This window comes from Oncorhynchus gorbuscha, linkage group LG01 (genome assembly GCF_021184085.1).
Source record: "Oncorhynchus gorbuscha isolate QuinsamMale2020 ecotype Even-year linkage group LG01, OgorEven_v1.0, whole genome shotgun sequence".
NCBI classification, from domain to species: domain Eukaryota; kingdom Metazoa; phylum Chordata; class Actinopteri; order Salmoniformes; family Salmonidae; genus Oncorhynchus; species Oncorhynchus gorbuscha.
Window position 1 is genome coordinate 74,126,900 of NC_060173.1, and position 115,627 is coordinate 74,242,526.

The 115,627-nt window shown below is 42.4% G+C and overlaps 6 protein-coding genes across 9 annotated transcripts; 4 read left to right on the forward strand and 2 right to left on the reverse strand.

Annotated features, from left to right (window-relative positions):
* The first annotated feature begins 3,046 nt into the window (after positions 1-3,046).
* slc40a1 (solute carrier family 40 member 1) lies at positions 3,047-16,787 on the forward strand. Its single transcript, XM_046360090.1, has 8 exons — positions 3,047-3,347; positions 3,488-3,555; positions 4,684-4,843; positions 5,121-5,236; positions 8,785-8,911; positions 9,296-9,541; positions 14,145-14,795; positions 15,599-16,787. Exons 1-8 carry the CDS (start codon positions 3,314-3,316, stop codon positions 15,919-15,921), a joined length of 1,725 nt encoding a protein of 574 aa, XP_046216046.1. The 5' UTR covers positions 3,047-3,313; the 3' UTR covers positions 15,922-16,787.
* Positions 16,788-25,024: 8,237 nt separating this feature from the next.
* Positions 25,025-45,238, reverse strand: wdr75 (WD repeat domain 75). 2 transcript variants are annotated; one of them, XM_046360113.1, is made up of 20 exons: positions 45,083-45,238; positions 41,252-41,381; positions 40,446-40,511; positions 38,874-38,973; positions 38,558-38,679; positions 38,299-38,369; positions 37,868-37,984; positions 36,255-36,343; positions 34,656-34,814; positions 33,023-33,198; positions 32,584-32,759; positions 32,219-32,370; positions 31,861-32,035; positions 30,746-30,840; positions 30,500-30,595; positions 30,119-30,288; positions 29,792-29,851; positions 29,533-29,667; positions 29,133-29,224; positions 25,025-25,456 (listed from the first exon to the last, which is right to left on the reverse strand). In XM_046360113.1, exons 1-20 carry the CDS (start codon positions 45,166-45,168, stop codon positions 25,231-25,233), a joined length of 2,493 nt encoding a protein of 830 aa, XP_046216069.1. In that variant the 5' UTR covers positions 45,169-45,238; the 3' UTR covers positions 25,025-25,230. The 2 variants fall into 2 exon arrangements, with proteins under 2 accessions (XP_046216069.1, XP_046216060.1); XM_046360104.1 differs by having other exon boundaries at positions 31,861-32,038.
* On the forward strand, positions 44,370-54,210 carry LOC124041948. Of its 3 annotated transcripts, none has more exons than XM_046360148.1 (8): positions 44,370-44,799; positions 48,512-48,670; positions 48,903-49,070; positions 51,268-51,319; positions 51,543-51,732; positions 51,844-51,880; positions 52,157-52,401; positions 52,598-54,210. In XM_046360148.1, the coding sequence occupies exons 1-8, from the start codon at positions 44,773-44,775 to the stop codon at positions 53,679-53,681; spliced, it is 1,962 nt and encodes a 653-aa protein (XP_046216104.1). In that variant the 5' UTR covers positions 44,370-44,772; the 3' UTR covers positions 53,682-54,210. The 3 variants fall into 3 exon arrangements, with proteins under 3 accessions (XP_046216104.1, XP_046216122.1, XP_046216113.1); XM_046360157.1 differs by lacking the exon at positions 44,370-44,799 and adding an exon at positions 45,605-45,716 and having other exon boundaries at positions 52,598-53,739; XM_046360166.1 differs by lacking the exon at positions 52,598-54,210 and having other exon boundaries at positions 44,371-44,799; positions 52,157-52,478.
* Positions 54,211-54,594: 384 nt separating this feature from the next.
* LOC124041939 lies at positions 54,595-58,654 on the forward strand. The gene is made up of 3 exons (XM_046360136.1): positions 54,595-56,705; positions 56,820-56,898; positions 58,326-58,654. The coding sequence occupies exons 1-3, from the start codon at positions 54,837-54,839 to the stop codon at positions 58,478-58,480; spliced, it is 2,103 nt and encodes a 700-aa protein (XP_046216092.1). The 5' UTR covers positions 54,595-54,836; the 3' UTR covers positions 58,481-58,654.
* A 30,621-nt stretch (positions 58,655-89,275) lies between these two features.
* Positions 89,276-98,760, forward strand: LOC124046469. The gene is made up of 8 exons (XM_046366910.1): positions 89,276-89,511; positions 92,385-92,543; positions 92,776-92,937; positions 95,137-95,188; positions 95,412-95,601; positions 95,717-95,753; positions 96,030-96,274; positions 96,471-98,760. Exons 1-8 carry the CDS (start codon positions 89,497-89,499, stop codon positions 98,758-98,760), a joined length of 3,150 nt encoding a protein of 1,049 aa, XP_046222866.1. The 5' UTR covers positions 89,276-89,496.
* A 6,997-nt stretch (positions 98,761-105,757) lies between these two features.
* Positions 105,758-109,660, reverse strand: LOC124041961 (signal transducer and activator of transcription 1-like). The gene is made up of 8 exons (XM_046360178.1): positions 109,571-109,660; positions 108,416-108,561; positions 107,928-108,063; positions 107,520-107,575; positions 107,340-107,431; positions 107,081-107,220; positions 106,122-106,301; positions 105,758-105,924 (listed from the first exon to the last, which is right to left on the reverse strand). The coding sequence occupies exons 2-8, from the start codon at positions 108,509-108,511 to the stop codon at positions 105,914-105,916; spliced, it is 711 nt and encodes a 236-aa protein (XP_046216134.1). The 5' UTR covers positions 108,512-108,561; positions 109,571-109,660; the 3' UTR covers positions 105,758-105,913.
* Positions 109,661-115,627: the final 5,967 nt, after the last annotated feature.

Sequence of the window (115,627 nt, forward strand, 5' to 3'; positions counted from 1 at the left end):
GTACAGCTCCCGCTCAGCCCAGTCAAAACTGTTCGCTGGTCTGGCCCCCCCAATGGTGGAACAAACTCCCTCACGACGCCAGGACAGCGGAGTCAATCACCACCTTCCGGAGACACCTGAAACCCCACCTCTTTAAGGAATACCTAGGATAGGATAAGTATTCCCTCTCACCCCCCCCCCTTTAAGATTTAGATGCACTATTGTAAAGTGACTGTTCCACTGGATGTCATAAGGTGAATGCACCAATTTGTAAGACGCTCTGGATAAGAGCGTCTGCTAAATGACTTAAATGTAATGTAAATGTCATCAGACCAGAGAATCTTGCTTCTTATGGTCTGAGATTCCTTTAGTTGCCAAAAGGCAGACTCCAAGCGGGCTGTCATGTGCCTTTTACTGAGGAGTGGCTTCCGTCTCGCCACTACCATAAAGGCCTGATTGGTGGAGTGCTGCAGAGATGTTTGTCCTTCTGGAAGGTTGTCCCATTTCCACAGAGGGACTCTAGAGCTCTGTCAGAGTGACCATTAGGCTCTTGGTCACCTCCCTGACAAAGGCCCTTTTTCCCCAATTGCTCAGTTTGGCCGGGAGGCAAGCTCTTAGGAGCTCTAGAGTCATGGTGGTTCCAAACTTCTTCCATTTAAGAACGTTAGAGGCCATTGTGTTCTTGGGGACCTTCAATGCGGCAGAATGTTTTTCTACCCTTCTCCAAAATCTGCACCTCGGCACAATCCTGTCTTGGACCTCTACTGACAATTCATTCGAGCTCATGGCTTGGTTTTTTCTCTGACATGCACTGTCAACTATGGGACTTTATTTACACGTGTGTGCCTTTCCAAATCATGTCCAATTAATTTAATTTACCACATGTGGACTCCAATCAAGTTGTAGAAACATCTCAAGGATGACCAATGGAAAAATAATGCATCTGAGCTCAATTTTGAGTCTCATAGCAAAGGGTCTGAATACTTATTTGTATAAGGTATTTGTTATTTTTTCTTAAAATCCTGTTTTCGCTTTCTCATTATGGGGTATTGTGTGTAGATTGATGAGGAAAACAATTAATTGAATACATTTTATAATAAGGCTGTAACTAAACAAAATTTGGAAAAAGTGAAGGGGTCTGAATACTTCCCGAATGCGCTGTATAATGCTTCTTAATGTAATTTCTGCTCGGCATCAGACAAATTTTGTGTTTCAGTTGCACTTCTCCACTTTGGATGAAAATTCATGAACAGGCATTCTATCAACAGACAGTGCTCTGACTGATGTGTAGCTACTTTTCTCAGTGTAGCCAGCCTCTGGTAAAATGCAAGGTTAACTTCAAGCAAAACATTAGGAAATGTAGCTGGCACCATTCTTTCTATCATAAACATATGTTGAACCATTCATAGTTATTTGCAAAAAAGGCCTTGCTTTTTCACTCTAAGAATTGACTTGTGTTGCACTTCTGTTGTCAGCTGATGAAAATGAAGCTATTTTCTTCTGAATATGTTGCACGAATGTATTTTCCGTGAAGGAAAACTATAGTTACATGCCCCTGATCACTCTAGTTAAGCAAAAAAATAAAAATAAATACGGTTGACATTCTATATAAAACACAGGTGAAATCGTTTAAAAACAGATTTTTTGATGATCTGCGTTTTGAAAATACGACCCCTGCGATATAGCCAACTGATAGGGGAAGCCGGTTTAATGACTGATATTAGATTATGTAACAGAGACAGTAATATTATTATCTCCTATTCCCCTTCCTTGCGCATATACATTTGTAGGTTTAGACCCAAATAGACTGACCAACTTTATGCACACATGCACAGAAAATAAACACGCAGTGCTGCTTCAAGCATTGCCCTCTATATAGCCTGCTTGCATATGCTACACAAAATGATAATTTGTGTTAGTTATGCCACAAGCAATGGATTATCCATCATTTATTATCTTAGTGTTTTTATATGTATTTTTCACTTTTCTTCCTGACAGGTACGCAAATAGATAGGCTACTGTGCATTTATTTATCTGGGGTAGTCCACATCTGTAACACTTGCCACTGTTTTCTGGTGAGTCCTGGGATACATAAAAGCAAAAAGAATAGTCACTATATATGTCACTAACTATCTGCAACTATATATATATATATTTCTTTATCCCTCTCCCAATATATGCAGTTATTATAAGCTGGGTGGTTTGAGCCCTGAATTCTAATTTGCTGAAAGCCATGGCATATCAGACCGTATACCACGGGGTATGACAAAACATTTAGTTGTACTGCTCTAATTACATTGGGGTTTGTGATATATGGCCGATATACCACGGCTACGGGCTTTGTCCAGGCACTCCGAGTTGCGTGTTATGAACAGCCCCTAGCCGTGGTATATTGGCCATATACCAAACCTCCTCCGGCCTTATTGCTTAATTATATAATTCATATTGTTGTAACAACCACCTAAATCATGGAACCTGTCAGATATTTTGCAACAATGTATCAATAAGGCATTTGTTTTTAATGCATTTACATGTATTATTTATATATGCATCATCACGCTGTGCTCGAGTCGTCGACTGGACTGTGCCCTGTGCTTCTGGCTGCTCACTGTATGCAGAGATACTTTTGAGGAGATGGTAAACTCCATTGGAATCGTATTACCGCCTATAGTGTACGTTGCTCAACTATGGCAATGCGCGATGCATTCTGGACGCTATCTCAAAAAAATCTAACATTTGCATGAATTTTGTCAACAAGAATTACAACATTACAAGTATTTTCCAAGACGTTAGATACGTTACTTGGTATCTGTAATATTGTATAGCTTTGGAATCGTGACATTGCGTACTTACGCGGAAAATACGCACGTTTCTCGACTCATACCCCGACTTTGAGAAGGCATGTGTGACGATTAGTTCAGCAACCATGTGACGCAACATGACAACGGGAACACGATTGGTCGGCAGTCGGCTGCGGTCCATTCATTACCAAATGGTATTCATATCTCCACCTTTCTGTAATATCTCTGCTGTAGATATATTGACAGGGGACCGCAGGGAAAAAAAACACTGTTGGCAGTGCAGAAAGGGCGAGAGAAGGCTGCTGGAGCCGTCCAGGAGATTTTATTGTTTTGCATTTTAACTAACAAGGCTTTTCGGCAAATATATATTTTTCCAACTTCAGCTACAGTGATAGCTAAGTTTGGAAAGGAGAAAGGGGAGCTTTGGAGTGCGTTTATCGAAAATTCAATGAACCGAGTATCGCCTGCATCGAAAAAGCCTGTACAAAGGGAAATAAATATTGACTAAATTATTTTGAGAAAAAAAAATACAAATGGATAACGCGGGACCTAAGAAACGTTATTGTGGTAGGTCAATTTGATATTTTCAGTGCTTTTAAAAGGACTCATTCAAATGGCATATTTGATTAAGTATTGATAACTGCCGATCTATTGACCACAGTTGTTCCATTATCAACAAAGAACCTCAAACATAATTTCCCTTGCAGAATCTGTCCAATCTTTCTTCACATCGCCAAAGTTCCTTATTTACCTTGGACATGCCCTCTCCACATGGGTAAGTGAATCAAAAGTAGCCAATACAAAATGTCACAACCATTGTAAACCATTAATTTAAAATAATGTTTAGGTAGGCTATCACCCTAATTACTCATCATAGGTGGAGGGTCATTTGACAAAATCTTATAGCTTATTTATGTTTTAGAATAGGTACACACGTAGGGAATATGTATATAGGCTATTTCCCATCTCTTTGGGTACATTTTGCTTGAAAAAAAAAAAAACATTGATCAAGTCCAATGGCACATCAGTAGACACATGGATGTTTCCTTATAATGTGCGATCGTCTATTCAATATTTATTATGTCATGGTATTTCTACATCAGGTAATTGCATTATTAAGGTCATGTTTATTTTGTGTACAGTCCTTGACAGTAGACCATTATTAATTTATATAGGAAAGCTTTATATAGGCTCGATAGTAGGCTAGGATCATGTTTCTGCAAGCATTATCCATATACTGTAGCCCTACTGTGCAGTACATTTTAACAACTGGTTGCAACCTGGTCTCAGAGCATTTCTTGTTATTCTGTACATAAATCCAAGACACTCCATTTAGTATAATATGTTACATTTCGTATGGTGTGTATTAATTTCTGGCGGTCCAGCACCCATTTCATATGATATGTTGCAAATTACAATTCGTATTATATGTTACGGATTAGAAAAATGTACAATGTTACAAATTTGCCAAACATACTATATGGTATGAATTTGCAAAACGTATGATATGTTACGAATTCTAGATAGATGGCTAATGTTAGCTCGGCTAGGGGTTAAGGTTAGAGTTAAGTTTAGGAGTTAGGTTAAAGGGTTATATAAAAGTGTTAGGGTTAGCTAACATGGTAAGTAGTTACAAAGTAACAAAAAAAGTAGTAGGTAGTTGAAAAGTTGCCTGTGATGAGATTCTAACTCACAACCTTTGGGTTGCTAAACATTCACATTATACACCCACCCATCCAACTTTTGGGGGGGGCCTTAAGTAACCATCTGTCTAATGTAACCATACCAAACGTAACATATCATAATAACTTTAGTGTGCCAGATTTACATTTTCTATGTTACGTCTAAGCTATGAAACCAGGTTGCTGGTTGAAACAACAATGTAACATGCATGTATTTGTAGGGAGATCGTATGTGGAATTTCGCTGTAGCTGTATTTCTGGTGGGGCTGTATGGCAATAGCCTCCTGCTCACGGCTGTGTACGGACTGGTGGTGGCAGGGTCAGTCCTGCTGCTCGGAGCCATTATCGGTGACTGGGTGGATAAAAACCCCAGACTCAAAGGTATGTAGCGATAAGTAGGCCTACTCTACAGTCAGTGTTTCTGAACAGAACTGAATACACAGAACATGAATAAGCAATATACAGTCTCAAAACATTAGTAAATCGTTAATTTTGTTTTGGATTAGAACTTTTGGGGAATGTGTTGATTTAGATGGAAATTGGAATAATTCTCTATTCGAGACCATTAAAATAACTTGATGCGTCTTGGTGATTTCTTCAGAAATCAATTGTTTATGACCAACCCTACATCTCTAATGCTTGTCCTCTAATTTGATAGTGGCCCAGACTTCACTGGTTGTCCAGAACTGTGCCGTCATACTGTGTGGGATCCTCTTGATGGTGGTTTTCCAGTTCAAAGAACAGCTCTCAGAGTTATATAATGGATGGGTTCTGGTAAGATTCCATTGCCTCAACTCTCTCATACTGTCATTTTAAACTTAGAATTGAATGGTTATTTGCAGCAGAAGCATTTACCCATTTGATAAGTACAACGTGACCTTCGTCTAATATGATCTGTAATTTAAAACAACCTTTACACATCAGTTCAGCCTCTGGACAGTAGCCTAGGCTACACATTGAATAATGTCTGAAAGCTTTCTTCACTATGCCTTTGAAATGAGCTACATCAGTATTTTACACTCAGACCTCGAGTTCACTCAATTACCTACAATTTGAAACAGAAAGTCATGTCTTCCCTGAGTTGCGATCAAGAGAAAATGGTTTGATTCTTAAGATTACACAAAGATTTGCCAGGAAACATGTTTGGCTTCTTGAAGGGGCTCGTTCTTTTGGTTGAATGTGTAGATCGGGTCCAAATGAGCAGATTTCATTTACATTGTCCAGCAAGACTTTGTCCCAAGGAAGAAATGCTGTGCTTTGTTTTTTATTAATAAAATAAGACTGTTGCAATGGCGAATTTTACAATCTGCTGGCTGCTACACTATCAGGATCATGAAAGTGTCTCTCACGTGGTGCATTGTGGGACAAATCGTGTTTTCGTGAAGGGGCCCTTGGTTTTTGAGAGAGGGGGTTGCTGTAAGTTCTCTGGTATGTGTGTTTCTGGAGATGGGGGAGAAACAGGAGATTGAGTGTCTTGTTCATGACTGTGTAGTCAGCGGGTTCTTCTAGGGCTGTCATGTGAAGTCTAGAAATGCTGCCTAACCAGTTGAGCCAATCCATCTGTATTCCTCTGGCCAGAACAGCTGCAACCATAATATACACAACAAAAAACAGCAGGCCTGTTTGTTTCACTCTTACACTGGCTGATAATATGCTTAAGCTGAACAATAGTAGTTTTTCTCGTTGTTGTTGTGTAAGTGCTAGCTATAGGGGTCGACCAATTATTATTTTAATTTAATATAATACATATGGGCTTTTGGATGGGTGTTCTTAAGGTGATTCCACAGGTTGGTGGTATTTTCTGATTTAGCCGTTGCTGACTCCACGCTTACATCTTTATCACAAATAAGACACCTTGCTTTCCCTGGTGCCAATTCCATGTAATAGTCCCACACTGGTGCTCTGCTTTTCTCTGCCATCTGTACAACACACACACAGCTCTGAAGTGACAATGATACTGAAGAGTCTGCTTAGGAGACAAACACTCAACTGTTTGAATAAAAATAGAGTTTGAGTTACCTGTGATGAATGTTGAAATCAAAATCTGTCATTTCTATATGCAGGAAATCCTATTTTAATAATGACATGGACATGGTAAGAATTGACTACCAAAGTGCGAGTCATAATTCCCATGACACCTTCTAGCAAAATCTGAAAAGCGTTTCCTTCATTTATTCCATAGGATATTTTTAGATTCACTTAAAATAAGGTCTGTGTTTCGTGTAGGCTGACACCACCATGCCAATGTTATAACTGTAGATATCCATAGGACAAGGTAACTGATCAATATTGGCTAAATATAAGCGAAGATCATTTTTTTTGTAGAGTGGATTTATGAAAATATTTTGACAAACGTTACCTTATCCTAGTGAGATTTACACGGGTATCAAAACGCAGAGGCGGTTTAAGCCTGCACGAAACACAGACCTTATTCGAAGTAGATCAAGACATTCAAGACATGAACGGTAAAATAACGAAGGAACCCCTTCCAAATTCAGCCGCAAGTTATTACAGGAATTATAACGCGTCGACTATTTCTCTCTAAACCATATGCAGTACCTTTGACTATTACGAGCCTGCTGCTGCCTACCACCCCTCAGTCAGACTGCTCTATCAAATCATAGACTTAACTATAATAAACACACAGAAATACGAGCCTTAGGTCAAATCCGGAAACTATTACCTCGAAAACAAAACGTTTATTCCGTTCTGTATTTTATCTAACGGGTGGCATCCATGAGTCTAAATATTTCTGTTACATTGCACAACCTTCAATGTTATGTCATAATTACGTAAAATTCTGGCAAATTAGTTCGCAATGAGCCAGGCGGCCCAAACTGTTGCATATACCCTAACTCTGTGTGCAATGAATGCAAGAGAAGTGACAATTTCACCCGGTTAATATTGCCTGCTAACCTGGATTTCTTTTAGCTAAATATGCAGATTTAAAAATATATACTTCTGTATTGATTTTAAGAAAGGCATCAATGTTTATGGTTAAGTACACAATTGGAGCAACAAAGGTCGTTGATTGATAGTTTTTATAAGATAAGTTTAAAACTATTTAGCAACTTACCTTGGCTTACTGCATTCGTGTAACAGGCAGGCTCCTCGTGAGGCAGGTGGTTAGAGCGTTGGACTAGTTAACTGCAAGATTGAACCCCCCGAGCTTACAAGGTAAAAATCTGTCATTCTGCCCCTGAACATGCAGTTAACCAACCGTTCCTAGGCAGTCATTGAACTGACTTGCCTAGTTAAATAAAGATTAAATAAAGGTGTAAAAAATAAATAAATAGGCAAAAAAAATCGACGCCCAAAAATACAGATTTCCGATTGTTATGAAAACTTGAGGTCAACCTCTAGTTCGAATCCATGCTGTATCACATCCTGCCGTGATTGGGAGTCCCATAGGGTGGCGCACAATTGGCTCAGCGTTGTCCGGGTTTAGCCGGGGTAGGCCGTCATTGTAAATAAGAATTTGTTCTTAAAACGGACTTGCCTAGTTAAATAAAATGTTAAATAAAAAAAAGAGAAATAGAGCATGTGTAGTCTTTTGATAATAGAAAGGAAGTTGTCTAGGCCATTTACTGTATGTCTGTTTTAGATTACGGGGATATAATCTACATGCACGCAGCAGCTTCCACACTTTAACCTCTAGATGCTGTTTTCTATTGTACCCTTGGAGTTATCAAAAGGTGGGTTGGGGCCTTTGTATGTACGAGAGCAGCATTCCCTTTCTGTTTATTTGCAAAGTGCTCCTGTAGAAACTTTTGATGTATCTGACACTCGTACTGCATTTTATTGTTTTGACCTTGACAAGAGCACAGGATTGCATAGTGCTAGAGGGTCCAAAGGTGGCTTCTGATTTAGGTAGAGAGCCCTGCACAATACAAAACACACACTTGAATACAAAATATGATAAAATAAAAAAAACTATATATAAAACTAGCTTGTAGTTTTTTATGCTCCACAGATGTGGAATATGTTGCAAGGGAGGCTGGAATGCCCTTTAGGGACTTTATAGTAATAGTGGGGGATGTTCTAAGTGAAGATATATATATATATTTTTTTATTATCATATTTTGTATTGTGCAGGGCTCATTTGACAGAGACTTGGTCTCCATGACACCTTGTTAAAATAAAGATGAACACATTTTTTAAAAAGAAAAAAAAGAAAGTAAGATCACATGTTGAGGCCAAAAATATCACACTGGAAACTTTGTTCATGTTTCGATTTTTCAAAAGTAAATTTATAAAGTTAACTTGTATGTTTTGATTTTTACCTAAGCGATCAATAATGTTTTTGTTTTCATGGTTTTCAGACATGCTGCTATATCTTGGTCATCTCCATAGCCAACATTGCTAACTTGGCCAGTACTGCCATGTCCATTACTATCCAGAGAGACTGGGTGGTGGTTGTGGCTGGACAGGACAGCAGCAAGCTGGCAGGTCAGTCTCCTTGGGAAACCATCACCAATCGATTGGCCTCGTGACCAGGCATTTATCTCCTTGCAGTGGCGTGACTTTGAACCCAACCAAAGCAAATCACTAATTGTTATTTTATAACTTCCCCAGTTTCACCTTCGTTTACAAACGCTATCAAACAGATGAACACAGTAAAAATGCAACACTTCCGAACATCTAATCTCAAAGGAATTTTTTCACAAGCCATAAAGACCCACAGTTCACAAATAACCAGAGCTATGTGCTACAGTTTGCTTATCTGCACCATTGAAGTAAATTGACCTTCAGGAAATCTATAAAAATCCGTCATATGAATTTGCTTTTCCTGTGGATAATGGACAATAAAATAATTCTGCGCTTCTTCAATAGACATGAATGCCACAGTACGGATCATCGACCAGCTAACAAACATCCTGGCGCCTATGTTGGTGGGCCAGATCATGGCTTTCTGCTCCAACTTTATTGGCTGCGGCTTCATTGCCGGCTGGAACCTGTGCTCTATGTGCTTGGAGTACTGTCTGCTGTGGAAAGTCTACCAGAAAACTCCAGCACTGGCCATGAAGGCTGTCAAGAAAGAAGACTACCAGGAACTGAAACGACTGAACTCCCCAAAAGGTATGTTCTAGCCCTCCAGTTCTCTGAAACATCAATGAACATCACTGATAGATATCATGTCTTAACATCAGTGTTCTTGTGAAATATTGTAACAAAAAAATGTAAACCGAATAGAAATCTGTTTTTGAAAGAAAGACGAAGTGTCTCAGTGTAGGAGTGCTGAGCTAGGATCAGTTTTGCCTTATGATCGTAGGGAGATTAGATCTATATCTAAGCCAATGTGACACCAATGTCTATGAAACTTTGCAAATCAACTCAGCAATACAAAACAACCCCCACCTCATCATAAGCAGTCCGGCCGTTACCGAGAATCACATAGCAGATAACAGGGTCGTTAGCATTAGAAGAAAACATTTTTTTTTCTTGCCCCGACCTAGCTCAATATCTATCTAGGCGTCAGATAAGAACTAGACTAGTGTCCATAAAGTGATCATTAGACTTGATCATGATCATCACCTTCTATATATATATATATATATGCCATTTAGCAGACGCTTTTATCCAAAGCGACTTACAGTCATGTGTGCATACATTCTACGTATGGGTGGTCCCGGGGATCGAACCCACTACCCTGGCGTTACAAGCGCCATGCTCTACCAACTGAGCTACAGAAGGACCACACCTTCTGGACTAAATATGTTTGTAGGGGTAACAGTTTTGATGACATTTATAATTAAAAAATTGCTCTCACGTGCTCATTTCTGTCCATTAAGTCATAGGTTAACAGGTTAAGTCAGTTCCACATTAAATGTTTGATTTGTTCGATAATGTCCATTAATTATGTCCAAAGAGCTACTTTAGTTAGCACGTTTGGTAAACAAATCCAAAGTCATGAAGTGCGTTCCCTAGTTAAAGACGACATGTCAAAAAGTTCCGTTACTGTCCATAGAAACATGTCAAACGATATATGGAATCAATCTTTAGGATGTTTTTAACATACAACTTCAATAATATTCCAACCGGAGAACTCCTTTGTCTTCAGAAAAGCAAAGGAACGCAGCTACCTCATGTGAAATGCGCGTGACCAGCGCGTGACTGCTGGCAGACCTCGGACTCATTTCTCTCTCATTCGGCCCCATTTCACAGTAGAATCCTCAAACAAGTTTCTAAAGAAGTCTTAGGAAGCCTGCAAAATAACCAATATCCCACGGTGTATTCAATAGGGGCTGGGTTGAAAATCGACCAAGCTCAGATTTCCCACTTCCTGTTTGGATTTCTTCTCAGGTTTTTGCCTGCCGTATGAGTTCTGTTATACTCACAGACGTCATTCAAACAGTTTTAGAAACTGCAGAGTGTCTTCTATCCAATACTAATAATAATATGCATATTTTAGCAACTGGGACCGAGGAGCAGGCAGTTTACTCTGGGCACCTTTCATCCAAGCTACTCAATACTGCTCCTGCAGTCATAATACGTTTTTAAACCACTCAAGTGTTGCTTTCGCAGTATGCGTTGGGTCATTGTCCTGCTGGAAGGTGAACCTCCGTCCCAGTCTCAAATCTCAGGAAGACTAAAACAGGTTTCCCTCAAGAATTTCCCTGTATTTAGCGCCATCCATCATTCCTTCAATTCTGGCCTGTTTCCCAGTCCCTGCCGATGGAAAACCATCCCCAGAGCATGATGCTGCCACCACCATGCTTCACCGTGGGCATGGTATTCTCAGGGTGATGAGAGGTGTTGGGTTTGCACCAGACATAGCGTTTTCCTTGATGGCCAAAAAGTCCCACATGCCTTTCGGCGAACACCAAACGTGTTTGCTTATTTATTTATTTATTTATTTAAGCAATGGCTTTTTTTCTGGCCACTCTTCCATTAAGCCCAGCTGGGGAGCTTTACCGCTCCTTCAGCGTTATCTTTGGTCTCTTTGTTGCCTCTCTGATTAATGCCCTCCTTGCCTGGTCTGTGAGTTTTGGTGGGTGGCCCTCTCTTGGCAGGTTTGTTCTGGTGTCATATTCTTTCAATTTTTCAAGAATGGATTTAACGTTGCCCTGTGGGATGTTCAAAGTTTCAGATATTTTTTAATAACCCAACCCTGATCTGTACTTCTCCACAACGTTGTCCCTGACTGGTTTGGAGAGCTCCTTTTGTCTTCATGGTGCCGCTTGCTTGGTGGTGCCCCTTGCTTAGTGGTGTTGCAGACATCGCGTCAAGTGGTCACATGAGTTTTGCTTGCGCAACAGAATTTGGACAGCCATCGTTTTCCCCTCTCCTACTGTGAGACATTTGCGGTTGATATATTATCGATTATATATTTTAAAAACAACCTGAGGATTGATTATAAAAAACATTTGACATATTTCTGTGGACATAATGGAAACTATTTGGAATTTGTCTGTTGTCGTGACTGCTCTTTTCTGCGGATTTCTGAACATAACGCGACAAACAAACGAGGTATTTTGGATATAAAAATCATCTTTATGGAACAAACAGAACATTTGTTGTGTAACTGGGAGTCTCGTGAGTGAAAACATCCGAAGATCAAAGGTAAACGATTCATTTTATTGCTTTTCTGATTTTCGTGACCGAGCTACCTGATGCTAAGTGTACTTAATGTTTTATTGTGCGATCTATAAACTTACAAACGCTTGGATTGCTTTCGCTGTAAAGCATAATTTCAAAATCTGACACGACAGGTGGATTAACAAAAGGCTAAGCTGTGTTTTCCTATATTGCACTTGTGATTTCATAAATATTACTATAAATATTTATATTCATTGTATGTAGTGCTATGCTATTCAGCGGTAGTTGATTACTCTTATCCCCTTAGGGGGATTGCAGCCATAACAGGTTAAATGGAGTGTTTTCAACAAATCAACTGTTTTAAACTGTCTTTTTACAAAGCAAGATAAATAAACTTTCAATCAGTACTGAATGAATGAACAAAATAAAATAATCCCGACTGTCCATTTTTAAAATAGTCTGTCGATGTCAATATGTTAAGACTAGGGTTCATAGTGTAATGGTTAGAGCTACCACCTGTGGATCAACTTTTTCGTAGCAGTAGGCTAGGATAATTAGGTTAAGGGTTAGCGAAAAATGCTCTCCTAACCTGCTATAAAAAGTTACTTGTATCGAAGCGCCGTGTTTTTAGGGAGTCCAGTCCGTGGACGATGAAATCAAGGCCAGTGCCGACCGCACCAAAAAAATACGTCGGTGTAGGTTCCCTTTGTGGGAAGTAGCCATCAACAAGTTTAAAAAAATGGAGGGGGGTCTGGAAGGCTCTCCTTCAGTCATCCAATTTATTCAGTACTTTGAGAGTGACTTACAGGAACTGGTATGTGCTTATAATATAAAGCAGCTGTCGATATTCACCCCCCTCTCTTTTTAAAAGGGAGAATCCATGTGTTTTGCATAAATGCAAATAGACAATAGCCAGGGCCTGGTTTCCCGATATTGATGGAACTTAAGCTTAAGAGTGTTATAACAATCCATTGTTTCTATAAACGGCCAAAGAACTTGCATGCGTTTCCCAAAACACCACGTAGGGAGAACTTTCAATAAGTGTTAGAGCATGTCAATATCCTAATAGGATCGAAAGAAAGGCTGTGCTGCTCTCGGATCAGCGTTCTCCATTCAAATCGTATCTTATAAATCAGGTACTGACCACATCGGCTTATTCCAATGCTTAGGCTATACACTAAATATTTAGGCTATGCACATGAATGACACATTGTGCACGTTAAGCCTGCAAATCCATGAAATTGAGACAAAAATTAGACAGCTTACAATTAGCAAAATATAACTCAATTGAACATGAAATTGATTTAAATATATAGGCCTATACTCTACTTACTTACTTAACTCATTTTAATCATGGATTATTGTATATGCTTTGCTGGTTTATAACAATTGCAAAGACATTGGCAACTTTGTACTGTAGTAAGCTTCGTTCAGAAGTTATTGTGGTCATAGAGATAGAATCAATGTGTTTATCTATGTTTAGCTGAGAATCTTGTGTGTATAAAGTGACACAAGGGCAAAAAAAAAGCATCCAACAACCCAGTTAGCTGTTCAATGAGTGGTCAGAGGCCATCTGTAAATAAGTGTTTAAGTGCAATTTCAGTAACGATCGGAGATTTAACGATGCACCTACAAAGGTTCTGATGATGAACTTAGCCTTAAGATGCTTTTGGGAAACAATGACGGCCTTGGAACAGTGGGTTAACTGCCTGTTCGGGGGCAGAACGACAGATTTGTACCTTGTCAGCTCGGGGATTTGAACTTGCAACCTTCCGGTTACTAGTCCAACCCTGCCGCCCTAAATTGAGACACATTTGATTTGACATTTTAAGCGCAAATTAACCATGGGAAAAATAGTTAAGTGAGAGAAGTAGGGATTGGTCTGAAAGAAATTCATGAGCAGCACAATGCCTACTCCACCCGTGCTCTACCAAGGTTTTCTAGCCCGCAGCTTTGACCTATTACAGTAGCTATGCTGCTCTATTGTACTTTAAATAATGCGTATGCAGGTTGCTTAAGATTCAAATGGACAGATCCTAGGTCAGCACTCCTGCTGAGACACTGTGAATACGGGCCTTGATCTGTGTACAGTTGTGTGGCCCAAAAACTCATGTCTATCTGCTCTTCTTCCTGTGGTCTGCAGAGCTAGAGAACGGCCAGGGCCCAGTGGAGGGCTCCCAGCTCATGAACGAGACTGCTGTCGTCAAGGCCGACTCTCCCAGGAAGACTGGCTGCTGCTACCAGATGGCGGAGCCCCTGCGCACCATCCGCGATGGCTGGGTGGCCTACTACAACCAGTCCATCTTCTTCGCTGGCATGTCCCTGGCTTTCCTCTACATGACAGTGCTGGGCTTTGACTGCATTACCACAGGCTATGCCTACATGCAGGGCCTCAACGGCTCTGTGCTCAGCCTGCTGATGGGCGCCTCAGCCGTGTCGGGCATCTGTGGCACGGTAGCCTTTACCTGGGTTCGCAAGAGCTGTGGCCTGATCCGCACAGGTTTCATCTCGGGTGTGGTGCAGCTCTCCTGCCTAATGCTGTGCGTGGCGTCCGTCTTCGCACCAGGCAGCCCCTTTGACCTCAGTGTCTCGCCTTTCCAGGACATCTATAGCCACCTGACTGGGAAGAGCAGCGCCCTGCCCGAGGCCGCCTACCCGACTAGCGTGCTAACCATCGATGGTCAGGGTCTGCTGGTTAATAGTTCGACCGTGCCGCCCACCGAGGAACTGCCGCCTCTGCAGTCCTACATGTCAGTCAGCCTGCTGTTTTCTGGGGTCATTGCTGCTAGAATTGGTGAGTTACTCGAAAGTCCACATTGGGAAAAGCGCTCAATGAGTGCTACTATGTTAAGTTATGCTGGCACAGAAGTCTAAAACAATGAGTCACATCATTCCGTAGCGCATGAACTTTGTTGAATAAGGCAGGGGTTCCCAAACGTTATGGAGGCGGGGACCCCTTTTGTGATAGCAAAATCAGAACACAACTCCCAACTTTAGAACGCGATAAAAATAACATACAAAGAGCTTCACTATGACTGCTGCAGTGCATGCATGGCTAGACTAACCAAGTCTCGGGCCCTGGGACTCCCTCTTCCCAGCGGAGAAAATGTGCAATTTAGCAGCTCATTTCCTCTCCGTCTCAATCGTAGCCAATTTTGAGGCTAATTTCCTGCAACTCTACATATTTTGCCATGGGGTAGAAAGAACGTTTTGTAGTTTTAAAGCTTAAAATTAGGAAGGAAATACAGGAAGTACTGAGTTGAAAATGGAGTAACTGTGGATCCCTGTGAGCCTCCCAGGCCATCCCTCGTAATATGACATTGTATTGCACCCTCTAAACTTTTTAGGAACCACTGGTATAAGGCAGCAGCCACCACTTCGCGGGAAGTCTGCTCCAGTCGGTGTTAATGTCACCATAGAGAAATATTGCCAGCATTTGATGCCAATATTGCCAGCCTTTGATGCCAATATAGTAGATAATAATATCTAATATAGTAGATAATGATTATTAAATCATTATGATTATTTTTCTATTGCTTTTATGTGGCCGTAAAAATGCCATTCTGAATGACTACTGTGCCGTCATCCCCTCTGCAGGTCTATGGTCCTTTGACTTAACCGTGACCCAGCTCATCCAAGAGAATGTGATCGAGTCGGAGAGGGGACTGATCAACGGCGTCCAGAACTCCATGAACTACCTCCTAGACCTTCTGCATTTCATCATGGTGATTCTGGCGCCCAACCCAGAGGCCTTCGGCCTGCTTGTCATCCTCTCCGTCTCATTCGTGGCTATGGGCCACATAATGTACTTCAGGTTTGCCTTTAAGAGCCTCGGGCGGCGCCTCTTCCTCTGCTGCTCTCCAGAGCAGCAGACTCAGGCACTCCCCGGCTCTCCCTCCTTGCTTCCCACCACGGTGTAACCCATTAAAGAGACTCTTTCCCTGCTTACAGCTCTGTCTGCAGTACAAATACCCCCTTCTCCTCCAGCCCCCTAGTCATACTTGTAGCCCCGGCAGGACTAATGTATTTACTTTTGCGCCTGACCCTAGCAGGTGCTGTCCTTTGTCATTGTAGATAGCATTTACCGTTCGCTGAGGGAGGGTAGTGCGGCCGCAGACATAGAGAAGGAGTCTCAGACAAACAACCCAGATCATGAGGTCATAAGTGTCACAAAAATACCACTTCCCTACTTCCAATATTTAAAAATGTAGCAGTCTTGTCATGCATTCAGCTTAAAAGCTAAATTCAAATGTGGAAAATTGCAGGTATTGCCACTTGCAGTTACTACGGTTATAGCTGGGTACTGCTCAAGTATGTGCTAGTGCTGTTTGCATCTCATTACAGCTCTGCATCAGCCGTGGGATTCCCATTTCCACTTTGAAGCCATTTGTTTCTCAGTAGTTTATTGGTGCTATAAATCATTTGTGTTAGTATTTGTTATTTCAGCTTTAGTAATTAATGCTTTAGATGATCAGTTCTTGCTCATTTCTCTTTAATACATGGTTATAAGGGTTATGCAAATGTATTTATTCAAGGAGCGCAAATACTTATGTTTATCTATACATGGAGTGTACAAAATATTAGAGACACCTGCTCTTTCTATGACGGACTGACCAGGTGAACGTTACGATCCTTATTGGTGATACCTAAATCCACTTCAAAGACAGGTTAAAGAAGGATTTTAAGCCATGAGATAGACATGGATTGTGTGTGTGTGCCATGGAGGATGAATAGGCAAGACAAAATATTTAAGTTCCTTTGAACGGGGTATTGTAGTAGATGCCAGGTGCACCGGTTTGAGTGTGTCAAGAACTGCAACGCTGCTGGGTTTTTCATGCTCAACAATTTCCTGTGTGTATCAAGAATAGTCCACCACCCAAAGGACAGCCAGCCAACTTGACAACTGTGGGAAGCACTGGAGGAGCAGCATCCCTGTGGAACGCTTGACACATTGTAGAGTCCATGCACCAACTGATTGAGGCTGTTCTGAGGGCAAAAGGGGGTGCAACTCAATATTAGGCAGGTATTCCTAATGTTTTGTACACTCCGGTGTATATTCTCAATGTGTCACCACTATTGTCCTTCTCACCCAACGTTGGTGCTAATGTACTAGCTATAGCAAACAGCTGGAAAACTGCAAAAAACATTTTTTTTAAACATTAACGCACTCAATGACCAAAGTGGACCTTCTTATATAGCTTAAAGGAAGTGAGGGGAAAACCGGTATGTTACATTTTGTTTGAGCGTTCCAAATATTTTTTGATGTGAAGTGACAGTGAAACTTGTATAAAGCTCATTAACGCTATTGTAGACACTTGTGTACACTTAAGATCTCAACCCCCTCCCCGTAATTATCTTAACTATAGTATAACAATGTAAACTACTAGTTATTTGTCATATCATGTTATTGATTTCTACACAGGTATTCACACGCCGTGTCTTTTTCCACATTGTGTGTTACAGCCTGTTTTCAAATTGAGATTGTGTTTCTAGCCTACACACAATACCCCATATTGTCAGTGGAATTGTTTAACATTTTCAAATTAAAAATGAAAAGCTGAAATGTCGAGTCAATAAGAATTCAACCCCTTTGTTATGGCAACCCTAAATAAGTTCAGGAGTAAAAATGTGTTTAACAAGTCACATGGACTCACTGTGTACAATGAGTTTATTTTTTAAATGACTAACTCACCTCTGTACCCCACACATCCACATAATTTTAAGGTCCCTCAGTCGAGCAGTGAATATCAAACAGATTCAACCACAAAGACCAGCAAGGTTTTCCAATGCCTCACAAAGAAGGGCACCTATTGGTAGATGGGCAAAAATGTTTAAAAAACAAGCAGATGTTGAATATCCCTTTGAGCATGGTGAAGTTATTAATTACACTTTTTATGGTGTATCAATAAATGCAGTCACTCCAAAGATATACAGGCATCCTTCCTAACTCAGTTGCCGGAGTGGAAGGAAAGCGCTCTGGGTTTTCAGCATGAGGCCAATGGTGACTTTAAAACCACTAGTTTAAAGGCTGTGAAAGGATAAAACTGAGGATGGATCAACAGCAATACGAACAAAATTGACAAAGTGAAAAGTAAGCCTGTACTGAATACAACATAGTTGTGTTGTTTGTGGTAAATCCAATACATTAAAGTACCAATCTCCGTATTTTCAAGCATAGTAGTGGCTGCATCATGTTATGGGTATGCTTGTAATAGTTAAGGACTGGATAGTACAACAACAAAAAAGAAAACAGAATGAAGCCAAACAGGCAAAATCAGTGGAAAACCTGGTTGTCCGCTTTACAACATACACTGGGAGATTAATTCACCTTTCAGCAGGACAATAACCGAAAACACAAGGCCAAATCTACAATGGAATTGCTTACCAAGAAGAGGGTGAATGTGACCAAGTTACAGTTGACATATCTAATTGAAAATCAAATGGCAAGAGCTGAAAATGGTTGTCTTGCAATGATCAACAACCAATTTGGAAAAGCTTGAAGAATTTTGAAAATAATAAAAATGGGCAAATGTTGCACAATCCAGATGTGGAAAGCTTAGACTTACCATGAAAAGCTCACAGCTGTAATCACTGCCAAAAGGTACAGGGGTATGAATACTTACGGAAACTATATATTCAAAAAAAAATGTTTTCATTTTGTCATTGTGGGGTATTGTGTAGATGGCGAAGAGAAAAAAAGTAATACATTTTGAATTCAGGCTGTAACAATGTGGAAAAAGTCGAGGGGTATGAATACTTTAAGTGATTGTACTATGTCCATAATAATGGCTGAGATCCTGCCTCCCCACTTTGAGGTTAACTGAAGGACTTTTAGTTTCCTGGCGGGCCCATGATACCGAGCCATCATTACGCTAAGCTCTGCCACAAATACATACACACAGCGCAATCGTAAACCCAGACAAGGTGAGCATGAAAAACCGTACCACCTTTTTCCTGTGGGCGGCTTTCAAAATCCCTCCCAAGTGTACCTGTGATTTTCCTCTCTTCCCCCCTAAGTCAAGCAGACCTCCCCACCTCATGTTCACTTGCCAGAGTAGAATGTCAGCATCTTCAGGTTGTCTCAGCTGGCCAAGGACTGCCATTACACCAACCAGGTGGTTGCCAGGCAGAACTGTACGTTTGTAGCTCTTGGAGCTCTCCAACACCACTAAAATGTTTGCAGAAGCCTTTTATTTTTATTTTATGTGCTATGACTCACTAATACTCACATGTTCACAATAGACTATGGTTATTACCTCTGCCCATGAAAACCATGGCTGAGATTTTGTAATGAAAGTATTAGGATTGGTGCAGAGAATAGCCACAGCACTTTAAGAGAACAGTGAGGCCTTTCTTTACATCTGCCTACAAGAGCCTTTTAATCCACCGCCCAGAGCTAGAGTCAGACAGGACTGCAGCTGGTGTTCTGTTGAGAAATGGCAGGAACTGAGCTCTATGTTGATGTTTGACATGGGTTACCCCTCAAATGTAAAGTAAGCACATTCTCCAGAAAATAACAGGGCATTTTTTTAAAACATTTATTCAGGAATACTTCATACAAGACAATTTTATATTTTTCATATAACAATTGCCGTCAATTGATAGACTATTTGATACACTGTACTGGATGTAATTTTTTTAAGTTGAACATTGTCAGATTGTCGTCTTTAAATGTTAGTCTTGTTTTTAAATGTTTTTATATAAGTGTTAACTTCTCAATTAGCAAATAAATGTTTTCTGAACGATTCGTGAAATTTCTCTGCCTCGTGTTTACAAAGCAATGCTCTCATGCATAATAGTAATGGGATTTTGTTGTTGATTGTTACAGATCAATATTTTTTTATTTTTTTGCTACTGTATGTAGTGTACACTAGTGCTTGTCGGCTGTACCTGCATCAAAACCCCGGTATTTTTCATCCTATAGCATCTTTTTAAAACAGCGAGCAAACATATTTTCAGGACTTATTAACCTGACAGATCAAAACTAGTTGTTTTCTCATGCTCTCGTCTCTGCAGCAGACATAGTGAGCTAAATGTTTGGAACATCAAATCGCAATACATATAGAATCATGAGAACCGCAATACATATCGGCACATCGTAAGTTCCCTAGCAATTCCCAGCCCTAAATGCATAAACCAAGAAAATCATGAGTACACTGTTCCAATGGACCATAATGTACTGTCCATAATCTCCCATCATTGTTAAATACAGAAAAAGCATGGTTAGATAATCTGTTTAAAAAACATATTGAATCATTGTGAAATCATTATGTAATCACAGCTTGCAACATAAATTGAGATGTTTGAATGCAAGAACTACATTCACTTCAAATGAGTGGAGGACAGTTATACAGCTAGTATTGCATGAGCTCTGAAATAAATAAAAAAGTCTTCACACTGTCTCGTTGGTGTTTTATGTCATCACAGGAACCAAATCATTGTACTGTATAAGACTGCAGCCATTTTAAGAGGCCCCCTCAGTCAGTTCCTAGTCCCCAGTTCTCTAGCTCTGGCCAGGCCGCCACTGTGCAGGTTTAAATTCCACAGGGGTTAGTCCCTAATTTGCCCCAGAAGCCCCTTTGACAGCCAGTGTTAAATGGACTGACTGGCTAAGCTGAGCTGTATGATCTAGACCTGTGTGCTTGCAGGCGAAAGACAAAGAGTGACCTGGTTTCCCACAACATGAGTGACGGATTGGGCAGAACAGACCCGTGTGACCAGTAGGTCGACTGGCTTTTCTGGATTTGCATCAGCGCCGCCTGTCCCCCAATTGCTCACAAGCTCTCTAAGAGGCCCAGTGCATTATATATTGACACACTACCCAACAGTTACAAACACTCCTCCTGGCCTTGAGAGTTTAAGGGGAAAAGTGCACTTTAAGAAGTCCAATGTCTACTTAAATTAACTAAGACTCCAGATAAAACAAACATGCAGAAGATTTGAGTTTGTTTCCTCAGATAATGTCACATAAGAAACATCAACATACAAAATAGAATCTTAATAGTTCTGATTTTTTTTCATATTTCCTGCTAAATTAACCCCTTCTTTAAAAATTAGGAGCACAGTGACTTATGGCCGGCCTGACATTGCCGATGCACCTTAAGAACACAACTGGCTTTCTACCCTCAGTGATTTCTATTCTGGTTAAATGGGATCGGGTTTACAGTCCTAGGTGATATTGGGTCACTAACAGGCTAAACATACCTCACTGACTAAACATATCCTTTTGGGCCAATAGGGAAACCAACTGAGCGTGACCCAGTTTCTGCTGATGCAGACCTACGCACGCTTGGTCAACTTGAGGAACAGAAAAATGTGACTTGGTCAGTTTTAAGTGCCTCGTCAGGGCTCCCACAGCTCATTCTACCTCTAGGAACTACAATTACATCCATGATGCCAGCCACCTTGACACATATAGTGTATGAATAACATTGATTGCATTAGCTGGACTTTGATAAGTGAGTCAATCTGCATAATAAACAATACTGCATGGTAGGCTTGGACAGTATACTGGGGTATTTGGAAATAGCCAGGGGATGGTTTTTCCAATACCATTTAAAATAATTTGACGTTTTTTGCTACATTTTTATTTTTGTAGCTACTTTAGGCAAATACCTGCAGTCAACTTGTGCAATACGTTAGGAGATAAAGCAGGTCGCGTTCTTTATTTCACCTGTCGCATTATGAAGCATACAGTAGTTCCCCAGAACAGTTGAGCCTGTTTGTTTGTAAATAGCGCAACCGTAGAAAGCGGGAGCAGGTGAGTCCAGCTGTGGTATTGGCAGGGATCGCATTTTCTATTGAAAGTCAGAGTTTTTTTGCTTCACAGAAAATACATTAGTGCCACACATTTGTCTGAAAATAAATGAACTTTCAGATGACAACACAAGCGCAACACTATTTGGCAGGCAGCCATACAAGTAAATGAGCTTACAATGACAAAGCAAGGCATTTTTGTATAAAAAAACAAAACAATGCATGACCATCATATTTCTAAATGTTAATCATAGAAAGAATTTAGCCAGTTACATTTCCTAATGTTTTGCTTAAAGTTCATCTTTCATTTTACCAGAGAAAAGTAGGCTGGCTACACTGAGAAAAGTACCAGAGAAAGTAGCTACACTGTCAGAGCGTTGACTATCAGTGATAGAATTCATGAACGGGCATTTTGAATGGAGAAGTGAAACTGAAGCACAAAATGTCTGACACTGAGCAGAAATTACAATAAGAAGCATTTTAGTTCTGACATTAGAAAACACGGCAAGATTTGACTATTTTTTCCTGTGTGAAGAACGCAGAATCTACATTTAATTAGCCTAGTTATCTAAGTAAGTGGCTGAATTAATTAATAAGGTGAGGGTGAATCAGTGTTAGCTTTCTGTGGTGTTTGAGAAGTCAAAGCCCTTTGGATGACTTATCTGTAGGCTAGAGGGCCAGTGCTGTCTAGATTTCCTTGTGTTTTTCTCCTCTCATTTCTCAGCCTGTCTGCTCCTCCTCCCCCACTCTTTTTCGAGCAGGCAGGCTCGTTGCCGTAGCGACCAGTACTGTTCTTGCTTCAGACAAGCATGCCTCAAAACTTTGTTCATTTGAGTAATGTCTTTCATTTACATTCGCTTGTAAAAGTCCAAACTCACAAAAGGACATTAAGTAAGTCCTACCTATACACATATAACTTTATGAGCTGGATTGCCTGTCTTTGCTATTTAATTTATTTTTGTTTGCGCTTGTTAGCATATTTAGCTAGCAGCCCCTATGGAAATGCACTATTACTTGTGCTAATTGTCTTTTTTGGCGCCCTCTTGTGTACTAAGCCGATAATACATCAATCTCGGGATGAGAGAAACGGTATGACGATACTGCCCAACTCTACTGCATGGAGACAGACATACTACATAGTGATAGTGATATATATATATATATATATATATCACTATGTAGTATATCACTATGTAGTATATATATATAGTATATATAGTATATATATATACATACACAAAACTATTGATCTTGGGAGGGTTGATTTAATTTTTATTAGGATCTCTTTTAGTCCCCATTTGGACTAATCTTCCAAGAGTCCTTAACATTAAAATACAATTTATAATACACACTTTCACATATAATACACTATTACAAACATACATAAATACACTAGCATAATGACCCAATAAATACTAAATCTAAAATAATATTGATTCTTCATCTACTATAGTCCCACAACATTTCTATATACTATATTTAAATAATGTTTAAACTTATATATTGAAAAGGTTTCTAGTTTGCTCAGTTCATTTATTCCATTTCTTCCAATCTAAATGTTCTTTTGCCCATTTTTTTTTCTGTCTGGATAACGCATAGATGGTGGACAATCTATTCCTAGTATTTACGGAATGTCTGTCTCTTACCAACTGAATACCATTGTGAATAGAACTTGGCCATTTTAAATGATGTATATTAGAAAATAAGTTGTGTTTTTTCAATTATCTTGTCGATTGATGACCAACCAAGAACACTGCGCATGACTGCAACAGAAGAACCATATCTCCGCCTTAAAACAATCCTTGCTGCTTTATTCTGTGCATTCTGCAGCCTCCTAACTTCACTAGTTGATGCATTTCCCCAGACCACCGAACAATAGTTCACTTGACTCTCAACCAATGCCTGTGTTATTTGCTGAAGGATTTTCCCTGGTAAATATTTAGCTATCCTTCTGATTATGCATGCTGGTTTATATATATATACACACACACACACACACACACACACACACACATATATATATATATATATATATATATACACACATATATATATATATATATATATATATATATATTTTTTTTTTTAAATATATATATATATATATTTTTTTTAAATATATATATATATTTTTTTACATAGATTAGTTATTTGAGACGACCATGATAAGCAGTTGTCTAGCTGCACTCCCAGTAGTTTGGTTTCTGCCACTTCTTCAATTTGTACTCCTCCCATACTTAATTGTATCCCATGCTGTTTTGGCCTTTTCCTAGTTGAACAGACCAACATAACTTTGGTTTTCTTGGTGTTTAAAGCAAGTTTGTTTTGGCAAACCCATTTCCTGATAATCTCCAAATCTCCTTGCAAAGCTTGCTGTACATGTCGAACCGATTGTTTTGCTGCATAAATTGTAGTATCATCTGCAAATATAGTAGCTTGAGTTTCAACCAAGGCATGGGGAAGGTCGTTGGTGTATATTAAGTAGAGAAGTGGCCCAAGGCAGCTGCCCTGCGGTATTCCACAGTTTAACACATTTGGGGACGAAAATGAACCATTGATATAGGTGGACTGTTTCCTGTCAGTTAGATATGACTGTACCCAATTCAATGTTACCTCCTTAAAACCATAATGCATTAATTTTGTCAAAATAATTTCATGATCTACTAAATCAAATGCTGCACTGAAATCTAAAAATAGTACACCTACAAACCTGCCATTATCCATAGCATTGAGCCACTGGACTCTGGATAAGAGTCTCTGCTAAATGACTTAAATGTAATGTAAAATGGTCAGTCATGTCAACAAATGCAGTGGAAGTGGAATGGTTTTTGCGATAAGCATGCCGATTGGCTGTAATCAGATCATTCTTTTCATATACTCCCACATTTGTCTACTCACAATTACCCTCCAATATATTACTGAGTGTAGGGAGTAGACTAATTGGTCGACTATTGGCAGGAGTAATCGGTTCTTTGCAGTCTTTCGGAATAGGACACAGTTTCGCATGCTTCCATACATTTGCAAACAACCCCTTTTCCAGTGACCAATTAAATATGTATCTCAGTGGAACTGCAATCTGGGGAGCAGCACAGCAAAGCAAAAAAATTGCCCATAAGACCATAACCTGTAGATTTACCAGCTTAACCTATTTATTGTGATTCTATGTCAATTGTAATGTATAATTTAAAAATATATCAGAATTCAGACCTCAATAGTAGAGGCATAGACAGAGGGTGATGCCAAAAATGATAAGCATGATACGGCACATTTGAAATTGAAATATTTTATTACATCAAAAATACAGCCATAGGAAAACTATGACTGGGTAAAGTGTGTGTGTGTGTGTGTGTGTGTGTGTGTGTGTGTGTGTGTGTGTGTGTGTGTGTGTGTGTGTGTGTGTGTGTGTGTGTGTGTGTGTGTGTGTGTGTGTGTGTGTGTGTGTGTGTGTGTGTGTGTGTGTGTGTGGTAAAAGGTTAACATTCCAGGACGCTACTGAGCCAGCTGTGGTCAAAATGTTTCACTCTTCTCAGTTCCCGCTCCTGGGCTTTCGTGAGAGCTGGTGCCCCCAACTCCTCACCTGGGCCCCATGCTGCCGACCCCCCCAGATCCTGCCTGGCGTCTCGGAGCTCTGCTTCCCCTTCAGAGTCCTCTTCCTCTTCCTCACTCTCCATTTCCTCTTCTACAGGTTCCTTTTCCTCGCTTCAGCAATTATAAAACAACAAAACACTTGTATAAGGGAGTTGAAAGTCCCGGTCGTGAGGCCAACTAAGCAACTATTCCTAACAGTCAGCATAAAATGAAACTTTCCATAGCATTGTCAAGTTATCTGCTGAACCGAGGTGTATCAGCCCGTTTTCATGTCAAATAGTCAAGTAGCCATGTAACCTTATGTTTACGATAATTTAAAAACAACCACCTGGGGGAAACCAAGAACTAGCCCGAATAGAAATCATGGGACATTATTTTGGATCTTTTCAGTCAGCATTTGAAAAGTTCTGACGGCATATTGTTGGTTTGAAAAGAAAATAAAAGATTAACGAGAGGCTGATAGTGTTTTCAGCCTCGCTGCCAAGACTGGAGCCATCTCTCTGATCTCCCAGGCCTTTGGCAGAGTGACCCTGAGCAATGTCAACACATACATCATGCCAAGTCGGAGTGCTGCAGACAACAACCATCCAAATAATGACTTTGAAGTATGCACATGCCTCTTCATGTCATTTTTCAGTCCACATCGACCTCTCAATGAAAGCAGACAGTTAACACTTCACAACCTTCCAAAGGAAGTCAATGGCAGTGTCCGAATACCGATACTTGCTTTCTAAATGGTAGACAGTTTTCAATTTCAAGTTTAATAGTATGTGACATTTCGAAAAATCAACTATACTTTAAATGCCCGGATGGCATACTAATTTCGGCTTTGACAACAGCTGATCAATAAAATATGGGGAGGTGCTACAGAAGTGAACAAATAGCGGGAAACAATGAACATCAAGTATGATCTAAATGCTAGGATGTTATACTAATTTCAGATCTAGTAGAATTTGATGCAGACTTTTCTACAATGCATTGGAAGAGGTGGGCTGCGAGTGACAGGCCCTAGTTCTCTTCAAGTAGCCAAACTACAAAACTAGGCTACTTAAAATGGGAAGATGACAAAAGTTTCTGCGGTGGAGTAAAAAAAAAAAGTAGGCTAAGTAGTTTTAGTTCTCCTAAAAATTTGTATTGCATCGTAGGCAACATATTTGAAAACAGAAGTATTTTTATTTCACCCACAGTGAATCTATTTTCTCACTGAAAAGTCTGTTCTCTTGGCCTTCGTCAGAGCTTTTAAACTAAATACTAAACCATCTTGATTTCTGAATGTGTCGATACTGCATTACTGATGGCATGTTACTCAGGCCTTTTGATTTGAACATATGTATTGTTGAAGTTTTGTAGGCTACCTATTTAACTAATGGATCAAGCCTGAGCAGTCATTCTGATCTCGTTCCCAATGATCAGTGGTTTAGTTTATTACGTTGCTGTCCAGCAGTTCTGAATTTGCGATGCACCTGACCGTCCATGTTTTTCTGTGCAATAGCATTTTGATTTGAACATCTGAAAAGTTTGTGTACTAGGCTATTTGATTTAATTTATATTACACCGTTAAAAAGTTGAGTCACTTAGAAATATCCTTGTTTTTGAAAGAAAGGCAAATTTTTTTGTCCATTAAAATAACATGAAATTGAACAGAAATATAGTGTAGACATTGTTATAGTTGTAAATTACTATTGTAGCTGGAAACGGCTGATTTTATGTAATGTCTACATATGCATTATCAGCAACCATCACTCCTGTGTTTCAAATGGCATGTTGTGTTAGCTAATCCAAGTTTATCATTTTAAAAAGGATAATTGATCATTATAAAACCATTTTGCAATTATGTAAGCACAGCTGAAAACTGTTCTGATTAAAGAAGCAATAAAACTGGCCTTCTTTAGAGTAGTTGAGTATCTGGAGCATCAGAATTTGTGGGTTCGATTACAGGCTCAAAATGGCTAGAAACAAAGACCTTTTTTCTGAAACTCGTCAGTCTATTCTTGTTCTGAGAAATGAAGGCTATTCCATGCAAGAAATTGCCAAGAAACTGAAGCTCTCATACAACGCTGTGTACTACTCCCTTCACAGAACAGTGCAAACAGGCTCTAACCAGAATAGAAAGAGGAGTGGGAGGCCCCGGTGTACAACTGAGCAAGAGGACAAGTACATTAGAGTGTCTAGTTTGAGAAACCGATGCCTCACAAGTCCTCAACTGGCAGCTTCATTAAATAGTACCCGCAAAACACCAGTCTCAATGTCAAAAGTGAAGAGGCGACTCTGGGATGCTGGCCTTCTAGGCAGAGTTGCAAAGAAAAAGCCATATCTCAGACTGGCCAATACAAAGAAAAGATTGAGATGGGCAAAAGAACAGACACTGGACAGAGGAAGAGTATTATTATTATTTTTTACAAAGTGTTATGGACAGACAAATCTAAGTTTGAGATGTTCGGATCACAAAGAAGAACATTTGTGAGATACGGAAAAAGATGACAATGCTGGAGGAGTGCTTGACGCCATCTGTCAAGCATGATGGAGGCAATGTGATGGTCTGGAGATGCTTTGGTGGTGGTAAAGTGGGAGATTTGTACAGGGTAAAAGGTATCTTAAAGGCTATCACTCCATTTTGGAGTGGTCAGCACAGTCACCGGATCTCAACCCTATTGAGCTGTTGTGGGAGTAGCTTGACCGTATGGTACGCAAGAAGTGCCCATCAAGCCAATCCAACTTGTGGTAGGTTCTTTAGGAAGCATGGGATGAAATCTCTTCAGATCACCTCAACAAATTGACAACTAGAATGCCAATTACAGCAAGGCTGTAATTGCTGCAAATGGAGGGTTCTTTGACAAAAACAAATTTTGAAGGACACAATAATTGAATTAAAAATCATTATTTATAACCTTATCAACATCTTGACTATATTTCCTATTCATTTTGCAACTAATTTCATGGAAAACAAGGACATTTCTAAGTGACCCCAAACTTTTGAACGGTCGTGTATGTTACAGCACTTTGGTTTCGCTAATAAATATGTTGAAATGGAATCAAAATAATATTTTTCTGTCTTCAGTCCTAGGATAGATCTAATTATAAGCAGCCTGAGTAGGCCTATAACGCAATTCCTATACTATTCAGAGTTTAGATAAATTAATCAAGTTGGAAATTAGCTATTTTCATGCTGGTTAATGCGATGCATGTCTGTCCCACCCCACCTACTCAGCCAATCAGGAGCCGCTACTGTGTTGCACCTGGGGCATACTTTTTACTAACCGGTACGTGTTAAATAGTATGTGGTGAAGAGCAAATGGTGCAGTCTGTAGTACACTAGTATGGGTATTCGGACACGGCCAGTGTGTAGTGGCCTGCACAACTCCAGTTCTTGAACCGGATGCGCTGGATTCAATTCTGGCCTTGTAGTTGGGATTAAGACAAACCAGGTGGTCAAATTTCATTTGATGTGGCTTCCTCGCCTTGTCTCCATCTGCACTGATGTGTCAGAGCAAGACTGGTGAAAGAGTCCGCTAGGGTGCAAGGCCATCATCACAATACTGCTTTGACCTTATTCGTTTTCAGGCCAATATAGCTTAACCTATTTATTGTGATTCATGTCAATTGTAATGTATAATTTAATAAAATATCAGAATTCAGACCTCAATAGTAGAGGCATAGACAAGAGGGTGGACAAAATCTATATGTGGTCCTGAGTCGGAAGCCACGACCACTACACCAGACTGGCACCATGTCTTTTTTTCATTTTCTTGTCTGGGACAATTAAGTAACTACTAGTTACTGGACTCACCTGGCAGAAGAGCTGGAGATGAGCAGGGAGCGTACGAACATAGAGCAGAGGAACGAGGCTGAAGGCAGGACGTGGGCTGGGGTGTATAGCAGCTGAGGGGGAGAGAGGAATGAGTTATGAGGAGCTCCTGATGCTTATTTCACCCCCCCCCCCCTTAAATTTCCAATACAATCTAGAAATATTTGTAGACCAATTTTGTCTTAGCTAGCATCTAAAGGGAACTCAGTATATTTAGTAGTTCACAACATGGAAGTATACAAGTATTTGGCATATGTACTATTTAAGCTAAACATGAACTTTGAGGGCCAACACTACAGAACGTAGAAACACTAGCTTATTTACAAGTCCGCAAATAAATGGTCAGTGGCCCTTGCATGAATGCGCGTGCGCACATACACACCTCCTTGATGGCAATGGAACCCTGTGGTAGCTGAATCCTTTCTGCCATGGGATTGGTCAGCGATTCTTGCTGCTGCCTGTGTTTCCCTAGCAACAGATAGAACGGCGTCACGGCAACACTGTCGTCCACCATGAGCTGAAAAACACCCCAAAAACAAATACAGTCAGGACTTCAATAGAGAATGCTATAGATGTAATCTATTCCTGTAACACTTTGGCAACATGTTTCGCAACTGCTTTGTAACAAAGTGAGATTGTACCCGTTTACTAGACGCCAACAGTCTGTCCTCCTCAGTCTTAGTGCTAAACGTCATCAAATCCTACAATGGAGAGAGGATGTCAGACAGAACTCTGTGGTTAGTTACCTGCCAGTGGAATAAGAAGTAAAACCCACACATGCGCCATCACCTCAGATGAACAGATTCTTTACTTTTAATGTAATTTAGTAGTTTGGGGGATCTTGTATTCAAGGTTTGAATTGGAACAGAACATGTGGCGTGTCCAGTCCTTTAACCTATTAGGGGTGACAAAGGAAAGGAGACGAGGAAGCCATGAGTCTGGAGACAGTCTGTGTATTATATATTCACCATGTGTTGGGTGAAGAAGTAGAGCTGGGATCTGTTGAGCCACTGAGCGTGCTCCTCGCAGCTCTCCAGCATCTGGTCGCGTGGGGCAAAAACGGCACGCTGTACCTTGCCCGTGCACAAGGCCTTCTGGGAGTAGATGGGCCGCGGCTCGCCGGGCTTGAACACAAACACTGGTGGGAGGAGAGGGCATTGATGAGTGAAGCCCATATTAGCTATGTTATGTTTAGTTGGTGTTGCCATACCACACAGCCCAAGGACCCAAAGTTTAGCTAGTTGCACACATGTAACATGGCAGGTTCCCCTCTAAACATGGCAGGTTTCCCTCATCTAAATGAGCAAAGACAAAGAGTCCAGTTGGAGCTAGAACCAGGAAGCACTCACAGTCGGAGCAGCCAGACTGACTGCAGAAGGCAGCCATGTTCTCAGACAGTGGGTCAGCCTGGAGCAGGCTCACATCCACGGGGGTACTCCACTCCACTGATTGAGAGAAGGGAAGAAAGAGAAACGAAAGTAGGAAAACAAACGTCAGGTCTATGGATTGAACAGATTTTATTTTAGGTTGTGGTCATGTTGCTAATAGGACAATTGCACATATAGGCCCACGCACGTCAGAGACGTCTGTCTTACTTGAGCAGGTGAGGAGGTTCCAGCAACAGAGTTGGTTCTTGGTGCTGGTCCCCAACAGGTACTTGGAACAGCTTAACCTTCCAAAACAAAGGTCCCTGGTGGATCATAAAAAGTCTCATTTTTCAAACCCATTCACTATTCATGACCATACCACAACCCACTCACAGGATTAGTGTCAAGGACCTTTTCCACACCAGAGCTACAACAACAAATACAGTCATTTGAAATCATTTCTGTTCAGAGCACAAGCAGACCTCAGAGAAAATCTATAGGAGGCGGTTACACAAGGGGGTGTGGGCAGCTGGAATAACAGTGCGGAGGCCCAGTGCTCGACTTCCAAAGCCATTTCTGTACCAGCAAGTGTCTACATTACTCAGAGCACATATGAGGCAGAGCTAGCCCTATACATTACATCCTCATTTAGGTGGAGGAAGTAAAGGGATGAAGAGTGATGTATAGTTGCCTCTTGGGACCATTGTGAATAACAGCACTAAAACCAGGGCATGCAAATGGAAGTAAAAAGGAATACATTTAAATTGGGAATCGTAAATGACACAGCACTGCAACAGTTAACATTGATCACGAGATCATAGGCAGCAGCTAGGCAGCTCTGGCATGCAATTGAGTAAGACTCAACACCAAATACTAGTTTTCTGCACCCGGTGACCTAAGGAAGGGGGGAGTTGACTTGGCAAATATTGTTGTAGAGGCTCCCTCAATGTTGCGGAGCAGGTTCTGTCTCCCAAATTGATGTGGCTGGCCAATATCACTTGTTTTTTTTGTATGTTCCCGATCTGTTGCCATAAAGTACACTCGCTTTGTGCCAGTGAAGTTAAATATTACAGACTTATCTACCACAGAGGGTTTTACACACAAGTAAAAAATGTCAAGTATGAATCTAAGTTCATATTAGGAGTCATGGCTGCTAGTTTAAAAAGCCATCTTGTTTGTTGATAGACAGCCATATCTGCGAACATACACTTTTTTTGTTAGGAAAGTTGTTGAAATGTCTGCTCGTTTGAATGGTCATGCATGTTTGTGTATACTTGTATAAGTGTGTGAAGTTGTTTTAAGTGTGTCTGTCTGTTTATAGGTGTGTGCGAGTGAGCTCTAACCTGATGGCCCCTGGGGGCTGGGACAGGGTGGTAAGCAGCTCCCAGGAAGCGCTCCATACAGTCACCACTTCCTGGAAACCGACAGCCAATAGGGAGCCGTCGGCCGAGAAGCAGCAGCAGCCAGGCTTAAGGTGGTGGTACCCGCCCACAAAGTCACATGACCAGGAGGCTCCCTCTGCTGGTAGTCAGCGGCATAGAGAGAAGGGAAATGCAGAGGAAAATATTAGAGCGTCAATGTGATTTAGCTCATCATCAATACCTTGATTAGCCAAATCATGTGTCAGTGAACAATAACTAGCAGGTCTCCAGGACCAAAATGGAAGGCCCTCAGGCTCAGTGATAGAAAATAACCATTTACCCTTGGTGTCCGAGTGGTCTGCCAGAAGCCAGGCTTTGAAGTGGCCGTCGAAGCTGATGGTCACCAGCATGGTGGTCTCTGGTGAGGGGCTGAAGCACATGGCTGTAATCTGGTCCTCGTGGGGGGCTGTGACTGTAGTGTTCAGCATAAAACTATAGAGGGGGGAGGAGGAAGGGTGGAGATTGGACGAAAGATGGAAACCACGTGTATATATAGTGTATGCTTAAGTATGTGGACACCCTTTCAAATTAGTGGATTTGGCCATTTCAGCCACACCCGTTGCTGACAGGTGTATACAATCGAGATATGAAGACATGTACAACAACATGGAACCAGGCTGGCTATGGTGTGCAAACAAATAGTACCTCTGAGTTTGCTCATCGTACGCCCACAGCTTCAAATTGATTTCTAACTCAGAGCCTTTTTGCGTCCTCTCCTCCACCGTAGCAAGCCAGTCGCCTCGGGTGTCGAACGCCGCCTTTACCACTTCAAACTGGTCCAGACCCTCTTCGTGGATGTACTCCTGCTGTACTATGTCCAACTGAAGGTAGAAGAGAAATAGTCAATCCATTTTCATCAGCTTGATTGGTCAAGAAGAGTTCATTCAGTTATCAAACAGTTCATGACAAAAGAGCAAAGCCAGACCTCCAAGACTCAGGCCATCCATTCTAGTCATTCTATGTCTAATAGTCACATGACATCAAAGTTCAAGAACCCTTCCTCGGTAGCTCCCTGGGCCAAGTTAACAAGGACAGTGTTTGGTGTTCTTCATTGTCAGCTCCAGGCAATAAAAACTGTGCTTACATTGTAGAGCAGCTTGTCGCGATGGAGAGAGTAGAACTGCAAGTGGCCTGGTTTCCCGTTGAGCACCAAGGCTTTACTACGCGGGTCAATCGTCAGGTCTGTCCGCACACCCTCACCCTTGACCAGCCCCTGGATAATGGCCGACACTTTAACAAAGCTCTGGATGATAGTGATTTCTTGACGGGGAAAATAGGGAGAAAAAATATGGATCAGGCCTACAGATTAAACTCCGTGACAACGTCCAAAGGCCCTTAGTTGTTTGACACAACATACAGTGGGGTCCAAAATGATTGGATCCCTTGATAAAGATTAGCAAAAAAATAGAAAAATAAATAATACAAATACTGAGCTATATTGTATGCGCAATTTTTTGTTGTTGAAATTATATTATTTAATACTAACACAATTGCTCATAGAAAGATTTTGTTTAACAAGTAATTTATTATTTTTTATTTATTATTCTTTACCCCAGCACTCTCCCCTGGTGAAGACAACGAGACAGATTTGTTCAAAAACACATTGGGAGGGATCTTAGACCAATCTGCCATTCAGAATCCTTCCAGATCCTCAATGTTTTGTCTGCTCTTATAAACTTCCCTTTGTGAATTCAAACCACAGGTTTTCAATGAGGTTCTGTCTGCCAATGGCCATCTCAGTCTGGAGACTGAGATGGCCATTGCAAAATGTTGATTTTGTGGTCAAGTAACCATTTCTTTGTGGATTTTGGGATGTGCTCTTGTGGTTGTCTTGCTGAAAGATCCAGGTGTGGCCAAGTTTCAGCCCTCTGGACAAAATGTTCTGGTACTTGGTAAAGTTCATGATGCTGTTTGACCTTAACTCATTTGATACCAGAAAATCCTCCAGTGAAAAAGCTGAAATTCTGATGATTCACCACCATATTTTACAGTAGGTATGTGGTTCTTCTCTGATTATGCATCTTTCTTTCAATGCAAAACCCACCAGAGGTGTGCGTGGCCAAAGAGCTCTATTTTCATGTCATCTGACCATAGCACTGGTTCCAAATCCAAGTACCAATGCCGTTTACAATGTGTTCTTCTCATAAAACGTTTTAGAAAAAGTCTGGGTCGTTATCCTTGCAAGGGGAATATTGAACAGGGGATCCAATCATTTTGACCCCTATCTTTGAGATGTATTTATTTATTACTTGTTAAACAAAATCTTTCTCTGAGCAATTGTATTAGTATAAAATAAAAACAAATGGTGCATACAATATAGCTCAGAATTACTTTGGAACACAAGCATTTTGCTACACCCGCAATAATACGTTTTCGTGTGACCAATACAACACAATTCAATTTCATTTATTTGTTTATATACAGTATTTTTTTGCTCATCTTTATCAAATGTTGGACCCCACTGTACATGGTGATATCAGCACCAGCCATTGCTAAGATAAAATACTATATGCTACTTGGGAATCTGCTGTCCCTTTTCAAGTGTGAGACTGAGGACCCTGAACAGTTTTAAGCATCTTTCCTTAAAGTAATCACTGAAATCCGCTACATAGCAGTTACCAATCCAGTCATGTCAGATCAGTGATTACTTCAAGGGAGGGAGGCAAGATGGAGGAACGAACCATGAAATTATTGTAACAGGTTGCAACAGTCCTTACTGTTGTCAGAGTGGGAGGTGCAGAACAATGAACCGTCAGGTGACACGGCAATGTGTGTGATTGCGCCGCCCAGGCGCGGCAGGAAGTCCTTCTGGTTCTCTTGTGTGTAATGCCACTGGACCAGCACCGATTCTATCCCCCCGCTTAGCAGGTTGGTGCCTACAGAAACGAAGCGGAGACAAAGGCCATCACGCCCCTGGTCAGAATGCTTCCATCATGAACCAGGAAAACAGTTGGCATAGAGCAGGGGTGGCATTAGCTTTTAGAAATGTGCATTTTCACAACACAGACAATCAGAAAATCAGAGTTTCAAACCATTTCACCTGCATTTTATATTGAAAGTCAACTGTGTTTATTTGCCTAAATAGAATGATTAGCGGCATGCAACTATAGTTTCTCTTCACATTAATGCAACACATTCTGCAAAAAATAGCTGGGTTTTCATCAGATAACAGAAGTGCCAAATTATTTGGCCAAGTAAATTAGCTTAGAATGAAAAAAGCAAGGTATTTTTTCCAAAAACAATTTATTGCCATCAGATTTCTCATGTTTATCATAGAAAGAATGTAGCCAGCTAAATGTCCTAATGTTTTTCTTGAAGTTCATCGAGGATCATTTTGATAAAGAAGGACTGAGAAGCTCAGTTCTGGTGACTTTTATAAAAAGGACATTTTACTCCAAAATGAAAGAAAATAAAGTTATGCTGACAACATCTAAAATATAATTTCCACTTTCAGAAATGAGCCCAATAACATATTGGTAAAAATGTTTAAATCATTTTGACATATTGGACCAAGCATGGTCTATCAGATGTCCCATTAGCAATAAGCATTATCACCTGTAGCCCAATTGATGCAGCATAATGGCTATAACATTGACATAGGCTGAAGCATGGGGTTTGTCCATCTGCATTTACCCCATCCTGATTGTTGTTGTTATTCATAATTAATATTTTATTATAAATAATTGTTCACTTTCAGGCATTTCTATTACAAAGTACATCATTGCCCTTTAAGATGCCATTGTCCACTGCATCTGTAAAACGATGTCACTCGTGCCACCGGAGTAAAGAAATAAAAAGGTAGCAATTGAATAAAAAAAATTTAACCAAAAGGTCAAATATGCTTTCATAATACATTTATCAAAACGGCTTTGCATTAACCATTTATGTGAACTGATTCCTTGTTACAACACATGTTTCCCTCCCCATGGCTCTTGCAACTTGAATGCGCCTCAAGAGGAATATTTATCTTAAAGAACACATGGCAAGCCGACTAGGTAAATAGGTAAAACTATTCTGATTTTGTTTTAATAAGATTACATGGCAAAAATAATAGCACTGGAAAGTTGCATCCCGACCCGAGTGACAAAGTAGAGGCTTTGAATGACTTATTATAGCCTATTTAATTCCCTTCATCTGGACAATCAGTGTCAGTTCAGTGCACACAGCTTAACAGAGAAAATAAAATAATAAAATAAAATATTTGGCAATATATTTCATATAACAGACATGCTTCTCTACACGATAAATGTAGTGTGATCAAAGATGATTTGTATAGGTATAATTCAAAAGTTATAGGGTCAGGGGTTATAGGTTACCTTCAGGGGTGAATTGCAGTGTGTTGACTGCCCCGTGGTGCCAGTGTAGGGTGGAGTATGTGTACTCCTTCTTCTGGTTGAAGTTTCTCCTATGAAGACAGAGAAAGAACATTGATTGAGTGATGCCAATCCAGTGTTTCCCCTAAATTTGGTCTTAACTTCTTATGGCTGGGGGGTAGTATTGAGTGATAAGTTGCCGAAAGTAAAACGGCCTGCTCCTCAGTCTCAGTTGCTAATATATGCATATTATTATTGATATTGGATAGAAAACTCTAAAGTTTCTAAAACTGTTTGAATGACGTCTGAGTATAACAGAACTCACATGGCAGGCAAAATCAAAACAGGAAGTGAGAAATCTGAGCTTTGTATGTATTCACCAGAGTCCCCAATGAAATTCCCTTGAGATATTAATGATGTTGCACTGCCTAGGGGTTCCACTAGATGTCAAACATCTATAGAAATTTGAATGAGACTTCTACAGTGTTGTGGGAGTGAATGAGTACAGAATCTATCAGGTGTCTAGCAGTCAGCCATTTTCTGATCACACTTATTCATGGTATCCACTTGCGATTCCATTGCTCATGAAGACACAAAGGAATACTCCGGTTGGAACTGTATTGAAGCTATATGTTAAAAACATCCTAAGGATTGATTCTGTACTTAGTTTGAAATATTTCTTTGACCTGTAATATAACTTTGAAGTTTTTGTCCAATGTAACACTGACCAGAAGGAGCGTTTGGATATGTATACCAAACGCACTAACAAAATAAGGTATTTGGACATAAATAACGGACATTATCGAACAAAACAAACATTTATTGTGGACCTGGGGTTCCTGAAGTGCTTTCTGTTGTAGATCATCAAAGGTAAGGGAATATTTATCATGTAATTTCTTGTTTATGTTGACCCCATCATTGCGGCTATTGTGACTTTTACTTCTGAGCGCCGTTTCAGATTATTGCATGGGTTTCTTTTTCCGTAAAGTTTTTTTGAAATCTGATACAGCGGTTGCATTAAGGACAGGTATATCTATAATTCCATGTGTATAACTTGTATTATCATCTACATTTATGATGAGTATTTCTGTTGAATGATGTGGCTATGCAAAATCACTGGATGTTTTTGGAACTAGTGAATGTAACCCGCCAATGTAAACTCATATTTTGATAAATATGAACTTTATCAAACAAAACATACATGTATTGTGTAACATGATGTCCTATGAGTGTCATCTGAAGATGATCAAAGCTTAGTGATTAATTGTATCTCTATTTGTGGTTTTTGTGACTCTGGGTGGAAAATCTTTTGCTGTAAAAATGGCTGTATTTTTCTGTGGCTATGTGGTGACCTAACATCGTTTGTGGTGCTTTTGCTGTAAAGCATATTTGAAATCGGACACTGTGGTGGGATTAACAACAAGATCAGCTTTAAAATGGTATGAGATATGAGTTTCAGGAATTTTATACATGAGATTTTTGATGTTTTGAAATTGGCGCCCTGCACTTTCACTGGCAGTTGTCATATCGATCCCGTTAACGGGATTGCAGCCATAAGAAGTTTTAAGTGAGGCCATGTATGGTCATGGCCGCAATGTTCTTCCGGCATCACTCACCACAGGCGAATTTTGCCGTCCTCGTGACCTGTGGCGATACAGTCCTCTTTAGGGTGGCACGAGACACAGGTGAAGGCATTCTTAGCCCCTTTCTTATTCCCCGACTTGAGGAAAAACCTGTGAGGCACAGAAACAGACAATACAGTTGAATGAGTGCTATGACTGTTGATGACCAATGTTTAGTTGGGCAATGTCAAATCCCCATAAAATACTGTAAAGAGGGGGTTGCTCAAAACAATCGAGAGGGCTGGCTGGCTGAACTCCCCCACTCCTGACCACAGACAAGCAGAAAGGCCACTCATCCAACAGACAGGACTGCCGTTCATCGTGTTTGGACTTGTATTGCACAAACACTAGCCAGAAAGACATTAACATTCATGCTTACAGTCCTTGAAGGGGACAGCCTCCTGACAGAAAAGAATGTTGTTTACCTGTAAGACTTCTGCTTCTTGAAGAAAAACACCTCAAGCTGTAAACCTTTGACGGCAGCAATGTATTCACCCTGTTAGATTGGAGGAATAAACAAGCTTTTCACGAAGAGCTGGCGTCCATATTGGAGGTGGTAATAAAAAACTCAAACCTCTCGCTTAACAATACAATGGCAAACTATGACAAGTGACCCAAGAGTAAGTTGTTTGCTGCCAGAGACTTGTTTGCTACTGAAGTTCCAGGTAGGCCTACTACACGTACCTTTCTGCCAAAGGAGGCAGCCCCAGAGGGGCTGACATCACACAGGACGGCCGAGAGCTCTCGCGCCTCCACTTCCTGGTCCCCACTTAAGGGCAGATGAACAGCCACCAGCTGGAACAGCTCTAAACACACACACACACACACACACACACACCACATCAGAGATCACCCTCCTCCACATTCTGCACTATTATGTTGACCAATTACAAAATAAATCACTTGTGACTTGAAAGAACACTGACTGACTGCAAAAAGGTCCTATATAGGCATTTAAGGACAATTGATGTGCAAATGCCAACCTCTGATTTGTACTTACCAGAGCTTTTGTCATTTGCCATTGGGACGACGACAAACACAACTCCTCCATGATTTTCAGAGACGTATATGGAGTAGATGGGGTACCCAATAATGAAGGTCTGAAAAGTATTATAGTAAAGTGATTTATAAATACAGAACCAATCAAAAGTTGACAAACCTACTCATTCCGGGGTTTCTTTAATTGTACTATTTTCTACATTGTAGAAAAATGGTGAAGATATCAAAACTAGGAAATAAACACATTGAATCTTGTAGTAAACAAGTGTTAAATTCAAATATGTTTTTATATTTGATTCTTCAAAGTAGCCACCCTTTGCCATGACAGCTTTGGCATTCTCTCAAACATTCTAGTCAACTGGAATGCATTTAAAATTACAGGTGTGCCTTGTTAAAAGTTGATTTGTGGAATGTCTTCCCTTCTTAATGTGTTTGACCCAATCAGTTGTGTTGTAACATGGTAGGGGTGGTATACAGATATTGGCCCTATTTGGTAAAAGACCAAGTCCATATTATGACAAGAACAGCTCAAATAAGCAAAGAGTTCAACGTCAAACGACAGTCCGTCATTACTTTAAAGACATGAAGGTCAGTCAATCTAGAAAATTAAGAACTTTGAACGTTTCTTCAAGTGCAGTCGCAAAAACCATCAATTGCCACGATGAAACTGGCTCTCATGAGGACGGCCACAGGAAAGGAAGACCAAGAGTTACCTCTGCTGCAGAGGATAAGTTCATTAGTTACCAGCTTCAGAAATCACAGCCCAAATAAATGCTTCAGAGTTCAAGCAACAGACACGTCAACATCAACTGTTCATCGGAGACTGCGTAAATCAGGCCTTCATGGTCAAATTTCTGCAAAGAAACCACTACTGAAGGACACTAATAAGAAGATACTTTATTGGGCAAAGAAATGCGAGCAATACACATTAGACTGGTGGAAATCTGTCCTTTGGTCTGGAGTCCAAATCGGAGATTTTTGGTTCCACCCGCCTTGTCTTTGTGAGACTAAGAGTACGTGAACAGATGATCTCCGTATGTGTGGTTCTCATCGTGAATCATGGAGGTGTGATGTGTGGGGGTGCTTTGCTGATGACACGGTCTGTGATTTATTTAGAATTCAAGGCACACTTAACCAGCATGGCTACCACAGCATACTGCAACTATACACCATCCCATCTGATTTGCGCTTAGTGGGACTATCATTTATTTTTCAACAGGACAATGACGCAACACACATCCAGGCTGTGTAAGGGCTATTTGATGGAGTGCTGCATCAGATGACCTGACCTCCACAATCACCCGAGCTCAACCCAATTGAGATGTTTTGGGATGAATTACACCTTTCCAGGGGAAGCTGGTTGAGAGAATGCCAAGTCTGTGCAAAGCCGTCACCAAGGCAGCTTATTGGTTATTACGTGATTCCATGTGTGTTATTTCATAGTTTTGATATCTTTACTCTTATTTTTCAAAGTAGAAAGTAGTGAAAATGAAGAAAAACCCTTGAACGAGTAAGTGTGCTTTGACGAGTACTGTACATAAAGCAAAAAAGAGTGCAAAGAGTGCGGCTGTACCTTGATGAGGATGCCATCTGTGAAGTCCCACAATCGGACAGTGCCATCTGCTGAGCACGAGTATACCTGCAGGAGAGTGCAACAATGTCACGTCTACACACAAAACACTGCAATGAACAAACATTCGTCAGCGACACCAAACCATAGGAGCAACAACAAACCATTCTTTCGACAAACATGCTGATTGCAGACACGTATGTAGCTACTGTATTTATAGCTACCAGATATCTGATAACTATGTCTCCATACTGGGCGTTACAGGAAAGCCCTATACAAGATGTCGCCATACATTTTTTAACTTAACTATTCTTGGTGATACTTTCTTTGTTCTCGATTCGGTCAAAAAAGTATCTTAGAAGTGTGTGTGTCAGTTGCAAGTCATTCTACAAAAACAAAGAAAGATATTAAATCTAAGGTTTGCCCCAAGTGAGGTGTTCTCTTGCCATTTTAGCTGCCAGACATCTTGCATTTTCCAACATCTTTGCAAGAACTGTAGAAGTAGATGAGTGTCACACTGTGCAGCCAAAACAAAGATCTACACACATGCTAGAGGGACTTCTCACTCTATAAAAAAACAAGATTACATTGCAAAAATAGTAGCACTGCTTTTGCCATGCGTTTTCGCTGTTTTTTTTTGTAGAACCACCTGCAACTGGACAGACATTAAAAGATACTTAATTCTTGAGTCAGTGAAAAAAAGTGTTGCCAAGGAAGGCTAGTTAAAGTATATGACTTTCCTGTAACGCCAAGTATGGAAAGTTCACACATATCAGGCACACAAACTGGTAGCTACTGTATTTACAAACCTGCAGGTGGTTTGAAGGGTTGCGGACAATGCCTGACACCAGGTCTGTGTGTCCCTGCAAATCATGGACGCATTCCTCGGAGCTGGAACTGTACACTTTCACTGACTCCCCCGAGGCACACAAGAGGAACCTGGTGAAAAGGACCGGAAAGACATCAGTTTACAGACTACGGTTATTCCCGATTCAACGTAGACACCCGACTGTTTATGATTAGCTAACTAGCTAGCTAAATACCAAAAACAGGTCTAGCTAGCTTACGATACCGGTTAGGTGCTTTTAGCAACTCAGGTGTATTTACATACAATTGTAGCAACGCTAGTGTATTGGGTTCCACAAAAACAGAAATACAATTCTGGGAAGCCAGAAGTTAAAAACAGTTCCATTTCAACCTACTATGGCCATGGCGGGTTGGTCATTATGACGGGAGGGAATTTGAGACACATTATCTAAAAGATAGTATTATTAAACAGACTTTCCAAACGTGGGTCTGTTGTAGACCCACTTGCTCTCTGCTCATGTGCAGGACTTTTATTTTGACGTGTGCCATATGTAGACAAAAAGGGATAACTTCTGGGGGACTTTTATTTTGACATGAGGTAAGCAGAGAGGAAGTGGGTCCCTTAAGTGTTTTCAAACGTGGGCCCTTTCAGACAATTTTTGTTAACTCAGTGAGGTTAGCTTAATTTTTGTGCAGTGTGAACACTCCAAGGGAATCCAGACCCCTCAAAAGAGCCCCGAAGCGAACCAAAACAATCTCAAGAGGTGGTCTAAGTTCGAGTCGCTTGAAGTCTGTGTTCGGTTCCCTTTTTTAGAGCAATGTGAACCCAAATCACGCCATGTTCGCTTGTCATTATTCCCGCACCATACACTAGACTACTGCAATACAGTTTCCCCTTCCATAACCTCAAACATTGGTGCCACAAAAGAGATAAGATGATGTTCAGGTTCACGGAAAAAACAAGTGCTGTTTTTGGACACTGGCTAGAGATTGTCAAGGATGCACAAACAAGGATGCATGGATGCACATACAAAACTAAATACTTATATTTGCATGTATGTAAGCTAAGAGCTTCATAAGCAATTTATTCGATTGTGGGGTTTGAATAGTGTAAGATGACAACATTACATTTACATTTAAGTCATTTAGCAGACGCTCTTATCCAGAGCGACTTACTTGGTAAATCTTAAAGGGGCAGTAGCCTTCATCGGGTCTACAATTTTCAATTACATTATGTAATCTAGTTATCCTTTTGCCATTTATTCTGTTACCAATATTATTATCTTCAGATTATAATTATGTCTCATACTTTAACAACATGCAAATGTATTAGCTTCCAAAATGTGATTAGGTATATCTAGCTGTCCGAAAATACATTCTGATAAAATGTCTCGTCCTGCACTTTGTAAAAACCCAGACTGTGGGCCAGCCAGAGTGCATTGAGTGAATGTTGCAAAAATACCTTGGTTCCTTTCAAAATATAGCAATGTGAATGCAAAAGGGGTTTGGACCACAAAATAGGTAGAGTGAAATGGGGAAAAAAATATAAAAAAATAAACAGAGTGTAGTCCCCATTCAAAGGGAACAGTTATTCCCCTTTCTTTTCTTCACCAGAGCTCACTTTAAAGAGGACTGAGATGACTGAAAACACCATAAGTTGAAATGGAATTGTATTTAAATTCTGGCTTCCCATGGACTGTTTTTGTGCAACCCAATACAATTGAAAGCAATGCCAGTGTATTTAAATAAACTTTAACGTTGCACCCTTGTTGCTTAAAGCACCTAGCTAGTTACCGGTATGTGTAACATTACATTTTGGATCAGTGGACTGCCTAGTTAGTTAATATATACTGAACATGTTGGTCCCATGTTTCATGAGCTGAAATAAAAGAACCCAGCAATTTTCAAAAGCTTCTCATTTTGTGCACAAATTTGCTCACATCCCTTTTAGTGATAATTTCTCCTTTGCCAAGATAATCAATCCACCTGACAGGTGTGGCATATCAAAAAGCCGATTAAACAGCATAATCATTAATTACACAGGTGCACCTTGTGCCAGGGACAATAAAATGCCACTAAAATTTGCAGTTTTCACAACACAATGACACATATTTCTAAAGTTGAGGGAGCGTGCAATTGGCATGCTGACTGCAGGAATGTCCACCAGAGCTTTTGCCAGAGAATTGAATGTTCCTTTCTCTACCATAAGCTGCCTATAACGTTGTTTTCGAGAATTTGGCAGTACGTCCAACCTGTCTCACAACCGCAGACCAAGTATAACCATGCCAGCCCAGGAACTCCACATCCGGCATCATCACCTGCAGGATCGTTTGAGACCAGCCATCCTGACAGCTGATGAAACTGTGGGTTTGCACAACCTAATAATTTCTGCAGAAACTGTCAGAAACCGTCTCAAGGAAGCTTCTCTGTGTGCCTGTCGTCCTCACCAGGGTCTTGACCTGACTGCAGTTCGGCATCCTAAACGACTTCAGTGGGCCAATGCTTACCTTCGATGACCACTGGCATTCTGGAGAAGTGTGCTCTTCAAAGATGAATCCGAGTTTGAACTGAACTGGGCAAATGGCAGACAGCGTGCAATGGAATCGTGTGGGCGAGTGGTTCGCCCAATGTGGGAAGTGGGCTTATGGTATGGTCAACTCTATGCAAAGGTGATGTGGGGTGCTGCATAAGGCAAATAGAGGTCACACCAGAAACAGACTGATTTTGTGATCCATGCCCCTACCAGTATCTGTGACCAACAGATGCATATCTGTATTCCCAGTTATGTGAAATCCATAGATTAGGGCCTAATGTATTTATTTAAAATTACAGACTTTCTTATAAATAGCAACTCAGTAAAATCTTTGAAATTGTTGCCTGTTGTATTTTTATTTTTGTTCTGCTCAGTGGTGTAATGTACTTAAATTGTACTACTAAATTTTCATTAGGAATCCAAAATAATGTACTTACTTCATACAATTTCTGACATTTTGAATGCTTAGCAGGACAGGAAAACGGTCATCCCTACTCTCCACTGATTTGGTGACTCACTAAACACACATGCTTCATTTCTAAATATATGGTGCCGTCTGGTTTGCTTAATATAAGGAATTTGAAATAATTTATAAGTTTATTATAAGTATATTTTATCCAATTACATTTTTGATACTTAAGTATATTTAAAACCAAATACTTTTAGACTATCGCTCTAGTATTTTACTGGGTGACTAACTTGAGTAAAAGAAAATATACCTTAATAGAAAATGACTCAGTCATGTATGACAATTGGGTACTTTTTCCACCACTGCACTGGTTCTGTGTATAAGCCATTTAGCAATAACTTTTACCCAAAGCGACTTAGCTACGATTATGCTTGCTTCGTCCCGCAAAGTATCGTTCCTAGAGATACTGAATATGCCGCTGTTAAGTGGAAACGTTATTTTCGTTTTGAGTTGGTTGATCAAGGACGCAAGACAACGTACGGAAGCTTCTCCAACGAGTCGTCTGTATAAACAATGGTTCGATGCGGGACGAAGCAATGGCCATGCAGGTATACATTTTACGTATGGGTGCTCCCGGGAATCGAACCCATAATAATTGCGTTGCAAGCGCCATGCTGTACCAACTGAGCGACATGACCACAGACGACAATAGCCAATGTTACGTTTCTCTCAAGATTAGAATAATTGTGTTGTAGCTATACAGTACCACGTTAGCTAACGTGCTAGCTAGCCACAGTAGCTAGCCAGCTAACAGTTTGCATCCATGCCATACTTGTGACATACAGTTCATTCAGGTTTAGCTCATGTCAGCTGCAATGTACACACACGTACCTGGAATCATTTGTAATAACTGGCTCTCTGAAGTTTATTTTGCTGCCACCAAGGTGAACCACGCGTATTTCTGCGTGCGCCACCATCTTTTCGAATTTCAACTATGAACCTTCGCCTCTGACCCAACAACACATGGCATGCTTCTGTCCTTGTTCATTCAAAACTGGTTCGAAGTCGCCCTCAAGCGTTCTTCTCAAATTACTGCATTTGATTTGTTATTTTTATTGCTTTAAATTATTTAACATTGTTTTATTTAGCCAAGTCAGATAATAACACATTCTTATTTACAATGTTATGTATTGCTCATCATTGTTGTCGGCTGTTGTTTACTTATTTATTCGTTGTCTCATCACATTATTATACAAAAAAACAGAAACGTAGCTAATACACCAGTATTTATTGTTTCGAGTGGTCTTTTTAGTGGTATGGGGATCCAGTATTGCGTCGCTGATCGCATTGATTGACAGATTATCCCTGAATTTGTTTTATGACGTAAAAGTTCATTCACATTATGACGTTGGCTGAGTTACCGTATAAAATGCGATAGCTTATCTCTTTGGTAATCACTTGGTAAAGTTTTACCTAATGGGAACATAGACTCCAGCCATAGACTTTAACCATGGAGGATAATAAGGTAAGCATAGGAATTGCTAACAGAGAAGCCCTATGCAAGTGGTGCAGGAACCGCTGTACCGTCTTTTAAAAAATGCTGCGGCGGGAACCACAGGGTATACAGGACATATCGATAGGGGTGCGTAAGTAGTGGCAGCTGGGTGGCGGTGTGGGCTAACGTTAATGTGCCGCTAATATTATAATTTTTTATATTGTAAAAAAAAAGTATGCATTATAATAACCTATGGGACTTGTTATACATAAAATATGATCCTTGCAAAGATAACAGCCGTAGGCGAGTTTTTACCTGAATTATAATAACTATAGGTGACTCCATAACGTTTCTAGCTCCAACAGTGCAGTAATATCTAACAAGTAATATCTAACAATACACACAATCTAAAGTAAAGGAATTAATAATATATACATATTTGGATGAGCAATGTCAGAGAAGCATAGACTAAGATACAGTAGAATGGGAAGGATACAGTAAATACATATGAGATGAGTAATGCATAACATGTAATGAAACAGGCAGGGAGCAGGTCTCAAACCCTCAACCTTCTAGCCCGAAGTCCAGCGTGCTATCGACTGTGCCCCAAAAGAATGCTCAAGTGGCAGAGTCGATATCTGAGCTTATAAACCCAGGGTCGTTACAATATGTAAACAACATGAATAGTGTTCCATTGTTAAAGTGGCCAGTGATTTCAAGTCTCTGTATATAGGGCAGCAGCCTCTAAGGCGCCAGTGATGGCAATTTAACAGTCTGATGGCCATGAGACAGAAGCTGTTTTTCCGTCTCTCTTCTGGATGATAGCGGGGTGAACAGGCAGTGTGCTCGGGTGGTTGTTGCCCTTGATGATCTGTTTGGCTTTCCTGTAACATCGGGTGCTGTAGGTGTCCTGGAGTGCAGGTAGCTTGCCCCCGGTGATGCATTGGCTGGGCTGATTTACTAGGCTGTCCTCACAACCCTCTGTTGTGCCATGCAATCGTGGGCAATGCTTTTACCATACCAAGCAGTGATGCAGCCAGTCAAGATGCTCCTAATTGTACAGCTGTAAAACTTTTTGAGGATTTGAGGACCCATGCCTAGGGCTGTGGCGGTCATGACATTTTGTCAGCTGGTGATTGTCAAGCAAATAACTGCTGGTCTCACAGTAACTGACCGTTAATTAACACAAACACATTTAGTATCTCCTTGCTTCCACTCATAGCCTACAAACCACTGATGCAGACCTTTGGAACATCTACATATTAAAACATCTAATAAATCCATGTAACATAGCCTACACCATCACAATAAATCCAGTCTAAAATGTAGTCTATTTCAGAAGAACAGAATAACATACTCTGACTTGTCCTTATGTTAGACCCTGATCTGGCTATGCCATATGGCTACACTAGTTAATTTAGCAGACAAGATTTGGTTAGAATTCCATGGCATTATTTTATAGTATTTTATAGTATGAACATAGCTGAATAAAATTTAATGTTTTCTCCAAACGATTTGAGGGAGTGAGCACATGTGGCTATTCTGTGTTTAGTAGTTAACAAAGAAATAGGTACTCCTTTATGCTTAATTTAGAGTTATTTATGTGGTTGTGATACAAACGTTGGGCAATCCATTTTGATTTTAAATACATTCTAAGGCTGTATGATGTGACTGAAATGATGCTTTGAAAAAAGTCACATGAAAGGCATGAACTCTGCTTTATTTTTTTTTGCTCAGGCTGCACACTATTATTCACAATTTGACAAGCACTTGATAATACCTCAAATCACCCAGCGACATCCCCTTTGTGTGACCATAATGCCCCCTAAAAAAATCCATTCTTTTTGCAGCCAGTGTCCATTGTGTCCTTGAGCTGAATATAATAATTATAATTCCCTTCTCCACCCGAGCCACTGCCTGTTCACCCCGCTATCATCCAGAAGAGAGACGGAAAGCACCTCTCACTCACATGGCTCTCTCAGATAGCTCAATTATCATTAGACAATGCCCATCAAGTGATCAGGTCTTTCTCGCAGGCTACAAGTGAAGACAGACACATTGGAGACTCAATTGTGTGGATCCTTATCCAATTCCAAGGCGCGTATTGAAGATATTGGAAGAACTGTCCACATTTACTTTTCATCAGCTAACAAAATGAGTAGGCTTAATGAACAACAAAAGCACTAGCCTATGTCGATCTACTATCCCCATAGTACAAAAATGGACGTATTCTGTGTAAGATATAAATATTCCAAACATAGTCTGGGACAGCTGTGGGATGCGATAGATCCCAAAATGAATACAACCGTTAGCAAAAACAAATTTACCATGGCTAAGGGCTGTATCCAGGCACTTTGCATTTCGGCTTGCTTCAGAACAGCCCTTAGCCGTGGTAAAATGGCCATATAGCACACCCCCTCGTGCCTTATTGCGTAATTATAAACCAGGCAGTTTGGGTCCTGGATGCTGATTGGCTGAAATCGCATTTCAGCCATGTGTATATATGACAATATACCACGGGTATGATGCAAAAATACTTTTTACTGTTCTATTTATGTTGGTAATCAGTTTGTATTAGCAATATGGCACCTCAGTGTTTGTGGTATATGGCCATTCGAGCCCCGAATGCTGATTGGCTGAAAGCTGTGGTATATCAGAGTGTATACCACAGATATGACAAAACATTTATTTTTACTCTTCTAATTAAGTTGGTAAGCAGTTTATAATAAATCTGCGTTTGTGTCGTGTATAAGAACAGATCTTAGCTGTGGTATATTGGCCATATCCATGAGCATTTAAAGAATGGTCTAATTTGTTCCAATCAGAGTTTAAATGAAGATGATCCACATGATCCTCAAAGTTTGGAAGGTCAAGTCCAGGAAATGAAGAATGATATCCTGGGTTTAAACTATCCAGAAGATAGTGAAGTGAAGGATCCCCTGCCTCAGATCGAGCTGAAGGCTGTGACAAGGAGAAAAGTTAAGGTGAGAGAATAGATTGAGGAGAGAAAGGGAAATCTAGGGTCTTACTTGTCCACACTCTAAACCTGTCCAATATGCCATACAACATGTTGTTGTGAGGTTGGAGGGTAAATTGTCCTTACAACAAACTTCCATCTCTTAATATTCAATCACCAATCGTTTACTGTAGTTCTTCTCAAAGGCCTGTATAGCCACGGCAACTAACAGTATGTCATTGACTGTATTGTCTTTTTAGACCAAGAGGAGGACCAGTGCCAACAGGTCCACAGTTGAACAGAGCACTGATACTGATGCAGCTGAGAGAGATTTTGTTGAGAATCAGAATGATGAAGATGTGGAAGAGGTGAAGAAGGATCCCCTGCCTCAGATGGAGCAGGATGCCGTAAAGAGAAATAAAGTCAAGGTAAGGGAATAGATTGAGCAGACATGTGGATATTTGTGATATCTTTCATGTCTACAACCTGCCCCTACTGCATGTTGTTCTGAGGAAGGTAAATTGCCCATACAATACCCTTTTATCTCCAAATAGTAAATCTAGGGCTGACCCCATTTGGTTGACTGGTCTATTGTTTGTTCGATAGGCTGTTGGTTGACTGGGATTTCTTAAGTCGAGCAGTCGCAAAAGATTTTTTTCTTCATGGTGCACATAGACACCTGTCTGATTCGCACCTTTCTCAGTTGACTAATCCATTGCTGAGGCCACAGGGATGGCACAGTCCATCACGCTAAGACGTGATACTGAAATTGTATATGGTTATATTATGTAAAAAATAATGGTGCAACACTGATAAATCAAAAATGATTTTATAACGAATGCGCTTTTTCCCACCACTGTCAGTGGTTCTGAAACATAATCTTCAGTGCGCCATAGAATTGGCGCCCTTCCCTATGTTGCTATGTGCATAATACAGTAGCAAAGTTAACCAGCATATTGGGATTGAGAACAATGCTGCATAGGCAGCAGCAGCAGCAGAGATGGGGAAACAGCCCTTGCCTTAGCCTAATTTTCTTAAGACAATTGAGGAGAGAGGAACACCCAACTTAATTAGGTCTATAATCAATAGCCTAATTGTTAAATGTGCCTAGCTTTGTAAATCATCCATATGTATATTACCAGTCACAAGGGGTTTTTCTTTATTTGTACTATTTTTAACATTGTAGAAAAGTAGTGAAGACATCAGAACTATGAAATAACACATATGGAGTCATGTAGGTATCAACAAAGTGTTAAACAAATCAAAATCAATTTTATATTTATATTTGAGATTCTTCAAAGCTGCCATCAAGGCAAAGGATGGCTACTTTGAAGAATCTCAAATATAAAATGTATTTAGATTTGTTTAACACACTTTTTGGTACCTACATGATTCCATATGTGTTATTTCATAGTTTTGATGTCTTCACTACTAATCTACAATGTAGAAAATAGTAAAAATAAAGAAAGACCCTTGAATGAGTAGGTGTGTCCAAACTTTTGACTGGTACTGTATACATATATACAGAAAGGAGACAGATATAGCTTCTGTTGCCTGTTTGAGTATTTGTTTAATAGCCTACTGATTCTGTGAGCACCAAGCCTCATGCACCGGCAAAATGTTGAATTAAGCAATTTCACAGATTCGGCTGTTTTTAATCTTTGCTATGCTGTAATAAAGGCTTTACAATTCTTAGTTGTTAGAACAGACTAGTATTGCTTAGAATTTATTTAGTGTTGTTTACACTGTTCCAAATGGTCAGAAAAAACAATATTGTAATCTAACAGCAACTGGTTGGCACACAATACTCACACAAAGCTTGCTCCTATACCCTCATTTTCTTGATCTCCAGTTGTTTCCACAACTAAGTCAAATATCTTCCACAGATCTGACTTCCCCTTTCCCTCCTAAGCAACCAGTAAACATTCGCCCGTTTGGCATTTATTTTTCACATCCTCCGCATCCATTTTGCTGTCGATATTACTGTGTTCGGAGTTTGCTATAACCAATTTATTGATTTGATTATGATAGGCTATAGGTGAGGCCCTATTTGTCACATGCATGCGATGCTTACATGTTTCACATAAAGAGAGCAAGGCTGAGGAAATAGGTCATGTTTTTTGTAAACAAGTTAGGGATTTCGGTAACAGAAATTTTCAGTCAGAAACGAGGAAGAAACTAAATGGCTGAAATTATGTTGCATCTTCGGCATGGACAGCACAATAAACACTTGCTGTTATGTGGTGCCCTTTTCACTGCAGTATGGAGGAGAGAGAAAATGTGCGCCTGTCACACAGGCACTCGCTGTCATTTATTTTAATACAGTGTCATCATCGGGCTCTTTCTTTAGTCATTTGTGTGTCTTAATTATTTAATCAAACAGTGTGCTTAAAGCATCAGACAAGCTCAGTGCCTATGTAGGTGATTGTATTCAAACACATAGGGTGTGTCTGATATGGAAAAAGACATTTTAACATTAGAACAGGATGACTCTCGGTCGACAATTATTTTTTTATCGGGGACAGCCCTACAATCAGTCTTACCCTTGCTCTACTCAAAGGGCTGTATTGGAATGGCTTCATACAGTATCTGCGTGTATATCATTGACTGTATTGTCTTTTTTAGACCAAGAGGACCAAGAGAAACAAAGCGGAGCAGATCACTGATACAGATGCAGGTCATAAATTGAACTCAAATTTCACTGAATGTAATCCTTTTGCATGTGAATGTGATTTAGTATGGACATCTATTGAGCAGAGGACTAATAGCAGAGTGCACATAGTATCCTTTCTTGGGTACTTAACTTCACAAAGTACACCAAGTTGGCTAATACATACTTGCCTCACAAGGTTACATGTTTTCTGACTTCTTTACCTTGGTGAATGCTGCTTTGGACACAGGTCCCTCTACATCTGTGGAATTCTCTGGGATGGCAGTTCAGGGGACATCTCACCAGGGACAATCTAATGAAAAGATCCTAAGTGAATGTGTCTCCAGGGCGTGTCAGACCAGGGCTCTTGACCTCCCGCCAATCAATCCGGATGCTTTCAACCCGATTATCATCCGGTTTCTGGAAAAACTTACTGAGGAGTATGTCCAAACTTCTATTGTAGTATTTGAATGCAATGTCATCTGGAGGATTTTATAAATTGTATGTGTGTTGGTGTGCTTTTTGGGACTAAAAACATCTATCTCCTATAGGCAATGGAGGCAGTTAAGCATTGGCAGGATGGACCCTGTAAGTCGCTTAACCTTGACAATTATTCATAGATATATTAATAGATGTTTCAAGAAAATTAGATACAAACCTTTTATCTATCTACAGTATCATCCACATTATCACAAACAGTTACATTCAAAGAGCGTTTTAGTAGCCTACTGCTTTTCATGCTTTCAAATGTATGCCACTTTCATGATTCCCATGAACATATGTGAGATTGTTGGTATCTCTTCGAGGAGCTTTGTTTCAGAGCCCGGCTATGAGTTATCTACCTACACTGTTTCGGTCCTACAGGTGATGAGGGCATTGCTTGCGGAGATGTGCCTGGAGATTGTGCGGTTTGTATCTGAGGCCATCCTGGAGGTCATCATCCCTGCAATTTTCCGTTTTGTACGGATATACAGCCATGTGTCTCCAGTATCCGTCAAGTCTCCGACAGAATCAGAGAGATCTTCTAGCACAAACCTGAAGGTTCGCAAGAGAGGCAGCAGCAAATCCTCAAGGTCTCGCACGGCCAAATCAAGCTCCTCTCGTAATGGGTATGTTCAGTCATTCCTAAAGAAACCGGTTTCACCTAACTACACATAACCCATTTTGTGAAAATATGTTTTGTTATCTGTATAACAGTTTACTCTTAATGACCAGTTTAACTGATTACTGAATTATGCATTAATGTGACTACAGTGTCTACAATGGAATATGAAATGCTGTATTGTTTGCTTTGTATTCTCAAAGGTCTCAGACAGTGTCGCCAAATACTCAGGGAGATGGTGAGTCTATATCATCTGAGCCACTCAGTGACTTTTTTGGGATCACTGAGGACAGTCTCCTCACTAGTGTCCAGGATTCCTTCAAAGAGTCGCTGAACAATGTCCTCTGTATCCAAAGAGAGGGCCAGGTAGACACTCAAAGTCTATCCCGGGTTATTGTTGGAGAAGTGTCAAAGAAGGTCAATTCCATAATCTCTGTGGCCATCCAAACTCCCATCTCTGGGCGAATATCCCCTGTCTTTTTTGCCAGTGGTGGTGTCTCCAGCACCAAGGTGGTTGAGGAGATGGTGTCTGGCGTTTCCAACATACTTCAGATGTACATTAATGGGAAGAGTGTTGAGCAGAGTGTTGTTCTCAGAGTGGATGGTGTTGAGGTGGATATGACACATTTAACAGGACAGGTCATGACAGCCCTCAGTGGCACTGTTTTGAACTTCAGCAATAAGGAGGAAAATGATCCCAACAAGAGGGAACTGCTTTGTGTTGTTGCTGACCATATGAAGATGTTTGAATCTTGTAAAAGTTCTGAGGAGATGCTAAAACAAGGAGAGAGCAACCTCAATATCAAAGGTGCCAAATCTAGTCTTTGTCTGTCAACACAAAGTATGGACAGACTACTCACTGAGGAGTTTCAGACCAAGGCCACTGAATCGATCCGGGAGATCGTTAAAAGATTCAGGGGTTGTACATCATGTTGTTCTGGCACTACATCATCTAGTCCAACTCCTAGGATAGGTGAGATTGGAGACCTTATGATCGACCCTGAGGCCTCTGAGTTGGTAAGTACCTTTGTTTCAGACATGGACAATCTTACCCAGTCTATCAGGTCATCCTGCTCTCCTGCACAGAGTGAGCAGATCCTTCTTGAAAACCATCAGAGTAAGATCTGGTCTTACACTGTTGGTTGTTGCTACGACATGAAAAATACACTGAAGAGGCTTCTTACCTGTCCAGAAAAAGGGGATCTCTCAAGTACATTTGTGGAGAGCACGAGAGATTCTTTCACAATGGTTCCAACTTTTTTGCCTGGACGTCGGTCATTTCAGTAATGGTGAGGCTGGCACATCGGACTCCTTTTCTTGTAAACCACTTTTAATAACCCCCCTCATCCATGAATGAACAAAAAGGACAAAGTGAGACCCCAAAACCTTTCTTGGCTCTCAAAAAGTATTTGCAAGACCAAGTCCTCCTTGACACCACAAAAGAGATTGCCAGCCAGGTTCTAGTCTTGTATAAGACTGAGGTGATGGAGAAGTTCTCATCTTCTGTTGGAGAGTGTGATTCTGAAGAGTCTCTGGAGGCCAATCTATTTGTGGATGGCATCATGTCTGACTTGAATGATTTCACCAGTTCTTGTTCCGCCTCACCATCTGAGTTGTTAGACAGTGAACAATGTCTCTCCGATGTGAAGGTCATCGATGGTGTTACACCAATACATGACGAGACTCTCAAACAGGCTCCCAGTGAAAGTTTAGATTCTCAGGTGACTTGTAATAGTGATTCTCTTGAAATCCAAGCGGACCTTCAAACCTGTACCAATGAGGTCATTAGTCAGATCCTCACTGTGTATCACTCTGAGGAATCCATGGAGGAAAGCCTCTCTAGCCTAAAAGGAGATACAGAAGACCTGTCCAAGCTTTTGGATGCCGTTGTTTCTCAGATTGACGTCCTTGCCGCCTCCAAATCATATTTATCTGTTGATGACTATGCTGTCAATACACAGGACAATATGCATGGTGAGATCAACAATGATGAAGAGGAAGCATCCACTAGAAGTCTTAAATCCACAGCCTTTGACAAACTATGTACTGAGGAGTTTCAAACTAAAGCCTCACATATGGCTGGTGGGATCCTTCGATCAGGGTTGATTGGCATTGTAAATACCAGCCTTAATGGTAGAAGTGCAGACATTTGTGCAGAGTCCAGTAATGATGATGATGATAGAGATGTCAAAATCCTTGAGAAGAGTGGAACTCCATCTTTATTCACCTCTTCTCTGCACACCATTTCTGCAGCGTCCAACATCGTCATAAGCATCACTAAAGACCTTAATAGCTTCACCCAGATGACTAAAATGTCTGCTGCTTCAGTGTCTGACCAGTTGGAGAGATCCCTGTCAGCTTCAACCCTTCCTGGCAGTGTTCACAATGGGGCCAATGTGAAGGGAAATATAATTTGGCCAGGCACTGTTAACCTGTTCAACAATGTGTTCACCAAGGTCAAGGACTTTTTTTGCCCAGCAACAACGGGTCCTCCTAGACAATGTGGTTGAGGACCCCAAACATGCCGAATCCATATGCAGAACAGCTACTTATACACAAATGACGGACAGTGAACATGAGGGCAGCCAGACCAACATGGTGAATTATTCCAAAGCCTTAATTAGTCAGACTCTGATGACAATCCAGAGGAGAGTGTCTATGTCAGAGAGGATGAGCACCTCAGAGAAAGGTTTCTTGACTCGTTCCATAGTGGGCTCCATGTTGGAGGATGTTGACATGGTGAGAACTGATGGACACGAGATACACCGGCCATCCTCCTCAAAGTCCTCCCTGTCCATCACCTCTGCCATGACCAGAGGGTCCCAGAGTGATTTTACAAATTCTCTTCCAGGGACTCCAGTCTCCAATGAGTGGCCTGTTGAAAGCTATTGTCCTATCATTAGGAGTTCGGTCATTGATATGAGTGACTCCTCAACTCATTCACAAGGGTCAACAAATTACACAAGGCTAACCATCTCTGCCATAGTTGACACTGTTATGGAGGTAATTCCAAGAGAAGATACGGAACACATAGCCACTGCAGATGATGTCACTTCTTTTACAAGAAGACTTGCGAGACTAAGCTCCAGGGACGGTCTTCAGAACTTCTCACATGAGCTCACTGACAAAGTTTATGAGCTCATAAAAAGTCACAACACCCCTCAGGCTCTTTTTGTGCCAGCTGGCAAGAGCGTGTCTGACTCTATTCTTTTGAAGCTGAAGACAGAATTGAATGCTTCTGAAGAATCCAGGGAGTTTCCATCTGACCTTGTGTACTCCTTTGCTGAGGAGTCAATAAAACGTCTGCTACAGCAGATTATCTTCTGGCTTCCTCCACCATCACAAGGATCCGGTTTCTGCCAAACTATCATCTCTGATGGTTCTCTGCAGGACACAAGTCGGCTTATCCCGAGCTCTTCTGCCATCTCCATTAGTTCCCCACAGGTTTACTGTGACACAAAGAGCCTTTTCACCAATATAATGGTCAATCAGGTCATGGATACCTGTTCTGTGGCCTCAAATTCATCAGTAAAATTATCAGAGTTGATGAACATAATCAATGGGTTGTCCCCAACTGATGCTGGAACACTTGACCCTGACAGACCGGCTCTCATGACCACTAGCCGTCAGTCTAGTGCCAAATCATTGCCTAGACCCTCTATGTCTGGCAGCAGCACACACAACGGTGGAACTGTGGATATTCAAGTTTTAGGAGAGGTGGAATCCAAGATGGATAACAAAGATCTGGAGATGTCTAGTGTCTCTGTGCATCCATCAACTCCATCAGCCATGGACTCCGATACACATGCCTCATTTGACTCCACTAGCAATGACTACACCTCTTTGGTACTTTTACTGATTATTAGATTGCTGTCAATGATCACCCCTATCACATTACTGGAATCCTCTGATATTGGTGAAACATCAAGAGTTCTCACAAAGAGGATTCTGTCTGAGTTCTGTGGCACCTCAGGCCTTGAACCAACTCAAGCCTACCCCCAGAATCTGAAAATCAAAAAGATTTTCAAGGCTGTCTACAAGGGGCTTCTTCAAGAATTTGGGTCAGAGAAGATGCTCCAGGTTGCAATGAAGTCAAGGGATTATGCATTTGACGATGCCCTGGTCAAATCATTAACTAGGGAACTGCTAACTAAATGCAATGAGGCTAGCTCTTCACCTCACTCCATGACCCAGTTGTCATCACACAATGCACTTGGCAGTGACGAGGTAGGTAATTCTGGGCTTCCAACAACTGGTACAAAGGAAAAGAAGAGAGGAAGATTCAACGCTCTCTGTGGATTCAACCCAAAGGTACATATGTCAATCAAATACATAAAAATAATGATATTCATTACATACAGTATGATGGTAAACACTGATACCTTTTGTGTGCAATTTCTGTACAAATGACTGTTTGTTTTCCAGTGTACACAGAAGGTCAACAAGAGGAACCACTGCACTCCAACACCTTCCCAGAACCAGACCCCTGCTATCAGTGAAACAGGTAAGTCAATACACTCAAATGTGTACTGAACAAAAATATAAACACAACTTGCAACAATTTCAAAGATTTGATTGAGTTACAGTTCATATAAGGAAATCAGTCAATTGAAATACGTTCATTAGGCCCTTATCTATGGATTTCACATGACTGGGAATACAGATATGCATCTATTCGTCACAGATACCTAGGGGCGTGGATCAGAAAACCAGTCAGTATCTAGTGTGATCACCATTTGATCACCAGCGTGACACTTCTCCTTCGCATAGAGTTGATCAGGATGTTGATTGTGGCCCATGGAATGTCCCTACTCCTCTTCAATAGCTGTGCAAAGTTGTTGAATATAGGTGGGAACTGGAACACGCTGTTGTTCACGTCAATCCAGAGCATCACAAACATGCTAAATGGGTGACATGTCTGGTGATTATGCAGGCCTTTCGACATGCGGCCATGCATTATCATGCTGAAACATGAGGTGATGGCGGCGGATGAATGGCACGACAATGGGCCTAAGGATCTCGTGACGGTATCTCTGTGCATTCAAATTGCCATTGATAAAATGCAATTGTGTTCATTGTCCGTAGCTTATGCCTGCCCACACCATAACCCTACAGCCAACACAACGCTGTGGTTGTGAGGCCGGTTGGACATACTGCCAAATTCTCTAAAACAACATTGAAGTAAAGAAATAAACATTAAATTATCTGGCCACAGGTCTGGTGGACATTCCTGCAGTCAGCATGCCAAATGCACGCTCCCTCAAAACTAGTCAACCAGCGTTTTCCCTTGCTCCCATATTTCTCAGTTTCTGAGACATCTGTGGCATTGTGTTGTGTGACAAAACTGCACATTTTAGCGTGGCCTTTTATTGTCTCCCGCACGAGTTGCACCTTTGTAATGATCATGCTTTTTAACCCACAAGAGTCTAAGCCCTGTCTAGGCCGAGGGGTTTGTATCGGCCTTACTGCTGTTAGCCCATACAAACGCATTGAATAACAGATTCACTACATGGAACTGAAGTGTCTGTCCTAAATCTGAGAGATATAAGAAAGTTGACGAATATATATATATATACAGTCTCAATATATATATGCAGTCTCAATCCGCCTATTTAACGCAGAAGCCCCCAGGGCTTAGACTATATATATATATATATATATATATATATATATATATATATATATATATATATATATATTTTTTTTTTTGCATGTTTTTATCCCCTTCTTTTTGGCACTAAACAGTCCTGGGGGGCCTATGTAACACTTCTGCGTTAAATAGGCGGATTGAGACTGCTAGGCTACCTGCTGCCCTACATTTGTAAATTATGTAGAATATTACAATTTAAATAATAATAATGCAATACTAATTATTCACACTAACTAGGGTCAGTTAACATTTTCTTTATGTTTACATTTTTTTTCTTCCAGCAATTGTCAATGATCAAGAATCCTGCCTTACAGAGAGTGTATGCTCCACCAAGAAGAAACCAAGGAAGCGTTCGCTCATTTCTAGGATGTTTTCAGCTATAGGCAAAGCCTTGTCCAGTCCCTTTACTTCCTGCTATAAAAGGAAGAGCACCTAAACTATATTTCAAAATATATATTTGAAATAAACATAATTGCATTAATTCTTCATGTTGAGTGTTTTTCATTATATATTATTGGATGATATAAAGTGTAGTATTAGCAATAGTAGAAGTTGTATATTTGACTATATTACTTTTAAGATACATTTAAAAAAAATAAGAATAGTGTTCAGTTGAAGTCTGATGTTTACATACACCTTAGCCAAATACATTTAAACTCAGTTTTTCACAATTCCTGCCATTTAATCCTTGTAAAAATTCTGTGTCTTAGGTCAGTTAGGATCACCACATTATTTTAAGAATGTGAAATGTCAGCTTTTATTTCTTTCATCACGTTCCCAGTGGGTCAGAAGTTTACATACACTCAATTATTATTTGGTAGCATTGCCTTTAAATTGTTTAACTTGGGTCAAACATTTCGAGTGGCCTTCCACAAGCTTCCCACAATAAGTTGACTGAATTTTGGCCCATTCCTCCTGACAGAGCTGGTGTAACTGAGTCAGGTTTGTAGACCTCCTTGCTTGCACACGCTTTTTCAGTTCTGCCCACACATTTTCTATAGGATTGAGGTCAGGGCTTTGTGATGGCCACTCCAATACCTTGACTTTGTTGTCCTTAAGTCATTTTGCCACAACTTTGGAAGTATGCTTGGGGATATTGTCCATTTGGAATACCCACTTGCGACCAAGCTTTAACCTCCTGACTGATGTCTTGAGCTGTTGCTTCAATATATATACACTGCTAAAAAAACACAATGTAACTCCAAGTTAATCACACTTCTGTGAAATCAAACTGTCCACTTAGGAAGCAACACCGATTGATAATAAATTTCACATGCTGTTGTGTAAATGGAAGATAACAGGTGAAAATTATAGGCAAATTACAAGACATCCCCAATAAAGGAGTGGTTCTGCAGGTGGTGACCACAGACCACTTCTCAGTTCCTATGCTTCCTGGCTGATGTTTTGGTCACTTTTGAATGCTGGCGGTGCTTTCACTCTAGTGGTAGCATGAGACGGAGTCTACAACCCACACAATTGGCCCAGGTAGTGCAGCTCATCCAGGATGGCACATCAATGCGAGCTGTGGCAAGAAGGTTTGCTGTGTCTGTCAGCGTAGTGTCCAGAGCATGGAGGCGCTACCAGGAGACAGACCAGTACATCAGAAGACGTGGAGGAGGCCAACAACACAGCAGCAGGAACGCTACCTCCGCCTTTGTGCAAGGAGGAGCACTGCCAGAGCCCTGCAAAATGACCTCCAGTAGGCCACAAATGTGCATGCGTCTGCTCAAACGGTCAGAAACAGACTCCATGAGGGTGGTATGAGGGCCCGACGTCCACAGGTGGGGGTTGTGCTTACAGCCCAACACCGTGCAGGACGTTTGGCATTTGCAAGAGAACACAAAGATTGGCAAATTCGCCACTGGCGCCCTGTGCTCTTCACAGATGAAAGCAGGTTCGCACTGAGCACATGTGACAGACGTGACAGAGTCTGGAGACGCTGTGGAGAACGTTCTGCTGCCTGCAACATCCTCCAGCATGACCGGTATGGTGGTGGTTCAGTCATGGTGTGGGGTGGCATTTCTTTGGGGTGCCGCACAGCCCTCCATGTGCTCGCCAGAGGTAGCCTGACTGCCATTAGGTACCGAGATGAGATCATCAGACCCCTTGTGAGACCATATGCTGGTGCGGTTGGACCTGGGTTCCTCCTAATGCAAGACAATGCTAGACCTCATGTGGCTGGAGTGTGTCAGCAATTTCAATTCCAATTCTTCATCTGGGACATCATGTCTCGCTCCATCTACCAACGCCACGTTGCACCACAGACTGTCCAGGAGTTGGCAGATGCTTTAGTCCAGGTCTGGGAGGAGAACCCTCAGGAGACCATCCGCCACCTCATCAGGAGCATGCCCAGGCATTGTAGGGAGGTCATACAGGCACGTGGAGGCCACAGACACTACCAAACCTCATTTTGACTTGTTTTAAGGACATTACATCAAAGTTGATCAGCCTGTAGTGTGGTTTTCCACTTTAATTTTGAGTGTGACTCCAAATCCAGACCTCCATGGGTTGATACATTTGATTTCCATTGATAATTTTTGTGTGATTTTGTTGTCAGCACATTCAACTATGTAAAGAAAAAAGTATTAATTAAGAATATTTCATTCATTCAGATCTAGGATGTGTTATTTTAGTGTTCCCTTTATTTTTTTGAGCAGTGTATATTCAATCGATCACTGCCCGCACCTGCTCGCCCGTCCAGCATCACTCCTCTGGACGGCTCTGACAACTACCAATACCTGGGTGTCTGGTTAGACTGTAAACTCTCCTTCCAGACTCACATTAAGCATCTCCAATCCAAAAGTAAATTTAGAATCGGCTTCCTATATCGCAACAAAGCATCCTTCACTCATGTAAAGCCCCGTCTTATCTCAGCTCACTGGTCACCATAGCAGCACCCACTCGTAGCACGCACTCCAGCAGGTATATCTCACTGGTCACCCCCAAAGCCAATTCCAGTTCTCTGCTGCCCATGACTTGGAATGAATTGCAAAAATCTCTGAAGCTGGAGACTCATATCTCCCTCACTATCTTTAAGCACCAGCTGTCAGAGCAGCTTACAGATCACTGCACCTGTACATAGCCCATCTGTAAATAGCTCATCTACCTACCTCATCCCCATACTGGTATTTATTTATTTTGCTCCTTTGCGCCCCAGTATCTCTACCTGCATATTCATCTTCTGCTGATCTACCCTTCCAGTGTTTAATTGCTATATTGTAATTACTTCGCCACCATGGCCTATTTATTTCCTTAACTCACCTCATTTGCACTCACTGTATATAGACTTTTTGTTTTCTTTTGTTCTACTGTATTATTGACTGTATGTTTTGTTTATTCCATGTGTAACTCTGTGTTGTTGTATGTGTCGAATTGCTACGCTTTATCTTGGCCAGGTCGCAGTTGCAAATGAGAACTTGTTCTCAACTAGCCTACCTGGTTAAAATAAAGGTGAAATAAATCAAATTAAAATAAAACATATCCACATCATTTTCTAATTTCCTCATGATGCCATCTATTTCGTGAAGTGAACCAGTCCCTCCTGCAGCAAAGCACCCCCACAACATGATGCTGCCACCCCCGTGCTTCACGGTTGGGATGGTGTTCTTCGACTTGCAAGCCATTACGGCCAAACAACTCTATTTTTGTTTCATCAGACCAGAGGATATTTCTCCAAAAAGTATGATCTTTGTCCCCATGTGCAGTTGCAAACCGTAGTCTGTCTTTTTTATGGCGGTTTTGGAGCAGTGGCTTCTTCCTTGCTGAGCGGCCTTTCAGGTTATGTCGATATAGGACTCGTTTAACTGTGGATATAGATACTTTTGTACCTGTTTCCTCCAGCATCTTCACAAGGTCCTTTGCTGTTGTTCTGGGATTGATTTTCACTTTTCGCACCAAAGTACGTTCATCTCTAGGAGACAGAACGTGTCTCCTTCCTGAGCAGTATGACGGCTGTGTGGTCCAATGGTGTTTATACTTGTGTACTGTTGTTTGTACAACTGAACATGGTATTTTGAGCCTTCCTCCCCTCACCAACCTCCTGTAGCAAGGCATTACCAGTGGTCAATATTTCAATGGGGGAAAAGGGTGTGGCACAACAAAATATGAAAAGTATGCTATGCAGTGAATATTGTGTATAATAGCTTAGACTGGAATTGAATTCAACACCATTTGTACCGTTTTCAACTACTCAATCTTTCCTCAACATACATACATTTCTAACAGCTTGTTAGTTACCTTCTGTGGGGCGGCTGTAGTAGCGTGTGAAGGCGCTCTCTTTGGGGATAGGGGTAGAGGTAGAGCAGAGGGTTCTCAGGGATGTTCTCGGCAGCCATCACCTTGTAGTTGCGGAGGATGTCAGGAAAAGAGATGGCGGCCAGCTCCTTCTTAGTGTAGGGCTCCACCGCGTGGAAATGGCCATCTATACAGTGGGGCAAAAAAGTATTTAGTCAGCCACCAATTGTGGAAGTTCTCCCACTTAAAAAGATGAGAGAGGCCTTTAATTTTCATCACAGGTACACTTCTACTCCAACCTAAGTGTATGTAAACTTCCGACTTCAACTGTACATAAATGCACACACACACAATGTGATATGAGAATGTGTTCTCAGTCAGTTTACCTGGTCAAATAATACAAACAGAAACACATATACCTGATACAGATGTACAGACACATACTCATAATGTGTAAAAACAATTAAAATACATATATTTTTGTCTGTCCATAGGTATGTACACGGAGTAAATATACCACATATTAGGAACACCTTCCTAATATTGAGTTACATCCCCCCCCCCCCCCCACACAGCCTCAATTCGTCGGGGCATGGACTCTAATAGGTGTCGAAAGTGTTCCACAAGGATGCTGGCCCATGTTGACTCCAATGCTTCCCACAGTTGTGTCAAGTTGGCTGGATATCCTTCGGGTGGTGGACCATTCTTGATACACACGGGAAACTGTTGAGCATGAAAATCCCAGCAGTGTTGCAGTTCTTGACTCAATCCGATGCACCTGGCACCTACTACTATACCCCATTCAAAGGCACTTAAATATTTTGTCTTGCCCATTCACCCTCTGAATGGCACACATACACAATCCACGTCCCAATTGTCTCAATGCTTAAAAATCCTTCTTTAACCCATCTCCTCCCCTTCATCTACAGCTACAAAGCTACAAAAACACATGCACACAAAAAGACACACACACCATTATTGGAGCCCTCCACCCAGGTGAAGGTAATGGCTCCCTCTCGGCTGCTCTCACTGAAGCGCAGCAGGAAAGTTCCAGGCTCCTTGTCCTTCAGCAGGGCCTTCTCTCTCTCCTTACTAACAAAGCCAATGATACACCTATAGACCATAGATATGTAGTTGATTATAGCACAATAAAGTAACTTTTCAAAAATGTAATGTAGACTTAGTCTTCAGAAAGGTACACTGAAGTAATGTGAGTTGGAGAGATGTTTTACCCATCATTCCACAGACACAGCAGGTGTCTCTTGATCAGGTCCAGTATTCCCTCGATCCACAGCCAGAAGGGAAAGCTCTTCTCATTCACACTCTGCTCAGGCAAAGACACACTCAATACACAGCCCATAGTAAACACACAGGGGTTGGCTAAAACACTGAACTTCCAGAGAGATGCTCACCTTGCAGAACTTGGTCCAGGGGATGAGTCCATTAGGGTTTCCGGGCTTCTCCACCTGTCACAGGAGTTTGGTATTATTATTGGTTCACTTTAATGGAACAACCTTAGCTGACACCTGAGCAACACATGACAGAGGTCATAAGCTTTTTATGCACCTTTGGATACGGTGAATAGATTTTAAGCAACATTTGCATTGTTAGCCTTTATCTGGGATTAGTTGGCCAAATGGTTGGTCACCTTGACTCTCTTGCCAGATATCTGTGTTGAGAAAAACTAATAGCCACCTCACACACTGGATGTATGGCCACCATTTATAGAGCGCACCTTAATATCACAGATGGGTTTGCTGTGGCTGTGTCGTTTCACAAAACCACGCCAAGTCACAATAAGACTCACCCAGGAGCTTGTCTCCCAGCATGCTCAGCTGCTCGTCGTTGAGGCCTCGCTTGGTTATGGAGGAGAACTGCCAGCTCAGCACGTTTGACAACTGGCTCCAGGTGGCCTGAGGAGGGCTCAGGAAGAACGACAGATTCTGAGGAGGAAGAGAGAGAGGGATGGAGATGATAAGCTGATAGTTTGGAAGAGGGGTGTTAGTGCTGGGGTGGAACAAAAGCCTGCACACCACCTGGCTCTTCAGGACCAGGAGTTCGACCCCCTAGATTAAACCTGTCCAGTCTGGATCACATGACATAAGTAAGGAGGCAGTTAAGAGAACAAAAGTTACTGTAGTTCTCAGAGGGTAAAATCTCAGTAAGTAGATAGATAGATAGATAGATAGATAGATAGATAGATAGATAGATAGATAGATAGATAGATAGATAGATAGATAGATAGATAGATACTGTAGCTATGAGGATTTAGTCTTGAATGAGAAGGGTAAGTGAGAGGGGTTGTACCTTGGACTCACAGGTCAGCATGTTGTACCACATGACAGAGGCCCAGGCACTGGGCAGCTGGCTAATCTTGGAGATGACCACAATGGGCAGGGACATTGTCTGGATACACGCACGCACACACACTCCTCCGTCACTATGAGAGGACCCTGAATTGACACACAGATGTACATAATTAAAAAAATATATATGTATAACTATGACATTGCATAGTAATAGTTTTATACATCACAATCACCCTCACACTTGAGATGCTTTGTTTAAAAATAACATTTTTAAATGATTCTCAAGACTTGAAAATAACGATTCTGTTCCAGAAAACTAGAGATCACTTTCGTTCCAGGTTCTTTTTCCGTTCCTCAGAAAATTCGGAACTTATTCGGTTTATGGGTTTTGTACCCTGAACCGGTTCCAACCCCAGCTGGAAACTTTTGAAGTTTACCAGTAAATTGCCAGAATTTGGTAACTTTCAAGGTTTTATTTTCTAAGATGACATTTATTTGTCATGTTTAAAAAATATATATGATTTTTTTTGTCGGGTGGCTCTCTGGAATGGTTTTAGCCATTTAGCAATTTTAGGAAGCTGGCTTTCACTAGCCCAGATAGGTTCCCAATCTCCAAACCTCATTGCTAGCTACCAAGAAGCCATTTCAGGCAATCAATCAAGTTCGAGTAACTAGCTTGTCTAACTATCTTAGCTGGCATGCCTGCTGGCAAGGTTGGTCGACTTTAGAAAAGCAAGCCATAACTAGATGAATAGAAGCATATTGTTTATTAAAAATAATAACCATCAGTCAGGAGGATACAGACAGCTCAAGAGTTATGCTTAGATATGCAGAAAACGTTTTACATAGAATTAAGCATATTGATTATGACTCAGGAAAAAGCTGTTTAAGGGGTTTGAAAAATTATCTAACTTACAGACAGGGGGCATAATTTGTGGTGCATGATGCCCATGTAAGTCAATATGTCATTGTTGTAAATGTTTTGGCGCCAAACTGGTGGCAGTTGTGAAAAAAGTAAATAACTGGGAAAGTTGCAGAGTTAATTGAAAATAATGAAAAATATGGGGGGGCGCCTATTGGAGAACCCTGATGTACAGTACAGTATATCATATGTACAATATACAGTATAACATCTGAATGTGCCAGTTCATACCAGGTGTCTGAATTCTGCTGCCAAGCTTCCATTGAACTCCTCCATGTTCATAACCTTAGTGTTGGTTCCCAAGATGTTGAATTTCCGGACCCTGGAAATGACGTAAAATCAGAGGAAATGTAATGACTACTAACTAGGCTTCTTCAGGTTTAAGTAGGATAACAGAGACCAAAACATTTCCTACCCTCTCACTGTGCTCTTCTCAGTGACGTTCCTAAAGAAATACAATACATCAGTGACTGAAGCTTTGACTCTTGCCATTGATAAAATATAACAATGTAACACAATTGATTAACTATAACATCAAGCAGTTCCCAAAGACATATGTGTACACATGTGTGTATGTATATGGCTATGGTACGTACTTCACATTCACTTACTTGTCAAACACAGCTTTGACTTTGAGCTGGTAGTTGAACTCCTGGAGCTTCACCAGGAGTCTGGGGATATTCGGTTGCAAGAGCATTATGATACCAATGAAGTAAATCACAATGCAAGCCAAATGACAACCAGGAACTAAAGTGGATGGAAGTGTGTAGTGTTAAAGGTGTTGGTCTTAATTGAGGAGTTACAGCATGGATTGCTAAACAACCCTACTCTGGGTTTGCAGGCTTCTTCTAGCTACTAGTCAACAGAGTATTGCACATTGTGTTTGGAGTGTGTAGCACTGGCGCAATCACCTGATTTTGACAGTGAACTGCACCCCAGTCTTCAACACCATGGGTCTTTGAGGGTGAGTGGGCATACAGGGCTGTCTCTCCACCACGATAGAACTAAAAGACAGATGCCACAAAAACATCAAACATCCGGTAATGACACTCCACTAAAGCCTAGAGCAGGGATCATCAACTTCAGCTCAATTGTTTTCTTGAGTGGACAGTAATTACAAATCATTTGTACACTGCTAATTGACAGCAAGAAGCCCAAAGGGATATAATATTTGACCAAAAGTATAATGTGGAAGGACCACCAGAGGGCAGGCTGCTCCCACGGACAGTAGCCCAGCCCGGCATGTGAGTCAAGGTGGTCAGAGGCAATTAAGCACAGCTGATGGTACTAATGAGCTATTCTCTCTATTGTAGGGGAAAGAGGAGGGAACCGGCAGAGAGGGGGGAAAGAAAAGAGTGTTTGATTCTACAGAGGAGAGGACGTACCTTTTGAAAAGGTGAAGAATGGTCACCACCTGAAGGGAGCTCTCCACGGAAGGATCGTGAAGGCTGTGACACACCCGTGATTTATGTTAGAATTTAAAGATACTCACCTTGTGTTTCTTATTCTTGTGAAGAAGAAGATGTGTGTTTCCTTGGGATATCATCATTGATTGTGTTGGAGTGTTTGAGAAGGAAAAATGACCTCAATAGAGAACTTTGTACAATTAATAAAACCTGCTCCTGACTCATTTATTCCACTTTGTTTATTCCGCTTTACAGCAACCTCCAAGTACTTGGTCCGCTCATTGGTGGAGATTGCGGGCACTAGGAGGACGAGTGACACAAGGATAAGTGAGAAAAACTAAAATCTACCTGTAGACACAGGGTAACCATTCAAGAAGGATGGATAACACTCTACTACAACAGTTGATCACAGCCCAGCAGGCAACCATAGAACTCATGCAACAACAGCTGAGCCGGCGAGAAGAATCGAGAGTAAAGCCGAGAGCGGCTGCTCACACCATCTTACCTCGCCTCTCAAAGGAGGATGATATTGAGGCTTTCATCATGACGTTCGAAGGATGGCCACCTTGGAAGAGTGCCCCCCCACAGAATGAGTAAGTGCGTTAACTCCCCTTTTGACTGGGATAGCCCAGGAAGTCTACTATGACCTGGACCCCCCGTGAAGCTGCTGACTATGGGCTACTAAAAAATTTGATTCTGTCCCGGTACCAGCTGACCGCCCGAGATAGAGCCATAAAGTTCCATCAATGGACCTATATGGCCGTCCAACGAAACAGTGGCTGGAGCCCGGGAAGGGAGTAGGACATGTCGTAGAGACGCTCATAGTGGACAAGATTTTGAGGAAATTACCCAGGGTCATTGCTGCCCGTCCCCACGCATCCCGGTCCGAGAGGGCAGGATCACCTCTGTTGGTTAGCAGAAATGGCCCCAGAGATTCCGGTTCGAATAGAAGGACGAGATGTGGTAGCCATTCTCGACTCAGGAAGTATGGTTACGTCAGTGGGGGAGCAGATGGTGACCTCCACAACACTGCTACCAGACGAAGTAGCCATGTCCTGTGTCCATGGAGGCACCCACTATTACCCCACTGTGAGTCTGTCCATTCTCAACCCGAAAGGAAGGTGTACAGTCAGGGCGGGGAAAGTACCCCAGCTGATTGTGCCATTATTGATCAGGAGAGACTGTCCTCTATATAAGGAGCTTCGGCAGATGACGTTACGCACTGGACAAAGGGGATCAGGTCTCTCTATCACACGCCAAGAGCCGGGCCACCGTAGGGGGGGCTGGAAAGCAAAGGGAAAAAAAAGACCAAGTCCGAGCCCGAGGTAGTAGCCCTTACAAGGAAACAAAGCCTCGGCCTCTGGAGCAACCTCCGTTGAAGACACCTGCGAAGGGTTATACACTACTGAGGAAGGAAGGAGCCACCAGAGGCTAAGGGCTATATTTGAAGCCCCATCAGAGGAGGGAACATGGAAGCGACTCTCCTCGGGCACCCCAGACGGGGATGGCGAACAACCTCCACACCCCTGTCGAGGTCGACCTGCCCCAAGAATTAAAGGGACAGTTCGGTACCTCTCAGCATAGAGCCCCAGACCTACGGGATGCCATGTGGACGGGAGGAATGTCGACGGTTCAGGTGAGCCCTCTCTTCCCTACTGTGCAATCAGGCGGGGCCTCTTGTATTGGGTTGTGCAACGAAGGGGTGAAAAACAGGAATTACTAATGGTGCCTAGACCATACAGGGATACTGTCCTACAATTAGCCCATTCCCACGTCCTAGGAGGACACCTGGCACGGGACAAAACGATCGACAGAATCATGCAGAGGTTCCATTGGAACCGTGTCACCTGAGATGTAGCCAGGTATTGTAGGACGTGTGATCAATGTCAGCGTACGGCCCCACAACCACACCTGTGTAATCCTTTGATTCCTCTCCCCATTATAGAGACTCCCTTCGAACGCATAGCTATGGACCTCGTGGGGCCTTCTTTTATTTTTATTTTTTTATTTCACCTTTATTTAACCAGGTAGGCTAGTTGAGAACAAGTTCTCATTTGCAACTGCGACCTGGCCAAGATAAAGCATAGCAGTGTGAACAGACAACACAGAGTTACACATGGAGTAAACAAAACAATTAAAACAAGTCAATAAAACAGTAGGGGAATAATTACAATAAAAACACTGGGGATAAAGTCTGATATACAATGTGTGCAAAAAAGGCATGAGGAGGTGAAAATGGGTGGGCTATTTACCAAAAAAATAAAAGTCTTCAACTTCAGCGATTTTTGCAATTTGTTCCAGTCACAGGCAGCAGAGTACTGGAACGAAAGGCGGCCGAATGAGGGGTTGGCTTTAGGGATGATCAGTGAGATACACCTGCTGGAGCGCGTGCTACGGATGGGTGTTGCCATCGTGACCAGTGAACTGAGATAAGGCGGAGCTTTACCTAGCATGGCCTTGTAGATGACCTGGAGCCAGTGGGTCTGGCGACGAATATGTAGCGAGGGCCAGCCGACTAGAGCATACAAGTCGCAGTGGTGGGTAGTATAAGGTGCCTTAGTGACAAAACGGATGGCACTGTGATAAACTGCATCCAGTTTGCTGAGTAGAGTGTTGGAAACGATTTTGTAGATGACATCGCCGAAGTCGAGGATCGGTAGGATAGTCAGTTTTACTAGGGTAAGCTTGGCAGCGTGAGTGAAGGAGGCTTTGTTGCGGAATAGAAAGCCGACTCTTGATTTGATTTTCGATTGGAGATGTTTGATATGGGTCTGGAAGGAGAGTTTGCAGTCTAGCCAGACACCTAGGTACTTATAGGTGTCCACATTTTCAAGGTCGGAACCATCCAGTGTGGTGATGCAAGTCGGGCATGCGGGTGCAGGCAGCGATCGGTTGAAAAGCATGCATTTGGTTTTACTAGCGTTTAAGAGCAGTTGGAGGCCACGGAAGGAGTGTTGTATGGCATTGAAGCTCCTTTGGAGGTTAGATAGCACAGTGTCCAATGACGGGCCGAAAGTATATAGAATGGTGTCGTCTGCGTAGAGGTGGATCAGGGAATCGCCCGCAGCAAGACCAACATCATTGATATATACAGAGAAAAGAGTCGGCCCGAGAATTGAACCCTGTGGCACCCCCATAGAGACTGCCAGAGGACCGGACAGCATGCCCTCCGATTTGACACACTGAACTCTGTCTGCAAAGTAATTGGTGAACCAGGCAAGGCAGTCATTCGAAAAACCGAGGCTACTGAGTCTGCCGATAAGAATCTGGTGATTGACAGAGTCGAAAGCCTTGGCAAGGTCGATGAAGACGGCTGCACAGTATCGATGGCGGTTATGATGTCGTTTAGTACCTTGAGTGTGGCTGAGGTGCACCCGTGACTGGCTCGGAAACCAGATTGCATAACGGAGAAGGTACGGTGGGATTCGAGATGGTCAGTGACCTGTTTGTTGACTTGGCTTTCGAAGACCTTAGATAGGCAGGGCAGAATGGATATAGGTCTGTAACAGTTTGGGTCCAGGGTGTCTCCCCCTTTGAAGAGGGGGATGACTGCAGCAGCTTTCCAATCCTTGGGGATCTCAGACGATATGAAAGAGAGGTTGAACAGGCTGGTAATAGGGGTTGCGACAATGGCGGCGGATAGTTTCAGAAATAGAGGGTCCAGATTGTCAAGCCCAGCTGATTTATACGGGTCCAGGTTTTGCAGCTCTTTCAGAACATCTGTTATCTGGATTTGGGTAAAGGAGAACCTGGAGAGGCTTGGGCGAGGAGCTGCGGGGAGGCCGGAGCTGTTGGCCGAGGTAGGAGTGGCCAGGCGGAAGGCATGGCCAGCCGTTGAGAAATGCTTGTTGAAGTTTTCTATAATCATGGATTTGTCGGTGGTGACCGTGTTCCATAGCCTCAGTGCAGTGGGCAGCTGGGAGGAGGTGCTCTTGTTCTCCATGGACTTCACAGTGTCCCAGAACTTTTTGGAGTTGGAGCTACAGGATGCAAAATTCTGCCTGAAGAAGCTGGCCTTAGCTTTCCTGACTGACTGCATGTATTGGTTCCTGACTTCCCTGAACAGTTGCATATCGCGGGGACTGTTCGATGCTATTGCAGTCCTGCCACAGGATGTTTTTGTGCTGGTCGAGGGCAGTCAGGTCTGGAGTGAACCAAGGGCTGTATCTGTTCTTAGTTCTGCATTTTTTGAACGGAGCATGCTTATCTAAAATGGTGAGGAAGTTACTCTTAAAGAATGACCAGGCATCCTCAACTGACGGGATGAGGTCAATGTCCTTCCAGGATACCCGGGCCAGGTCGATTAGAAAGGCCTGCTCACAGAAGTGTTTTAGGGAACGTTTGACAGTGATGAGGGGTGGTCGTTTGACTGCGGCACCGTAGCGGATACAGGCAATGAGGCAGTGGTCGCTGAGATCCTGGTTGAAGACAGCGGAGGTGTATTTGGAGGGCCAGTTGGTCAGGATGACGTCTATGAGGGTGCCCTTGCTTACAGAGTTAGGGTTGTACCTGGTGGGTTCCTTGATGATTTGTGTGAGATTGAGGGCATCTAGCTTAGATTGTAGGACTGCCGGGGTGTTAAGCATATCCCAGTTTAGGTCACCTAACAGAACAAACTCTGAAGCTAGATGGGGGGCAATCAATTCACAAATGGTGTCCAGGGCACAGCTGGGAGCTGAGGGGGGTCGGTAGCAGGCGGCAACAGTGAGAGACTTATTTCTGGAGAGAGTAATTTTCAGAATTAGTAGTTCGAACTGTTTGGGTATGGACCTGGAAAGTATGACATTACTTTGCATGCTATCTCTGCAGTAGACTGCAACTCCTCCCCCTTTGGCAGTTCTATCTTGATGGAAGATGTTATAGTTGGGTATGTTATGCAGGTGAGTGAGGACCCAAAAGCGACTTAACAGAAACTGAGTTTATTAAAGTCCAAACAGAGATAACATAATCCTCAATCCTTTACAGGAAATGTCCAAACGGGGAAAACAGAAATCCTCTAGTTGTTGAGGGGAATTGCAGGATAAGCGGCAACAGACGGCAGGTCCCTTCGGGTAGGCGCGGGCCGTAGCGGACAGAGACACCTGCTCACACGCAGCATCTGATGATAAGGCAAAACACGACAGAACAAGAACACAGCAAACAGCAAACAAGAATCCGACAAGGACAGAGGCAGAAACCGAGAGAGAAATAGAGATCTAATCAGAGGGCAAAATAGGGGACAGGTGTGAGAGAGTAAACGAGGTCGTAAGGAGAATGAGGAACAGCTGGGAGCAGGAACGGAACGATAGAGAGAGAGAGGGATAGAAACCTAATAAGACCAGCAGGGGGAAACGAATAGAAGAGAAAGCACAGGGACAAGACATGACAATACATGACAGGGTATGGAAATCTCTGAATTTTTGGTGGCCTTCCTGAGCCAGGATTCAGACACGGCAAGGACATCAGGGTTAGCAGAGTGTGCTAAAGCAGTGAGTAAAACAAACTTAGGGAGGAGGCTTCTGATGTTGACATGCATGAAACCAAGGCTTTTTCGATCACAGAAGTCAACAAATGAGGGTGCCTGGGGACATGCAGGGCCTGGGTTTACCTCCACATCACCCACAGAACAGAGAAGGAGTAGTAAGAGGGTGCGGCTAAAGGCTATCAAAACTGGTCGCCTAGAGCGTTGGGGGCAGAGAATAAGAGGAGCAGGTTTCTGGGCATGGTAGAATATATTCAGGGCATAATGCGCAGACAGGGGTATGGTGGGGTGCGGGTACGGCGGAGGTAAGCCCAGGCACTGGGTGATGATGAGAGAGGTTTTATCTCTGGACATGCTGGTTGTAATGGGTGAGGTCACCGCATATGTGGGAGGTGGGACAAAGGAGGTATCAGGGGTATGAGGAGTGGGACTAGGGGCTCCACTGTCAACTAAAACAATGATAACTAACCTGAGCAACAGTATACAAGGCATATTGACATTTGAGAGAGACATTACATTTACATTTACATTTAAGTCATTTAGCAGACGCGACTTACAAATTGGTGCATTCACCTTATGACATCCAGTGGAACAGTCACTTTACAATAGTGCATCTAAAACTTAAGGGGGGGGGTGAGAGGGATTACTTATCCTATCCTAGGTATTCCTTAAAGAGGTGGGGTTTCAGGTGTCTCCGGAAGGTGGTGATTGACTCCGCTGTCCTGGCGTCGTGAGGGAGTTTGTTCCATCATTGGGGGGCCAGAGCAGCGAACAGTTTTGACTGGGCTGAGCGGGAGCTGTACTTCCTCAGTGGTAGGGAGGCGAGCAGGCCAGAGGTGGATGAACGCAGTGCCCTTGTTTGGGTGTAGGGCCTGATCAGAGCCTGGAGGTACTGAGGTGCCGTTCCCCTCACAGCTCCGTAGGCAAGCACCATGGTCTTGTAGCGGATGCGAGCTTCAACTGGAAGCCAGTGGAGAGAACGGAGGAGCGGGGTGACGTGAGAGAACTTGGGAAGGTTGAACACCAGACGGGCTGCGGCGTTCTGGATGAGTTGAAGGGGTTTAATGGCACAGGCAGGGAGCCCAGCCAACAGCGAGTTGCAGTAATCCAGACGGGAGATGACAAGTGCCTGGATTAGGACCTGTGCCGCTTCCTGTGTGAGGCAGGGTCGTACTCTGCGGATGTTGTAGAGCATGAACCTACAGGAACGGGCCACCGCCTTGATGTTGGTTGAGAACGACAGGGTGTTGTCCAGGATCACGCCAAGGTTCTTGGCGCTCTGGGAGGAGGACACAATGGAGTTGTCAACCGTGATGGCGAGATCATGGAACGGGCAGTCCTTCCCCGGGAGGAAGAGCAGCTCCGTCTTGCCGAGGTTCAGCTTGAGGTGGTGATCCGTCATCCACACTGATATGTCTGCCAGACATGCAGAGATGCGATTCGCCACCTGGTCATCAGAAGGGGGAAAGGAGAAGATTAATTGTGTGTCGTCTGCATAGCAATGATAAGAGAGACCATGTGAGGTTATGACAGAGCCAAGTGACTTGGTGTATAGCGAGAATAGGAGAGGGCCAAGAACAGAGCCCTGGGGGACACCAGTGGTGAGAGCGCGTGGTGAGGAGACAGATTCTCGCCACGCCACCTGGTAGGAGCGACCTGTCAGGTAGGACGCAATCCAAGCGTGGGCCGCGCCGGAGATGCCCAACTCGGAGAGGGTGGAGAGGAGGATCTGATGGTTCACAGTATCGAAGGCAGCCGATAGATCTAGAAGGATGAGAGCAGAGGAGAGAGAGTTAGCTTTAGCAGTGCGGAGCGCCTCCGTGATACAGAGGAGAGCAGTCTCAGTTGAATGACTAGTCTTGAAACCTGACTGATTTGGATCAAGAAGGTCATTCAGAGAGAGATAGCGGGAGAGCTGGCCAAGGACGGCACGTTCAAGAGTTTTGGAGAGAAAAGAAAGAAGGGATACTGGTCTGTAATTGTTGACATCGGAGGGATCGAGTGTAGGTTTTTTCAGAAGGGGTGCAACTCTCGCTCTCTTGAAGACGGAAGGGACGTAGCCAGCGGTCAGGGATGAGTTGATGAGCGAGGTGAGGTAAGGGAGAAGGTCTCCGGAAATGGTCTGGAGAACAGAGGAGGGGATAGGGTCAAGCGGGCAGGTTGTTGGGCGGCCGGCCGTCACAAGACGCGAGATTTCATCTGGAGAGAGAGGGGAGAAAGAGGTCAGAGCACAGGGTAGGGCAGTGTGAGCAGAACCAGCGGTGTCGTTTGACTTAGCAAACGAGGATCGGATGTCGTCGACCTTCTTTTCAAAATGGTTGACGAAGTCATCTGCAGAGAGGGAGGAGGGGGGGGGGATTCAGGAGGGAGGAGAAGGTGGCAAAGAGCTTCCTAGGGTTAGAGGCAGATGCTTGGAATTTAGCGTGGTAGAAAGTGGCTTTAGCAGCAGAGACAGAGGAGGAAAATGTAGAGAGGAGGGAGTGAAAGGATGCCAGGTCCGCAGGGAGGCGAGTTTTCCTCCATTTCCGCTCGGCTGCCCGGAGCCCTGTTCTGTGAGCTCGCAATGAGTCATCGAGCCACGGAGCGGGAGGGGAGGACCGAGCCGGCCTGGAGGATAGGGGACATAGAGAGTCAAGGGATGCAGAGAGGGAGGAGAGGAGGGTTGAGGAGGCAGAATCAGGAGATAGGTGGGAGAAGGTTTGAGCGGAGGGAAGAGATGATAGGATGGAAGAGGAGAGAGTAGCGGGGGAGAGAGAGCGAAGGTTGGGACGGCGCGATACCATCCGAGTAGGGGCAGTGTGGGAGGTGTTGGATGAGAGCGAGAGGGAAAAGGATACAAGGTAGTGGTCGGAGACTTGGAGGGGAGTTGCAATGAGGTTAGTGGAAGAACAGCAACTAGTAAAGATGAGGTCGAGCGTATTGCCTGCCTTGTGAGTAGGGGGGGAAGGTGAGAGGGTGAGGTCAAAAGAGGAGAGGAGTGGAAAGAAGGAGGCAGAGAGGAAAGAGTCAAAGGTAGACGTGGGGAGGTTAAAGTCGCCCAGAACTGTGAGAGGTGAGCCGTCCTCAGGAAAGGAGCTTATCAAGGCATCAAGCTCATTGATGAACTCTCCGAGGGAACCTGGAGGGCGAGGCATACAGTAATCACAGGTGTTGAATTGGGAAAGCTAGCTAAAACAGTGGGTGAGACAACAGCTAATCAGCTAGCATAACAACAGCAGGTAAAATGGCATTGACTAGGCAACGGGGCCGACAGATAAATCAAACAAGCAGAATGGAGTACCGTGATTAATGGACAGTCCAGCGTGCATCAGCTATGTAGCCAAGTGATCAGAGTCCAGGGGCAGCGGTGGATGAGGCAGGGGGGGCTGGACTGGCGGGTGTTATCCAGGTTGAAAAAATAAAATTAAAATAAAAACTAACAGTGACTAAGTAGCTTGTAGCTAGTTAGCTGATTCGCTTCTGGAGGTTCTTGAGTGTGTTCTAAAAATTAAAATTAATAGCGATTCCGTATCACATTGGGTGAGGCGGGTTTCCGGAAGGTATAAACAAATTTTAAAAATCGGGAAGAGATAGAAAGTACATATGGGCCACTGCGATGCAGACGGTTAGCAGGCCTGTGCTAACAAGCTAACAGATTAGCAGGCCGGGGTAAACAAGGTAGTAGTTAGCGGACCTGGGCTAAACAAGCTAGCAGTTAGCATGCCGAATTAGCAAGCAAGGAGATAGCAAGGGCTAGAGAGTTAGCCTTTGGAGAACGTCACGATGGGGTGAGTCTGTTTATTCCTCTTCATGCAGTGACATCGGTAGACCGGTCGTGGATCCGGGTATAGAAGCCCAGGAGTATGCTAGGAACACAGGAGCTCTGGCCGGGCTAGCTTCAAGCTACGTGGGTGAAAACGCTAGCCAGGAGTAAACAACCAGGGTTGCGGTTTAGCTCGATAGCTAGTTGTGAAGATCCAGCTGAAAAAAATGTTCAGTTTGCGGAGGGAATCCGGGGCTAAAAAATAAATAGGTCTGTTATGCTCTGGTTAGCGTCGCGTTGTTCGAACTGGCGAGAGCTTTCCGAGCTAAAGGTTAGCTGATGACCGGTTAGCTGAAGACCGCTAGCATAGCTGGTGGTTAGCTGGCTAACTTCAGTTGAGGGGTTTCGGTTCCGAAGTAAATATAAATACTTTAGGAAAAGTAGCTACATTGGGTGAGGCGGATTGCAGGAGAGTATTTGGAAGCTTAGGTTTAGCAAAATGTTTTTAAAGATATGTGAAGAAAAATATCTAAAACGAAAAAGAGACGTTATTTACAGATATTTACAGAGAGACGATACGACAGGACGACTTACTGCTACGCCATCTTGGATTCTCTAGGATAGGGGGCAGCATTTGGAATTTTGGATGAAAAGCGTACCCAAATGAAACTGCCTGCTACTCATGCCCAGAAGCTAAGCTATGCATATTATTAGTAGATTTGGATAGAAAACACTCTGATGTTTCTAAAACGTTTTGAATCATGTCTGTGACTATAACAGAACTTATTTAGCAGGCGAAACCCCGAGGACAAACATTCAGATTTTTTTTTTGAGGTCACTCTCTTTTCAATGGGTTTTAATTGGGAATCCAGATTTCTAAGGGACCTTCTTACAGTTCCTATCGCTTCCACTGGATGTCAACAATCTTTAGAAGTTGTTTGAGGTTTTTCCTTTGATAAATGAAGAAGTAGCCATGTTCAGAATGAGGCAAGTGTACTCTTTGTTAGAGGCGCATGATCTGAAAGCATGCTACACATTGTTTTCCTCCTGTATTGAACGCTGATCATCCCGTCTTCAATTTTATCGATTATTTATGTTAAAAAATACCTAAAGTTGTATTACAAAAGTAGTTTGAAATGTTTGGACAAAGCTTACAGGTAACTTTTGTAGTCATTTTGTTTTTCTGGATCAAACGCGCCAAATAAATGGACATTTTGGATATATATCGACGGAATTAATCTAACAAAAGGACCATTTGTGATGTTTATGGGACATATTGGAGTTCCAACAGAAGAAGCTCGTCAAAGGTAAGGCATGAATTATATCTTTATTTCTGCATTTTGTGTTACGCCTGGAGGGTTGAAATATGATGGTCTGTGTTTGTTTGCTTGGGTGCTATCCTCAGATAATAGCATTGTTTGCTTTCGCTGTAAAGCATTTTACAAAATCTGACACGTTGGCTGGATTCACAACAAGTGTAGCTTTAATTTGGTATATTGAATGTGTGACTTCATGAAAGTTGAATTTTTAAAGTAATTTATTTGAATTTGGCGCTCTGCATTTTCACTGGATGTTGGCCAGTTGGGACTTCTACCGTCCCACATATCCCAGAGAGGTTAAAAGCATGTTGAGAAGAGTGGTGTCCGGAGATGGGAAAAACTGGGGCATGCTTCTGCCCCACTTAATGTTTATCCTGTGAGAAGTACCCCAGGCGTCCACTGGGTTATCCCCCTTGGAATTGCTCTACGGCAGGTATGTGGAGGGATCCTTGACTTAGCCATGTTATCCTGATGAGGGACCGCCTGTCCACAGTCTGGCCCTACGAGGAAATGGAAAGGGTCTCACCAGTCAATTACCTCATCAAGCAACCAGACAGGAAGAAGAAGGTCCAACTCTATCATATCAACCTGCTGAAGAAGTACCATGGAAGAGAGGAGGGTGTGGCTTTGATGGCCGTGGAGGACAAGGAACAAGAGGAGGCCCTGCTACAGGTGCGCAGTGGTCAAACTCTCCTGCCGGAGCAGTCGAGACAACTAGACAAGGTGATTATGCAATTTGGCAGGGTATTCTCGCCCTTAGATGTCCTGTTTCATCATATCCACACTCAACCCGGCAAGAAGGTGCATACCCGTCCTTACAGGATTCCTGAGGCCTGCCAAGTCATCGCAAAGAACGAGTTAAGGGAGATGCTGAGGATGAGGGTGAACGAGCCATCTACGAGTGAGTGGTCCATAGTTCTGGTCCACAAACGTGACGGTAATATGAGGCTCTGCAAGAACTTTAGGGGTGAAAACGTCATCTCTACATTTGACGCGTATCCCATGCCCCACGTGGATGAACTCCTGGAGCACTTAGGAAAGGCCAAGTTCATCACCACCCTGGATTTGACGAAGGGATATTGGCAAGTGCCGGTGGCTCTGGAGGACCGTCCAAAGACTGCCTTCGTCACACCGGAAGGGCTTTTTCAGTATGTGAGGATGCCCTTTGGACTGCATGGGGCTTTAGAAACTTTCCAACGGCTCATGGATGCCATTCTACGCCCCCATCAAGAGTACGCAGCGGCGTACATAGACGATGTGGTTATCCACAGCGAGGACTGGGATAGCCACCTCTTGCGACTATGGCCGGTGCTCGTGAGCCGGGAGGCTACAGGGCTGACAACCAATCCAAAAAATGCTGCCTGGATCTCTCCAACGTGGAATACCTGGGATACACCGTTGGGAACGGAAAAATACATCAACAGGCAGAAAAGACCAGGGCTATTCAGGACTGGCCCCGGCCCCAGTCAAAGCGGGACGTCTGAGCCTTCTTGGGGACAACAGGATATTATCATCGTTTCATCCCTGGGTATGCAACCATTGCCAACTCCCTCACAAACCTCATCAAAACAAAACGTGCCAAACCGTGTAGCGTGGAAGGACAAGACCGAAGACGCCTCCCAGTTGCTAAAAGAGCCTGTGCTCTGACCCCGTCCCGCAGGCTCCTGACTTCTCCCAAGAGCTCATTGTGCAGGTAGATGCCTCAGATACGGGGCTCGGAGACGTCCTAGCTCAGGGTGAAGGCGAAGCGGAGAGGCCTATTCTCTTTATAAGTAGGAAGCTCAGTGATCGGGAACAGAGATATGCTACCACAGAGAAAGAGGCCTTAGCCATTAAGTGGGCCCTCGATTATCTCCGGTACTATCTACCGGACATAGGTAGTACTGGTACTACCTCGTTACTGACCATGCTCCCCACATGTGGATGGCCGGTAAGAGAAACAATAACAACAGAATAGCTAAATAGTTTCTTGCTTTACAACCATTCTCGTTCCATGTCATCTACAGGGCTGGATCGAGGAACGGGAATGTGGATGCACTGTCCCGATGTGACCAAGACGGCACGTCTGGCGCCCGGCTCTCCTGTCTGGTCCTAAGGGGGAGGTATGTGGAAGGACCACCAGGGAGCAGGCTGCTCCCACGGTCAGTAGCCCAGCCCAGTATGTGAGTCGAGATGGTCAGAGGCAATTAAGCACATGAGCTATTCTAATGAGCTATTCTCTTTCCCCTACAAGAGAGAGGAGGGAACCGGAAAAGAGGGGAGAAAGAAGAGTATTTGCTTCTACAGAGGAGAGGACGTACCTTTCGGAAGGGAGAAGAAGGGGACACTCCACCTCTTGGGAATGGTCACCACGGATCCGGACAACCGCCTGAAGGGAGCTCTCCACGGGAGGATCATGAAGGCGGTGACATACCCGTGATTTATGTTATAGTTTAAAGATACTCACCTTGTGTTCCTTGTTCTTGTGAAGATGAAGATTCAATTAAGAAAACCTGCTCCTGACTCATTTGTTCCACCTTGACTTTTTAGAGCAACCTCTAAGTACTTGGTCCGCTCACAATAATAATTTCAAACCTTGCTTACATTTGTATATGATCACGTGTCTCTCTATTATGTGTGGGAATACTTGGGAACAGATGAACAAAATAAAAATCAGTTGGAGCTGATTTCATGGTGTTTTTACAGTCTTCTGTATGTCCAACAATGACAATTTTTTATTATTTTTTAAACGGAATAATAATACTTTTTTTGCTTAGAAAACTTGCAGGAGCAAAACAAAACACCTGCAGGCTGCCAGTTGGGGAACAGAGGCGAGACATTAACACTGGGAGCTGACTCAAGTCTTCAGGTCTCAGGCAAAGTTACCTACCATTCAGTGAGTGAATACATGTTTAGCATGTGTATGTGATCCCTACAGGAAACATAGACACATAGTGGGTGTCATAGAGCGGGTCTCACTTGACAATGAGGTACTTGAATAGGGCGAGAGCGCGTTCCTCCAGAGCGCTTTTGCCCTGAGTGACGGGGTCATTCTCGTACGTGTACTTCTGTTCTAGCTCCTGGAGCATCTTCAGCTACTGACGCACCTGCTGTAAACCCTCTGCCACAGCAGTGAACCGACAAACACACACACACACAAACACACACAGTGAATGCGGGTTGAAAATATTGCTTCTGAAAGTATTTGAACAAGGTTTAATATAAGGGTTAGGATATGAACTGGGCCTAGGGGCTAAAGCTAACATGGACTAGAGGCAGGGCTGACCAGATTTGTAGCTGGTCCAAACAGGCGTTAGGCGGACCACCGATGCAAGCTATCCTATCTGCTGTCTGTGCTTCCACTCAGGTACCTCCACTGTCACCAGGTTGAACTGGATCTGCTCGGCCAAGCACAAGATGTCAGAAATCTGATTCACCACCACCTATAGGTTGGGAGAAACAAACATCAGTCTAACCATACAGCGTACACACTCATGCAAGAACGCCCGCACACACACACACATTCCTACCTCTCGGGTTATGTTGAGTTTGATGAACATCTTTCTGATTACAATCTCCTCTTCGCGGATCTCTTTCCATACCGCCTGTGACTGTGCCATCCCATTCACCTCTTGTTCCACTGACAATGACAGAATCAACATTTACATAGCGGTAAGCATTCACAATACGATAGCAGAAGAAACACCTGGAATTTCACAGCACAGTTGCTTCAGCCTGTAAATTAGTTTTAGTACAGTAGGAGTAAGATATGTTTTACAGTGCCTTCACATTGGCTAAAGCATATACAGATATGGCACCAATCTAGTCTTGTGTCCCAGACCCAGGCTATTGAAAAAGACTAGGACCAGGCTAACTCCTACAGTACCTCGGCTCTGCAGTGTCTTCTTCTTGAAGTCGTGTTCATCCTGTAGGTCCTCCAGTGACTTAATCTCATGCTCTGAAACCTGAAAAGGGCAGAAGTCACACATTTTAATGGCCATGACTCATGATGGTGTTTGTGAAAAACATTTTCTACCCCTTTCGTAGGCTGTTCAACTGGTTATTGTTCATGTAGAATGACAAGACAATGGGCAGTGTTGTGGTACGGTGCATGATAATATATCCACATAACCAATGACACATGGTATTGTCCAAATGACCGCACCTAAACTCGGTTCCTCAGGTCTTTAACGTTGTTGTCCAGCTCCTTCTGTTTCTCCAACACCATGTTGTTTGGTGTGGACCCCACATTATCCTGACAAAAACATTCACAAACATTGTGTCTGGTTTCACACTCAGGTCACACTGAAATGCTCCTTCTGTTGCAGCAATAATTTAACTTCTTGGTGACAGGGGGCAGTATTTTCACGACCGGATGAAATGCATGCCCAAATTCAACTGCCCGCTACTCATCCCCAGAAGATAAGATATGCACATTATGTACATTATTATTATAGAAAACACTCTGAAGTTTCTAAAACTCTTTGAATCATGTCTGTGAGTATAACAGAACTTATTTAGCAGGCGAAACCCCGAGGACAAACCATTCAGATTTTTTTTTGAGGTCACTCTTTTTTCAATGTATTTTCATTGGTAATCCAGATTTCTAAGGGACCTTCTTCTAGTTCCTACCACTTCCCCTGCATGTCACCAGTCTTTAGAAATTTGTTGAGGTTTTCCCTTTGTGTAATGAAGAAGTAGCCCTGTTCAGAACGAGGGTCACTTGTAGTATACTGTTAGATAGAGGCGCGTGACCAGAAAGCTAGCTACAGTTTGTTTTCCTCCTGTATTGTCATCCCGTTTTAAATTTGATAGATTATTTACGTTAAAAATACCTAAAGATGTATTACAAAAGTAGTTTGAAATGTTTTGGCAAAGTCTACAGGTAACTTTTGAGATATTTTATAGTCACGTTGCGCAAGTTTGAAATGGTGTTTTTCTGGATCAAATGCGCCAAATAAATGGACAATTTGGATATATATCGTCGGAATTAATCGAACAAAAGGACCATTTGTGATGTTTATGGGACATATTGGTGTGCCAACAAAAGAAGCTTGTCAAAAATAAGGCATGAATTATGTTTTTATTTCTCCGTTTTGTGTCACACCTGCAGGGTTGAAATATGCTTTTCTCTCTTTGTTTACAGAGGTACTATCCTCAGATAATAGCATTGTTTGCTTTCGCCGAAAAGCCTTTTTGAAATCTGACATGTTGGCTGGATTCACAACAAGTGTAGCTTTAATTTGCTATCTTGCATGTGTGATTTAATGAAAGTTGGATTTTATAGTAATTTATTTGAATTTGGCACTCTGCATTTTCCCTGGCTTTTGGCCAGGTGGGATGCTTGCATCCCATATATCCCAGAGAGGTTAACATACAAATACAATATCAAAGGCAGTTTAACCCATTTTTCATATCTATGTTGCTAAGAAATGTGCTGAAATATTAATTCTCCATGCAATAGCAACTTTTCTAAGACAATGCATCATGCACACACACACACTACAACAGAAATACTCACAGAGTTCCATTAAGCAGTATGCAAAAGACAAGATCGGTGTCTCACCTCTTTTTTGATGATGGAGGCCACGATCTTCTTCTCCTCCTTCAGACGTTTACAGATTATCATGGCCATCTGCAAAGGGTCTTCCTGGAAGTGGTCCTGGAAAGAGTTTCTCAACTTTACATTTAACAATTTAAAGTAGACTTTTTGGTGTTCCTCAAGGATGCGTTCCAGAACCACTGTTCTTTCCTGCTCATAAACTCAAACAATTAAATGGTTACTTATTGGCTTAAAGAACCTAAGATTGTCTAACCGTCTAACCTGATTAGGACGGCTGACTCATTACATTAGCTTGAAACATTGTTGAAGCCCTTAGTCCTTATTGGCCCTGAGCTGACATTAAAAACAAATCTTCAGAGTACCATTCTTTCTTATAAGAATCAAAACACCAGTCTATAGAACAATACTCAATACTCAGCGCCTGAGTGTTTCCCTTATAAGTTTATGTCAGTCCTTACATATTAATTCAGAGTTCGACCCTGGCCTTTCCTGCAGGTTGCGTTTAATCTTGCGTATATTGTGTTGCAACAGGAAGTTGTTCTCCAGGGCGAAGCGGCTGTACTGAACATCCAACTGGGCCAGGAGGTCATGGAAACGGACCGCTGCAAGAGAATCGCTGGTGGCCACCATGTCCCTGAAAGGGGTCAACCAAAAATACTTAAAAATTATTGTCATCCTTTGAAATGAAAGCAACCAGCTCAGGGAACACAGTAATTGCAAAAATGACTAGCTGGAGTCATCTGAGCAGTTGGCTTCTGAGCCCTCACCCGCTAGTGACTGAATGCTGATATACTTGGTTCTGACTCGCTACAGGCTGTCCGGCAAGAATGCATCTCAGTCGAGGAATTGTATTAATCTTTATCACCACCACACATAGTAATCACACACACAATCTTCTTTTACACTAGGAATGAACTTGCGGTTATTGCGGATGCACTGCCAAACACCTCTAGTAAAACACACTGGTAACTTGGTCAACAGCCAAATTTGCTATAACCACTCTGAGCCAGAGTCCAAATGCGGGCACGTTGATTGGCTCAAAGAAATTACTTTTTTAATTGCAGTATTTTGTGAGGTGAAAGTTGTGAGGTGAAAAAGGTCAACAACCTTACACCAACGACAACAAACATTTCAAGTAGTCCACAGCCTTTACAAGCATGTTACTTTTACTTTCTGTTTTCTTATTACAGTAGTTGGCGCAGGCTTTCTAATATCTAGATTAACAAGGCCAAACTAAGCACAATACGTCATGAGCCTATTCTCTTTATAAGTAGGAAGCTCAGTGATCGGGAACAGAGATATGCTACCACAGAGCAGTTACACCACAGCCTTCAAATGCATCCACACATGCTGACTGTGTAAACTACACACCCCTTGGCAGTCTGTTGCTTACTGCAGCTCACTCACCAGTCATGGCTCTCTATCCAGGCACTGAGGTACTGGCGGATCTCCATAGGGAAAGTATCATCATACAGCTGGTCCACCTGCTCCAGGTACTTGGAGTCTAGCTGCTGCAGCTGGAACCACTGGGCCATCTAGAAACCAGGGACAGGGAATGGCAATCAGTGTTTTCCTGTATCATTCCATAGGCACCTCAGTATGGAGGTCAGAGAATAACCAGTATAGTGGGAAACAGTACAATACGTAGCCTACTAACTGTCGCATCCTTTGCACAGGTCAAACTGTGCTAACTTTCGGATGCTGTGATCAAATCGTTACCACGTCCACGTATGACTACAGCCATGTACACCAGGGTTGGGCGCAGTTCAGTTTTCATGTCTAAAAATTCAGGAAGTGAATTGAAATATTGTCAAGAAAACAGTGGATAATTTGTAATTAATTAATTGAATTTCAATATACTTCCTGAATTGAAAACTTAATTGAGAACTCGGTCTAAGCTTCTTTAATCTTTGGAGGGTTGAGAAAGAGAGGCAGCTACTCTACAGTAGGCTACTGCTGGGTAAGACCAAAGTTACTTAATAGGATCCTGCCCAAATAGGTTTTTATGTGACATTCTCTTTGTATTACATTCTGTGTAACTCAGTGAATGGGTATAGTTTAATTAAACTAGGGTATGTAGGCTGAAATCAAATTGAAGTGCATTTCACTTTTCCTGAAATATCACATATTGATTTGTACAGCAGCATGTCCCGTGTAGACTGATGGTGTAGGAATGTGATCTAAAAAGCAGCACGGCAGTGTGCCTTATGATGGTGAACGAGGCTGAGAAATTAATTAGTGGAGCTGTTGCCATCTTGGGGATTTCATACAGAGGTAAAGTAGGTTTTATATCAGACATTCAACAGACATTCAACAAACATTCACCATTTGCCTATTTAAATGTTGACAACAATATCCATTCCTCTCAGACTACTACAATTAATAAAAAAATTAACGCAACATGTAAAGTGTTGATCCCATGTTTCATGAGCTGAAATAAAAGATCCCAAAAATGTTCCATATGCACAAAAAGCTTATTTCTCTCAAATGCTATGCACAAATTTGTTTATTTCGCTGCTGTTAGTAAGCATTTCTCCTTTGCCAAGATAATCCTTCCACCTGACAATTGTGGCATATTAAGAAGCTGATTAAACAGCATGATCACTATCACAATGCACTAACAATACCAGGGACAATAAAAGTCCACTCTATATTGTACAGTTTTGTCACACAACACAATGCCACAGATGTCTCAAGTTTTGAGGGAGCATTGAATTGGCATGCTGACTGCAGGAATGTCCACCAGAGCTGTTGCCAGATAATTTTATGTTAATTTCTCTACCATGAGCCGTCTCCAACGTCCTGTCCTGCAGCTCAGATCAGAAGGATGACTGCATCTTTGACAAAGCAGGATTATTAACTTGACCATGCTTAAAGACACAGTATATTCAATGTCTGATTTCTTATTGTTACCCATCTACCAATCACTGCCCTTCTTTATGAGGCTTTCAAAAAGCTCCCTGGTCTTTCTTTATACTTGAATTTGTGCTTGAAATTCAAGACTTGACTGAGGGACCTTACATATGGTGTTTGTATGAAGGACAAAGGAAGGTGTAGAGATTCAAAAATGATGTCAACCCCTATTATTTCATACAGAGTGATTCCATATAATGTACTATTTGTATGAATATTCTAAGACAAATATGCTTGTCTGTATTTTTTTTTCCATTTCAAAATATGTTCATTTCACATGTTGAAGATCTAGATCATGAATATTCAGCTTTCAAATACACAACGCAGTGGACTAGAGGTCAAGAGGGCCAGAGAGCAATGGAACGAGTGTTTTTCAGTTCAACATCTGTTTCAGATCTGTGTAGGAATTACAGTCTGGGACTCATAGCTACATGTGAGAAGTTCTCATTGGTCCAAATTGTCTATACATTGAGCCTGAAACGGTATACTTGGTATTTGGCCAGTGGCCCAATTTTATTGCAATGAATTCTAATTGGTCAACCACAGGCTAGGCTTGGGCTAGGCTTTGTTCAGTGAAGAAAACACTGAGGACAGGGAAAAATAAACATGTACCATCTACTTTCCAGCATAACAACTATGATTTGTTCTCTTTGAATACATATATTTTTCTCCCTCTGATTTGCTTTGAGGTCTGTGTTATTGAAAAAGTGTTACTGAAAAATAACATCAACTGCTAACAGTTTCACAACAAAACTTGCTTCATTCTATAGCTGGAGGACTCCTTATATCGCCAAAAGTGAAAAGTATAACACATTTTTTTGTCTTCATCTGTTGTGGTCTAGTACTGTCTTTTTGCTAACTAGGGCCATCTATTTTAAGTGCTGCCCGATTTCCCAGTGGCTACTTGGTGTGTGAACTGCTGACTGCTCAAAATTTGCAGATACCTGTTAACACATCAACAAGGATCAAGGGGCAGGGCAATTTGTGACTTGTTTTGGTAATCAGTGGCTTTATTGGAGGGGGAGTGGTTTAATCTGTTTTCTGAGTGTATATAACCAACTTCTCAGTGTCCATCTCAAAGTGCTTCATTCTATAGCTAGAGGACTCCTGTTATCTCTCGGAGATACGTGTAATAAAAAAATTGTCTTCATCGGTTGGGGTCTAGTACTGTCTTTTTGCTAGCTAGGGCCATCTACTTTAAGTGCTGCCTGTTTTCCAGAGCGCTTTTGCCCTGAGTGACGGGGTCATTCTTGTACGTGTACTTCTGTTCTAGCTCCTGGAGCTGGCAGAATTTGGAGTACATCCAACCTGTCTCACAACCGCAGACCAAGTATAACCATGCCAGCCCAGGAACTCCACATCCGGATGAATCCGAGTTTGAAATGAACTGGGCAAATGGCAGACAGCGTGTAATGGAATCGTGTGGGCGAGTGGTTCGCCCAATGTGGGAAGTGGGCTTATGGTATGGGCAGGCATAAGCTATGGACAATGAATACTATTGCATTTTATCGATGGCAATTTGAATGCAGAAATAACGTGACGAGATCCTGAGGCCCACTGTCGTGCCACTCATCCCCCACCATCACCTCATGTTTTAGCATGATAACGCACTGCCCCATGTCGCAAGGATCTGTACACAATTCCTGGAAGCTGAAAATGTCCCAGTTCTTCCATGGCCTGGAAACTTGTCAGACATGTCACCCATTGAGCACAATTGGGATGCTCTGGATCAATGTGTATGACAGCATGTTCCAGTTCCTGACAATATTCAGCAACTTCGCACAGACATTGAAGAGGGGGACAACAATCCACAACCAAGAGCCTGATCAACTCTATGCAAAGGCGATGTGGGGTGCTGCATAAGGCAAATAGTGGTCACACCAGAAACGGACTGATTTTGTGATCCATGCCCCTACCAGTTAAGGTATCTGTGACCAACAGATGCATATCTGTATTCCCAGTTATGTGAAATCCTATGTATTTATTTAAAATTACAGACTTTCTTATAAATAGCAACTCAGTAAAATCTTTGAAATTGTTGCCTGTTGTATTTTTATTTTTGTTCTGCTCAGTGGTGTAATGTACTTAAAAATTGTACTACTACATTTTCATTAGGAATCCAAAATAATGTACTTACTTCATACAATTTCTGACATTTTGAATTCTTAGCAGGACAGGAAAACGGTCATCCCTACTCTCCACTGATTTGGTGACTCACTAAACACATGCTTCATTTCTAAATATATGGTGCCGTCTGGTTTGCTTAATATAAGGAATTTGAAATAATTTATAAGTTTATTATAAGTATATTTTATCCAATTACATTTTTGATACTTAAGTATATTTAAAACCAAATACTTTTAGACTATCGCTCTAGTATTTTACTGGGTGACTAACTTGAGTAAAAGAAAATATACCTTAATAGAAAATGACTCAGTCATGTATGACAATTGGGTACTTTTTCCACCACTGCACTGGTTCTGTGTATAAGCCATTTAGCAATAACTTTTACCCAAAGCGACTTAGCTACGATTATGCTTGCTTCGTCCCGCAAAGTATCGTTCCTAGAGATACTGAATATGCCGCTGTTAAGTGGAAACGTTATTTTCGTTTTGAGTTGGTTGATCAAGGACGCAAGACAACGTACGGAAGCTTCTCCAACGAGTCGTCTGTATAAACAATGGTTCGATGCGGGACGAAGCAATGGCCATGCAGGTATACATTTTACGTATGGGTGCTCCCGGGAATCGAACCCATACTAATTGCGTTGCAAGCGCCATGCTGTACCAACTAAGCGACATGACCACAGACGACATTAGCCAATGTTACGTTTCTCACAAGAATAGAATACTTGTGTTGTAGCTATACAGTACCACGTTAGCTAGCTAGCTAGCCACAGTAGCTAGCCAGGGCTACAGTTTGCATCCATGCCATACTTGTGACATATAGTTCTTTCAGGTTTAGCTCATGTCAGCTGCAATGTACCTGGACTCATTTGTAATAACTGGCTCTCTGAAGTTTATTTTGCTGCCACCAAGGTGAACCACGCGTATTTCTGCGTGCGCCACCATCTTTTCGAATTTCAACTATGAACCTTCGCCTCTGACCCAACAACACATGGCATGCTTCTGTCCTTGTTCATTCAAAACTGGTTCGAAGTCGCCCTCAAGCGTTCTTCTCAAATTACTGCATTTGATTTGTTATTTTTATTGCTTTAAATTATTTAACCTTGTTTTATTTAGCCAAGTCAGATAATAACACATTCTTATTTACAATGTTATGTATTGCTCATCATTGTTGTCGGCTGTTGTTTACTTATTTATTCGTTGTCTCATCACATTATTATACAAAAAAAACAGAAACGTAGCTAATACACCAGTATTTATTGTTTCGAGTGGTCTTTTTAGTGGTATGGGGATCCAGTATTGCGTCGCTGATCGCATTGATTGACAGATTATCCCTGAAGTTGTTTTATGACGTAAAAGTTCATTCACATTATGACGTTGGCTGAGTTACCGTATAAAATGCGATAGCTTATCTCTTTGGTAATCACTTGGTAAAGTTTTACCTGATGGGAACATAGACTCCAGCCATAGACTTTAACCATGGAGGATAATAAGGTAAGCCTACGAATTGCTAACAGAGAAGCCCTATGCAAGTGGTGCAGGAACCGCTGTACCGTCTTTAAAAAAATGCTGCGGCGGGAACCACAGGGTATACAGGACATATCGATAGGGGTGCGTAAGTAGTGGCAGCTGGGTGGCGGTGTGGGCTAACGTTAATGTGCCGCTAATATTATAATTTGTAATATTGTAAAAAAAAAAGTATGCATTATAATAACCTATGGGACTTGTTATACATAAAATATGATCCTTGCAAAGATAACAGCCGTAGGCGAGTTTTTACCTGAATTATAATAACAATAGGTGACTCCATAACGTTTCTAGCTCCAACAGTGCAGTAATATCTAACAATACACACAATCTAAAGTAAAGGAATGGAATTAATAATATATACATATTTGGATGAGCAATGTCAGAGAAGCATAGACTAAGATACAGTAGAATGGGAAGGATACAGTAAATACATATGAGATGAGTAATGCATAACATGTAATGAAACAGGCAGGGAGCAGGTCTCAAACCCTCAACCTTCTAGCCCGAAGTCCAGCGTGCTATCGACTGTGCCCCAAAAGAATGCTCAAGTGGCAGAGTCGATATCTGCGCTTATAAACCCAGGGTCGTTACAATATGTAAACAACATGAATAGTGTTCCATTGTTAAAGTGGCCAGTGATTTCAAGTCTCTGTATATAGGGCAGCAGCCTCTAAGGCGCCTGTGATGGCAATTTAACAGTCTGATGGCCATGAGACAGAAGCTGTTTTTCCGTCTCTCTTCTGGATGATAGCGGGGTGAACAGGCAGTGTGCTCGGGTGGTTGTTGCCCTTGATGATCTGTTTGGCTTTCCTGTGACATCGGGTGCTGTAGGTGTCCTGGAGTGCAGGTAGCTTGCCCCCGGTGATGCGTTGGCTGGGCTGATTTACTAGGCTGTCCTCACAACCCTCTGTTGTGCCATGCAATCGTGGGCAATGCTTTTACCATACCAAGCAGTGATGCAGCCAGTCAAGATGCTCCTAATTGTACAGCTGTAAAACTTTTTGAGGATTTGAGGACCCATGCCTAGGGCTGTGGCGGTCATGACATTTTGTCAGCTGGTGATTGTCAAGCAAATAACTGCTGGTCTCACAGTAACTGACCGTTAATTAACACAAACACATTTAGTATCTCCTTGCTTCCACTCATAGCCTACAAACCACTGATGCAGACCTTTGGAACATCTACATATTAAAACATCTAATAAATCCATGTAACATAGCCTACACCATCACAATAAATCCAGTCTAAAATGTAGTCTATTTCAGAAGAACAGAATAACATACTCTGACTTGTCCTTATGTTAGACCCTGATCTGGCTATGCCATATGGCTACACTAGTTAATTTAGCAGACAAGATTTGGTTATAATTCCATGGCATTAATTTATAGTATTTTATAGTATCAACATAGCTGAATAAAATTAAATGTTTTCTCCAAATGATTTGAGGGAGTGAGCACATGTGGCTATTCTGTGTTTAGCAGTTAACAAAGAAATAGGTACTCCTTTATGCTTAATTTAGAGTTATTTATGTGGTTGTGATACAAACGTTGGGCAATCCATTTTGATTTTAAATACATTCTAAGGCTGTATGATGTGACTGAAATGATGATTTGAAAAAAGTCACATGAAAGGCATGAGCTCTGCTTTATTTTTTTTTGCTCAGGCTGCATACTATTATTCACAATTTGACAAGCACTTGATAATACCTCAAATCACCCAGCGACATCCCCTTTGTGTGACCATAATGCCCCTAAAAAAATCCATGCTTTTTGCAGCCAGTGTCCATTGTGTCCTTGAGCTGAATATAATAATTATAATTCCCTTCTCCACCCGAGCCACTGCCTGTTCACCCCGCTATCATCCAGAAGAGAGACGGAAAGCACCTCTCACTCACATGGCTCTCTCAGATAGCTCAATTCTCATTAGCCAATGCCCATCAAGTGATCGGGTCTTTCTCACAGGCTACAAGTGAAGACAGACACATTGGAGACTCAATTGTGTGCATCCTTATCCAATTCCAAGGCGCGTATTGAAGATATTGGAAGAACTGTCCACATTTACTTTTCATCAGCTAACAAAATGAGTAGGCTTAATGAACAACAAAAGCACTAGCCTATGTCGATCTACTATCCCCATAGTACAAAAATGGACGTATTCTGTGTAAGATATAAATATTCCAAACATAGTCTGGGACAGCTGTGGGATGCGATAGATCCCAAAATGAATACAACCGTTAGCAAAAACAAATTTACCATGGCTAAGGGCTGTATCCAGGCACTTTGCGTTTTGGCTTGCTTCAGAACAGCCCTTAGCCGTGGTAAAATGGCCATATAGCACACCCCCTCGTGCCTTATTGCGTAATTATAAACCAGGCAGTTTTGGTCCTGGATGCTTATTGGCTGAAACAGCATTTCAGCCATGTGTATATATGACAATATACCACGGGTATGATGCAAAAATACTTTTTACTGTTCTATTTATGTTGGTAACCAGTTTGTATTAGCAATATGGCACCTCAGTGTTTGTGGTATATGGCCAATATCCTACGGCTAAGGGCTGTATCCAAGCAGTATTGCCTAAGAACAACGCTTAGCCATAGTATATTGGCCATTATAAACTGGGTGGTTCGAGCCCCGAATGCTGATTGGCTGAAAGCTGTGGTATATCAGAGTGTATACCACAGATATGACAAAACATTTATTTTTACTCTTCTAATTAAGTTGGTAAGCAGTTTATAATAAATCTGCGTTTGTGTCATGTATAAGAACAGATCTTAGCTGTGGTATATTGGCCATATCCATGAGCATTTAAAGAATGGTCTAATTTGTTCCAATCAGAGTTTAAATGAAGATGATCCACATGATCCTCAAAGTTTGGAAGGTCAAGTCCAGGAAATGAAGAATGATATCCTGGGTTTAAACTATCCAGAAGATAGTGAAGTGAAGGATCCCCTGCCTCAGATCGAGCTGAAGGCTGTGACAAGGAGAAAAGTTAAGGTGAGAGAATAGATTGAGGAGAGAAAGGGAAATCTAGGGTCTTACTTGTCCACACTCTAAACCTGTCCAATATGCCATACAACATGTTGTTGTGAGGTTGGAGGGTAAATTGTCCTTACAACCAACTTCCATCTCTTAATATTCAATCACCATATGTTTACTGTAGTTCTTCTCAAAGGCCTGTATAGCCACGGCAACATACAGTATGTCATTGACTGTATTGTCTTTTTAGACCAAGAGGAGGACCAGTGCCAACAGGTCCACAGTTGAACAGAGCACTGATACTGATGCAGTTGAGAAAGATTTTGTTGATAATCAGAATGATGAAGATGAGGTGAAGAAGGATCCCCTGCCTCAGATGGAGCAGGATGCCGTAAAGAGAAATAAAGTCAAGGTAAGGGAATAGATTGAGCAGACATGTGGATATTTGTGATATCTTTCATGTCTACAACCTGCCCCTACTGCATGTTGTTCTGAGGAAGGTAAATTGCCCATACAATACCCTTTTATCTCCAAATAGTAAATCTAGGGCTGACCCCATTTGGTTGACTGGTCTATTGTTTGTTCGATAGGCTGTTGGTTGACTGGGATTTCTTAAGTCGAGCAGTCGCAAAAATCTTTTTTACTTCATGGTGCACATGGACACCTGTCTGATTCGCACCTGTCTCAGTTGACTAATCCATTGCTGAGGCCACAGGGATGGCACAGTCCATCACGCTAAGACGTGATACTGAAATTGTATATGGTTATATTATGTAAAAAATAATGGTGCAACCCTGATAAATCAAAAATGATTTTATAACGAATGCGCTTTTTCCCACCACTGTCAGTGGTTCTGAAACATAATCTTCAGTGCGCCATAGAATTGGCGCCCTTCCCTATGTTGCTATGTGCATAATACAGTAGCAAAGTTAACCAGCATATTGGGATTGAGAACAATGCTGCATAGGCAGCAGCAGCAGCAGAGATGGGGAAACAGCCCTTGCCTTAGCCTAATTTTCTTAAGACAATTGAGGAGAGAGGAACACCCAACTTAATTAGGTCTATAATCAATAGCCTAATTGTTAAATGTGCCTAGCTTTGTAAATCATCCATATGTATATTACCAGTCACAAGTGTTTTTCTTTATTTGTACTATTTTTAACATTGTAGAAAAGTAGTGAAGACATCAGAACTATGAAATAACACATATGGAGTCATGTAGGTATCAACAAAGTGTTAAACAAATCAAAATCAATTTTATATTTATATTTGAGATTCTTCAAAGCTGCCATCAAGGCAAAGGATGGCTACTTTGAAGAATCTCAAATATAAAACATATTTTGATTTGTTTAACACTTTTTTTGGTACCTACATGATTCCATATGTGTTATTTCATAGTTTTGATGTCTTCACTACTAATCTACAATGTAGAAAATAGTAAAAATAAAGAAAGACCCTTGAATGAGTAGGTGTGTCCAAACTTTTGACTGGTACTGTATACATATATACAGAAAGGAGACAGATATAGCTTCTGTTGCCTGTTTGAGTATTTGTTTAATAGCCTACTGATTCTGTGAGCACCAAGCCTCATGCACCGGCAAAATGTTGAATTAAGCAATTTCACAGATTCGGCTGTTTTTAATCTTTGCTATGCTGTAATAAAGGCTTTACAATTTTTTGTTGTTAGAACAGACTAGTATTGCTTAGAATTTATTTAGTGTTGTTTACACTGTTCCAAATGGTCAGAAAAAACAATATTGTAATCTAAAAGCAACTGGTTGGCACACAATACTCACACAAAGCTTGCTCCTATACCCTCATTTTTCTTGATCTCCAGTAGTTTCCACAACTAAGTCAAATATCTTCCACAGATCTGACTTCCCCTTTCCCTCCTAAGCAACCAGTAAACATTCGCCCGTTTGGCATTTATTTTTCACATCCTCCGCATCCATTTTGCTGTCGATATTACTGTGTTCGGAGTTTGTTATAACCAATTTATTGATTTGATTATGATAGGCTATAGGTGAGGCCCTATTTGTCACATGCATGCGATGCTTACATGTTTCACATAAAGAGAGCAAGGCTGAGGAAATAGGTCATGTTTTTTGTAAACAAGTTAGTGATTTCGGTAACAGAAATTTTCAGTCAGAAACGAGGAAGAAACTAAATGGCTGAAATGATGTTGCATCTTCGGCATGGACAGCACAATAAACACTTGCTGTTATGTGGTGCTTTTTCACTGCAGTATGGAGGAGAGTGAGAAAATGTGCGCCTGTCACACAGGCACTCGCTGTCATTTATTTTAATACAGTGTCATCATCGGGCTCTTTCTTTAGTCATTTGTGTGTCTTAATTATTTAATCAAACAGTGTGCTTAAAGCATCAGACAAGCTCAGTGCCTATGTAGGTGATTGTATTCAAACACATAGGGTGTGTCTGATATGGAAAAATACATTTTAACATTAGAACAGGATGACTCTCGGTCGACAATTTTGTTTTTGTCGGGGACAGCCCTACAATCAGTCTTACCCTTGCTCTACTCAAAGGGCTGTATTGGAATGGCTTCATACAGTATCTGCGTGTATATCATTGACTGTATTGTCTTTTTTAGACCAAGAGGACCAAGAGAAACAAAGCGGAGCAGATCACTGATACAGATGCAGGTCATAAATTGAACTCAAATTTCACTGAATGTAATCCTTTTGCATGTGAATGTGATTTAGTATGGACATCTATTGAGCAGAGGACTAATAACAGAGTGCACATAGCATCCTTCCTTGGGTACTTAACTTCACAAAGTACACAAAGTTGGCTAATACATACTTGCCTCACAAGGTTACATGTTTTCTGACTTCTTTACCTTGGTGAATGCTGCTTTGGACACAGGTCCCTCTACATCTGTGGAATTCTCTGGGATGGCAGTTCAGGGGACATCTCACCAGGGACAATCTAATGAAAAGATCCTAAGTGAATGTGTCTCCAGGGCCTGTCAGACCAGGGCTCTTGACCTCCCGCCAATCAATCCTGATGCCTTCAACCCGATTATCATCCGGTTTCTAGAAAAACTTACTGAGGAGTATGTCCAAACTTCTATTGTAGTATTTGAATGCAATGTCATCTGGAGGATTTTATAAATTGTATGTGTGTTGGTGTGCTTTTTGGGACTAAAAACATCTAATTATCTCCTATAGGCAATGGAGGCAGTTAAGCATTGGCAGGATGGACCCTGTAAGTCGCTTAACCTTGACAATTATTCATAGATATATTAATAGATCTTTCAAGAAAATTAGATACAAGCCTTTTATCTATCTACAGTATCATCCACATTATCACAAACAGTTACATTCAAAGAGCGTTTTAGTAGCCTACTGCTTTTCATGCTTTCAAATGTATGCCACTTTCACGATTCTCATGAACATATGTGAGATTGTTTGTATCTCTTTGAGGAGCTTTGTTTCAGAGCCCGGCTATGAGTTATCTACCTACACTGTTTCGGTCCTACAGGTGATGAGGGCATTGCTTGCGGAGATGTGCCTGGAGATTGTGCGGTTTGTATCTGAGGCCATCCTGGAGGTCATCATCCCTGCAATTTTCCGTTTTGTACGGATATACAGCCATGTGTCTCCAGTATTCGTCAAGTCTCTGACAGAATCAGAGAGATCTTCAAGCACAAACCTGAAGGTTCGCAAGAGAGGCAGCAGCAAATCCTCAAGGTCTCGCACGGCCAAATCAAGCTCCTCTCGTAATGGGTATGTTCAGTCATTCCTAAAGAAACCGGTTTCACCTAACTACACATAACCCATTTTGTGAAAATATGTTTTGTTATCTGTATACCAGTTTACTCTTAATGACCAGTTTAACTGATTACTGAATTATGCATTAATGTGACTACAGTGTCTACAATGGAATATGAAATGCTGTATTGTTTGCTTTGTATTCTCAAAGGTCTCAGACAGTGTTGCCAAATACTCAGGGAGATGGTGAGTCTATATCATCTGAGCCACTCAGTGACTTTTTTGGGATCACTGAGGACAGTCTCCTCACTAGTGTCCAGGATTCCTTCAAAGAGTCGCTGAACAATGTCCTCTGTATCCAAAGAGAGGGCCAGGTAGACACTCAAAGTCTATCCCGGGTTATTGTTGGAGAAGTGTCAAAGAAGGTCAATTCCATAATCTCTGTGGCCATCCAAACTCCCATCTCTGGGCGAATATCCCCTGTCTTTTTTGCCAGTGGTGGTGTCTCCAGCACCAAGGTGGTTGAGGAGATGGTGTCTGGCGTTTCCAACATACTTCAGATGTACATTAATGGGAAGAGTGTTGAGCAGAGTGTTGTTCTCAGAGAGGATGGTGTTGAGGTGGATATGACACATTTAACAGGACAGGTCATGACAGCCCTCAGTGGCACTGTTTTGAACTTCAGCAATAAGGAGGAAAATGATCCCAACAAGAGGGAACTGCTTTGTGTTGTTGCTGACCATATGAAGATGTTTGAATCTTGTAAAAGTTCTGAGGAGATGCTAAAACAAGGAGAGAGCAACCTTAATATCAAAGGTGCCAAATCTAGTCTTTGTCTGTCAACACAAAGTATGGACAGACTACTCACTGAGGAGTTTCAGACCAAGGCCACTGAATCGATCCGGGAGATTGTTAAAAGATTCAGGGGTTGTACATCATGTTGTTCTGGCACTACATCATCTAGTCCAACTCCTAGGATAGGTGAGATTGGAGACCTTATGATCGACCCTGAGGCCTCTGAGTTGGTAAGTACCTTTGTTTCAGACATGGACAATCTTACCCAGTCTATCAGGTCATCCCGCTCTCCTGCACAGAGTGAGCAGATCCTTCTTGAAAACCATCAGAGTAAGATCTGGTCTTACACTGTTGGTTGTTACTACGACATGAAAAATACGCTGAAGAGGCTTCTTACCTGTCCAGAAAAAGGGGATCTCTCAAGTACATTTGTGGAGAGCACAAGAGATTCTTTCACAATGGTTCCAACTTTGTACCTGGACTTCGATCATTCCAGTAACGGTGAGGCTGACACATCGGAGTCCTTTTCTTGTAAACCACTTTTAATAACCCCCTCATCCATGAATGAACAAAAAGGACAAAGTGAGACCCCAAAACCTTTCTTGGCTCTCAAAAAGTATTTGCAAGACCAAGTCCTCCTTGACACCACAAAAGAGATTGCCAGCCAGGTTCTAGTCTTGTATAAGACTGAGGTGATGGAGAAGTTCTCATCTTCTGTTGGAGAGTGTGATTCTGAAGAGTCTCTGGAGGCCAATCTATTTGTGGATGGCATCATGTCTGACTTGAATGATTTCACCAGTTCTTGTTCCGCCTCACCATCTGAGTTGTTAGACAGTGAACAATGTCTCTCCGATGTGAAGGTCATCGATGGTGTTACACCAATACATGACGAGACTCTCAAACAGGCTCCCAGTGAAAGTTTAGATTCTCAGGTGACTTGTAATAGTGATTCTCTTGAAATCCAAGCGGACCTTCAAACCTGTACCAATGAGGTCATTAGTCAGATCCTCACTGTGTATCACTCTGAGGAATCCATGGAGGAAAGCCTCTCTAGCCTAAAAGGAGATACAGAAGACCTGTCCAAGCTTTTGGATGCCGTTGTTTCTCAGATTGACGTCCTTGCCGCCTCCAAATCATATTTATCTGTTGATGACTATGCTGTCAATACACAGGACAATATGCATGGTGAGATCAACAATGATGAAGAGGAAGCATCCACTAGAAGTCTTAAATCCACAGCCTTTGACAAACTATGTACTGAGGAGTTTCAAACTAAAGCCTCACATATGGCTGGTGGGATCCTTCGATCAGGGTTGATTGGCATTGTAAATACCAGCCTTAATGGTAGAAGTGCAGACATTTGTGCAGAGTCCAGTAATGATGATGATGATAGAGATGTCAAAATCCTTCAGAAGAGTGGAACTCCATCTTTATTCACCTCTTCTCTGCACACCATTTCTGCAGCGTCCAACATCGTCATAAGCATCACTAAAGACCTTAATAGCTTCACCCAGATGACTAAAATGTCTGCTGCTTCAGTGTCTGACCAGTTGGAGAGATCCCTGTCAGCTTCAACCCTTCCTGGCAGTGTTCACAACGGGGCCAATGTGAAAGGAAATATAATTTGGCCAGGCACTGTTAACCTGTTCAACAATGTGTTCACCAAGGTCAAGGACTTTTTGCCCAGCAACAACCGGTCCTCCTAGACAATGTGGTTGAGGCCCCCAAACATGCCGAATCCATATGCAGAACAGCTACTTCTACACAAATGACGGACAGTGAACATGAGGGCAGCCAGACCAACATGGTGAATTATTCCAAAGCCTTAATTAGTCAGACTCTGATGACAATCCAGAGGAGAGTGTCTATGTCAGAGAGGATGAGCACCTCAGAGAAAGGTTTCTTGACTCGTTCCATAGTGGGCTCCATGTTGGAGGATGTTGACATGGTGAGAACTGATGGACACGAGATACACCGGCCATCCTCCTCAAAGTCCTCCCTGTCCATCACCTCTGCCATGACCAGAGGGTCCCAGAGTGATTTTACAAATTCTCTTCCAGGGACTCCAGTCTCCAATGAGTGGCCTGTTGAAAGCTATTGTCCTATCATTAGGAGTTCGGTCATTGATATGAGTGACTCCTCAACTCATTCACAAGGGTCAACAAATTACACAAGGCTAACCATCTCTGCCATAGTTGACACTGTTATGGAGGTAATTCCAAGAGAAGATACGGAACACATCCACTGCAGATGATGTCACTTCTTTTACAAGAAGACTTGCGAGACTAAGCTGCAGGGACGGTCTTCAGAACTTCTCACATGAGCTCACTGACAAAGTTTATGAGCTCATAAAAAGTTACAACACCCCTCAGGCTCTTTTTGTGCCAGCTGGCAAGAGCGTGTCTGACTCTATTCTTTTGAAGCTGAAGACAGAATTGAATGCTTCTGAAGAATCCAGGGAGTTTCCATCTGACCTTGTGTACTCCTTTGCTGAGGAGTCAATAAAACGTCTGCTACAGCAGATTAACTTCTGGCTTCCTCCACCATCACAAGGATCCGGTTTCTGCCAAACTATCATCTCTGATGGTTCTCTGCAGGACACAAGTCGGCTTATCCCGAGCTCTTCTGCCATCTCCATTAGTTCCCCACAGGTTTACTGTGACACAAAGAGCCTTTTCACCAATATAATGGTCAATCAGGTCATGGATACCTGTTCTGTGGCCTCAAATTCATCAGTAAAATTATCAGAGTTGATGAACATAATCAATGGGTTGTCCCCAACTGATGCTGGAACACTTGACCCTGACAGACCGGCTCTCATGACCACTAGCCGTCAGTCTAGTGCCAAATCATTGCCTAGACCCTCTATGTCTGGCAGCAGCACACACAACGGTGGAACTGTGGATATTCAAGTTTTAGGAGAGGTGGAATCCAAGATGGATAACAAAGATCTGGAGATGTCTAGTGTCTCTGTGCATCCATCAACTCCATCAGCCATGGACTCCGATACACATGCCTCATTTGACTCCACTAGCAATGACTACACCTCTTTGGTACTTTTACTGATTATTAGATTGCTGTCAATGATCACCCCTATCACATTACTGGAATCCTCTGATATTGGTGAAACATCAAGAGTTCTCACAAAGAGGATTCTGTCTGAGTTCTGTGGCACCTCAGGCCTTGAACCAACTCAAGCCTACCCCAGAATCTGAAAATCAAAAAGATTTTCAAGGCTGTCTACAAGGGGCTTCTTCAAGAATTTGGGTCAGAGAAGATGCTCCAGGTTGCAATGAAGTCAAGGGATTATGCATTTGACGATGCCCTGGTCAAATCATTAACTAGGGAACTGCTAACTAAATGCAATGAGGCTAGCTCTTCACCTCACTCCATGACCCAGTTGTCATCACACAATGCACTTGGCAGTGACGAGGTAGGTAATTCTGGGCTTCCAACAACTGGTACAAAGGAAAAGAAGAGAGGAAGATTCAACGCTCTCTGTGGATTCAACCCAAAGGTACATATGTCAATCAAATACATAAAAATAATGATATTCATTACATACAGTATGATGGTAAACACTGATACCTTTTGTGTGCAATTTCTGTACAAATGACTGTTTGTTTTCCAGTGTACACAGAAGGTCAACAAGAGGAACCACTGCACTCCAACACCTTCCCAGAACCAGACCCCTGCTATCAGTGAAACAGGTAAGTCAATACACTCAAATGTGTACTGAACAAAAATATAAACACAACTTGCAACAATTTCAAAGATTTGATTGAGTTACAGTTCATATAAGGAAATCAGTCAATTGAAATACGTTCATTAGGCCCTTATCTATGGATTTCACATGACTGGGAATACAGATATGCATCTATTCGTCACAGATACCTAGGGGCGTGGATCAGAAAACCAGTCAGTATCTAGTGTGATCACCATTTGATCACCAGCGTGACACTTCTCCTTCGCATAGAGTTGATCAGGATGTTGATTGTGGCCCATGGAATGTCCCTACTCCTCTTCAATAGCTGTGCAAAGTTGTTGAATATAGGTGGGAACTGGAACACGCTGTTGTTCACGTCAATCCAGAGCATCACAAACATGCTAAATGGGTGACATGTCTGGTGATTATGCAGGCCTTTCGACATGCGGCCATGCATTATCATGCTGAAACATGAGGTGATGGCGGCGGATGAATGGCACGACAATGGGCCTAAGGATCTCGTGACGGTATCTCTGTGCATTCAAATTGCCATTGATAAAATGCAATTGTGTTCATTGTCCGTAGCTTATGCCTGCCCACACCATAACCCTACAGCCAACACAACGCTGTGGTTGTGAGGCCGGTTGGACATACTGCCAAATTCTCTAAAACAACATTGAAGTAAAGAAATAAACATTAAATTATCTGGCCACAGGTCTGGTGGACATTCCTGCAGTCAGCATGCCAAATGCACGCTCCCTCAAAACTAGTCAACCAGCGTTTTCCCTTGCTCCCATATTTCTCAGTTTCTGAGACATCTGTGGCATTGTGTTGTGTGACAAAACTGCACATTTTAGCGTGGCCTTTTATTGTCTCCCGCACGAGTTGCACCTTTGTAATGATCATGCTTTTTAACCCACAAGAGTCTAAGCCCTGTCTAGGCCGAGGGGTTTGTATCGGCCTTACTGCTGTTAGCCCATACAAACGCATTGAATAACAGATTCACTACATGGAACTGAAGTGTCTGTCCTAAATCTGAGAGATATAAGAAAGTTGACGAATATATATATATATACAGTCTCAATATATATATGCAGTCTCAATCCGCCTATTTAACGCAGAAGCCCCCAGGGCTTAGACTATATATATATATATATATATATATATATATATATTTTTTTTTGCATGTTTTTATCCCCTTCTTTTTGGCACTAAACAGTCCTGGGGGGGCCTATGTAACACTTCTGCGTTAAATAGGCGGATTGAGACTGCTAGGCTACCTGCTGCCCTACATTTGTAAATTATGTAGAATATTACAATTTAAATAATAATAATGCAATACTAATTATTCACACTAACTAGGGTCAGTTAACATTTTCTTTATGTTTACATTTTTTTTCTTCCAGCAATTGTCAATGATCAAGAATCCTGCCTTACAGAGAGTGTATGCTCCACCAAGAAGAAACCAAGGAAGCGTTCGCTCATTTCTAGGATGTTTTCAGCTATAGGCAAAGCCTTGTCCAGTCCCTTTACTTCCTGCTATAAAAGGAAGAGCACCTAAACTATATTTCAAAATATATATTTGAAATAAACATAATTGCATTAATTCTTCATGTTGAGTGTTTTTCATTATATATTATTGGATGATATAAAGTGTAGTATTAGCAATAGTAGAAGTTGTATATTTGACTATATTACTTTTAAGATACATTTAAAAAAAATAAGAATAGTGTTCAGTTGAAGTCTGATGTTTACATACACCTTAGCCAAATACATTTAAACTCAGTTTTTCACAATTCCTGCCATTTAATCCTTGTAAAAATTCTGTGTCTTAGGTCAGTTAGGATCACCACATTATTTTAAGAATGTGAAATGTCAGCTTTTATTTCTTTCATCACGTTCCCAGTGGGTCAGAAGTTTACATACACTCAATTATTATTTGGTAGCATTGCCTTTAAATTGTTTAACTTGGGTCAAACATTTCGAGTGGCCTTCCACAAGCTTCCCACAATAAGTTGACTGAATTTTGGCCCATTCCTCCTGACAGAGCTGGTGTAACTGAGTCAGGTTTGTAGACCTCCTTGCTTGCACACGCTTTTTCAGTTCTGCCCACACATTTTCTATAGGATTGAGGTCAGGGCTTTGTGATGGCCACTCCAATACCTTGACTTTGTTGTCCTTAAGTCATTTTGCCACAACTTTGGAAGTATGCTTGGGGATATTGTCCATTTGGAATACCCACTTGCGACCAAGCTTTAACCTCCTGACTGATGTCTTGAGCTGTTGCTTCAATATATATACACTGCTAAAAAAACACAATGTAACTCCAAGTTAATCACACTTCTGTGAAATCAAACTGTCCACTTAGGAAGCAACACCGATTGATAATAAATTTCACATGCTGTTGTGTAAATGGAAGATAACAGGTGAAAATTATAGGCAAATTACAAGACATCCCCAATAAAGGAGTGGTTCTGCAGGTGGTGACCACAGACCACTTCTCAGTTCCTATGCTTCCTGGCTGATGTTTTGGTCACTTTTGAATGCTGGCGGTGCTTTCACTCTAGTGGTAGCATGAGACGGAGTCTACAACCCACACAATTGGCCCAGGTAGTGCAGCTCATCCAGGATGGCACATCAATGCGAGCTGTGGCAAGAAGGTTTGCTGTGTCTGTCAGCGTAGTGTCCAGAGCATGGAGGCGCTACCAGGAGACAGACCAGTACATCAGAAGACGTGGAGGAGGCCAACAACACAGCAGCAGGAACGCTACCTCCGCCTTTGTGCAAGGAGGAGCACTGCCAGAGCCCTGCAAAATGACCTCCAGTAGGCCACAAATGTGCATGCGTCTGCTCAAACGGTCAGAAACAGACTCCATGAGGGTGGTATGAGGGCCCGACGTCCACAGGTGGGGGTTGTGCTTACAGCCCAACACCGTGCAGGACGTTTGGCATTTGCAAGAGAACACAAAGATTGGCAAATTCGCCACTGGCGCCCTGTGCTCTTCACAGATGAAAGCAGGTTCGCACTGAGCACATGTGACAGACGTGACAGAGTCTGGAGACGCTGTGGAGAACGTTCTGCTGCCTGCAACATCCTCCAGCATGACCGGTATGGTGGTGGTTCAGTCATGGTGTGGGGTGGCATTTCTTTGGGGTGCCGCACAGCCCTCCATGTGCTCGCCAGAGGTAGCCTGACTGCCATTAGGTACCGAGATGAGATCATCAGACCCCTTGTGAGACCATATGCTGGTGCGGTTGGACCTGGGTTCCTCCTAATGCAAGACAATGCTAGACCTCATGTGGCTGGAGTGTGTCAGCAATTTCAATTCCAATTCTTCATCTGGGACATCATGTCTCGCTCCATCTACCAACGCCACGTTGCACCACAGACTGTCCAGGAGTTGGCAGATGCTTTAGTCCAGGTCTGGGAGGAGAACCCTCAGGAGACCATCCGCCACCTCATCAGGAGCATGCCCAGGCATTGTAGGGAGGTCATACAGGCACGTGGAGGCCACAGACACTACCAAACCTCATTTTGACTTGTTTTAAGGACATTACATCAAAGTTGATCAGCCTGTAGTGTGGTTTTCCACTTTAATTTTGAGTGTGACTCCAAATCCAGACCTCCATGGGTTGATACATTTGATTTCCATTGATAATTTTTGTGTGATTTTGTTGTCAGCACATTCAACTATGTAAAGAAAAAAGTATTAATTAAGAATATTTCATTCATTCAGATCTAGGATGTGTTATTTTAGTGTTCCCTTTATTTTTTTGAGCAGTGTATATTCAATCGATCACTGCCCGCACCTGCTCGCCCGTCCAGCATCACTCCTCTGGACGGCTCTGACAACTACCAATACCTGGGTGTCTGGTTAGACTGTAAACTCTCCTTCCAGACTCACATTAAGCATCTCCAATCCAAAAGTAAATTTAGAATCGGCTTCCTATATCGCAACAAAGCATCCTTCACTCATGTAAAGCCCCGTCTTATCTCAGCTCACTGGTCACCATAGCAGCACCCACTCGTAGCACGCACTCCAGCAGGTATATCTCACTGGTCACCCCCAAAGCCAATTCCAGTTCTCTGCTGCCCATGACTTGGAATGAATTGCAAAAATCTCTGAAGCTGGAGACTCATATCTCCCTCACTATCTTTAAGCACCAGCTGTCAGAGCAGCTTACAGATCACTGCACCTGTACATAGCCCATCTGTAAATAGCTCATCTACCTACCTCATCCCCATACTGGTATTTATTTATTTTGCTCCTTTGCGCCCCAGTATCTCTACCTGCATATTCATCTTCTGCTGATCTACCCTTCCAGTGTTTAATTGCTATATTGTAATTACTTCGCCACCATGGCCTATTTATTTCCTTAACTCACCTCATTTGCACTCACTGTATATAGACTTTTTGTTTTCTTTTGTTCTACTGTATTATTGACTGTATGTTTTGTTTATTCCATGTGTAACTCTGTGTTGTTGTATGTGTCGAATTGCTACGCTTTATCTTGGCCAGGTCGCAGTTGCAAATGAGAACTTGTTCTCAACTAGCCTACCTGGTTAAAATAAAGGTGAAATAAATCAAATTAAAATAAAACATATCCACATCATTTTCTAATTTCCTCATGATGCCATCTATTTCGTGAAGTGAACCAGTCCCTCCTGCAGCAAAGCACCCCCACAACATGATGCTGCCACCCCCGTGCTTCACGGTTGGGATGGTGTTCTTCGACTTGCAAGCCATTACGGCCAAACAACTCTATTTTTGTTTCATCAGACCAGAGGATATTTCTCCAAAAAGTATGATCTTTGTCCCCATGTGCAGTTGCAAACCGTAGTCTGTCTTTTTTATGGCGGTTTTGGAGCAGTGGCTTCTTCCTTGCTGAGCGGCCTTTCAGGTTATGTCGATATAGGACTCGTTTAACTGTGGATATAGATACTTTTGTACCTGTTTCCTCCAGCATCTTCACAAGGTCCTTTGCTGTTGTTCTGGGATTGATTTTCACTTTTCGCACCAAAGTACGTTCATCTCTAGGAGACAGAACGTGTCTCCTTCCTGAGCAGTATGACGGCTGTGTGGTCCAATGGTGTTTATACTTGTGTACTGTTGTTTGTACAACTGAACATGGTATTTTGAGCCTTCCTCCCCTCACCAACCTCCTGTAGCAAGGCATTACCAGTGGTCAATATTTCAATGGGGGAAAAGGGTGTGGCACAACAAAATATGAAAAGTATGCTATGCAGTGAATATTGTGTATAATAGCTTAGACTGGAATTGAATTCAACACCATTTGTACCGTTTTCAACTACTCAATCTTTCCTCAACATACATACATTTCTAACAGCTTGTTAGTTACCTTCTGTGGGGCGGCTGTAGTAGCGTGTGAAGGCGCTCTCTTTGGGGATGTAGAGGTAGAGCAGAGGGTTCTCAGGGATGTTCTCGGCAGCCATCACCTTGTAGTTGCGGAGGATGTCAGGAAAAGAGATGGCGGCCAGCTCCTTCTTAGTGTAGGGCTCCACCGCGTGGAAATGGCCATCTATACAGTGGGGCAAAAAAGTATTTAGTCAGCCACCAATTGTGGAAGTTCTCCCACTTAAAAAGATGAGAGAGGCCTTTAATTTTCATCACAGGTACACTTCTACTCCAACCTAAGTGTATGTAAACTTCCGACTTCAACTGTACATAAATGCACACACACACAATGTGATATGAGAATGTGTTCTCAGTCAGTTTACCTGGTCAAATAATACAAACAGAAACACATATACCTGATACAGATGTACAGACACATACTCATAATGTGTAAAAACAATTAAAATACATATATTTTTGTCTGTCCATAGGTATGTACACGGAGTAAATATACCACATATTAGGAACACCTTCCTAATATTGAGTTACATCCCCCCCACACACAGCCTCAATTCGTCGGGGCATGGACTCTAATAGGTGTCGAAAGTGTTCCACAAGGATGCTGGCCCATGTTGACTCCAATGCTTCCCACAGTTGTGTCAAGTTGGCTGGATATCCTTCGGGTGGTGGACCATTCTTGATACACACGGGAAACTGTTGAGCATGAAAATCCCAGCAGTGTTGCAGTTCTTGACTCAATCCGATGCACCTGGCACCTACTACTATACCCCATTCAAAGGCACTTAAATATTTTGTCTTGCCCATTCACCCTCTGAATGGCACACATACACAATCCACGTCCCAATTGTCTCAATGCTTAAAATCCTTCTTTAACCCATCTCCTCCCCTTCATCTACAGCTACAAAGCTACAAAAACACATGCACACAAAAAGACACACACACCATTATTGGAGCCCTCCACCCAGGTGAAGGTAATGGCTCCCTCTCGGCTGCTCTCACTGAAGCGCAGCAGGAAAGTTCCAGGCTCCTTGTCCTTCAGCAGGGCCTTCTCTCTCTCCTTACTAACAAAGCCAATGATACACCTATAGACCATAGATATGTAGTTGATTATAGCACAATAAAGTAACTTTTCAAAAATGTAATGTAGACTTAGTCTTCAGAAAGGTACACTGAAGTAATGTGAGTTGGAGAGATGTTTTACCCATCATTCCACAGACACAGCAGGTGTCTCTTGATCAGGTCCAGTATTCCCTCGATCCACAGCCAGAAGGGAAAGCTCTTCTCATTCACACTCTGCTCAGGCAAAGACACACTCAATACACAGCCCATAGTAAACACACAGGGGTTGGCTAAAACACTGAACTTCCAGAGAGATGCTCACCTTGCAGAACTTGGTCCAGGGGATGAGTCCATTAGGGTTTCCGGCTGCTTCTCCACCTGTCACAGGAGTTTGGTATTATTATTGGTTCACTTTAATGGAACAACCTTAGCTGACACCGTTATGAGCAACACATGACAGAGGTCATAAGCTTTTTATGCACCTTTGGATACGGTGAATAGATTTTAAGCAACATTTGCATTGTTAGCCTTTATCTGGGATTAGTTGGCCAAATGAGTTGGTCACCTTGACTCTCTTGCCAGATATCTGTGTTGAGAAAAACTAATAGCCACCTCACACACTGGATGTATGGCCACCATTTATAGCCAACTAGCGCACCTTAATATCACAGATGGGTTTGCTGTGGCTGTGTCGTTTCACAAAACCACGCCAAGTCACAATAAGACTCACCCAGGAGCTTGTCTCCCAGCATGCTCAGCTGCTCGTCGTTGAGGCCTCGCTTGGTTATGGAGGAGAACTGCCAGCTCAGCACGTTTGACAACTGGCTCCAGGTGGCCTGAGGAGGGCTCAGGAAGAACGACAGATTCTGAGGAGGAAGAGAGAGAGGGATGGAGATGATAAGCTGATAGTTTGGAAGAGGGGTGTTAGTGCTGGGGTGGAACAAAAGCCTGCACACCACCTGGCTCTTCAGGACCAGGAGTTCGACCCCCTAGATTAAACCTGTCCAGTCTGGATCACATGACATATGTAAGGAGGCAGTTAAGAGAACAAAAGTTACTGTAGTTCTCAGAGGGTAAAATCTTAGTAAGTAGATAGATAGATAGATAGATAGATAGATAGATAGATAGATAGATAGATAGATAGATAGATAGATAGATAGATACTGTAGCTATGAGGATTTAGTCTTGAATGAGAAGGGTAAGTGAGAGGGGTTGTACCTTGGACTCACAGGTCAGCATGTTGTACCACATGACAGAGGCCCAGGCACTGGGCAGCTGGCTAATCTTGGAGATGACCACAATGGGCAGGGACATTGTCTGGATACACGCACGCACACACACTCCTCCGTCACTATGAGAGGACCCTGAATTGACACACAGATGTACATAATTAAAAAAATATATATGTATAACTATGACATTGCATAGTAATAGTTTTATACATCACAATCACCCTCACACTTGAGATGCTTTGTTTAAAAATAACATTTTTAAATGATTCTCAAGACTTGAAAATAACGATTCTGTTCCAGAAAACTAGAGATCACTTTCGTTCCAGGTTCTTTTTCCGTTCCTCAGAAAATTCGGAACTTATTCGGTTTATGGGTTTTGTACCCTGAACCGGTTCCAACCCCAGCTGGAAACTTTTGAAGTTTACCAGTAAATTGCCAGAATTTGGTAACTTTCAAGGTTTTATTTTCTAAGATGACATTTATTTGTCATGTTTAAAAAATATATATGATTTTTTTTGTCGGGTGGCTCTCTGGAATGGTTTTAGCCATTTAGCAATTTTAGGAAGCTGGCTTTCACTAGCCCAGATAGGTTCCCAATCTCCAAACCTCATTGCTAGCTACCAAGAAGCCATTTCAGGCAATCAATCAAGTTCGAGTAACTAGCTTGTCTAACTATCTTAGCTGGCATGCCTGCTGGCAAGGTTGGTCGACTTTAGAAAAGCAAGCCATAACTAGATGAATAGAAGCATATTGTTTATTAAAAATAATAACCATCAGTCAGGAGGATACAGACAGCTCAAGAGTTATGCTTAGATATGCAGAAAACGTTTTACATAGAATTAAGCATATTGATTATGACTCGGGAAAAAGCTGTTTAAGGGGTTTGAAAAATTATCTAACTTACAGACAGGGGGCATAATTAGTGGTGCATGATGCCCATGTAAGTCAATATGTCATTGTTGTAAATGTTTTGGCGCCAAACTGGTGGCAGTTGTGAAAAAAGTAAATAACTGGGAAAGTTGCAGAGTTAATTGAAAATAATGAAAAATATGGGGGGGCGCCTATTGGAGAACCCTGATGTACAGTACAGTATATCATATGTACAATATACAGTATAACATCTGAATGTGCCAGTTCATACCAGGTGTCTGAATTCTGCTGCCAAGCTTCCATTGAACTCCTCCATGTTCATAACCTTAGTGTTGGTTCCCAAGATGTTGAATTTCCGGACCCTGGAAATGACGTAAAATCAGAGGAAATGTAATGACTACTAACTAGGCTTCTTCAGGTTTAAGTAGGATAACAGAGACCAAAACATTTCCTACCCTCTCACTGTGCTCTTCTCAGTGACGTTCCTAAAGAAATACAATACATCAGTGACTGAAGCTTTGACTCTTGCCATTGATAAAATATAACAATGTAACACAATTGATTAACTATAACATCAAGCAGTTCCCAAAGACATATGTGTACACATGTGTGTATGTATATGGCTATGGTACGTACTTCACATTCACTTACTTGTCAAACACAGCTTTGACTTTGAGCTGGTAGTTGAACTCCTGGAGCTTCACCAGGAGTCTGGGGATATTATCGGTTGCAAGAGCATTATGATACCAATGAAGTAAATCACAATGCAAGCCAAATGACAACCAGGAACTAAAGTGGATGGAAGTGTGTAGTGTTAAAGGTGTTGGTCTTAATTGAGGAGTTACAGCATGGATTGCTAAACAACCCTACTCTGGGTTTGCAGGCTTCTTCTAGCTACTAGTCAACAGAGTATTGCACATTGTGTTTGGAGTGTGTAGCACTGGCGCAATCACCTGATTTTGACAGTGAACTGCACCCCAGTCTTCAACACCATGGGTCTTTGAGGGTGAGTGGGCATACAGGGCTGTCTCTCCACCACGATAGAACTAAAAGACAGATGCCACAAAAACATCAAACATCCGGTAATGACACTCCACTAAAGCCTAGAGCAGGGATCATCAACTTCAGCTCAATTGTTTTCTTGAGTGGACAGTAATTACAAATCATTTGTACACTGCTAATTGACAGCAAGAAGCCCAAAGGGATATAATATTTGACCAAAAGTATAATGTGGAAGGACCACCAGAGGGCAGGCTGCTCCCACGGACAGTAGCCCAGCCCGGCATGTGAGTCAAGGTGGTCAGAGGCAATTAAGCACAGCTGATGGTACTAATGAGCTATTCTCTCTATTGTAGGGGAAAGAGGAGGGAACCGGCAGAGAGGGGGGAAAGAAAAGAGTGTTTGATTCTACAGAGGAGAGGACGTACCTTTTGAAAAGGTGAAGAATGGTCACCACCTGAAGGGAGCTCTCCACGGAAGGATCGTGAAGGCTGTGACACACCCGTGATTTATGTTAGAATTTAAAGATACTCACCTTGTGTTTCTTATTCTTGTGAAGAAGAAGATGTGTGTTTCCTTGGGATATCATCATTGATTGTGTTGGAGTGTTTGAGAAGGAAAAATGACCTCAATAGAGAACTTTGTACAATTAATAAAACCTGCTCCTGACTCATTTATTCCACTTTGTTTATTCCGCTTTACAGCAACCTCCAAGTACTTGGTCCGCTCATTGGTGGAGATTGCGGGCACTAGGAGGACGAGTGACACAAGGATAAGTGAGAAAAACTAAAATCTACCTGTAGACACAGGGTAACCATTCAAGAAGGATGGATAACACTCTACTACAACAGTTGATCACAGCCCAGCAGGCAACCATAGAACTCATGCAACAACAGCTGAGCCGGCGAGAAGAATCGAGAGTAAAGCCGAGAGCGGCTGCTCACACCATCTTACCTCGCCTCTCAAAGGAGGATGATATTGAGGCTTTCATCATGACGTTCGAAGGATGGTCACCTTGGAAGAGTGCCCCCCCACAGAATGAGTAAGTGCGTTAACTCCCCTTTTGACTGGGATAGCCCAGGAAGTCTACTATGACCTGGACTCCCGTGAAGCTGCTGACTATGGGCTACTAAAAAATTTGATTCTGTCCCGGTACCAGCTGACCGCCCGAGATAGAGCCATAAAGTTCCATCAATGGACCTATATGGCCGTCCAACGAAACAGTGGCTGGAGCCCGGGAAGGGAGTAGGACATGTCGTAGAGACGCTCATAGTGGACAAGATTTTGAGGAAATTACCCAGGGTCATTGCTGCCCGTCCCCACGCATCCCGGTCCGAGAGGGCAGGATCACCTCTGTTGGTTAGCAGAAATGGCCCCAGAGATTCCGGTTCGAATAGAAGGACGAGATGTGGTAGCCATTCTCGACTCAGGAAGTATGGTTACGTCAGTGGGGGAGCAGATGGTGACCTCCACAACACTGCTACCAGACGAAGTAGCCATGTCCTGTGTCCATGGAGGCACCCACTATTACCCCACTGTGAGTCTGTCCATTCTCAACCCGAAAGGAAGGTGTACAGTCAGGGCGGGGAAAGTACCCCAGCTGATTGTGCCATTATTGATCAGGAGAGACTGTCCTCTATATAAGGAGCTTCGGCAGATGACGTTACGCACTGGACAAAGGGGATCAGGTCTCTCTATCACACGCCAAGAGCCGGGCCACCGTAGGGGGGGCTGGAAAGCAAAGGGAAAAAAAAGACCAAGTCCGAGCCCGAGGTAGTAGCCCTTACAAGGAAACAAAGCCTCGGCCTCTGGAGCAACCTCCGTTGAAGACACCTGCGAAGGGTTATACACTACTGAGGAAGGAAGGAGCCACCAGAGGCTAAGGGCTATATTTGAAGCCCCATCAGAGGAGGGAACATGGAAGCGACTCTCCTCGGGCACCCCAGACGGGGATGGCGAACAACCTCCACACCCCTGTCGAGGTCGACCTGCCCCAAGAATTAAAGGGACAGTTCGGTACCTCTCAGCATAGAGCCCCAGACCTACGGGATGCCATGTGGACGGGAGGAATGTCGACGGTTCAGGTGAGCCCTCTCTTCCCTACTGTGCAATCAGGCGGGGCCTCTTGTATTGGGTTGTGCAACGAAGGGGTGAAAAACAGGAATTACTAATGGTGCCTAGACCATACAGGGATACTGTCCTACAATTAGCCCATTCCCACGTCCTAGGAGGACACCTGGCACGGGACAAAACGATCGACAGAATCATGCAGAGGTTCCATTGGAACCGTGTCACCTGAGATGTAGCCAGGTATTGTAGGACGTGTGATCAATGTCAGCGTACGGCCCCACAACCACACCTGTGTAATCCTTTGATTCCTCTCCCCATTATAGAGACTCCCTTCGAACGCATAGCTATGGACCTCGTGGGGCCTTCTTTTATTTTTATTTTTTTATTTCACCTTTATTTAACCAGGTAGGCTAGTTGAGAACAAGTTCTCATTTGCAACTGCGACCTGGCCAAGATAAAGCATAGCAGTGTGAACAGACAACACAGAGTTACACATGGAGTAAACAATTAACAAGTCAATAAAACAGTAGAAAAAAAGGGGAGTCTATATACAATGTGTGCAAAAGGCATGAGGAGGTAGGGGAAAAAATAAAAGTCTTCAACTTCAGCGATTTTTGCAATTCGTTCCAGTCACAGGCAGCAGAGTACTGGAACGAAAGGCGGCCGAATGAGGTGTTGGCTTTAGGGATGATCAGTGAGATACACCTGCTGGAGCGCGTGCTACGGATGGGTGTTGCCATCGTGACCAGTGAACTGAGATAAGGCGGAGCTTTACCTAGCATGGCCTTGTAGATGACCTGGAGCCAGTGGGTCTGGCGACGAATATGTAGCGAGGGCCAGCCGACTAGAGCATACAAGTCGCAGTGGTGGGTAGTATAAGGTGCTTTAGTGACAAAACGGATGGCACTGTGATAAACTGCATCCAGTTTGCTGAGTAGAGTGTTGGAAACGATTTTGTAGATGACATCGCCGAAGTCGAGGATCGGTAGGATAGTCAGTTTTACTAGGGTAAGCTTGGCAGCGTGAGTGAAGGAGGCTTTGTTGCGGAATAGAAAGCCGACTCTTGATTTGATTTTCGATTGGAGATGTTTGATATGGGTCTGGAAGGAGAGTTTGCAGTCTAGCCAGACACCTAGGTACTTATAGGTGTCCACATATTCAAGGTCGGAACCATCCAGTGTGGTGATGCAAGTCGGGCATGCGGGTGCAGGCAGCGATCGGTTGAAAAGCATGCATTTGGTTTTACTAGCGTTTAAGAGCAGTTGGAGGCCACGGAAGGAGTGTTGTATGGCATTGAAGCTCCTTTGGAGGTTAGATAGCACAGTGTCCAATGACGGGCCGAAAGTATATAGAATGGTGTCGTCTGCGTAAAGGTGGATCAGGGAATCGCCCGCAGCAAGACCAACATCATTGATATATACAGAGAAAAGAGTCGGCCCGAGAATTGAACCCTGTGGCACCCCCATAGAGACTGCCAGAGGACCGGACAGCATGCCCTCCGATTTGACACACTGAACTCTGTCTGCAAAGTAATTGGTGAACCAGGCAAGGCAGTCATCCGAAAAACCGAGTCTACTGAGTCTGCCGATAAGAATCTGGTGATTGACAGAGTCGAAAGGAAGGGACGGGTTAGAGGCAGATGCTTGGAATTTAGCGTGGTAGAAAGTGGCTTTAGCAGCAGAGACAGAGGAGGAAAATGTAGAGAGGAGGGAGTGAAAGGATGCCAGGTCCGCAGGGAGGCGAGTTTTCCTCCATTTCCGCTCGGCTGCCCGGAGCCCTGTTCTGTGAGCTCGCAATGAGTCATCGAGCCACGGAGCGGGAGGGGAGGACCGAGCCGGCCTGGAGGATAGGGGACATAGAGAGTCAAGGGATGCAGAGAGGGAGGAGAGGAGGGTTGAGGAGGCAGAATCAGGAGATAGGTGGGAGAAGGTTTGAGCGGAGGGAAGAGATGATAGGATGGAAGAGGAGAGAGTAGCGGGGGAGAGAGAGCGAAGGTTGGGACGGCGCGATACCATCCGAGTAGGGGCAGTGAAGGAGAATTATCACGCTGCATGAGGCAAATGGTCATCACACCAGATACTGACTGGTTTTCTGATCCACGCCCCTACCTTTTGTTAAGGTATCTGTGATGAACAGATGCATATCTGTATTCCCAGTCATGTGAAATCCATAGATAAGGGCCTAATGAACGTATTTCAGTACACATTTGAGTGTATTGACTTACCTGTTTCACTGATAGCAGGGGTCTGGTTCTGGGAAGGTGTTGGAGTGCAGTGGGTCTTCTTGTTGACCTTCTGTGTACACTGGAAAACAAACAGTCATTTGTACAGTAGGAGAAATAGCACACAAAAGTTATCAGTGTTTACCATCATACTTTACGTAATGAATAAAAAGAATCTTTATCATTTGTATTTTGATGACTAATGTACCTTTGGGTTGGATCGATTCAGTGGCCTTGGTCTGAAACTCCTCAGTGAGTAGTCTGTCCATACTTTGTGTTGACAGACGAAGACTAGATTTGGCACCTTTGATATTAAGGTTGCTCTCTCCTTGTTTTAGCATCTCCTCAGAACTTTTACAAGATTCAAGCATCTTCATATGGTCAGCAACAACACAAAGCAGATCCCTCTTGTTGGGATCATTTTCCTCCTTATTGCTGAAGTTCAAAACAGTGCCACTGAGGGCTGTCATGACCTGTCCTGTTAAATGTGTCATATCCACCTCAACACCATCCTCTCTGAGAACAACACTCTGCTCAACACTCTTCCCATTAATGTACATCTGAAGTATGTTGGAAACGCCAGACACCATCTCCTCAACCACCTTGGTGCTGGAGACACCACCACTGGCAAAAAAGACAGGGGATATTCGCCCAGAGATGGGAGTTTGGATGGCCACAGAGATTATGGAATTGACCTTCTTTGACACTTCTCCAACAATAACCCGGGATAGACTTTGAGTGTCTACCTGGCCCTCTCTTTGGATACAGAGGACATTGTTCAGCGACTCTTTGAAGGAATCCTGGAAACTAGCCAGGAGACTGTCCTCAGTGATCACAAAAAAGTCACTGAGTGGCTCAGATGATATAGACTCACCATCTCCCTGAGTATTTGGCAACACTGTCTGAGACCTTTGAGAATACAAAGCAAACAATACAGCATTCCATATTCAATAGTAGACACTGTAGTCACATTAATGCATAATTCAGTAATCAGTTAAACTGGCCATTAAGAGTAAACTGTTATACAGATAACAAAAC

What these genes read in the sequence shown, in the direction of transcription:
- slc40a1 (XM_046360090.1), top strand. Translation starts at nt 3,314, where the DNA reads ATGGATAACGCGGGACCTAAGAAACGTTATTGTG. An exon ending in GACATGCCCTCTCCACATGG is followed by an intron (nt 3,556 to 4,683) that starts GTAAGTGAATCA and finishes ATGTATTTGTAG; the next exon opens with GGAGATCGTATGTGGAATTT. An exon ending in TAAAAACCCCAGACTCAAAG is followed by an intron (nt 4,844 to 5,120) that starts GTATGTAGCGAT and finishes CTAATTTGATAG; the next exon opens with TGGCCCAGACTTCACTGGTT.
- LOC124041948 (XM_046360148.1), top strand. Translation starts at nt 44,773, where the DNA reads ATGCGGGACGAAGCAATGGCCATGCAG. An exon ending in TAAAGAGAAATAAAGTCAAG is followed by an intron (nt 49,071 to 51,267) that starts GTAAGGGAATAG and finishes TGTCTTTTTTAG; the next exon opens with ACCAAGAGGACCAAGAGAAA. An exon ending in GATCACTGATACAGATGCAG is followed by an intron (nt 51,320 to 51,542) that starts GTCATAAATTGA and finishes CTTTGGACACAG; the next exon opens with GTCCCTCTACATCTGTGGAA.
- wdr75 (XM_046360104.1), bottom strand. Translation starts at nt 45,168, where the DNA reads ATGGTGGCGCACGCAGAAATACGCGTGGTTCACCTTGGTGGCAGCAAA. An exon ending in GGCAAATGACAAAAGCTCTG is followed by an intron (nt 38,680 to 38,873) that starts GTAAGTACAAAT and finishes GTGTGTGTTTAG; the next exon opens with AGCTGTTCCAGCTGGTGGCT. An exon ending in GCGACAAGCTGCTCTACAAT is followed by an intron (nt 32,760 to 33,022) that starts GTAAGCACAGTT and finishes TTCTACCTTCAG; the next exon opens with TTGGACATAGTACAGCAGGA.
- LOC124041939 (XM_046360136.1), top strand. Translation starts at nt 54,837, where the DNA reads ATGTGTTCACCAAGGTCAAGGACTTTTTTTGCCCAGCAACAACGGGTC. An exon ending in TCTGTGGATTCAACCCAAAG is followed by an intron (nt 56,706 to 56,819) that starts GTACATATGTCA and finishes TTTGTTTTCCAG; the next exon opens with TGTACACAGAAGGTCAACAA. An exon ending in CCCTGCTATCAGTGAAACAG is followed by an intron (nt 56,899 to 58,325) that starts GTAAGTCAATAC and finishes TTTTTCTTCCAG; the next exon opens with CAATTGTCAATGATCAAGAA.
- LOC124046469 (XM_046366910.1), top strand. An exon ending in TGACAAGGAGAAAAGTTAAG is followed by an intron (nt 92,544 to 92,775) that starts GTGAGAGAATAG and finishes TTGTCTTTTTAG; the next exon opens with ACCAAGAGGAGGACCAGTGC. An exon ending in GATCACTGATACAGATGCAG is followed by an intron (nt 95,189 to 95,411) that starts GTCATAAATTGA and finishes CTTTGGACACAG; the next exon opens with GTCCCTCTACATCTGTGGAA.
- LOC124041961 (XM_046360178.1), bottom strand. Translation starts at nt 108,511, where the DNA reads ATGTCCCTGCCCATTGTGGTCATCTCCAAGATTAGCCAGCTGCCCAGT. An exon ending in GCTGGGAGACAAGCTCCTGG is followed by an intron (nt 107,576 to 107,927) that starts GTGAGTCTTATT and finishes CTCCTGTGACAG; the next exon opens with GTGGAGAAGCAGCCGGAAAC. An exon ending in CTGTGTCTGTGGAATGATGG is followed by an intron (nt 107,221 to 107,339) that starts GTAAAACATCTC and finishes TATGGTCTATAG; the next exon opens with GTGTATCATTGGCTTTGTTA.